Consider the following 144,179-nt stretch of genomic DNA (forward strand, 5'->3'; position numbering starts at 1 on the left):
CTTTACTAAGTCCCTATAAATACCTCATTCCTCAGCTTTCCCTTTTAAGCTCTGGGTTAGCCTATTGTTTTCTCTTACAGTTATTCACTGCTTCAGGCAGCCAGAACTGCCTCTGATTTTTTTCCCTCCTAATCAATGTCCCTGTGAAAAAGGCTTTTCACATTTGGCAAACTCGGATCAGGCAAAACAAAGATAGCCTTGCAAGTGAGGTCTTCCAGGGAACCACCAGACAACTCAACTAATGACAATTCGCTGGGAATAAGAATTTGAAAGAGCTCTAACCCCCCATTCACCCCTCCAGTGGCATCTACACTGTTGCTTCTCCCTGGACTGTGGACTGTTGTTTTTAAGAATACAACAGAGCTGGAGAGGGGAAGGAGGGAGTGAAAATAGGGCAAATTAAAATGCCACAAAGCTTACCGTTCTGAGATTCAGCTATTTCTCAAGTAAATAGTCTTGGATTGCTGCAAGCCTTTGGGTAATTTCGAGATCTAAAAAAAGTTGACTCTGACAATTTTGCCAGTTTTCTCCTTGCTTTTGTGACGGGAAGAATTTTCAGAGGTCCTTACTCCACCATTTTTGCTGGCTTTAAGTAATTAACATCCTTTTATTTTTCTTAACAAAATGAACCTGGTTAAAACAATAAAGCTACCACCATCGACATTTCTAAGCATTCACATGGTTCAAGCTCGACTGTTCTATAAACAGCAGTAGCTATAGGAACAACCAAACTGGATACAGTATGAGTTTTAGAAAATGTCCGCACTCCAAATGAATGTTGCCATCATTTCTCAGTAAGCAGACTCAGAGTTTTAGAAAATCCTTTCAGTATACAAAAAAAGGAGGGAGGGAGGGAGGGAGAGAGAGAGAGGGAGGGGTGAATGAATCTTGGATCATTATAGTCCCTAAATTGCTATAAGACACAAAACTTGATATTTGTTGCCACAGGTAGCAAGGATAACCTGCACTCCACTATAAAGTGAGTGGATAAATAAACCTGGCCAACTTTGCAAGCCTCTTAATTACACAAAGAAATGATCTCCAAATGCTCCACCTTTTGCCCAGCCACTGCTGGTGTAAATGCACATTGTTTATAATGGGTACAGAGAGGATACTTGGATTGTCTTTGTAAAATTTCAAACAAGTTAAAAGTATTACATATCCTTGTCCCAATGAGAATGCCGAGTATCAGGTTAGCACATTTCGTTTTAAGCGATGATTGTAAAGGGTGAAATAGAAAGATGCTGCATTATAGTTACTGTCGTTTAAATGACAGGCAGCAGCCACTTAAGGCCTGACTCACATTTGCGACCGTTCACGCCACATTTTTCACCTGCCAACTTACAGGCACGTAGAGGTTCCGCTAAAACTTCGATTATTCCAAAGGATGAAAGAAGTGTGATATTTTGATGTAGATCTTCAGTACCTATTATACTATGAGCCTTTGAAGGCTGAACAGGCCGAGTCATGAAAGGGACAAGAGGAAGTGAGAACAGTGGAAATGCAGCTGGAACATACGGAACGTTCTGCCTTCCCCGTTCTACGTGGAGAGTCTGCTTTCCGGGCAGCAGGTGGTGTGACTGTGAAAAGATCACACATCTGTCAGTAACTAGGTAGGATTTTTAGCACTGTTAGAGCCTAGCATTACAGATGTAGGGCAGCGAACAAAGTTCCAGAAACCAGATTTTAGACAAGTCTGACATTTTTTTGAAAATAATTTTCCTACCAAGGAAACCTTCTTGGTTCCCTGTTAGAGAAAACACTGTATAATTAAAATATTTAAAAATATAAAAGAATCGCTTCACAGCCACCAGATGAGCATCTGGCAGCAAAGCAACACTAAAATCCGTCATTTCAAAGGAAGAGCAAATGTGTGACTCCTCCATTAAGAGCGTTTCTTCTGCCAGAGCAGAATTGCACAGACTTCCCATTTATGGCCTTTATGCAGAAGTCCGAGGCTGAATCTGGACCTACTTTTCCTGTCGCTTCTCAGCGGTATCTGGACAAAAGTGTGTTAAGTACATGAGAGATGTGGGGTCACGGAGAAGATAACCTAATACACCAGCTACTTAAATAAATGTGAACAAGCTGTACCCAGAATCGCCCTGCTAAAAACTGGTAGCAGAAGTAGCTGAAGGCTGTTTTCCACATGTCACACAAATATTTTAGTCACTATAAATTTAATCACAAGCCCAACTAACAAGAAACACCAGAGGTCAGATTTTGTTGTGTTTTCCTCCCTCTTCCTCCTTAGTCAGAAAATGTTTAGATCCAGAAAGAGAAGGATCAGATCTTTGAAAGCCTCAAGTATTCCTCAAAGTCTTCTCACATAAAAAAAATCTTACTGGGAAATCACACATTTCCAAAATTATTTGTCTGTAAGTGGTCTTTCAAAATAAGAGTGTACTTTATTTACAGTCTACGTTTTTATTTTTAAAATCCCTCACAAGTCTTAATATGTTTGCAAAGCTTATGAACTACGTTGCAACTTTACTGAGGGTATGTGCTAGGGCCCTTCGGAACCTCCACAGGGGTCCAACTTCTCTGCCAACTCAGGAACACCCCCACCCCCCTACTATTCAGTACTATCGGGGCCGTGGGGTTTGCTGAAATTTGTTATAAACACGGACAATAACCTCTGGGGAAAGAAAGAGGGAATGAAAAGTATCATCGGGTTATATGTGTTCAAAAGTTCACTTGACAATTTTATCAAGGTATAGTTCTTCAGGGAACTGAAACTAGCTTTCAATTGGAGTTGGGGAGGCACATCAAACTCAACAGTTTGTGTATGAGACACCTGTGTAAAAAGAAAAACACACGAGACAAAGGGTCCTTAATTTGGGGAGGGTATATTCCAACGCGGGGGAAGGGGGGAGGCATTTCAGGTCTGAAGCTCAATCAGGACACTTCCAAGAGTTCTGCGGTCCCCCTCGTTGGACAGGACAGGATGTAAGGGCCGGTTTGGCCTGGCTGGACTCTCCAGTCCCTCTGCTGCACAAACAGTGTGTGACATGCAGGCAACTGCCGTGCCGAGCTGGCAACACTCCTGAGGCTCTTGAGTGTTTATCAACTCAGTAGGTCAAAAGTCTGCAGACACTGGGTGGAGCAGCAGTAAGCCACAAAACTAACGGTTGTCCTCCTGGAAGGGGAAAAAAGGAGAGAAGGACACTGTGAGTTCAAGATTAAAGTCTCAGGATTCTTTCCATTACAGAGAGTCTTTTTCTTTGTTAAAATAAAGGATTAGGTACGGTCAACACAGCACATAGCAGAAATGTAAATTTCCTTTTAAAATGGAGCCCTGGAATCAGGTAAGGAATGTGTGTGCTCATGTTATTAGCACTTTTCAGATGACATAATATCCCTCAGTTAACAGCAAAAGAAAAACAAGCTTTCTTCATGTTACAATCAGTAGTCTGCTTACGAGAACCAACAGTGCAATGATGATAGAATTTCAAATGCATTATAAAAATCATGTAACAGAAAACCTCACCAATGTAGCTAGAACACACATACACATACACACACACACACCAGAGAGCTTAAAAAACACAATTTAAGGAATCTATCCTACAAATGTAGTCACAGAGATTGGTTCCAGAAGTGATCTCAGAATCTGAATAATAGAGTTTGAGGGTTCCCCTCCCAGCAAAGGCTTTACAAAAGGGGAATTTATAGCACTAAACACATATACTAGAAAAAAATGCTCCAAAATCAATAAACTAAGTTTTCACCAGGAAGTTGGAGAATAAAGAGCAATTTAAGTCCAAAGCAAGTAAAAATCATAGAGCATGTTCTCTGTCCACTATGGAGTCAAACTACAGATCAATAACAGAAAGACCACAGGGAAAGCTCCAAACCTGAAAATTAAACAACACTCTTGGACCTTTTCTAACCCATCGGTCAAATGACTGCTTTCCCATGGGTTAAAGAGGCAGTCTCAAAGGATAAAACCTTACATGAACTGAATGGAAATGAAACTTACAACAAATCAAAAAATTCTGATATCAAGGGAACTATTCCAGGTCTATAAGACTGGTTGAACATTTGAAAACCAATGTCATCCACAATATCAAGAGGCTAACGAAGAAAAATGCATATGGTATTGATGGACTTAGGAAAAGCATTTGACAAAAGACAATATCTATTCATGTGGAAAACTCTCAGCAAACTAGGACTAGAAGGGATCCTTTTCAATTTAATAAACAGAATCTACAAAAAGAACTTGCTAACATATTTTATAGTGATGTTTACTTTCACCCCTTTGTTAACATGGGACTGGAGGTTCTAACCACTGTAATAAAGCAAGAAAAAGAAATAAAAGCCATACAGATTAAAAAGGAAGAAATAAAACTATTTCTACTTTCAGATGGCATGACATGACTGTCTACACAGAAAATGCCATCTACAAAAACACTCCTAGCCTCTTAAGAAGATTCAGCAAGGTTTCAAGCACATAAGATCAAAATTTTAAAATCAACCATATTTCCATGCATGTGGAAGTTGAAATGAAAAACTATAAGATAATATATAATCACACAAAGAAAGTGAAATACTTGGGTATCAACTTAACATGTAAGGACCTGTATGCTAAAAATGACTAAATGCTGATGAAAGAAAGAAAAGAATACCTAAATAAACAGAGACATACTATGTTCATGCACTGGAAGACTCAACATGAGTATGTTAATTCCTTCCAAAATGACCTATAGATTGAACGCAGTTGTTACCAAAATCCAGCACAAGAGTTTTTGGAGAAAAAGATAAGCTTATTATAAAAATTATATGGAAGAGCAGAGGCCCTAGAATAGTTAAAACAATCCTGAAAGAGAAGAATGAAGTGGAGGTATCACTTTACCTGATACATAACTACAGTAATCAAGACAGTTTGGTATCGACTGAGAGACAGACACAGATCAGTGGAATGGAAGAGAGAACACCGGAGAACATCTTCAGGACGTTGGGGTAGGTAAAGATTTCTTAGGACACAAAAAGCACTACCTATAAAATTAAAATGGATAAATCTGACTTGATCAAAATGAAAACCTTCTGCTTTGCAAATTACACTCATAAGGAAAAGGCAAGCATCACTTTTGAGATTTTAACCTAGATTTTCTTAATTTATATAAATTTTAAGTTATTAGATACTTTGTATTACTTTAATTTTAAAAAAAATATTTTCACTGGTTAGAACTCGAGTTCAGATAATTTGCTATACCAGAATGTATGTATTTGTATAAATCACAATTGAAAGAAAACTCTGACACAAAATGATCTTAAATGACAAGTGCATTTTTGAGGATCAGCTAACTAATCTTAACCCTGCTTTTTAAAAAGATAATTATGTGAAGCAAAATCATTCCTAGAAGTGATACATTTCATACCACAGTCATAGAATTTTTAAAAAGGTCTAAGCAATAGAATCCAAATCTATAGACATGTGGGATTTTTACTCACTGAAGCATAATGCCCTTTGGATTGTCATTAACTCCTTATGATGCATGATCAAGGGGGTAGGGTGGGTAACCTGGAAGAGTGATATTTGTGCTACAAAGAAATCCCAAGTCTGTGAACTATTTACTTTTGGGAGACTCATATAATAACACATTGTACCTGCATTAATGATCTAAGTTGTCACAAGGATATCACCAAGTCTACTGCCTTCAGAATGGATTTGTGTTGGGTAGGTTCTTTAAAATGCCAGAACTGTGGCACTAGAGATGTGATAGTTTTAGGGGAGATACTTTTTTAAAAAAAATATATCTTTATTGATTTCAGAGAGAGGAAAGGAGAGGGAGAGAGAGAGATAGAAACATCAATGATGAGAGAGTCATTGATCGAGCCCGCAGCCTGGGCCTGTGCCCTGACCGGGAATCGAACCCTGATCGCCTGGATCCTAGGTCGATGCTCAACCGCTGAGCCACGCCCGGCCGGGCAGGGGGACATACTTTGAGCTAAGCAATCAACTGTACAGTTATGAAAGAGATGCTGATAAATTCTACAAAAAACATCAGACATGACATTTGTTGCTTTAGAATCTGAGCATATTTATAGGCAAGGCTGAAGAAAGAGCATTTCAGCTTACTTTTTAAACACAGAAATACCACTATTCTAAAAAAATAAATCATAATCTTGTTGGCGCATATTGGAGCCCACAAAAATCATAAGAAATGTGGTATTTTTATTGCAAATGTGTTTCCTTATTAGAAACAAAAAGCATATCCTTGACTCATACAGGAGTTCAAGCCAAAAGAATATTAATATTTATTAGACAGAGTTGATCAGAGAAAACCACAAGCCTGTGTACATATTAACTATGGGAGAATCATCTAATAACATATTGTATCTGCTTGCTATATTTATGTTAACTCTCTCTCATGGGAAGATTCCGTGTGCAGAACCACAGCCTTAAATATTGCTTACTGGCTTCTCTACTTGATCGGTCCATGCCCTAGAAATTTAGGAGTGAGATATGTTATGAGAAAAGAAGTTTCAGATGGTTTGGTCATAGTTTAAATCCCCAGTACCTAGTACAGAGTTTGGCACATAGCAGATGGTCAATACATAATTGTTGAGTGATACAATGAAGAAACAGTTAAGAACAATTTATATAAGTCTCTTGAAAAATATTTTAAAATATTTAAAAACATTAAAAAAATGTTATAAAGCTATACTAAACAAAACAGCATGGGACTGGCATAAAGACAGATATATAGCCCAATGGAACAAAACAGCCTAAAAATAACACCCCCTCACGCACACACAGTCAACTGATCTTTCACAAGGAAACCAAGAATACAAAATGGAAAAAGGACAGTCTCTTCAACAAATGGTGCAGGGAAAACTGTGTATCCACATGCAAAAAATGAAACAGGACCCTTATCCTACACAAAAAATCAACTCAAAAGGGATAACAGACTTAAGCGTAAGACCTGAAACTATAAAACTAGAAGAAAACAGGGGAAAATCTTCTTGACGTTGGTCATGGCAATGATCTATGCATAGGACACCAAAAGCACAAGCAACAAAAGCATAAATAGTGAGAGCACATCAAACTAAAACGCTTCTGAACAGCAAAAGGAAAAGGCGACTTATAGAATGGAAGAAAATGTCTGTCCCGCTGTTATATACTGGAAGTGGAAAACTTGTCCAGTTTTACAGGTTCACAGCTAGAAAGGAGTTCTGCCCATAAAGAATCATACCCAAGTTTTACAAATACCTGATGTAGATACCTAAGATGAGATTTTGAATTTAAGAGTTGATGCTAGAATGGGTTAGGATTTGGGGGGGCGTTGGAAAGGGGTGAATTTATTTTGCATGCAAGAAGGACATGAATTTTTGGAAGCCTCCCAAATTCATAAGCTGGAGTCCTAACCCCCAGTACCTCAGAAAGTGACTGCTATGGACTGAACTGTGACACCCCCCCCCCCCCCCATTTCATATGTTTAAGCTCTAAACTCCAATGTGATCGTATTTGGAGATGAGATGAGGGCTTTGGGACATAGATTTCCATGAGACCAGGAGAATGGGGCCCTCATGATGGGATTAGTGCCCTCATAAGAAGAGAAACCAGAGAGCTTGTGCAAGCTCTGTTCACACTCTTTCTGCCATGTAAGGAAGCAAGAAAGTCTTCAAATCAGGAAGAGAGCCCTCACCATAACCTAACCATGTGCAGCCCAAATTTGCACTTCCAGCCTTCAGAACTATGAGAAAACCAATTTCTGTTGTTTAAGTCACCCAATCCATAGGATGTTATGGTGCCTGAGCAGAGTGATACATTGACCTTTTTGGAAACAAGATCATTGTGGGTATATAAGTTAGGATGAGATCATTGGAGTGGGCTCTAATGCTGTATCACTGGTGTCCCTATAAAAAGGGGAAATTCTAACACAGAGACAGACATATATAGAGGGAAGGTGATGTGAAGAGAGGAAGAGGGCCAACTACAAGACAAGAAAGAGGCCTGGAACAGATCCTTCCCTCACAGCCTCAGAAGGAACCAATCCTGCCAACATCTTGATTTCTAACTTCTAGCCTTCAGAGCTGTGAGACAATAGATTTCTTTTGTTTAAGTCACCCAGTTTTGTGGTATTTTGTTGAAGTATCTCTAGCAAACTAATACAATACCCCTGAAAAACCTTCAGTAACCTAATTTCAGATTGGGAAATACAGAACTTCTGAGAATCATACATGCATGGAAAAAGCCAAGATACATGTTGTTATAGTGATAAATAATCCTCTAAGTTGGTGCTCTTCATTTTAATAAATGAACAATAGTCCTTGTAAGGATCAAAAGTTATCAATATGCCAATCATTCTTCTCTGCTATAGATATTTGAAGGTTTGGGTATTTATTATTTATGTAAAATTATAGTAACTTCTTTTTATTTCACTCTGTATTAAATTTAGATTGGAACTAACGCTTATATGGGACTTGGTATTTTAGAAGAATATCAAATGTGTTCTTTTACAATAATGCCAAATGTTCATATTAATTTAACATTGGCTGAAACAATATATTATTTTATGACAAGCAATGCAAACTTAACTAAATATATTAGAAAACATAAAAAATAAGATTACCAAGACCTTTTAGAGTTTACGATATTAAAAATACTGATTTTACTTTCAGCAATAAGGTACTGAGATTCTAGTACTCTATCTAGTTTTCAATTACCAAAAAAGTACTTTAAAGACTATGGTAGAAACTGAAGTCAATGCTTTTAATACAATCTCCATAGCAACATGGGAAGGAGCAAAGTCTGGTGGACCAAATGAAAGCCACAAACTCTCAATTTGAGACCCTAGCATTAACTCACCACAGAGAGCCATGTTTATATCTTGGCATATTATCTCTGCTATAAACACAGGCACTTCTGGCTTTGCTCAACAAAAGGGCATGGGCTAAGTCCTATGTATTTGATACATGCATTTTATTAAACTAATATTATTATATTTATGTTCTGAATCAATATAAGATTATTCGCACTGAGTTTCTGAATACATAAAAGTAACTGGAATATGCAAATACTAAACAAGTTTCCCAAATTTCATATTAAAGTTAACACAGAAATGACTTCATTTGAAGGACCTACTTTACTTTCACAAATTAATTATCATGATAAAAAGGAAGTTTATCTTTTTAAAAGGGTATTTAAAATTTTATTAGCTACTAACAGTGCATCCTGACCATACTGAACTGTTTTCATTTTCTTAATTTGGGTAAGAAAATATCTTCTATAGGAAATTGTGAAATAACAATGCATTAGGGTTTTACTATAGTTTAATGAATTAGTTGATTTTCCTACTATGATATCTTACTAATATAAAGATACTATTACTAATATCAATATTTGCTAATATACACAAAATTTTTTTTTAAAGTCTCAGACTAGATTTGAGTAGTGAGCACACAATGCAATATACAATAGTATATGATAGAATCGTACACTTGAAATTCACATAATCTTATTAACTAATGGCACCCCAATAAATTTAATTAAAAAATTCTGAGTTACAAAAATAGATAATAGTTAACATTTACTTAGTATTTATTACATATCAGGCACCATCCTGGGCTCTTTACATGAATCATCTCACTTAATCCTCACAATGACCTTATTAAATAGATATTATTATGTTCATTTTCTGATGCAAAGGTGAAGCTCAGAGAAGCTAAGTAATTTGCCCAAAGTCTCCCAGTGGAGGGGTCATTATCAGGGCCTGTGCACTTGACCGGTAGGTGCTGCTGCTCCTTGTAGAAGTGCCTATTTCATTTTTAAATTTTATTCATGTTGTACGTAATATACTCAGACCCTGACTCAGTTCTTCTAACTGTAATTGAAATGGAATTCCACTATATTTGGCAATCTGATCATCTAGGATTAGAAGGAGCGAATTAGAAAGGTTTGGAGGAGGGCTTCTGTCTGTAGGCACAGTAACCCAGGAACCCTTAAAACAACAGATGTTGAAACAGGAACTGAAAGGACAGCAAAATAGGATTATTCAGGGTAAGAAAAAGATAAATGTAGTTTTGGGTGGGAGTGGGTAGAGAGATGGAAAAGGTAACTGTCATTGTTGAACACCTATTATGTGCCAGGAGTTTGTCTTCCTCATCTGCTAAGCCTCCTGACGGCCCTGCCTAGCAGGCTGTTCTGACCCCATTTTGAGGCTCAGAGGGGTTCAGCACCTGCCCACGTTCGCTCTCATTCTAGAAAAATGGTTAAAAGGAAACACCTCTTGGCACTGAATAGAGGTAACAAGTTATCTGGAAAATGTACTAACCCAAAATACCACACTTGAGGGATAAGTAAGATATTATAGTACTCTTTTTTTTAACTTTGAAAAATGCAAACTTAGAAAACCTTAAATTTAGAAAAATCTATATGCTGTGGTTGTGCTAATAGGGGATTTTTCATTTGCTGCCCTATTTTTAATTGTCTGGTGCATTTTTTTTTAACTACCAGTATGGGGTTTTTTATTTAGTGAACATTTTTAGCAAATTCAAGGCATTGTGCCAAGAATCAGAGTGGCAAGAGAATGCCATTTGGAAGGGTTAGCAATTCAAAATGCCCACACACACACAGGTCAGCCACACACTTTCAGTTAGCATGCCCATTGAACAGAAGGGCTGGGCCAGTCCCATTCTATAATAAATATTTTTTTCTTACATTCCTTATTGCCTGAGGACTGTTGTGAACAGGGGAAGGGCAGAAAAACACTCCTGCAAAAAATGAGCTACTCTAAATAATACATGCAATAAAACTGCTCTGTATACGAGCAAAAAAGTAATAAGGGGGAGACCAGTTTTCTTACGATGCTGAAAATGTGCACGTCTCCTTGTGTTGTATCTCAGGAAGCCCTCTGTGCCTCGATATAGCTGCTGACTGCACAATACTTTCATGCATGTCGCTCACCCCTCCCTGAACGCCCACCCCTCGCCCAGGTATAAGCCCTGGTGCCAACTCAGGTATTATTACCCCTGGTGCAGCCCCGCCATCGGCGTCTCCCTCAAGGGAAAGAGCTTGGGGTAGACAATCGTAAACATGGGCTCACTACACCGGTGACAGTGCCCCAAGGGGCAGTGCAGCAGCTCCAGGAGACTTCTGGGTAACGAGATGGGTGACAGAAAGTTCAAATCTGGAACACAAGGGAAAATCATGCATGAGTAAAAAAATCAGATTTTTAAAAAAATTATTATTTTTAAATTTTTGTTCAAAATATCACAGATGTCCCTTTTTCTCCCCAATGACCCATTATAGTACTATGCTTTTAAAAATATTTCTCTTTGTTACCAAGTCAGTTCGGTTAGTTAAAAGTACTGTATGTTGAAAATTCTTTTATCTGCGAGGCACGGAATAAAAATGTAACATTATTTAAAAATGAAAGATGTTTTTACATTCTTGATACCGAGAGAAACCCTAAATCTACTCTTTTAAGAGCAACCAGAAGCTGTCTTAAGGTAGAGGCAAGGAAAGGACAAGACCAAATATTCTTTGACAAAAAGGATCAAAAAGGCCTGATTTTACCAGAGAAGCTGTATAAGCTTCTACAAGAGACAGAGAATTAAAGGGACTGGACTAAAGGTTAAAATGAACTTTCATTAAGTTCTTCCGAAACCTGCTGGGCACTGAGAACCAATCAAGCTAAATCATATTTACGGAAAAGAATGAAAGAAGGAAAACAAGAAAATTAAGACGAAAACTAATGAAGCCAAGCTCTTCCTTCCCTCCTTCCCACGAGCTGCCATTAATCAAACAGGGCGCTCCCCGCTCCGCTCAGCCAGAGCTGCACAAAAGAAACAGAAACGTGTGAAGCCAAACACCGCAGGGCCCGCAAGCTGGAGCCCAGACGCACCTGGGTGGCTACCGATTTCAGGTGACACCCAGTGCAGGCGGAAAGGGCCGTAAGGAGACGGACCCTCAACGTCCTCGCCTCATCTTGGAAGGGAAATACAAATGACCTTGTCATCTTTCCCATACCTGTCCAGGCTTATCAATAACTATTTAGAAAAATGAAATTTACTCCTAGGTGAATAATTACAATTTTTGTTTAGTTTTAAAAAAACAGCTTGATTTCGTACTAGCTATTCCTGGAAGATGAATGTTAGGTGTTTTTTTTTTAATGGACTTTCTGTTTTAAAGCAAGTAAAACATTTAGCAGTTTTAAAAATACTTGAGTCCTGGCCAGTGTGGCTCAGTTGGCTGGAGCATCAGCCCACAAACCAGATGGGTCACGGGTTCGATTCCTGGTCAGGGCACATACCCCGGTTACGGGTTCAATCCCATACAGAAGGTGACTGATCGATGGTCTCTCTCTCATATCTCTCTCTGTCTCTCTTCCTTCCTCACTCTCTAAAATAAAAAAATAGTAATAAAAATACTTGAAATGTATTTTTCTTGTCTTTTTCTTTAAAAAAAAAATTACTGATTGATTGATTTTAGAAAGAGAGGGAAGTAGGGAGAGCAAGAGACATGGATTTGCTGCTCCCCTCATTTATGCGTCATTAGTTGCTTCTTGTATGTGCCCTGACCGGGGATCAAACTCACAACCTTGGGGTATCAGGGCGACGCTCTATCCACCTGAGCTACCCAGCCAGGGCTAATACTGCCTTTCTTAAAGCATCTCAGATATCCACTCCACACCTATGACACCTACGCACTGCCAAGTCCTTTCCAAACCAAGAGCTGGCATGCTGTGGTAATCCTGCAGCAACACTGAAGGCAGTTTCCTGGTATTTCTGCCCCCTTATATATATATTTCTCAGATATGAGGAGGTTGTAAGGCAAAAATGTGCCCTTCTGGGAGAGGTACCCAACTGTGCCTTAAGGATAAGATCTTTGAGAATTTTTCCTACTGAAGAAAGTGCCCCTGCCAGGCTTCTTCATCCACCTAATATACATCCCCAAACATCGGTTTCCTTTATGAAAAGCACAGGGTTTAGTTTAACTTTTAACCTCTGTCCTTTGTGACTGAAGACCGTGTTTGAATGAATGCTCCTCTGTCTACCGGGAGTGCTGAGGGGATCAGTGTTGATAAAATAGTAAAGCTTTTTTTGTTATTAAAAAAAGGACCATTGCACAACAATGTGAATGTACTTAATGTCACTGAGCTGAACACTTAAAAATGGATGCAATGGTCAATTTTATGTTGTGCATATTTTACCACAATAAAATAAAAAAAAAAACACACCACCAAAACAGGCCACATGAAACGCAGTTCCTGCGTTCACTAAGAGCAGAACAAAAAGAGTCGCGTGTACCTTTCAGAAAACTGTGGCAGGCGTGGTGCAGCCTCCGCATGGCCAGCTCCTGCAGAGGCAGGATGTGGTCCTTCTCCGTCCCTATGGCCTTCACCTCGGCGGGGAGGAAGACGGTCAGTTGCCCTGATGAAAAGGAAAGCAGCTTCACCTCGGAAACTTGGATGGGAGCACCGCAGCTGCAGAAAGACACGCATTCACAGTCGGATTAGCGGAAAGGAAAAGACTACGTGTGCCAATAAAAATGTGTTAATCAAAATATACGTTTAAAATGTTAAGACGCTGCTGAATTGCTAGGATTCTTTTCAAAGTGAACAGATGCTCTCCCAGGTTCCTTAATAAAACCTGGCACTGCAATCTAAATTCAACAGTTGAAACTGAACGAAATCATTGCTGAGGTCCAGTTACTTCCAGTAAGAACAAACTTATTTTTTTTAATCCTCACCAAGGCTATTTTTTCCTTTGCTTTTCAGAGAGAGTGGAAGGGAGAGAGAGAGGGAGAGAAACACTGATGTGAGAGAGACACATTGATTGGCTGCCTCCTGCATGCGCTCTGGCCTGGCTGGGGATCGAGCCTGCAACCGAGGTACGTGCCCTTGGCCAGAATCGAACCCGGGACCCTTTAGTCCGCAGGCCGACACTCTAACCAACGAGCCAAACCGGCCAGGGCTCAGGACAAACTTTGAAGGAACTTTCCTTCACAGGATCGACACAATTTGTTTTGTGAGTTCTATTTACCCTCATTTTATGACTCTCTTCGTGTTCATGTTTATTGAAATTTTCAAAATTAAAAGGAAAAAGAATACTTTGTTAAGTTGGTTAAATAGAATTTTTTTGGTGTGGAAAAATACCCTACAAAGCAAAGAGGTTTTTTAAATGGTAGAAGATAACTTTATTGGATCCTTTCATAAGCTTGTGGTGAAAATATTCTTGGCCAAGCCCACTGACTGGCCTCGCCACACCCTCGTCCCTGCAGCTGCCACAGGGCTAGCAGAGCTCAGGAGTCTGACCTCAGCCCCGTCCTGTCTGAGACACGGGGTCACCTGGAAGTCTTCACAAGTTTCTCCTCTAATGACAAACTGGTGCCAACAAACCTTGGCTCTCCAGACATAACGTGGGATGATCTCTCCAACCTCAGCGAGAAGCAGGCAGCAAAGGAGAGGGGCACGGGGCTGAGAAGAAGCCCTTGGCTCGTTTGTTCGTTACCAAGTTCCTTCTTTCGCTCCTTCCTTCCACTAGAAAATGTTTCCAGAGTACCTTGTCTACACCAGTGACTCAAGATACTTAAATTAAAAACAAAACAAAACACACACACACACAACAAAAGACCCCCTTTCCTTGGAAAATGTAATAATTACAATATAATTGTTCTAATGTTGGGTCAGAGAAGATGGAGTGACTGATCCTGTCCAGGGAATTAAGGAAGATTTAAAGATTTTACAGAGGAGATAATATCTGATCTAGAGCCCATCTGATTTCAATCATTAGACTTTTCTCCACTCAGCTCAAGAGAAAGAAGCTCAGGACCCCTCTAACAGGCAAAACTCGTATCCCAAAGGGAACGGCCACTCTAAATTCTCACATTATAGTTTAGTTCTGCCTTTTTCAACAGCATGAAGTCTTCTTTGTCTGGGTCCTTTCTGCCAACGTTCTATTTCTGGGACTCAGCCATGTGGCTGTATGGACCCTGCTTTACTCATTTTCATTGCTATGAAGCACTTGATAACCATTTGGCCTGTTTTCCAGTGTGGGGCTATTATGAACATTTTTGTGTACATTATTTGATACATATGAGCATAAAATTCCATTAGCTACATACACAGGATCAGAATTGGGCTTATTATAGTGGGTTGAGACAGACGATAAAGAGATGCACGTATAAAAAGAGTGACAGGGCAGTGAGGTCTGTATGCTACTTCAGATATAGTCAAAGGAAGTTCTTCTGAGGAGGTGACATCTGAGCAGGGACCTGATGAAGAGAAGAGGTAACTGAGAGAACAGAAACTAAGTCACAGGCTGGTAGGTGCCTTACACTGAAAATAAGGAACTCAGAGCTCAGGTGTCATCACTGGTTTGTCTCACAATGCATGCTTGTACAACTTTAGTTTTTAAATTCTTCATAAAGGAATGTCTCCTGTGAGTTCAATAAAATTCACTGCAGGACAGATTTTTAAAAAAGCAAAGCAACTAGAATAGTCAAACAGTTTTCAAAAAAAATTGGAGGACTAATACCACCTCATTTTAAGACGTACTGTAAAACCATGGTAATCAGCACAATGTGGTACTGGTGTCAGAACTGACAAAAAGATCAATGGAGCAGATACGGTATCCAGAAACAGACCCACATACATATGTACAACTAATTTTCAACAAAAGTACAAAGGCAATAGAGTGGAGAAAAGATAGTATTTTTAACCAAGGGTGTCAGAACAACTGTATATCCACATGCAAAAAAAAAAGGATCTTCAACTATACCTTATACCATATACAAAAATTAACTGAAAATAAATCACAGGCCTAAATGTAAACCTAAACCCTTAAAAATCCTAGAAGACAACAGATGAGTATTTCTGGGGGTTATAGAGCTATTACCCTTATGAACCATTTGTGACGATGATGAAATGAATCTAAATTTTACTTTATAATTATTGCTTCTTTCCTAATATGGAGAAAATGAAGATGAGAGGATCATATCCAAAATCCTATTATACCATGTGGCCACCAAGTCCGGAAACAGGCGAAAACATAACAAGTGATTCTTTTGATGATGTACTACAATGCGTGGTGTGATGCTTAGATTTTCATATAAACTTGGCAAGGCCACGGTACTCTGATATTTGGTCAAACACCAGTCTAGATGTTGCTGTGAAGGTATTTCTTGAAATGAGATTAACACTTAAATCAGGAGACTTTAAGCCTCATCCAATCAGTTGAAGGCCTTAGAGAAAAAGACTGAGGTCCCTCGAGGAAGAGGGAAATCTGTCTCCAGAGTGTCTTCAGACTCGAGCTGCCACATCGGTTCTTCCCTGGGTCTCCGCCTGCCTATAGCTTTCAGACTTACCAGCCCTCACAATCACATAAGCCAATTCCTTAAAATAAATCAATCTCCCTCTCCCTCTCCCTCTCCCTCTCCCTCTCCATCCCCTCCCCTCATTCTATCGGTTCTGTTGTTATGGAGAACACATGGTAAAATATTATTTGTTTCCAAACTTTATAGCCACACTGTAGTATGAGAACCCTGAGCACAACCATAAAACAATGAAAATGTAGGGTGTGAAAGGCAAGGAAATCATTCGTGAATATTTCATACTGTAGTTACCTTAACAGCTGCTGCTTAACCCAACCGTGGGTGAACTCTACATGGATGCTGCCTGAAGAATTTAACAATACAGAGTAACAAATCAAGGTCTGGAAAACTGAAAACCAGATTTTCCTAATGCTTCCCTGGTCTCCAATAATTAAAAAGACAGGGGTCTGACTGAAACGACGAAAACGGCTCACGTTAACAAGTAAGTGGATTCTCATTTTGTATAAGGTCTAATTTCCCTTTGACAATTCTCTTAGCAGAAGTTCCTACTCTTTGCCACTGGATATAAAGAGCTAATTAAATCCATTTTAGGATCCATCTATTAAATGCCTTCTCTGTCTAATAGGAGAGAAGAGAGCAGCTATACAGAATATGGGCTGCAAGGGAGGGACTCGCAGGACCTAGGGGCCTTTCTGCTGCCATGGCTTTCACATCGGCTTTATCTCAGATCCCTGGTCTACTCCTTCCCTTCCCTGGCCCAAAGCAGCCCCCCCCTCTGACTCGGAATGGGGAAATCCCTTTGCATATACGCAACAGATAAAACAGATAAAAGAAGGGGGCCCTTAATTCTGTTGTCAAGGCTTCAGTAGTCATCACCTATTAGAAGTCTAAATATGTTTTGCCATAAAACATTGTTTAAGTGGTTGTGAAATGGGTTCTATGATTTAAAAAAAAATGTTTTTATTGATTTTTAGAGAGAAAGGAAGGGAGAGGGAAAGAGAGATAGAAACACTGATGTGAGAGAAACCACTGATTGGCTGCCTCCTGCACACCCCTGACTGGGGATCGAGCCTGCAACCCAGGCATGTGCCCTGACCTGGAATTCAACTGGTGACCTCCTGGTTTATGGGTTGAGGCTCAACCACTGAGCCGCACCAACTGGGCTTGTTATATGATCTTTTAATGAGCAACTGTGGAATAGAAGCACCAGAATGGCATCTATGAGAAATGCATATTGAGTTAAACCAACAGACTAAAAAATGTCTTTGGATCCCAGTTCATTTGTAAGTGGGGTTGCCTACCCTCCAAAACTACCAATATTAGAAACTGATTGTTTGGTACCCTCCTTCTAATAATTATTTTATTTTATCACTACTATCAAAGGAAGATGCTAATAATGATGATGATAAACTGTAGACTACTAGCTAAAAATGTACATATTTTGCTCCACTGTTTATTTTCTCAAAGATTTGGAGCTCTCAGAAAATTCCACTTTCTCTGCTACCAGATACCAAGTCAAGGATTAAAAAGTATCTCTCTGGCCCTGGCCGGTTTGGCTCAGTGATTAGAGCGTTGGCCCGAGGACAAAAGGGTCCCGGGTTCAATTCTGGCCAAGGGCACGTACCTCAGTTGCAGGCTCGATCCCCGGCCCTGGTGGGGGCGTGTGCGGGAGGCCACCAATCGATGTGTCTCTCTCACATCAGTGTTTCTCTCTCCCTCTCTCTCTGCTCCCCCTTCCACTCTCTCTGAAAAGCAATGGAAAAAAAATGTCCTCGGGTAAGGATTAAAAAAAAATCTGTCTCTCTGCTCAGAACAAACAGAACTTTCTGGCAGTCAGCAACATCCCCATCTAAACACCGAAGCAGGAGAACCTTTGTCTTAATCATGGTAGAGACTAGATACGTTGCAGGAGTCTCTGAAGACTGTTTGGTGCAGGAAAATGGCCTTATCCTCGGGGCTGCCTTGCACCACTCCATGTATCTTGGTGATTGAGGGCATTTTACTCACCCCCTGGAAGAATTAGGCCATATTGCAGATCCTTGAGGATCTCATTAGGATTAATGACCATGGAGTATCACAGCTGTCACATCAGCTGTAGAAAAACCCACCACACATTCTATTATCTCGGATTCTCAGAAGGTTCTGGAATATAACACTGGGCTGGTATTTCATCAGCCTATGCAGGCACTGAACTCATCTAGGGTTCATCTAAGATACAACTGTGTGACTTTTCCTAAGGGAAGGCCACTACTCCTAGGATGGCCCTCTCTGGAGCAGTCGCTGCGCAGTGCCCATCCCCTGGAGCCACGCCAGCAGGGTAGAGGCTGTTCTCCGTGTACAAGCTTTTCGCCATCCCTGGTCTGGCCAGAACTACATATACTATGAGCCCAGTTACGCAGGGTGCTGGGATTACAAAAAGAGATTCTAACACGCTAAGTAGCCTCAAAGGTGTTCCAAGTATCCTTTGGCTGTTTGAGGGAGGGAAGTGAGGCCAGTCCAAAGCAGGGTCTGGAAGCTGAGTTGTCCTATATTAACCCCAAACCACTCTGGGAAGCACTTGAAGGTGGCTCTGTCCCGCTGCTGTGGGAGGAGCTGAAGCTGTCTTTTTAAAAGCCCGACTGGGAAGGAAAGATTATCGCTGCTCTGAAAATAAGTGCCGATCATTTCCCATTAAATGAAACATCTGCTCTGGTTGCTAGAATGATTTGTACTGAGGGGCTATTTCAAATGCTGAGTTCTAAATATTTCCAAGTGGTAAAGTTCTGGATATGAGGGTGTTACTGTAGTAAAATTGTCACTGCAGCGGAGCGCAGAGAAAGAGCAGCTTTTAAATTAATGCTGACACTGCCCATTTCTGTGCCTGATACTGCATTTATAATGATATGCAGAGATTCATTCTTTTCTTTCGACTGGAAAATAATAAACAATGTACTGACTGAACTCCCAGCTTACTAGCTGAACTTGAATTAAACACTCTAAATTGCTTGCCCAATATTCTTAGCTTCTAAAGGTATGTGGTTTAGCATATTAAGGCCAGAGACAAAACTGAACAGGAATATCAAAATAGTTCACCTCTTCCACAGTTTGATCAAGACCAAATAATGAAATGGAAACAAAGGTAGCAAAAGAGCTGAGCTATAGGATAAAATATGAAATCCGCCTTACCCACTGCACCCGATGACCTTATTGTACAGGTAGGATGGCAGGCCTTTCAGATGAATGTTGTTATCCACGTACACGTATTGTAGTTCTCGAGATCGACCTAAATCTGGATCAGAAAGAAAAGTACTGTAATTCCTATAACTAAGCACCAATATAAAAATTGCAGGTTTAACTCTCTGAAATTATGTCAGCTGGAAATTTAGATTCTGCATCAGAAAACATGACTGTAGAAAAATTACTTAACCCACCTGGACCGTGATTTCTTAAACTGTAAAATGAAATACCTGGAAATAGAATATCAATTTCCTTCCCACATAAGAATTCTATTGCTTTTAACAACACTTCTTTAAAATTGAGTTTTAGAGAGAGAGGGAGAGGGATAGAGATCGAAACATCGATGAGAGACAAACATCATTGATCCGCTGCCTCCTGCACATTCCCTACTGGGCATGTGCCTTGATGGGGAATCGAACCGTGAGCTCTGTTCCTAGGTCAAAGCTCAACCACTAAGCCACACCAGCTGGGCTAAACACTTTTAATTTAAGAATGAAGTTTGTTATAGGTCATCTCGTTAGTTTCACTTTTTTCCATAGAAAAAATGTTAGACAAATGAAGTCAGCAGGTCAGCCTAAACAAGCCAAGCTCTGCCCCTAAAATCAAGATCACTGGGTCTCACCTCCCCCAGGCAGAAAGATGGGAGGAGGGGTAAGGAAGGGCTAGAGACCAGGCACTGCCTGGGCTGGGGTCTCAGGGAGCCAGGCAGATGTGGGAGTAGATAACTGCCCATGGCTGCAGGGGGGAGAAAGAAACAAAGGGAACCCCAAATTCCAGTCCTCTGGTGAGGTGTGAAGGGTAGGAGGACAAGACTTGCAGGCCAGTGAGTGGGGACTGGAATGGGTATGTACCAGGAAGGGGAAAGGTGAGAAAGAGGATCCGGAAAGTAGGGTCTGCAGCAGAAGCCAGGAAGAAATAGAATCCAGATATTTTCCAGAAGTAGCTGGGCAATGGGAGAGCAAAGCCTGGAGGAGGATTCGATGAGAAAACAAGACGTAAAGTATTGAAAGTCACCTCTGGCCAACATCTGCAGCAGAGACACTCCAAGGGTCAAGATCATCCCTTCCTGTCTACTGCATGCCCGAGAACGTTTACTAGGCTTTCCTTCCCACTCTAGGCATTCACTGGGCAGGGCTCTTTGTCTTCACTGTCCCAGAACAGGGTCCTCAGCAGCCTTGCTAATCCTCTGCTCCCTGAAGAGAGACTATCATCTGTGAAAATTTTCCTAGAGCTCTGCTTGTGAAAATAGGAAACAGGCAATGGGCTGAAGGAGATCCATTCCCCCTGGTCCTTTGGTTTAGAGAAGACAAAGCCCCAGACAGCTCAATTAGGAGCCTGAAGTGTATTTATATTTCAAAAGAAAAACCATTTCCCCATTACGGACCTTTTAGGCACTATGACAGACCTTGAGGATATAGATATGAATACAATTTAAAACCTATGAAGACAGACATGAAAGTGATAACTGTAATACAATCTGACCATTGCTATTAAGAGGCTTTATAAAATCTTACAGGTTCACAGATGGATCTGGACAATTTGTTACAGAAAGTGGGAAGGGGGTTAATATGTGATTGAGGGTAAGAAGGGTTCTTCATGGGAGAGGGTAGAGAGGGTTAACATCACACCTCCTTTCCACGTTAATCTTGTCACAATAATCCTGCCCAGACTAGCCGGGCATGGCTCAGCGGTTGAGCGTCGACCTAGGATCCAGGAGATCAGGGTTAGATTCCTGGTCAGGGCACATGCATGGGTTGTGGGCTGCAGCTGATCAATGACACTCTCATCATTGATGTTTCTATCTCTCTCTCTCCCTCTCCTTTCCTCTCTCTGAAATCAATAAAAATATATTAATAATAATAATAATAATAATAATCCTGCCCAGAACAAGCCCTGGAACAAGTTAAAAAGAGAAACCAAAACTGGGAGCTCTGGGGGCAGGCAGTGAAAGGGGAAGTGGCTACTCATAGAGAGAAAGAATTACTGGGCTACTGGCTAGAGGTGCTCTTTCCAGTGTGTGGTTTTTCAATATCTAAAAAACAGAACAGGCAGACATGGTATGTGATTTCAGGAAGTCAGTCACAAAGGGCACTGTGGCTTCCTCTTTGCTCTCTCCCTGGGACCACTCATTCAGGAGGAAGACAATTTCCTTGTCATGAGTGCAGCTTTCTGGAGAGGAAATGAGGTCTCCAGCCAACACCACGTGGGTGAGCCATCCTGAATGGCAGATCCTCCAAGCTGCTTGGCCAAGCTCCCAGGTCAAGCCTTCAGATGACTAGAGCCCCAAGACTACGTAAATATCTCATTCCTGCTCCAAATCTTGCCCATTGATTTTAGCACCCATCAACGGATCTTGTTTGCAAAAATTATTTTAGGGTATTTCTCTAATGGTAATTCCCCCTGCTCTAGCCTGAAATCAACTACTTCTCCAAGGAGCCTTAATTCCTCACAGTGGGGTATGGTGTTTAGAAACCAAGCTCTGAGTGCTATTTGTGCTCATTACTACAGGGGTGCCACTGCTTCTAGGATATTTTAGAGGATGGATTTACAAAACATTATGTATGTATACTATCCCATGTATTCACGTACATGTATGTTGGAGGTGTACCTTCAGCATAGATTCCTAGAAGTGGACTTGCTGGGTGAAAAGGTACGTACATGTGTAGATTCTTTGGTATTTCTCTCCAGATTCTGGGGTATATCAATTTGTATTCCTTCCAGCAATCTAAGAAAGCACTGGCTCTCCCATAGTCTCACTAACTTTTAAAATACATTGTCCTATTTAAAAATGTTTGTTTTTCTGCTAGGTGAGAAATGATATCTCAGCATTGTTTTGATCTGCATTTCTCTAATTATGAGTATGAACATTTTTAAATGTCTAAGGGCCATTTTTAGCTCTTCCTGTGAATTGTCTGTTCATATCTTATGCCTATTCTTTCACTTATTAGTCACCTGAGCACAGCCTTTGTTTGCACGTATGTTAAATAGCATAATAGTACCTAGTCCCTCAGCCTCACCAGGTTATGATAACTGAATGTGAAAGTAAGCTGCAAAATTTAAATCATTATACAATATGTTTTTAAGCATAAGAATATATAATTACCAAAATAATGTATACTGCTACACTAGTAAGCATATATAAATATGTTTACTGGTATAAAAGGCTATTTTTTCCCATAGATGAAAAAATATAGCTGGAAATACCAGAATCCACTTGCATTGGAAAAGGCCTCAGAATTACACTAAGAATCCCCATTCTGGATTTCTTCACTATTTCTCTGATGTAAACCCAAATTCTTTCACCACAAATAGAAATCTTCAGACTTTAAAGGCGTATGGAAAACTGGAATAATTAAACACAACAAAAAACACACTACACTGATAAAACACAAATAAGCACTCAGCTCGGATTTGCCTTTTAGAGCAGCCAGGGGGCTCAAGGAAAGAGTCTTCCCTTGAGTTTAGGAAGCGGTAAGGAGTGTAGGATACTCATTAATGGAACACAGCCTTGGAGTCAGATGACTGGGATTTGAATTCTCATTGTTTTATTTACAAAATGTGTGTCCTCAGTTTCCCCATCTGTATAACAGGGGAAGTAACGCTGTCTCTTACATTTAGTGGGAGTTACTAACAAAGTTTATAAATTATCAAGCAGAATTCTTGGCACACAGCCATCTCCAATATATGGCAGTTATTAGTATCCTCATTATTATTAATAAGTGACATATTTGGGAGTGTGCCCTCCAGTAGAAGGTCAATTAAGGGAGAATTCCCTTTGGCATGCAGCAAAAGGTACTGATGCTCTTCTGTACTTGTGCTTCACGAAAGGAGTTGGAGGCAACAGCCTCTAGAGACTGTGATTCATCCACTTGAGCCAAGGACACAAAATGGGACACGACAGAGGGAGCACATCTCTCCTCTAATATACACGAAAGAGCTTGTGCAAATTAAATGAGGCTACATGCAAGGACCATAACACAGAGTTAAATAAAAGCTGACACTTGCTACTTCTTACAGTTAGACTTCCCTATCCTAGCTTTATAGGAAAAAATGAAGAGTCGATAATTTAAATATGAGTTGGTTTAGATCTTATCTTGGGTTTTCAATATTCCAGAGACTTCTTTTTGCATCTCTGTGTCTGGGGAATGCCTGTTTTATATAGTATGCCCACGATGGAATGAACTATTTTCTATTGGGGCTGAAAGAAAACGTCAGTCGGCTGTGCTCAAATCTATGGCCCATCAGCCAGTATACCACATGGACGTGAGTATACAGATGCTTAAACTTCCCAAGTTATAGAGTCGCATATAGAGTAAGAAAAAGCAGTATTAAGGTGACACAATGTAGTGGGCTTTGGAGTCAGAGCTGAGTCTGAATCCTGGCTTTCCACTTGCTAACTGCTTCACGATGCTGGGGGAAATTCAATGCTCCACGCCTGTTACCTCCACTGTGACATGGAGATAATAAAACCCATGTCGCAGGCTTGTTATGAAGATTTAACAATGTACATAATGCCAGCTTGATCCTTTGCCTACTCATTGGTGCTCAATACATCTTAGTTTTTACCTCTCTCTTCTGAATATAAAGAGAAAATCACAAAAGAGCACAGAATTATAAAGAGAACCAGGCAACTCTTGCTTTAGCTGACGCAGCACAGCCTGCTGGCGAGGCTGAGACACCTAACACCCAGCAAGGTCACAGGCTGTACAGGCAATGCGGTGACAACCTCATGAGAGCGTGCTCTCGGCCAGAAAACTGTCCTCTGGCAAAACCTCAAGCACAACGGAATGGCCTTTTTAATCACATTGAGGCTGAAATATAAGTATTTTTTGCATGGAAAAGCTTTGAGTTATTTCTTCTATTCTTGAAACAGGAAATCTTCACACAATAATTAACTTTGGAAGATGCCATTGATCTACCAGCTAATGAGCTCGTTTGCTTGCTTCTTACTTAAGACTTTCCAAGTTACACAGTTAATTTTAATGTACCGATATCTTGCAATAAACTAGATCATGCAATAGTACTTTTCCAAGTTCCTGTGCAAAAATGCTCAGTATGTGAACTTTATGAAGCCAGGAAGTGAACATCTGCATAGATGCTAAAGCCACAAAGAACTTTTTCATGTGGCTTTTTAAAGTGCTGTACTGTGTCTGAAATGTTTTCCCTTTTTCCTTCCAGACTCTCAGATCAAAGTATTGTTACTTACAAATTAGCAAAAGCGAGCAGTCTTGCACAAACTCCAATTCTTTTTTATTCAACTTCAAGGCTCTGGCATATGCGGTCCACATGGCTGGGGATGGAACAAAAAGGTCCTGTGTGCCTGGGCTCTTGCTTTTTAACTACACTGTAAAAGCGAGCCCGGAATGACAGCCTGGGCCAGGACCGAGCAGGATCTGTTTACCGCAACCTGACCAGGGTGAACCTCACTTCTTTTATCAAAAGATGAATGATGGATTCTCTTCAAAAAAATGATGGGGCAAGAGAAACCACAACACCAAAGCAATAGACCAAAATAGGTTGTTTAGAGTGCTCTATCAATATTATACCAATTATCATAGTTTGATAAGTCAGATCTTTTATTAGTCATAATTACATTTTTAATTCCTATATAATGTATCTTCATAAAGAATTTAGAGTAATTTACAGTGTATTCAAAAAATGCTTTAAGCTAATTTAAATTACCTACATGATGCCTTTTATAAAGAGAACTTTTCAACCACGTTTTCAGAATAAGGATTTTTTAAGTGCAGCTTCTTCAAATATATACTCCACTAAATCTTCTACATAATCATAATCTTTCCGATCTATTCCACTTTTACAAAATAATATTTCACAGTGAACTATAATTTAATCAGATGCTTCAACAACTGTTAAAATAAATGGATTTTGTCCGGCCAGGCGTGGCTCAGCGGTTGAGCGTCAACCTGGGATCCAGGCGATCCGGGTTCGATTCCCGGTCAGGGCGCATGCCCGGGTTGCGGTCTAGGCAGCCCCATCAATGACTCTCTCATCATTGATGTTTCTCTCTCTCTCTCCCCCCCCCTTTCCTCTCTCTGAAATCAATAAAGATATATTTAAAAAGAAAAAAAAAAAAGGATTTCAATGAATTTGAATGACTGGCATGTCCCTTTGCTGTTGGTGTAAGTATGCAGTTGTCAGCATCTCTAAATCAGATCCTGTTCCACAGTCCAGGTAATAAACGCTTACAAGCAAAGGGCTAGACACTTGCTAGGTGCTTGAGCTATAAAAGTGAAGACACACACAGTTCCAACCCTTTCTTACAGTCCAGGGAAACAATCAAAATAGTTCATATTGATTGAGCGCTTATGTAGTATTTATGAGTGATACAAGTGTTTTAAATGGATCTTATTTCATTCTCACAAGAGTGCTAGGAAGTGGGTATTACTATTACCCTGTTACGGAGCCTTATACAAATGAAAAAGCCTTTTTAAGCCCAAGCTCACACGGCTACTCAATGGCAGAGCTGGAGTTGGAATGCAGGGCTGCTACTTCACTCAGATGTAAGACAACCTCCCTCAACAGACCACTTCCATTGAAGCAGGGCATTCCCACCTACCTAGGAAATGACACTACTGAGTGGGCTGTGTGGGTGCTGTGGGTGCCCAGAGGGCTGGAACTGGGCCCAAGCATCCAGGTGTGACATCAGGAGGCATTGCCAAAGAGACGAGTGATGAATAAAACATCACTCAGCTTCCTTTAAAAGCCCAGATCACTGTGAGATAGTCCTGTCTTATAGATTCAGGGTAGTAATTTCAATAAGTGCCAATAATTCCTTCGGAGGAGGCCAGAGAAGGAGACTTCATGCTGCCTAGCACAGACTCGGGAATTACAAGAGCATCTCTCCCTGCACCACGGCAGCCAGCGTGGACAGCAAAGTGGCTTCACTCTGCATCTTGAGCTTGTTGCTCAGCTGGACTTGGACCTGTTTCCCACCCCTCAACCGCCCCCCAAAATCTGAAGAACTTCACTGAAAACTATAGAAGCTCCGGATTCTTGCTTTAAAGTCAACTGACAATGTCTTCCAGACTTTACTATTTAAAAAACTCTTAAGTTCCAGAACCAAATCAACAAAAACTGTCCTGGCAAAGATTCTGCTCATGGCGGTAGCCCTCATACTCTTTATTTTGCTAAGTGTCACATCTGTACCTGTTAAAGAATGACACTTCCCTCTTCCCCTTTTCAATTGATATTTGAGAAAACAGGGTTAGCTTTTTCTTACTAATCGCTCCCTACACCCAAATCCTACTCCAAAACTTAAGAGAAAAACATACATTTGTCCATTTAAGGCTCAGCTACTCTTGGTGGACTTTCCTCGTGAAACATTAGCTTAGCCAATACAACATAGTAATCTATTGTGAAAGTCAATATTATTATTTAATATTAAATAATCCTATTAACTCCCTAAGGAAACCTTAAGGCAAAGACCTGATGTGATGAAAGAAAAATGAAGCAGAAGTTACCATCAAGATGTGGAGAGGGTCAGATGAGCAAGCAGCACCAGGGTGAGGAAAAGAATTTTTGCTACAAATACTTGCAACAAGAGCTCAAGAGGGAACATCGAACGTCCATTTTCTTAAAGAAATAATCATTCCAGAGTTATCACCTTACTCCTGAAACAAAGTCTGTCTGGACTGAAATGAATAGAATAATTGCTATTTTCCCCCTTGCTTTTAGTAGTTTTTGAACCTTGTGTTCAAGCCCTTCTTTTCACTTTCATCCTTATGCCTTTGATTAGGGCCTGCCTGACAATCCCTGCAGAACACGAGACAGAGCACAACTTGAGTGGCCTCTTTGGGTCTCTCCTTGGAAAAATCCTTTTCTTTGCATTTTCTTACACTTTCAGAAGCCCAGAGGTAAGTCACAACTCTGAGAGCTATTTAGTGTAAAGAGCCATATTGAACCAACAACAAATACATTGCAGGGCTCTATTAAACCTCACAGCACTAGGCTCAAGTGGTTCATTTCCCCCTTCTCAGTGAAAGTCAGAACAGTGGATAAAGCCTGTTTGTGGATTAATCTGTCACTCAGCTGTCATGGGATAGTTATAATAGGGGCATCCTTTGTTCTTAGAGATGCATCTTTTCATCTTAAAAAGATGAAAAGAGTGTTAATGATCTAGATGGTATTACAAGTGACTTAAGTCACCCTTACATATAGCTCCTATCATGGCTTTCTGAAGAGGCCACAGTCTGATATTCCTTTAAGAAGGCCCATAAAACACTGCTTTTTCTCCTAAGTCAAACTTCTTGGCAAGAAATGGGATTCAGTATGTAGCCCCCAAAATAAAATTCCTACTTCCAGTCACTGGCAGAGATATTACAACGCCCATTTCATAAGCCTTCAAGTTGCTCTATTATGCTCGTGGAATCGTGGTTAAACATGGGGACCTTCCATTTGAAGACCTGAGTTGTGTGTTTACACATGGTATCGCCAACTACTGTAAAGAGCAGCCCTACTGGCTAAGTTTCCAAGAATACGCCAGTTCTCTGAGGAAAGGCAGTGAATGAATTTGTAAAGAAATGGATGAGACCACGAGAGAACTGCCACATGAGGCTGCCCAGAGAAGGCTCCAAGAGATGAGAGACAGGATAATCTGTGACGATGAGGAAATTGAAGTTGATGGAAATACTAAGTCTTCTCAGTCTTTTGTTTTTGTTTTTGTTTTTTAACACCATGAAGGTGGACTGGGAAAGGGAATTCAATTCTGTCTTCGGCAAGAGGATAATTAAGTCCACAGCTGTCCTTCTATGAAGCTGGTGCCCTTGAGCCCTTTCCTGGACCTCCTTGACGAACCCAAGCTGGCCAACGCTAAGGACTGTCCGGACAGAGCCAAATGAAGCACGCACTGTGACATGGGGAAACCAGGCTAGGACCTGGGTCTGAGGATTTGGAACCTGGTGCTTGTTCCTATATAATTGTTCTCTAACATTTATTTTTTTAAAGCCTTTTATGTATGATATTTCTCTCGCTTGAAAAGACGCTCTGATTTCTTTGAAATGTAGCTTCCTTCTGAAATGGTTTATTTTATTTTGTTAATTTCATGAGTATAGAATTTAATTATATTTATAGAAAAGTAATCTTAAATTAGATAATTATTTGTTATTACTCAAATTCATTTTCATGTCTCCAAGATAGACATATATATATGTAAAATATATATAATACATATGTGTACATATACACATATTTCAATTCCCTTCTCAGAGTAAATCACCTCATATCTCAGATTTTTATCCCTAATCAAATTTTTAGCACAGCTTTCTTCTCTAAATTGTAAAATTCAAAATTGAGATAAGCTTTGTTTCCTGGGTAGGATGCCTTCTTCATTGCAAAGGTAGGTTTAGAGAGGCAGCCCCTCAACATAACAGAATGAAGAAACAGTTCCTAGTCAAGGGACCGAGGGCTTTCCATCTTAGTCTCCAGCCTCTCTGCTTTCTCATATACACACGCTCACTTACCAAGTGGCAAAAATGCAAGACGGTTTCCAGCCATGGAGAGCTCGTTGAGGCTGGGCAGCTGGCAGAGGTGGCGCGGCACACACCACAGCCGGTTTCGGTCCACGGTGAGGTACTGCAGAGAAAGGCACAGGTGAAGCCTCTCGGGTAAAGTTAGCAAACGATTGGTAGAAATGTCTAGTGTCTGCAGCTCCTTCAAATCGCCAACCTCTACAACCAAAACCAAAATGAAGATAAATCGCATCCTGATGAAATTAATTGAGTCGATTAAATAAAATGAATCAATACTTTAACAGTTCAACCAAATGCAACCAGTAGCTGCAGCTATTTCCATAGATGCGAATGCTGAGGCACGGGCTTTGGGCCTAGCATGCAAATAATCCAACCGGGTAGGTGTCTTTAAATAAGCCAGAATTTTTTTAATGGAGAAAGTGCTGGCATAGGAAGAAGGAGAGACACAGTGGGGGGACAGGAGCCAGAAGCCTGTCACTATGGCTTCTGCTCCTTGATGAATCAAAAGTTACTGGGGCGAGAAAAGACGAGTCACGTCAAGGTATCTGGTTTCTGCTCCTTTTGTGACTTTTACTGATCAAAGTAGATAGTAGGAGACTTAAAAACATAAATTATAGTATTCCAGTAGGAACTAAACAGAAACTTCCTGGACTAAGGTGTTTTTGGAAATTTTTACCACGGTAAAGATTACAACGATAAAATGAAATTACTGGTAAGCAACATTTTTAGATATTGTCCAGCCATGTGACTTCCTTTTATAAGCCCACTCAAAGTGTACATATCCTGTGACGATTGCCTTAATTCCACCCAAATGAAATCCTTCTGTTTAATATTCCCTCATTGTCGATGCCCACATTTGTAATCTGTCCTGTGGTGAGTACAATTATGTCCTTGTCAGTGACTAAACCACAAGTGAGTTCTTTACGAGGCACTCTGTGCTTCTCAGGGAGAATCCCCGTGGAGCACCTCTGAACAGAGGACCCTCTCCAGGGCAGGGGCATGTACTCTGTCCCAGGACAGCACAATCCACTCGAGTCCCCACAGGAAGCTCTGTGAGGACAAGTCTAGCTCTTCTGCACCGTGGAACGTCCAAGGTGAAGACCGCTGTGATGCCCTCTCCCCACCTTCTCCAGCCCTGTCCCTGTCCCATGAGCTCTTCCTCCCAGGTTTAGGGCTTCCCATGCTCCCGCCACTAGACTGTACCCCACCCCCGGGGTGCATAATCCAGTTTGTTCAAGGCTCAGATTAACATTAGGAATGTCTTCTCTACTGGACAGAAAATCTACTGCCCTCTTGATGCACAATGACACAGATTATTTTTTCTTACTGCTACAGACCAGGGGTTGCAAACGACAGCTCACAGGCAAAGTCTGGCCCATGGCCCCCTTCTGCACTGCTCGAAAGCTATGACTGGTTTTTACATTTTCAAGGATGGTTAAAAAAACAAACCAAAAAAACCCAGAAAAAAAACATGTGACAGAGACCCTATGTGGCCTGCAAAGCCTAAAAATGTTTACTATCTCACTATTTACAGAAAAAATTTGCCAGTTTTTGTTAAAGATGTACTGTAAACAGGAGCATTTTTAATAACTGTTTTAAAATAAAATTAATACAAGTACAAAATACATGAACTTCTAATTATGTTAAAATAAAAAAGTAACACAAAACTTTTCAAAAATAAAATTCTTCATAAAAGTTAAAAATAAAATGTATATGAAAGCAAAGTTTTAAAAATTCCATATATTGATTATCTAGACATTAGAAATAAGAATAATTATTCCTGGTATAAATTCATATCATTTAATCGGTTTCTTAGCTATTTTTATTTCTAATAATGTGTTACTGCATTTTTCTAAAGTCTTTTTTCAATATGGTATTATGTTTCTTTTTAATAAAATTGTCTATAATTAATTTTATCCTTAATAAGTTTATATTACTGACACCTTCAAAAATATTCATTGATATGTCATCTTGAAATTAATGAAGTATTACTGATAGAGCTACAATGAATTCTTTTTGGAATATTAGTCGAATCCTACTCTTTTTGGCGGTCTCCCTGTCACCACACTGTTCCCCAAGGAGTAAACATCAGTCTGTAGACTTTCTTTCCTCAGAGAGCCTAGAATAACCCTAACTTCACAGTTGTTCGCACTGTTTCCTTTTATGCTAAATCTACAATACCTTAAAACTTTTCAGCTACTTATAGAGTATCCTGAAAATTTCATTGCTGCCACACAGTAATTACTTACACAAAGCATAAAAATAACATTAGAGTGCAATTTCGAAAGGGAAAGCAGTAAGTTCCCTCTAAATCATCGTTCGCGGCCTATGTGCACTGACCTAATCTAAAATTTAAATGGAATGGGAAGGAAGCCACCCACTCCATGCCAAGCCAGTGACCGCAGAGTCAATAACAAGGCTTGGTATTTTTCAAGCACTGGCTTTTTCCGGTACCACTAAAAACAGCTCTAATTTGAGCTCCAAAGCAAACCAGGTTAGGGAGAGCATCCAGAGAAATAATGGACAATATTTCAGGGCCAAGTTCCATCCTACGTAACAGGAAGTGCCCTGTTCCCTTCCCCTGGATTGGGCGGTGGAAGGCACATGCTCTGGTCCATAGAAATAGGTTCAAGCCATCATCCTATCATTCATCGGCTGTGCAACTTTGGGTTATTTACTCAAATATTTACATCATTCGTTTGATGTTTAAAAAATCATCTATAAACAAATGATAGAATAAGATGTACCTAAAGTGATTAAATGAAATATCCCATGTAAGTCAATAATACATGGCAGAAAACTATTTCTTTTTAATTTTCAGCTCATTATGCTATATAATATTGTAAATATAAATTCTAAATATAAATATCTTTTGAATTGATGCAGTTTCATTACAGAAACAATTATGAACACAGTATGTGCATGTTTGTTATACAACATAGAGAAAGGGGCTCTTAGAAAGATGCCTTTCAGAAAATGGGCAGGACTGCCTTCCTTGGTCAAATAAAAAAATTAAAACCAATCAGAAGGAGCCTGCTATATATTCATAATTTGGAATATGTGGCAGGTTATGTTTAATAACAAATAATCACAATGGGAATAAAATTAACAAATATTGGAAAGCTCAATGAAAAAAAATATCTATTAACTATGCACTTGTCTAATATGAGCAATACCAAATGAGCAATTAAGACGTCCTCTTAATTTTAAAAGGCAATTAAATATTATTTGGAAGCTTTAAAATAAAATTCTCTAAAACATCTAACATCTAAGAAACACAACAGGCACTGACATGACTTAAATATTTATGCCTGGGTGTCAAGCTTGGCAATTAATTCCCAATAGAAATTTAAAAATGTTAAAGGCATGCTTCAAAACAGAAAATCATATTGTTTTGACATTTTACCTGGTGCTCTGTGTATGATTAAATTATGCACAAAGTTTCTTTCAGTGTTGCTCAAAATAAGCTATTTACCAGGTGTTTATTGGTTATCTACGTTGACCTGACACTTAAGGTGCCTAGCAAAATGTCACTGAGGAAATGGTATAAGATAAGAAAAAAGTATTCTGAGTGCCAACTATAATATAACTGCTAGACAGAAATGGTCCATAGCTCTTCTTTAGATACATTCTGCCTTTGAAATTCAAAAGCATTTGTTTTAAAACTTAGCATCTTTATTACTGCTTTGTGTCAATACATAGACTACTATTTAGAAAAATCCTTTACTGTCCTCATTCTGCAAGATTCATAGAGATCACATACGCAGGTTTTCATTTGATGCTATTTTTTAGTGATTGTCTATTTCCCAGATTTCTTCTAGGTGGGCTTTTTCCCTCTTTACTGAGGTAACACAATAGTTTTTCACCTGAATGAAATCACCAGGCGTCCATTGTTGGCATAAAACTGCCTCAAGGAATATCACAGATTTGTAGTGCAGAATAAAAATTTATTTTTTATTTTACTCCTTTGCAAAGGAAAACGACAAGCAATCCATATGTCACTACCTGAATAAAGTATCATTATGATGATTGCTTTCATCTCACTTTCTAAGCTCAAATTAATACAGGGAGAAATTTTAAAGAGAATTTTTTTAGTGTATGTACATTTCAAATTGATCCTTTCTAGTTTATTTATCTGAAATCCCCATAAGAAAAGTAACTACCTCTAAAAATAGAAAGTAGTGGGAAAAAAGGGTGATTCTGCTGATAGGACACTTAGAAACTACTGAAAATATCATGTTCAACACAGGAACCATAGTTTTGAAAAAGTTCCCCATGAATTAAAAGAATTCCACATTAAATTCAAACTATACTCTGATTTCTAAACATTTGCCCTCTATAAGAAACTCACATATAACAACCACTAGCAACATGAGAAGTTTTACCTTAGAGAAGTCTGAATTTGTACATATTGGTTGCCAATCTTAAGACAAAAGCAACAAGTCTCTAGATTTAATACCTGCTGTTGATTAGAGTTATGAGGAAACCATCAGCAGAATGGAAACAAAACGAACTCAGTAGTGATTAATATCAAGGATAGAAATGAAATGGAAGCTCAGAAAGATGTTACCTTTTCATTTTTAAACTTCCCTATACTGTTTAAATATTTATGTCCATGCTCATCTATTACTTTTGAATTAATACAAAATTAAATTAATCACATGCTAACATGGTACTTCATCACACACTTTGGGGTTCCTTAGAATAAGAGATGCAACAATTCTGAAATTTGGATTTCAGATTAACATTTGGATTTCCTAATGACGTTTCAGTACACTGAAACGCAACGCAACAGAAAACAAACATTTAATGCACATGTACAAACAAATTTATACTGTTGAGGGTCTTATAAGTTCTGTCATTATAAAATGAAAACAAAATCAAAGTTTATAAAGTTTCTGTTAAATATAAGTATTAGACAATTTTATGGTACTTCTAAAGAGAACACAGAAAAGTGTATTTCTGTGTATTTTCAGGTTTCTATTTAGTCGCCAACCTTGGAAGAAGGAGAACTGTCTTATCACGAGCAGGTCACTACACACCGGAGTTCAGACCCTCGCGCTGCGCTCCTAAGCCCCTGCTCGGGCGCTGTATTAACAAAGCTGCCAACGCGCCCGTAACAGGAGGCAACAGGACGCCCGACGGAGCAGGGTGAAAACCGCAAGCCCACAAAGGACACCGAACAGTTCGACGTGAACAGGTGACTTGTGCCCTGTCAGTTGTACTCCTTTCAGAAGTGAGTGAGTTTTACATAAAGTTTCCAACGAAAGTAACCCTGTACAAATTCATTTTATGTTCTACTCATCTTATTACTGGAACTGGCGGTAGAGTATAAAAATAAATTAGGTCAAAACAACACCCAAAAAGGCAACTTAAAAAAGGCGTATTTAATTTTTACATTAATTTTATCAAAAATGAACGTTTGCAATAACAGTTGTGACAGAGCTTAAGGGGCACCACTCACCTAGGGCAGGGTGTACTCTCCATGATCATAGCTGGTGCTTAACAAAGTTAGTCACAGAATTTCAGCCGACTTCAAACCTTTACACACGGCGCCTCTCGTTACCCATACATACAGCAGCATTAGTCAATTTTTACAAAACTATGTAATAGTTGGAAAAATATTAAAAGAAAAAATATGACTGGGTCAAAGCACATGGATATATAACTACATGGGAATCTATAATTATCTCAAAATCAAAAGTTTAATACACAAGCAAACATGGACTGCCAAATGGCACTGCTGGCACGGGGTCCTGGAACCGCGTTTCCTACCATAACAATTTTAGGGAAGCAGTGACTTTCCACTGGAAGTTCATTCTAAGCCTATGATTAGTATGGAAGTTAGTCAAGTCAGTGATTCAAAACACAAAGACACTATTTGCATCATAGGTACAATTAATACAGGATGAGCAGCACCTAAAATAATAAAATGAACTCACCTTTCTGTTGCCTAGATATTATCTGTTGATCTGCTCTTGCCCTTAATAATTCAATTATGTTTCATATTTTAAATAGTTAACACCGAAATTATACTGCACTCTTCTAGGAATTACTACATGAATTTCATGCTTACTTGTTTGAATGCACCTTATGATAAAATCTGACTTTTTCATCCTCTGAAGAGTTGAAAATCTACAAAAAACAGTTTGTAGCTTTTATTATTTTACTCCTTTGGAGTAAAGGGAATAAAAATGGATGTTATGCCGTGCTCTAAGGAAATAAAATCCAAGATCTTAGGTTCTATATACGTGTATCTTACTGCTTTCTGAGATTTATGTTTGTCTTGATTATAGTTTTAGACATAAATCTGAAAGAACAGAGGAAATCTATTGTCCTGAATGAGCCGCAGTTCAGGAAAATGCGAAGGATACCAAAAAGGTATCTCAGATGGTGCTTGAGGCAAAAGAATTCGCTAACAAATGACAAAAGGCTCCACCTTCTTGACTGTCAAGCATCCTAGAGAGGAAGTTGAAGCCCAGGTTAGGTAAAGGGGCTTAAGAAGACTTTGACGCTCTTTAAAGCAGTTTATATACCCACAGAAAGAGCATCTCAAGATACTGAAAAAACACTGAAAAGCATATTTTCAGTGTTTTTGTCAATAACTACGGACACAGGACCTTGTCCAATAGCTTTAGAATTGAAGTGCCAGAGAACCAAAGATGGGAAGACATTGGCATAAAATTCATAATAAATATAGTCATTCTGAAGTTCCATGAGCCCCTTTCAACTTTTTAAATAGCTAAACAAGTGGCCTAAGAATATTTAAAAAGAGTGGGGATCCGAGATGGTGTGAAAAGCTCGGTGAAGTCTCTCCATCAAAAATAAGCATAACACTGGACAAAACTGTAAAAAGTCAACTATTTCAGGGCTCTGGAAATCAACCAAAGGCAGACAAATTCGTAAGTGTCTATTCCTGGAAAACCTGTTAAAGGTTCACTCAAGAATAGTGGGAGTCTGCAGCCTTTTCTTGCTTGGGGCGGCTATGAAAACCAGCAGGCCGGCAGTCAGAGAGGACATCCTTGATTTGGGAATAGGAAAAAAATCTCACAGCTTTTTTAGCTAAAAGTGGCAAACTGTGTAGAAAATAATGAGGAAAGCATGAAACATCTGCTTTGCTGGCCTGGGATTGCAGACCCAGTTGGAATGAGTGGTTGAACAGCCATCAATTTAATTGGGAGATTTTGGAAATGAGAGAGCAGATGAAGTGCTAGGTACGCTCTCCACAAATCCTTAGACAACCAAGGAACTGTGTGTACGTGCAGGGAAGACCCAAGAGTCCGCACAAAGTAAAAGGCAGAGCAGATGTGATGACTGACTCCCTCTGAATGCACTCTACCATCCAAACACATTTCAATTAGTGTAAGGCAGAGGCCTTATGGGCTTGAAGCATTTGAGCAAACCTCTTTCCAAATCAATGGCTACCCCTAAGCTATACAGATACAGTGGCCACTCCTAGGGAACCAGGTTAAAAAATATAAGTAAGACTAAACTCTGAGCAGAGCCATCAGAGGCTATACACCACAGAGGGGAAGGAGTCTGCAATTTAAACCGCAGAAAGGAACAAAAATTAAATAAATAGAACAACTCTCAGAAAAATAAATCCAAATCCAAAGTTGCCCCAATATATTAACTAAATTTTCCAGTTTTCTACGACAACAAAAATACAAGACGTGCAAAGAAACAGCAAAGTGTGACCCATAACTGGGTCGGGGGTGGGGGGCAGTCGACAGAAACTAACTCTGAATGGGTCCAGATGCTGAACTTGGCAAAGACTTCAAAGCAGCTGTTATAAATGTGTTTAAAGAAGCTTTGTCAAAAACTAAAGAAAAAAGTGATGACAATGACTCAATCAATAGAGAATCCAAATAGAAAAATACGAGCCATAAAAAGAGCGAAGGAACCATTATAAAGTTGAAAATATAATAATTGAAGTAAAATATTCACTAGATGGTCTCAGGATCAGATTTGAGATGGCAGAGGAAAGAATCAGTAAACTCCAAGACATGTCAATAGAAATTGCTAAATTTGGAACGTAGGGAAAAAATCAATAAGAAATGATCAGCATCTCAGAGGCCTGTGGGATACCATCATATCAATAACAGGAGTTCCAGAAGGAGAAGAAAGAGGGAAAATGGTGGGAAAAAATATGTTAAAAGACAATGGCTGAAAATGTTCTGCATTTGATGAAAAGCATTTATCTACAGATCCAAGTAGTTCACTGAATTCCAAGTAGGAAAAACACAAAGAAATCCACACCTAGATACGTCACAGACAAATCGCTGAAAGATAAATAAAAACAGAAAATCTTGAAAGCCACAGGAAAGAAATAACTCATATGCAGAGGAGCACAACACAACCAAAAGCTGACTTCTTATCAGAAATAATAGAGGTCTAAAATGACATATTTAAAATGCTGAAAGAGAAAACTGCTAATCAAAATTATATATCCAGTAAAACTATCCTTCAAAAGTAAAGTCAAAATAAAGACATTCCCAGATGAATAAGAAATGAGAAAATCCACTGTTAGCAGACCTGTCCTGTAAGAAATATGAAAGGAAGTCTGCAGGGGCGAACAGAAAACGATACCAAGTGGCAACTCACATTGACAGAAAGGAAACGCATTCTTTTACATTTATCAAGACTAGTTTAAATACTTAACAAATGTAGTGACAATAATAATAATCTCTTGATTATCTGGAGAAGGAGATGAATTTACCACTTTAAAAAGTAACTATTAAGATATTATTTAAAAATTATCATTATTACCAGCAAATTTACTAAGTCAGCAAAAAGATCTGCAGGCTAGATCTTCCCAAATGTTTTGCATTGCACAGAAATGCAACGGATGCCACTCTGAGTCTCTGACGACAGAGACCTCCCCTCTGCCCATCTCTTTGTCAGCCAAGACCTTGTTAGGACAGTGCCCTCTCTCTCAGGAAAGCAAAGGAACGGCCAAGAGCAGAGGAACTATGAGTCAGTCTCCACGGGGTGCGGATTTTAAGAACACTGGAACATCCTGGGAGGCAGAAGAGTAAGATAAGGAAGGGAGGAAAGAGGGAGGAAGCCTGATGCTGGGACTGGACATCTGCCCTATTTACAGAAGTTGAGGAACAGGTCATTTTAAAAATTGACTATTTTTAAGGATTAGTTAACCTGACCACTTTTGGTCAAGAAATTTATGACGTTCAGTATTCTTTCTGACTAATGCTTCTGGATGGCACTTATACAACAAGACATCTTAATCCTAACGTTGATATAATTTGTCTTAAGTTTATGTTAAATCCATTTTCTTGCATACTGCGACTAATACTGCTTTGGTCTAATTCAGAGATTCCACGGAGCATCCTCCCCCCAACCCTTACCAACATTACCCCAAGTAGTGGAGTCAACTGTTCAAAGACGATTGGGGTGGACCTCATCTGACAGTGACAGGCAGAGTCTAGAAGAAATATATCAAGGTTTGAAGCAGAAAAGAGGGGGCGGCCTCAAGGCTCTTCTCCAAATTCAGAGGCAATGGACCTTAAGACCAAGGATATGCCAGGCAAGAAGCAGTGACACGAAGGAAAAGTGTCAGCAGACAGGAAAGTAGCTGGTGCTCAAACATTCAAAGAGGCAACCAGTGCAAAGCCACCCTGGGTACAGTGAGGCTGCAGAACGGCGACGATCCCCACAGTGCGGGAGACACAACAGCAACCGCGGCCGCGCAGCCGTGCAGGTGCGGGTGCAGGGCAGCCTCGTAAAACCAGCCTTTTTTTTTTTTAACTTATCTCTGTCAGAGCCTTCTTTCATTTCCTCACATAGAAGGACATTACATTTGTACATTGTCGACTCTTTTATATTATGCTATTCTGAATGGAATTACAAATGCATAAAATAACTGAATAGAGTTTAACTAATTTTGATGCAATTATTCCCTCCCTAAAAGAAAAAGTACTTTTTAAAGGTTTACATAAAGACAAAATTAAAAATATAAAAATGAAGGGTGATTTTGGAAAGGGAAACAATACATCATTTAGTGTGAATGTGTGTTTCAACAAAAGTGACTTTTATTTAGGTGGCAGTGGGTTAGCTGAGTGCCTTTAAATAGTTAGGGATTTGCAAAGTGCAAAGCTCATGTAACGCAATCTGTGTTTCCCGCAAATCCCCGTTGGTCCATTTACTTAAGAAACCCGTGCTTCCTGGCTGGCTGCCAGCATACCAAACCTGCCCAGTGGTGCATAGTTGTATTTCTGTTACTAAATTAGGAAACCAAAGCAGGCAACGTCAGAGCCAACAGCAAAGAGAAAAGGTTCAGCATCATTAGTCTGCATGTCTTCCCAAAAGCAAGATCATTATAAGATGTTTAATTTTTAATTAGAAATACCAAAGTAATTTAGCCTAATAAGCAGCAATACTAAGAGATAATTGAAAGAAAACAAAAGGAGAAATACAAACATTTAACAAAAGTGGCCTTCTAAATAGCCTTAATCATGATGTTGAAAATAAATTAACTACCACCACTCAAGGCTTAATGTCTCAATGACGGATACTAAATACTGCCGTCTTTTGAAGCAGTGAGGAAGGAATGGGCAGTTATCCATCATGATTTTTACTAAGATTTACTAACATACTTTATATAGGGCACTGTTTAGAGAAACTAGGTAGACCTTTCCAAGAGACTTGAATGGAGAAACACAAAAAGGATTTCAAGAGAACAAAGTCACTGTGTTGATGCTCAAAGTCATTTTAAGATGACATAAACCTATAGGAGGAAAAATATTAATTTTCCACTTTCCAAATTTTACTTGCTCCTAATGAGCATGTCAAAGAGGTTTAAAAAGACAGTAGTGTTCATTAACATTCCTGAAGTATTTTTATTTTTATTTATTTATTTTTTTCATATATTTTTTTATTGATTTCACAGAGAGGAAAGGAGAGGGAGAGAGCGAGAAATATCAATGATGAGAGAGTCATTGATTGGCTGCAGCCCGCAACCCGGGCCTGTGCCCTGACCGGGAATCGAACCCTGATCGCCTGGATCCTAGGTCGACGCTCAACCGCTGAGCCATGCCCGGCCGGGTGACATTCCTGAAGTATTTTAAACATATCCCAATTCTTTATCAAAAGCCAAAGCCTGCATCTTAAAGTTATCGGGAGAATTTTAGTGCTAGCAATGCTGGCATGCTATTTTTCTTACAAACATTTTGTTAAATATTGCAAATTTCAAAGTAGTATTTATTTTACTTTAGTTCTGTGACAATTAAAAAATTAAATGAATATTTGCCACAAAAAATTTGTCTTTTTATATGATGAAATGTGTTTAAATGCCAAAATTTGTAAATTATAGAAAATTAAATAAAGTTGGAGTGTTATAACAGGCCCTGAAAGGCTTATGAAACATGACTAAAAAAAAAAAAGTTAACAATACTTCCCAACCTTCAGCAATACAGAAATTCATTCATATTTATAAAAAAGCCAGAGAGAGAAGAACCCTTCTAGTAACCATCCTAATTGTTTGGTATCCTTTCACCTAATCACTTTATCTACATATTTACATGATCTCTATGGGACATGGAAATGCACTCAGGTGGTCTGGGGTGAGTCCAAACCCAGAGTGTTCATTTCTTCTTGCTCGACTCCCACCACCAAGATCTGGCCATCAGTGCATAGCAGAGGCAGACACACAGGGAGCAGGACAGACAGTTTCCCTCGGTCTCAAATCTGTCTGGCCGCCAACTGTCCTTCCTCCAGGAGTACGACACAGACCCTTGGTCATCTGGTCCCTGGTCTGACCCTTCACTGTCCCTCTATTATTCATAAGAGGCACAGTGTTGTGGGGGGCACAACAAAATTAGAGAAGCCAGCTCAAAGTCCTAAGTTACATAAATAAAGGCAAGAAATAGATGGAGTGATCAGAAATTATACTGGGTAGTAAAATGGTCCCCACAGATCACTTTGACACAAGGTCCTACATTTCATCTTTACCTTCTTATTGCTACTATATATACATAAATATATATATACACGGATGGAACGCCGGAAAGGAGGAAAAATAAACTTCCTTTGGTTGGGAAAAAAAAAAAATCAATGAAATTATATTTTTTTCAAAAGAAATTTGAAAAAGAACAAAGTTGGAGGGATTACACAGCCTCACTTCAAAACTTGCTATAAAGCTACAGTAATGAAGCCAATGTGGTATTGCCATAGGACAGACGTAAAGACTAATGGGAACAGAACAGTAGAAATAGACCCATATGTTTATGGTCAGTCAACTGATTTTCAACAAAGAAAGAAAAGTCTTTCAACAGACTGTGCTGGAAAAACTGAATATCCCACATCTAAAAATATCCGAACCCTTTCCTCACATCACACATAAAAATTACCTTGAAATGGATCATAGACATAAATGTAATAGATAATTTTATATAAAAAAAATAAGAAAAATTTTGTGACCCTAGGTTTGGCGAACAGTTCTTAAATAGGACGATAACAGCATAATCCACAAAATAAAAAACTGATAAATTGGGCTTCATTAAAATTTGAAACTTTGCTCTTCAAATGATAGATATTTAAGTTTCCCACACTTAGAATTCCATGGAGCTTTAAGAACTATAAACGTTCAATAAAACAAAAGTCTGTAAATTTAATGTCACTTGGTCCCTAGGTCTCCATTTCCTTTCCAATGTGGTAGCTAAATGTTAACGTGATGGGTCCTGATATTCCTCCCACCACTAAAATCCAACATCCTTACATTTCTGCTGACTCCAACAGGTTTGACTTTATGACGGGCACAGAATGGCAGCCTTGGAAACCTGCTTTCTGCTGCTAAAAGGCATGGCATAGCAGGATATGATTTACATATTATGTTTATTACATAGATGTTAATTTTGTAAAAGGAAGAGTAGAAAGTATTAAACAAAGAACTGTGGTGTCAATTATGCATGGGGGTGAAGGAGAGTTTGGTAACAACCCATATCAAACTAAACTTTGTTTAATTACTTCTATTACATCAACCCTTGGCAAATCATAAAGCTTTTCATTCACTAAAAGAATCATTAACTTTGAAATTACTTGCAGAATAAACAATCTGATTTAAATTAAAACCTTTAACAGATTAAAACATAACTTACAGATGAAGTAAGCAACAAGCATGTTCCAATGACATATAAAAAATAAATGTTTTACATCTTGAAGACACTACTTTTTAACAAATACTTATTTCAGCACATACCCTACATCCTGCCAGTTAATTTTTCTTTACAGTTATATAGTTTGACATGAAACTATAATTTTCTAATCATGTCACAAAACGTCTAAAATACTGCAAGTTGATTTAGATCCAAAAACAACAATTAAATCTATGAATTGTCAATAATAGGTTGTGTCTTAAAAACAAACAAAAAAACATGTTTTATAAGCTCTCAAGAAAATTCACTTCAAAAGATTAAGAACACTTATACTGATCGTGTGTTTTTTTTGGTAACACTCCTAATTCCTGGTATTCATAATAAACAAATGGTTATAACCCAGTACAAGCTTTATGACGACAACCACAACACTTTTGCCAAATGATTTAAATGAAGGATTTGAACTGGGCAAGTTGTTTATCAAATCTGTAATTCAGAAAGAGAATCCTGGATAATATGAGGTGGATACATTCCAGAGACAATAGAAAAGACCCAAATCCAAATCCTTGGCTCCTGAACTTACAGTTCAGTCCCTCCCATCACACATGACTTAAAACCTCTTCAACCAGCCTCAGTGCTCTCTTTATGGTTCCCCCACAGCACCACACTTGGAATAGAGCATGGTGTAGAAATTAATTGCATACAGAAAGGAGGAGAAACAGCACTGCATGTGCGGAGAACTTGGAAAGACACCCCTTCAGATGTCCAATTGGGTCTCTGCTGTGATGTCAGCTGCTTCTAGATCTTCACACAGAGGAGTGGTCCATGCCTTAGGCACTAGTACGCTTGATGGGAAAGACACTCCAAGTCTCAGGAACCAACCCCTTTCCTTCATTTTTAAAAAAGCATCATCACAATGAACTTTTGTTTTTCGGACATTTGGCAAGTTTTCCCTCACACCTTTTCTAAAGAGAAGTATTTTCTGTTTTTATCTGACACTGACTGAGAAGGATGCATGGTCCAGGAAACAAAACTTTTTTCCTTTAGAAAAATTTTAATGGCCATTTTTACTCTAAGATTTTTGAACAATTTTCAAAGCTGGGAAAAGTTTAAAAATATAATTTGAAACTTGTAGCTCCATCTGTAACCAGATTTTATAATTTGTAATAGCATCAATAGTAAAAGCTTTTTTTTCTGAGAAATCTGTGTTTTATCTAACCTGGTATATACCAAGGTAACTTTATATAAAAATATGAATCACAAAATCTATGTTACTATAAAGTTACTAATATATATTTAACTACAGTATAAAGTTACTTTACTAATAAAGTGCTATATACTACAAGATGCTAATAAAGTAACTTTAGGTCTATAAGAGACATTGAAAGAACAAGTTCTAAATATGAGTTAAGGACTCTTGTAGACAATTTATTCACTTATTCAGTGGTCATGTAGCAAGCTGAGGGTAGGCAGGTTGTTAGATTTTTATCCCTCTGTCCATCAGTTGTCAGACCAGGTATAGTAATCACTGAGCACTGCAGCAAGATGACTAACCACTAACACCCTCAATGCTTCTTTCTCTGCCCTCTCTGTCAAGTTTCTTCTGTGGAAGTTCACAGTTCAAAATATTAGACAATAAAATATTGTCAAAGCTCTTCTGAAGTCTGGGCCTAGATTCTGTCTACCTTCGTCATCCCCACATGGCATGATGCTTTGAACCAACAAATAATTTTTGTTATGTAGATGAAACAGTGAGTGACCCGGTCATGTAGATAACCCCACAAAATACAGTCTATTTCTATATATTGCTGCCCACACACATATAGGCACCAGAGGGGTGACACCAGAGGGGTGCTCTGTTACCGATGAATTATTTAGATTCATTTTTAGAGAAAAGGGCTAGCTAGCTATTTTATCAGCACTGATGTGGAATCAGCAGAAAGCTAAGTCTCCATAAGAGGGTCAATTATCCCCAACTACTATGGTATCTGCCCAGGAGGGTAATGTGGGGTGAATAGCCTTGATAATTTGAGGGGTAGGAGGTACCATAAGAAAGACCCTTTGTGTTTTGAGGATTCAGAGAGAGAGCTGCTCTGGCCCCCCTCTGAGTTGATCACTGAGAGGCAGGTACAATGGAAGACCTAATGAGCCCAGGGCTGACATTATCCTGGGGCCACCCAGCGTTCCTAGAAACTGCAACCCAGGGACTGCAAAGGGGAGCGCCTAGCTCATAGCTACAGGAGTGGGGTCAGCGCCTCAGAAGAATCATTGCAGCCTGCGATATTAACTGTCAGGCTATGGCAGTGAGGTCTCAGCACACGGGGCAGTAAGCAATGGGGAAGCCCTAGAGTGAGCAGGCTCTGCTTCCTTCTATGGCCTCTGTAGGAAGGCGGCTGATCTCCTCCTCCCTACCTGAACCTTAGACCAATGAGACAGAGATTTCTGAACAAGTTAGGTGGCAACAGGACAGATCAAAGAAGAGATCCTAAATTTCATTTTAATAAAGCAATAGAAACTCAACTGGGAGGAAAAATAAATTTTAACAAAAAAAACCCAACAAAACAAAAACTTAACCATACTTGAAGTCTGAGTTTTAGGAACAATTCCAGCTAGTTATATGTAGGACATTTTTCTGTGTTTTGCAAGCTTTTATCCATTGAAGTACAAGGTAGGCTGCTTTCAGGTTTTTAATTTGGGCTAAAAACTCTTCCTTTTTTGGTATGCAAAACAACTTTTCAAGGATAAAAGCATTTCAGAAAAACAGGCTGATTTATATGCCAGATGTAAGCAACATCTTTTCTGACTCCTGGTTACATTTTGTTTGTTACTGAAACCTTCTCTCATGAGAGTTCACAGTTTATAGTAAATCACAAAAGCATCAGGCTTCTCTTGACTATCAAAGGTTAGCTGGTTTTTCTGACTCCTCTAATATCTATGGTCCCTTGTGGCTTTGACCAAGGGTGAATTACAAAATGTTTGGCAAGTAGCTCCGCACTGATGGAAATCTTTCCTCAATAACCCTTTATTTATAAGCGCACAATATTTCTCTTCTTAATAGATAACACAATTTTACTCAAGTCAGAATAAGCCTTTGGAAGGAAATGAGTTTAAATTTGTTCCGTAACAAATAATGTTACAGTTTTGGTTCTGGAAGTAGGAGAAGGCAATATATAAATGTTTAAGTGGTATATAACTTACGTATATAAAATAATGCAAGTAAGCAATCAGATGAGAAATCAAAGAACATACATAGGACTTCCAGTTCCACATGTGACAGGGTCAGTGACACCACAAGTGCCTCCTACCAAAATAAAACAATAAAACTACTCAAAAATATATGAGGCAACTGTTTGCAAGCAACGGACAGGAAATTCAGGACCTTGATCCTTGAAATAAGGGAAACACAAGAGGTGAGCCCATGTTGGATGTGGCTTTCTGCCAAGGGGCACAAGAGTGGAACCCAAGCAGAGCTCAGCAGTCTGAGAGAGAGGCTGGAGATGGGATCTGGGCGGCTGAAGCAGCTGGAAAATGCAGGACAGGGTACCAAGAAGGAAGGAGCTGTGAGAGGGTGAAGAGGGGCTTAATAAGCAGCATATTGGAGAGCACAAAAGAAATTCATGGAGTAGAAGGGAGATCAACAGATGTCATCCAACCTTTAGATTAGGAGAAGAAAAAAAAGAAAAAGAACAAAGCCTCAGTGACCTGTGAAACAACATCAAATGACCTAATGTGTGTAACTGGAGTTCCTAAAAGAGAAAATGGAACATAAAAATATTTAAAGAAGGAATGACAGAAAACTTCCCAATTTGGAAATAGGAAAAAAAAACCAAAAACCCCAAGTAGGATAAATATTTTTAAAATCCTACACTGTGGCAAATCACAAACAAACTGATAACACCAAAGATAAAGAGAAAAATTTTAATGTAGCCACTGAAAAAGACATTAAATACAAAAACTCTAAATCGATTCCAAAAGTGACAGCAATATATACATACAACAAGCATCAAAATGCGTACAATTAAGAGCGTTCACGAAACCCCTGCAATCCAATCTTAGATCCTAATTTTAAAACTCTCCATCCACTAGATATTTCAAATGTTCCAAACTTTTCAAATGTGCTCTAAAGTTTTTCAAATTTTAAATACTGATTATGATCTTACATTCAAAGGGTCTTCAACCACAACAAATACACATAGTAAAATGTTAAGTTCTTCGGGGAAATATAATACATAAGAAGTCTACTCGTACTAGCATGGACCAGGTAGAAAGGTGATCGATCACATAGTAACTGGTGTCTATCGTCATCAAATGGAAACAACGTGGCATCCCTCACATTTCTTTTTCTTTTTTTACTGTAATTAAAATACATTTCCATAGTATGTGCCCAAACATGATCAAACATTTGCGGAGGTTTACCTAGCCCCTCACCCATTCAAATTTGATTCACTTTACATAAAGAGATATGTAAAGTGAATCAAATAGCAGGACCTAGTCCACTGCTATTCATGATGGCCCAGAAGGAAAAGAAATCTATACATGGCTCAATCGAAACTTTCTATTCAAAATACACTGCTATTACTCCATAGAGTTTTACTCAAAATAAGCAAAGACACACAGACTACAGAAATAAGCTAAGGAAATAAGATCAGGGATGAAGGCCTCAATTCTATTAAGCAACAGGGGAGACATAAATAAAAAATGACATGCAAGTAGCAGGAAACCTGTGGCCTTCACTGGTGACGCGGAAGCAGTCAATGCTATCAGTCGCACATCCTTAGCCTCTGAGAGTATATAATGGAAGGAAACGGCCACATTCTACCACAAAGTGTCTTACGTTACAGGAAAAGAGAATAGAATACAAAGGACAATGGCTTAGCCGAATTATATTCTCACGTGTTATTAAACATACACAAAGAGGGCTTACAAATACATCTTGCTGCCACAGTATATCTTCATAAGTTCCAGATATGAAAACATGAACATTTAAAGTATTATTTTAATAATACATTTCCTAGGTGATCCCCAAAAGAGAATCTAATTTCCTGAGTATCTGAATATATAAGCTTGACAAAGCTAGAATGATGAAACCCCACTGAGCCTAATTACACACAGTAAGAGTCTGCAGGAAAGGCCACATTCCTACACCGTATTGAAAATTCTTACATTAAGTATAGTTGGAAAAAGAAAGACATTATATGAGGTTAAAAATTTATTTTTTTAAACAGAGTGACCGCTATTATCAGTACCATTTTTGTAAACAATATCAAACCTGTATGTGAGGGCCAGCACATGAAGTCTAAAAATTAATCAGTTATTATGTATTCATCGAGAAATTTCTGTTCTTGAAAAACTTTGGAGAAAGTTTCTTAAATCATAAAGAAATATTATAGATTTTTTTTCATTCATGGATTTAACATGAGGATTTTTTCCCCATTGATTTTTTTTAGAGAGAGTAGAAGGGAGGGGGGAGAGCGAGAGAGAGAAACATGGGTGTGAGACACATCAATTGGTTGCCTCCCACACGTGCCCTGACCGAGGCAGGGGATCGAGCCCGAAACATGAATACTTTTTAATATTCTCATGAGACCATAAAGTTCCATGACAGGTAGTAATCTGTAATTGTGGTTGAGTCATACATTTCACTTAGATATACTAAGTCTGGCTGGTGTTCCTGAGTTATTAAATAGAAATAATCACAGCCAATGTGATCTCTGTATTTTTTCTCCACTCATTCTTGAATGCAGAATAATTTTCATGGAACGCCTGAAAGTTTTAAAAAAATCTTTAAATCATATTATACCTTTTTTAAAATATGGGAAATGACATATGACGGTAGAATTTGCAAATATGTGGATTCACAAAGGAGGGCCTCAGGATGTCCCTCATGAGACAGCCAAGGGATTAGTGCAGCATTTCGAGACTGTCTATACATATATCACGATCCCACAGAACGTCCACTAGGCAACACTGACAATCCTACGACCAAATTTAAATTGTGCTACTAAAGTCTAATACGGTTTCTTATTAAATTAAAATTAATGCACGTCCATTATCTCACTAAAGAATGAGAGAAAACATTGTATGTATCTGCCTTTTCAATACTAAACTGACTGCATCATGCGAAGTTCATCTAAATTCTCTGATGTGAAATTCAGAACTGAACTACCGAACTGAAGTAGCTTTTTGTACAGTTATTTCACCAGAGCAGTGGTCTGAAGACCAACGTTCAATTGTGGTAACTGTAGCTCAAAAACATAAATGCCACCTTCTTATGTTTGCATCAGAGAAAAGACTTGTCACATTTCCCCCACATTTCTTAGTTTCACAGTCAAACAAATGGAAAATCAAATACTTATAAATATATCCAAAGCCCACTGCCTAGACACACGGTGAGAAATGTGAATAAAAACAGATTTGTAAGAGACAAGATACTGTGTGCTACAGACTATGATTACCTGGAGGTAGGAATTGCAGTCGGTTATTAGCTAATCGAAGATGACGTAAAGCTCTCAGGCGACCAATTTCTGGGCAAACAATTTCTAAGGCATTGTCACTAAGATCCAAACACTGGAGTTTTACAAGGGACCCAATGGCTTCAAAGAGAAAAGAAGGGTAAAGGCAAAATCAATTTGACCCGAGTATTATGCCATACCTTTAATGCAAGTACTCCAAGTTAAAATATTTTAATACTTAATACCACCATTTCAGTTGCTCATAAAATAATAAAAACATACATAAAACTAAATTTCTTGGAAGTGGTAAGACTTCTACCTCTATATAAAACATAAAAACTTAAAAAAGAGCACAAGTAAAAAATTTTAAAACAATGTAAAATATTGCTTGAATAAATAAGTAATTCATGAAACAACAGATAAGGTTGTTTTAAATGTAACCAAAATTCTTAACTGTATTTATTGAACTCAGAACTTATCCTTTTATTATTTACCCAATAACAATATATCTAATAACTTATCTAATCTTTAAAACCATTTTGGACTTTTTATTTAATCATAATTCTTTTTTTAAAATATATTTTTATTGATTTCAGAGAGAAAGGGAGACGGAGAGAGAGAGAAACATCAATGATGAGAGTCACTGGTCAGCTGCCTCCTGCACGCCCCCTGCTGGGGATTGAGGAGCCTGCAACCCAGGCACGTGCTCTGACTGGGAATCGAACTTTGATCTACTGGTTCAAAGGTCGACACTCAACCACTGAGCCATGCCAGCCAGGCTAATCATAATTCTTAACTGAATTTACTAATGGGGGGGGCGGATCTTTGAAACAAATAAATTAAAGATACTTTATAATTAAAATTCACTAATACATCAACCAAAATAAGTTTAAGGAGACTATCTGTTCTACTATTATAAAGGAAAGCTTAAACTATAGTGTCTCCTAACTAAAAATTGGACCTGCACCTACTTACCTTCGGGAACCACAACTATGTTATTTGAATGAAGGTACCTGAGGAAAAGACAAAAAAAAAAAAAAAAAAAGCTGTTATCATTCAGGTCTTCTGCTAAAGAATAGGTTTGTAAAATGCTCACTTAGAAATTTATCAAATATAAAGGGACCAAACTTTCTTTCACACCCTACCCTGAGAACATAACAGAAAATATATGGTCATCACATAACTAGTAATACTTTAAAAATAATACTTATGCTGGAATTGCAAATATTAAAACTATTTATTGATTTAGTTGCTATTTTAAAATAAAAGATACACAATAGAAAAACTATGAGGTATTTTTTCAACCTCAAAAATTATTAGTTTCTCTACTTCATTTTAAATTCTTCAGGTTTTCAGAGATACAGTTATTGTGTAAAGAAAAATCAGCACTTACTGTGTACAGGAAAATGCAACTTTTAGTTTCTAAAGGAAAATTTCACAAAATAATCAAACCAGAGCTATTTCCAGCCAACAAGCATGCTTACTGAGAACCAAGAATTCGGGAGAGATTAAATACTCATCATTTACTGTATCTGTAGAAATACTCAACTGTCAAGGTACAGAATTTATTTCTCAGCAAAAGGAATTTCATAAACAAGAATAAAATTCTCTTAAAAAAAAAAAAGTTCACCAGGGCTGACAAGTCCAGGCCAAAACACTTCTCCTTCTCCCACTGAGGTGTCTTCAGCACCCTCTGGTGGAAGTTTTATGTAATCAGAAGCAGCCAAGGATTCAGAGCAAAACAATAATGACCACTAGAGAAAACGCAGTAATAATTTTTAAAATAAATTTGTATCATTGATTTTGAGAGAAGAAAACTAGATTTTAATAAACTTTACTTCCAAATATTTTATTTTATTTATTATACCCCATAAATCAATCTTCATAAACTCTTTTAAAATTGAATTTTGAAGTAGTCTTCTACATCTTTAAGTTTAATATCAAATGTTAAAATGTCAATGAAACAGAATAAGAAAGAACGTTAATAAATTTAAGAAGATTATTCTGTGCTGGATTAAATCAATTTTCAAGTACATATTTACCTGCTGGGTTTAACACAATTTAAACAATTACACCATTCCATGATATATTTTATTCCTTGTCCTGAGTACGTAAAATAATTTCACATGTTAAAAATCATTATTCTTTAAACATTAATTTTAGGGAGAAAAATCTAACTTATCAGGTGACTCTAACAATTCTTTGTGCCAAAACACTAAATGTTCTTTAAAAAGAGACAACAGGCCCAAAATGGAGTCACTTACACTAAGACCACATGAGCAAACCCAAACTGAGACTCAAAACCTAACCTAAGTGCAGTTCCAGCTTCTCCCAGGAATATAATCTTAACCAGTCAGTCTGGAATTTCCTGGTCAGAACTAGTGAGGTAATCTGTCTGCTAGCCCCCTGCTGTCCACCAGAGGAAGGTGACCTTGCCTGAAACAATAGTTCTCTGCTAAATAACTTCTTTGGCCCATCCTCTTTCTGCCTTTAAAAGCCTTTCCTTTTCTACAGCTCTTCTTCTGTCTGCGAGACGGGATGCTGCCTGCTGCATGAATTTTTAAAAAAATCCAATTTGACCTTTAAATTTACTCAGTTGAACTTTGTTTTTTAACGATATAAATAGTGCACATGTGTACACACACACACGTGCATTTGTTACACAAAAGTCAGAGTGCCTAGACACCAAAATAAAAGAGAAAACTGATTTTCAAAATGCCACAAAATATGTGCTTCAGTTCCAGTTCTACCTATGATGATGAACCTTAAAATGTCCAAATCAAAATATGACCTAAGCACTCACTGTTACGATTGAAATAAAAAAGTATATTTCGGCATATTAAATGTGTCTACATTATATTGAAGATGTAGTATACAGAAGTACAGAATGTTCCCAATCCTGCCTACATATCAGAATCACAAGTGGTTTCAAAATATTGGTGCACACCACCACCCTGTACCAAATGAAACACCATCTCAGCTCCCTGGGTTACTGTGATGTGCAACTGATTAAGAACCATCGCTGTTAGAGTGGGTCGGAGAGCAGGCTCTCCAGCCAGACTGCCTGCACCTTTACCGCCATGTGACCAAAAGAAAATTACTTAACTTCTCACTTTCTTACTCTATAGAAGCAGATGGTAATAGCACCAATTATAACACAGGGATGTTGTAAGAATGAAATGAATCAAAACATGCGAAGCTCTCAGAACAGAGTTCAATGAATGCTGTTGTTATCGTTACGATTATTATTGTTATCATGAGTCGTTTGTAATCATAAGCTTAGCAATTTAAGTCATCTCTCTTAAATTTTTAAAGCCCAAAGTAGTTGAAATATCGGTGTTTCAATGTAACTAGTGTTCAACATGTTCTTCTACTTGTACAGTCTGGGACTCTCATTCATTGCTGGTGGGGATGCAAGATAGTTCAGCCACTTTGGAAAATGGCTTGGCAGGGTGTTTGTTTGTTTTTTAAATAAAAATTAAATATAGACATTACTTAATAGTAATATGCTAATGTAAGTTTGTTTTGACAAATGTACCATGAAATTAGAAGATGTTAACAATGGGAGGAACTGGTTGAGAGGTATACTTGAACTCTCTATCTTTACAACTTTTTTTGTAAATATAAAACTGTTCCAAAATAAAATGGTTAAATTTTTCTTAAAAGTTGAAGGAGCATGACTTTCACTTCCAGCCAGGATGGAATAATAGGGACCCAACTGCTACAAGCAACATGAAAACAGAATAAAATATATAAAATGATTATTTTCAAATATTGACAACGGGCAACCAGGACTATGTTCCCTGAAAGGAAGGAAACCAGTGAGGTGAGCCACACAATTTCCCTAGTTTTCTCCCTGGAGGCAAACTGTGGGCTGTTGGAACAGAAATGGGATCCAAAACATAGTATGGAAGTCTTAATGAATTATGGAGACACATATCAGAGTTCAGGGAAACTGAGGCAGCTAGAAGTTGTGGGGGAGAGTTCCAGAGAGAGGGCACTACCAAAAAACAAAACCTCCAAAAATTTAAATAAGGGATTATTTGATCTTAGTTGAATTCAAAATGCACTTTAGCGAAAACACAGCTGAAAAGCCATCAGGTAAATGATCCACAGAGCACACACACGGCTGGAAGGCATTCAAGTTCTGAGCAGCAAGTGCACAGTCTTTGATGATCAGTTGGGGTACCCCAAAGAGATCCTAGAAAGCCTATGTCCTTAGTAATAGGGCTAAACTATCCCTAGAACAGAGGTTACTCTAGACTTGTCCAAACAAAGTATAAAGTCAAGCCATAAAAGGATGACGCTAAACAGCAAATAACCACACGCTAGAACAAAGTACAACAAAAAGGGGGACAACAAAGTCTAGACACTCAATACCGTAAAATTTATAAGGTCTGGCATCCAAACAAAAAAGTGTTAGACATGCCAGGAATCAGGAAAATGTGATCAATAATCAGGATAAAAACAAGTCAACACAAACAGACCCTGGATGACAAATGATGGAATTAGCAAGCGAGAATATTAGAACAGCTGTAATAACTATATTCAGGTATTTAAAGAAAAAATATTGTAACAGAAATGACAAAGTATAAAGAAGAACCAAACAGCACTTCTACAGATCAAAAGTACAACCAATGTGGGACTAACAGCAGATTAGACACTGAAAAAGAAAATATTGCTGACCCTGAAGACAGGGAAAGGCAATTTGTCCAAACTAAAGGCACAGAGATACTTAAAGTTGATACACTAAAAACAAAGTAGCAAACTTTATTTAGCATCATGAAGGTAATCATCAAAAGAACTAAAACAAATGAAGCTTGGAGGATGCAGGCAAGAAGGCTTTTATGCTACATTTTAAATCTTTTATAGTGTTTGACTGTTTATATCAAGTATCACATGGAGTAGTAGTAATAATAATAAATGTTTCCAATTACATGGACTCTCCAGAATGATCCTGTGACCAAGACGCTGCACAAAGAAAAATTGTACATTTCATGATCTTCACTACCTTGAATTATATTTCCTTTTATTTCAAGTAACTTAAAATTATTTTCATTTATTTATTTTTTTTTTAAATTAAATAAATACACTCACAGTTCCACCAGGTTTGGAAGCTTCTGAGCAAGGTTTTCTGGCTGAAAATTAAAAAACTCAGAATTAAATTTTATTTTTGAAAAATGTATAAACATCTCTAAATAGCTTAAGCACAAACCATTATATTTTTGAGGGCTGTAAAATTTGAGAAAATAATAAATCAGCAGGTCTGGATTTATGCTTATATAGATCATACAATTTAAGTTTATGAATCTGAACAATTCAGATCAGTGTCCTGAAAAAACCAGGAAACTTGTATTCTATGGTTATGGAAGAAATAAAAATGTTCTTAACAGACATAGCCAGAAGAAATATGGCCACGTGACTGACACCAGAGGCAGAGACTGGAGTGAAAGCCGCAAAGCCAAGGCACAACACTGGCCAGCCCCAGCAGCTAGGAGAAAGGACAGGTTCTCTGTCAGCCCTGAGAAGGAGCTAGCCTCTGCCCACACCCTGAAGTGGAATTCTGGCCTCTAAAACTGTAAGAATACATTTCTGTTGTTTTCAGCCACCCAGCCTGTGCAATTTGTTATAGCAGCCCTAGGAAACTAATACTACCCCCCAAAACACACCCAAACTGTGCTCTTCAGGAGAAAATAAGGAAATCCCAGGGGCCAGAAACCAAGACCTCCCTAAGCTCAGAATAAACAGAGTAAGCTGGAGCTCTGGTGGTCCAAGGGAGTGTCACATGGAGCCACAGGTCCTAAGTTTAGAGTAGGAGTGTGGTATGGCAGGGACAGGAAAGAGCCCATTGGGAGGAGAGGAAGGGTGCTGGGCCCAGGTCCCACACACAGAGTCAGAACCCTGGAAAGACTAACCCTTCCATGAAAAGAATCCCAGATAAATTCCACCAGAGACTGAAGCAGGCCTCTCTCTACTGAAGCCACAGAGAGCAAGGAAAAGGCTCCTGTAAATAACTGAAGCCAGCCTACTGGCATACAAACAAGGTATCCTAGAAAAACTAGAGAACTGGGGTGGGGAAGACTTAATAATAGCTGTTCTTCTAAAAGGAAAGACATGTCCAGAAAATAAACAATGTTAGACTAATCTAGTTCCATCTGCTACAATATCAACATCCATATGGAGCTAACACACAGGACCGGTGGTCACCCTCTCTTTCCAGATGCCTACCTGGCTCCTTCACATAGCATTCTAATTTTTCTATGACAAACTAGTCACGTTTTTGAGGTTTTGTTTTCTTATGGGGTTTTTTTTGGGGGGGGGGGAGTGAGGGGGTGAGGATCATAAAGCTGCACACAGTTAAGTAGTGAATAAAGTTTCTTCTGCCAACAGTGCATCACTGTTTTTTCATTAACAAGTAAGTACACTGGGTTTTTATTTTTAAATAAGCATAATGACCTTGGAAAACTTCAATTTATTAGAATACTGGGATTTGATTAAAAACCCACATATTAGTATCTGCCCCCAAAAGACTGGTAAATAAGCAGCCTGTTGCCCAGGCTGTGGCTGACACCTACTGGTATTCTATAATATCATTCTCTGCTTTCTAATGGCACATTTTAGTGATGTAGCTAAGCAATAAGGGAAAAGTTGTATGTTTTAATTTTTACATTTCCATATAGTTTATGTGAAGTCAGACTTGATAACTATAATTTAACATCAAACCAACAAGGGGTGGTTTCAATTCCCAATCAGAGCACAAACCCAGTTTGCAAGTTAGATTCCCAGTTGGGGTGGGTGCAGGAGGCAACCAATTTTAAATTTTAGTTATCCTTTGAGTTACTAAACTCTAATGCTGTATTACGGATGCCACATAAACTAGTTTATGTTGATCCACAGGATTATACTCTATTAAGTTTTAAATGTTTTTAAATTTAAAAGTCCTGATAGATAAAAGCAATACTCTTAAAGCACCTCTTAAAGCTGTTATTACTATAATTTTCTTCTCTTTTTTCACAATTTTAACACAAAAATTTTAATAATCTGTACACAAACTCCTTGAGTATAAATATTTCCTTCCAAACTACTTGAAAATTGTTTTCTAAGTTAAGCCAAAATTATCTTCATTGAATCACACATTATCACTAATTAAACAATTTCTGTATAAATACTGTAAAGGCAGACTTCAGCAAGCATAGTTAGTATAAAATTTACCTCAATTTTAGAATCAATGATGCTTCGCTATATACTTTTTATTATTATTTTACTTTTCCCATTACTATTTATACCTTCTGTGCCCTCTTCCACCTCCCCCCTCCCTCCCACCCCTGCAATCACCACACTGTAGTCTATCTCCATGAGTTCTCTTTTTCTCTTTTTGCTCCACTCCTCCACCCTCCAATCTCCTTCCCCCTCCACCAGAGGTGCCTGCCTGCTCTCTGCCTATGGGTCTGTCCCTATTTTGCTTGGCAGTTCAGTTTGTTCATTAAATTCCACATAAGAGTGAAGTCATATGATACTTGTCTTTCTCTGACTGGCTTATTTCACTTAGCATAATGTTCTCAAGGTCCATCCATGCTGTCGCAAAGAGTAAAATTTTCTTCCTTTTTATGGCAGAGTAACATTCCATTGTCTAAATGCACCATAGCTTTTTTATCCACTTATCTACTGATGGGCACTTGGGCTGCTTCCAAATCTTGGCTATTGTAAATAACACTATAATGAACATAGGGGTGCAGATATCCTTTCGAATTAGTGTTTTGGGTTTCTTTGGATAAATTACCAGAAGTGGAATTGCTAGGTCAAAGGCAGTTCCATTTTTAGTTTTTTTATGGAGGTAACTCCATACTGCTTTCCACAGTGACTGCCACATACTTTTAAGAGACACTTTTAAGTCTCTTAAATGGAAATGTTTTGAAATTGCATATCTTGGAACAAATACTTCAAATCCATTGAAGGCTTGCTCAGTGATGTGCTATGGTAGGCACTGTGCACCACCTATTTTGTCTTCTTCTGGGCACCTGGTAGAACTGCACTTCTCTCTTCAAGCTGGGAGCACAGCTAAGTGACTTGGTTTGGTTAGTGAAATTACACTAGAGGCCTTCAGGAGCTTAAATACAAAAGGTGCAAAGTGACTTCCAGATGGTGGAAACTTGGTTAACCTTCCACTTGGAGACTCTGGTTCTTGGTGCCCTTGTATGAGGACACCAAGAACCAGAGTCCCCAAGTAATATGAGAGAGTCATGTAGTGTGAGGAAGAAATAACTATGCTGTAATACAAGGACTCAGCACTAGCAAAACTAGCTCCACCCTGACCTCTAACACCACTTTTCAAAGTCATGAATTAAATGCATTCTAGTTCTTATAGCATGAAGGTAGACCTCTACCTCACACCATATACAAAAATTAACTAAAATTGGATCAACAACTTAAAAATATAACAGTTAAAACCATAAAACTCATAGAAGAAAACACAGGAGTTAACTCATGAATGTTGATTTCTTGTCCATTAATATTTATAAATAAAATTGGCAACTGGTGACAGCACCATCAGTATTTGGGTAGGTCACTCTTTCACGTCCCCAGGAGAAGCAGCTGGCAGATCTATTCACTGATTTTGCTTCCAGGTTGAGATTTTTTACCCCTGCAAGTCTCTTGTGGCCTTTTCTTTTATAATAAAGGACCTGAGGCCCAAAGAGGTCAAGCACATAGAACCTGGGTCTGTTACCTGCTCATACTAAATTTTGCTGCCAAAAAATTTGAGGACTGCCGCCCTCAAATGCTTCCCTCCCTTGATGAGCCACCAGGTTAGGAGGAAGACCTGGTGATTGCTGCTTCCAGCCTATATTCCTTCTCCAGCTCTTACGATGACTCCAGCTATGGTGGAGAGATTGGGGGAAACTGGGGTAGGCTCCACCTCAGCTTCTTCCATCCTGCACGCTCATATCCTGTCATGCATGACCTGAAACTTCTCCATGATGAATTCTCTCTTGAAAATCACATAATACCATCCCCCAGATGCTTAGTCAAGCATGCCCAGTGCAATTCTTCAGTATCAATGGGCCCTTTGGCCCCTCTCTGTTCCCCGTGCTCATTTACTCCTCCTCTCTTGCTTTGCCTCCAAACTAGCTCTGATTCCATGTCATCATTTTAATCACTCCTGCCAAAATCCTAAATCTAAATATATATTATCAAAGTCTGAAAACTGAAAAATCTAATTTAAAAAATCTAACTATGCACTCAAAATAACATGTATACCAATATGCTAACCACTATCAATAAAAGGTATATCCATTTACTTCTAGAAACAGCAAAGACAAGCAAATTTTTATAACGCTCTCTACTCCTTGTAGGTATTTTATATAGATTGATAAAACTTTCCCAGGAAAACACTCCATATATATGAATCCAATAAGATACACTTGCAGATATTTAGGAAAGTCCAACATAGAGAAGGGAATGAAAAATGGGTCAATTCACAAAGGAAAAAAGATATCATACATTATCTAAAATTAATAAGAACCAGAATTCAGGTAAAAGATTCAAATGAGGTTAAGTGATAACCAGAAATGGCCACACAGAGCAAACCCATTTTAAACAGAGACCAAATTTCTTAATAAAGCATGGGAATAAAAAGTTTGATTGGAATATTCTCTTGAAAAAAATTGCAGATAGTTTTTAAAAGTCTCATATGCCATAAAATTTAGGTTATAATGACAACTATGTGCTTATTCTTAGAACATAAAGAGAGCGAATCAAATGTTTTTGTGGAGAAACTTTTGCCAACAAATTGGATGACAGCCCATTTCAAAACAGTTGATTTTCACGGTGTGATCATATAAAAGGTTCTTTGTTTTTTCAAAACACTCAAAGGCTACATCAAGCTTCCCAAAAACCTATCTTAGTATTTTAATCTTCAAATCATTCTTTTTTAAAAGTCATTCTTGTTGGTCTTTCTCTTCTCTGCTTTTTAATTTTAAGGTCCATTTGGTGTTGTAACATCCAAAAATCATCTAGGAAGCTTCACACACAAAAAGAAGGCCCAGGCCCGGACAGATGCACAGGTTAAGTGGACAGGGGCTTTTGAATGGGGACAGTTTTATAAGCAGTACTTCTGTGAATATTTTTGCTTTCCTACACAGCTCCTCCTATAACCACATAACTGCAGGGACTTGAATAATAAGTTCTCAGCTAATGAGAACCTTCTGTACGTCTATTTACAGTACCGTTTATGTAGTAAGAGATGATATGCATCTTAGTTGGAAAATCTTAAGATACAACTTGGTCAGGACCACATTATAAATGGTTTTTTAAAAAATGAAATAGGATACCATACCAATGTTGTAAGGGAGTTCCTTTTCATATAAAGTCTCTCCAAGTACTGTAGTCCTTCACCCTTCAGTAACTCCAATGGGAAATGGTGCAGATTCCGATAATTTAAGAACAAATTCTTGTGCTTTTCCAGCCTTGCCACAGAGATCGTCTTGCAAAGTTCAGATGCCATGACTGGACAGATCCCATCAGGCACAGTGCAGCGCTACATCTTGTCAAAATTGGTTCATTTCTAAAAAGAAAAAAGAAAACTGAACAATTATAAGACTGCTTACAAGCATTGCCAAATAAGCCAGTTAGCCAATAGAGCTATTTGCAGACACTGAAAAGAGAGTAATACATTTAATCCCCATGCTCTTCTTTCATAACAACTAATTTTGTCATACGTATTTAGGAAGAGAGTAAATGAATAACTATTTAATAAAAACACACGCACTGTTTCGGCAATATTTACTACTTGGTAGAAATAGTCCTAACTGAAAAATGGTCTTGAAATTGGGATCATGGCATCCCTAAGAGAAAAGAGGCCAGTTTCATAACAGGCAACCCAAGAAAGCACTTAAAAGTCAGGTAGAGCAAATTCTCATTTTGTATCTCGCTTAAGGTGTTTCAAAACCATTTAAACATGTATATAAAACATATCTAGGTCATTTACAGCTTCATTTTCTTTACTTGTTACTATCTTCGTGTGGTCCTATATACTAATTTCTTCTTTAATCTCTTTCTTGTTTTCTTTCTTTCTTCTTCTCTTTGCAGATTATCAGAAGCTGCCAAGGAATAGGTCTGGGAAACAGTTTTACTTTATTATTTCCTTTTTATTTATTTATTTATTTATTTTTTATATATCTTTATTGATTTCAGAGAGAGGAAAGGAGAGGGAGAGAGAGAGAGAGAAACATCAATCATGAGAGAGTCACTGATCAAGCCCGCAACCCGGGCATGTGCCCTGACCGGGAATCGAACCCCGATCGCCTGGATCCTAGGTCGATGCTCAACCGCTGAGCCACACTCGGCAGGGCTATTTTATTATTTCACTGAAAGAAGAAATACTGAGCCCGACCGGTGTGGCTCAGCGGTTGAGCGGTGACCTAGGATCCAGGAGGTCGCGGTTTGATTTCCAGCTCTGGGCACATCCCGGGTGGCGGGCTCCTGACCCCCAGCAGGGGGCGCGCGGGAGGCAGCCCATCCATGACTCTCACCATTGATGTTTCTCTCTCTCCCCCCCTCTCCCTTCCTCTCTCTGAAATCAATAAAGACATATTTAAAATAAAAAAATAAAATAAAATAAAAGCAAATGGCAGACTCAATATTAAGCCTACACGACTGCGCCTGCCCACGAGTTTTCTGACTGGTAAACAAACACCAACGCACGTTCTTCTCCTTCTTCTTTTTTTTAAGAAACAAAAGCTTCCATCTTAAGAATGTTTCACACTTTTCGGGCAGGGAAGGAAGGGGTCCCTCGGGCTGCCGTCGGGGCTCCATCCCGAACGCCCGCCATGCGAGGTCTGAACGCGGCTCTCCGGGAGCACTCGTGGGAGGTTATTGCCCCAGAAGCCCCGACAGACAGAAGGTCCTCGGCGACACGCACGCGTCCCGCGCGACTCAACCCCACTCGGAGGTCGTTACAGGGCGGCGGCGGCGAGTCCGGCGACAGGGACTTCACAGACCCGGCGCCCCGACCCTCAGGCGGGAGGAGGGCCCGGCAGCTCTGGGGACCCGAGGCCCGGCCGGGCCCGCTCGCGCCGCGCGGCCCGCTCACCGCCACCCCCGCCGCCGGGACGCTTTCGCCGCATCCAGCCTGGGAGGCGGCGGCCGGGACAGGGGACCGCGCCACCTCAGCCGCCGGAGACTCGCGACAGCCACACTCACCTCAGCGCCCGCGGAGCGAGCGCTCCGGGCGCAGGCTGCGCTGCACCGCAACCGTGGGACGCCGGGCGGGGCGGGGCGCCGGGCGGGGGGCGGGGCGGGGCGGGGCGAAGCGGGGAGGGGGCGGAACCTTCTCCACCTTGAGCGGGGAAAGCGGGAACAACGGAGGAAGACGGAACCTCGCGATAATTCCATCCTGTTCTCGCTGTTTCACGATAGGTCGGACAAGAAGCCCGTTTTCCAAGCGATGTGGCCATTGGTCGAGAGCACCGCTTCCTACAGACTGGCCCCGCCCACTTCCGAGCGTCGCTTCCGGCTCCGGCGCGGGGGGGACTTGCTGTCAGGAAGGAGGGGCTTTTTGCTTTCGCGGTTGGACGGTGTCGTGTCGCCGGCTCCGACCTCAGGGACGGCCCGTAACCGCTCGGTGCTCTGGTCCGTTCATTCTTTCGGGCGTCCGTGCTCTCGTTGAGTGCAAAGCGGGAGAGATGACACCAGTAATCCCCGAGCGCTTGTTGTGTTCCAGGCAGCGTTCTAAGCGCTGGGCATAGATTCCCTCTTTTAACCCTCACAGCAATCCCGCGACACAGGTACTATTATTATACTCATTTCGCGGATGAAAAACTGAGGCCGGGCGGGTTTACGTCACGCGGCCAAGGTTACTTAGCCAGTAGCGAGCCTGGGCACGGGGTTTCGGGGCCCCCCTGGACCCGCTGATAGGTTCGTTCCGAAAGGTGAGGCGGTAACCGGGTCCCTGCTCTGGAAACACCTCTCGTTAGGAAATGTCGCTGAAAAGGACGGTGACGACTGAGTTGAATATTGAGGGAATTCCTAGCATGACTGGGAAGGCCGTGAATAAATATTCCTTCAAGACGAAAATTTCTATATCAGGGATTACTGACATCGAAGAGAGCTTTATGCTGGTTAAAACAAAACAAAACAACTACACACACACAAAACCTAAGCATTGTTAGGGAACATTTTTTTTTAAAACAAAATAATTTTTTTAATACTTTGTTAACATGGCAAGTTTCCTTTTGAAACGAGGTTTTGTTTTTTTGTGTTTTTTTTTTTTTTTTAAACTCTCATGAAACTGCTGTTATTTATTGCTCTTTGTAAAGCTAAACCTGTCTAGTGTCGATGTTTACATCCCTCCTTACCCAGGTGGGGGATACTCTAAACTAGGGAGTGGACAATCTTTGAGAAACTTTCACAGCCTCCTGCGGCGATACCACTTTAAGAAAATTCCAAGGAAAAGACAACCCCCTGTTAAAATTCCCACCCCTGGCTCCCAAGGATTGGGTCACAAACTTGGACAAAATACTCTCCCCCTATGCCTATTGGTGCACCCTCTATCATTCATTCCTCTGCCCCGGAGTTTTGTGAGGTTCCCCGTTGCTTTACCGGAAAAGGCTTCTCTGCTTTAGTCTGAAACGACCTTACTTTAGACTTTTTGATGGTTATTCATCTGCACAAAGAATCGCCAGGCTGTTAGGACCGGGAGCCAGTCTGGCAAATCAGGCTGTGTACGTCATTGGAAAAAGAAACGGAGAGCCTCTCAAGCATACAGGGTTATTGGACAAAGGATTTCACCACCCGGAGACGTGAGAGTTGAAACTTTTCCGATTTTTTTTGCTAGTCTTGAAAAAGTAAGTGTGGAGGGAAAACCAGAGAAAACACAGGCACAGTCTCAGAGTGGCAGAAAGAAGGGTTTTCAGAGGGTGTTTTTCTCTTTAGGGTGGGGTTGGAAAAACATTATTCCCAGATTAGCAGTGGTAAAGCGAACAGGTAATGTTAATTATAAATTATTTTACACTCTTTTTTTTAAAAAAAATATATCTTTATTGATTTCAGAGAAAGGAAAGGAGAGGGAGAGAGAGAGATAGCAGCATCAATGATGAGAGAGTCATTGATAGAGCCCGCAACCCGGGCATGTGCCCTGCCCGGGAATCAAACCCCGATCGCCTGGATCCCAGGTCGACGCTGGACCGCTGAGCCACGCCCGGCCAGGCAATTGTTTTGCACTTTTAAGAAGCTGTAGTTTGTTGTTGCTTTCATATGGATGTAGAGGGACACTTAGTAATGTTATCGTAATTAACAAGTGAAAAGGTTATTTTCGTTGGTATATTATCATACCTAGCATAATAAGCTAATTATGTTCAGGGCTAATTACTCTGCATTACAGAGACAAAACCTTTTTGAGTACTTCTCCCTCCACATCATGAATTTTGAGTTTTTAGTTAGTATTCTCTCCCCATACTTGAGGGGATCCCTCTGCTAATCTCTGGACTCCTCTCTGTGCAGCTGCATCTGCACCAATAGTCTGTCCTGTGGACTCGAGCCACCTTGGTTTCCCCAAACCCTCAGCTCTCTTTTCCCAACTCAGATAGTCTACAGGGTAACTCCTGGGTCCCCTGAAATTGCATGTCCTGGAAACTTTCTCAAAGCAATAAGCTGAGGCAATCAAGGGGCTCACATTGCTTCTCTTTTTCATCTGTCGGGCCTGATGTCCTGTCTCTTGAAAACCATTTTTTTTTTTGTTTTTGTCTGTGGGTTGTTTGTTTTTTCTTTATTTTGTTGGTTGGTTGGTTATTTCAGGCAAGAGGATAAATCTGGTCCCTAGATTGGACATGGAAGTTTAAGAAGTCATTTTATCCCCTCTTCAAGGTCAATTGGGGTTGAGCTGATCTCAGTTCTGAAAGTTGTTTGGGATCAGCTAATTTCTAGCGTATATTATACATATATATATTATATATAACATATACTTATTACATATACATACATATGCATACACATGCACACACACACACACACACACACATATATATATATAGATGAACAAAGACTGTTTGGTTTGCTATACCTAGTTTGGCTCAGTGGTTACAGCACAGGCCTGTGGACTGAAGGGTCCTGGGTTCAATTCTAGCCAAGGGCACATACCTCGGTTGCAGGCCCAATCCCAGGTCCTGGGGGTCAGAGCGCATGCCGGAGACAACCAATTGATGTGTCTCTCTCATATCAATGTTTCCCTCTCTCTCTCTCTCTCTCTCTCCCTCCCCCTCTCCCTTCCGCTCTCTTTGAAGCAATGGAAAAATATCCTCAGGTGAGGATTGAAAAAAAAAAAGAATGTTTGGTTTAAACTGAATAGCTACCAGGATTTTTTGTGAATAGAGTGCTACTATTTTCAAAGAAGTCACAGGTATATTGTTGAAATTTTCCTAGAGTCTGGCCTCAATTTCTAGGAAAAAATGCATATTTCTAAAAATAAACATGGAAGTTATCATTTAACACCTTTATTTTCTTATTTAAAAACCAGAGAATAATGTATATAAAAATATGCAAGAATCACAGGAAACCCACATACCCAACCACTTAGATGAAATTGTTGCTGCCGTCAGTTTAACGCCTAGAAAGATCGGAAACCAGCTGCCTCAGACAGTCCTCTTCCAGCCTCCTCAAGAGAAACTCCATCGCTGCGAAGAGAAAGCCAAGTCCTATTCCAGGAGGCACGAAGTAAGGAGCGCCCCTTTTCTATTCCTGTGCTCTGATATTTGTTTTGTACCTACTCTATAGCTTAGGTCACATTCCCACTGTCTGGAGTTTGGTACAAGAAAATACATAACTGACATATATCATGACATTAGTTTCAAGTATATAACATTATGATTCAATATATGTATTTATTGCACAATAATCACAGTAAGTATAGCTAACTTCCATCACTACACATAGTTGTAGTATTTTTTCTTGTGATAATAACTTTTAAGAGCTACTCTCTTAACAGCTTTCAAAATATACAATACAGTATTATTAACTATAGTCACCATGTTGTACATTATATCCCTGGTCTTGTTTATTGTATGACTGGAAAATTGTACCTTATTTTTAAATGTTTTTATTGATCTTACAGAGAGGAAGGGGGAGAGAGAGAGAGAGAGAGAGAAACATCAAAGATGAGAGAGAGTCATTGATCGGCTGCTTCCTGCTCGCCCCCTACTGGGGATCCAGCCGTAACCCGAGCATATGCCCTGGAATCAAACCGTAATCTCCTGGTTCATGGGTCAATGCTCAACTACTGAACCGCACCAGCTGGGCGAAATTTGTACCTTTTGACCTCTTTCACCCATTTTGCCCACCCCCCACTTACCATAATGCCTTCAAGGTCCATCCATGTTGTTGCAAATGGCAGAATTTCCTTTTCATGGCTGAATAATATTCCATTGTGTATATACATGTGTATTTTCTTAATCTATTTATCCACGAATGAACACTTAAGTTGTTTCCGTGGGATGTGGGCAGGCTTGAGTGACACAGGGCAGGAAATAAGGTTGGTTTATGGCTAGGCACTGGGGGGCCTGGAGGGTTTTCCATGTCCAGGGAAAGAGTTTAGATTTTTCTCGTAAAGGTGTAAGAAACTATCACAGGACTATAAGCAGGAGAGTGCCATGAGTAGGTTTGAGTTTCTGGAATAATCACTCAGATGGCTGGAGAAGAGAGCAAAACTGGGGGAGGAGGGCCAGTTTAAAGGATACGTATCTGCAGTAATCCCAGCAAGGAATTTTAAGAGCCCAAACTACAGCAGAGACCACAGAGATGCTGATATTTTTCGACAGGAATTTGAAAATGCAAATCAGTGGGACCTGGTGACTGAGGGGACGTAGGGGATAGAGAGGTGAGAGCGAACCTGAAGAGCATGTATAATCTCTGATTCAGATCTCAGCTGGCTTGGTGACTGGAGGTGCCCTTTGTCTTTGTAATCAATACCGAGGAAGAGCAAGATTATGGAGAGAGGGCATGAATCCGATTGTGAATGTATCTTATTTATTATGTAGCAGATATTTATTTAGTACCTACTATGTGCCAGGCCCTGTGCTAGGCAGACCTAGGTTGGCAGCCTTTCTCAGCCAGAGTTCTGCTAGACAATTAAGCCCTACTGCCCTAAGCCTCTCTTTGTCTGTTTTGCTTCCTCATGCATCCCAAGTGCTTAGAACCAAATCTAGCACATAGTAGGCACTCAATAAAAAAAAAGTCCAAAGTTATTTTGTCCTTTGTGGCTCTATGTTTTCAGTTGTCTAAATGCTAATTTTGCTTTCCCTTCCTCACAGTATAAGCAGGCGGTCCAGGAGCTCGTGCGCTGTGTAGCATTGACAAGGATTTGCTACGGCAACTGCCATTGGAAACTAGCAGAGGCCTATGTTAATCTGGCTCAAGGCTACCTCCAGCTGAAAGGTGAGCTCAGCTCCGACAATGTAGGCTCAGTCAGTTGGATTCTGTTCTTTCCCTAAATTTGGGCTCACACTTAACTGCAAGGGTTCGGTTATCATGATCAGTCTTCTCTCTACGCAGAGATTCCAGCGCATTAGCCTATATTACCTCATTGGAACTGTGTGTGTAAATATCATCGTATTTGTATTATGTTAAAATAACTCTCCAACGTATGATTACAGAGGGGAAGCAGAAGATTCCGAATTTAGTGTTTCATTAAAATTGCTGCGACAAAGCCAGGAGTAAAATTCCTGAATATCTTATTTCCTGCCCAGGATGCTATATTGTATTCAGTTTGCGTGGTTTTAAAAATAATTATTTAGAACCTATTTAATGTCTGATATTGGTGAGGTTTCAAAGCTGTTCAGTTCCTGCTTGTTCTGTTTTATTTCTAAAAAGACCATTTGGGGGGGAATTATCTTATTTTGAATACTAAGGTGTGGAAATTTCATCCTCAGTACTAGGTCTAGAATACTTTGGTTGCTACCATCATGACAATATTTCCTGCTGCCCCGATATCTCTCCACTTGACAGTAGGTGAAGGAGACCTCATTAGGTTTCCTGTCCGCTGAGATGATAGAGAAACCGAGACTTCTTTTTCTTTGTCCACAGGACTGTCACTCCAGGCCAAACAACATGCCGAAAAAGCCAAAGAAATCCTCACCAACTGCATTGTGCCTCCCTATGACGACAACACAGATGTTTTCAGGTGTTCGGTTGAGCTATTTCATACCCTGGGGAGAGCCTTAGTCTCCCTTCACAAGTATCCTTTTGCCTTTACTTACAAATAGAAACACTGCGCATGTTCCTTGTATTAAATTCTCAAAGCCGACAGATGACTTGGGAAGGGGGCTGGGGAGCATGAGAGCCAAGGATGCCCAGGAACTAGGGTCCCGGAATCCAGAGCCCAGGGTCAGGTTTCCTGAACGCACCTCAGATTTAAGGAAGCTGCAGAGAACTTGACAAAAGCAAGGAGGCTTTTGGAGGAGCTGCTGCAGTGTGGAAGGATTGTAAAGGAAGAGTGGATAGAAATCCAAGCGCAGATCACACTGTCCTTCGCACAGTAAGTTTCCAGTTCAGGACTTTTTGTATACCCGAGGGCTGAAGGTTCTTTGCCAGAAGGCTCTGTCTCTGGGCAGGAGGCTTCTGCATGCTGTTGGGTCCATGGTTTTTACAGTCATGACAATATTTTGTGCATCCCTGTTACACCTCCACATGTCACTTGGCAGTAAGTTCGTGGTATAAATCTCGCTCTGTGTCTCCCCTTTTCCCCACTCGGCATTGTTTTTCATCGTTGCCTGTACAATTGTTCATTGCCTCTGGCTGCTGCTCAGTGCTCCATAGAATGCATTTACCAAGTGTGCTTAGCCATCCTAACAAGACACTTGTGCCCAGCTCCCTGCTCCCACCATGCACTGCCATGAACATACTTGACCAGCTCCACGCTTACAGCTAAGATAGACTTTTTCTGAGGTCTGTACCCCAGGGGTAGGATTGTGTGGTCATAGGATACAATTGTACTTCAAGTTTACCGCACACTGGCCAATGCTACTCCCCCATCCCAGCACAGGTGGGTTCTTGTTTTCTCATGTCCCCAACAATATTTGGCATTGTCTGTCCTTTAACCTTTGCCAACATGATGCATATAATGTGCTACCTAATTATTTTTACATTTCTCTTATCAGCTACTTTGAGTACCTCTTCAGACACTTCTTAGCCATTTGGGATTCCCTTTCTCTGAATAGCCTGCTAGTATTTCTCATTTTTCTTGTGGGGCTTCCTGTATTTTTCTTGTTGATAATCAGGATTTTATTATATATTATAAATTAGTGCTATTGCAACTCTTCTGCCCATTTATTAATTTTTGTCTATGGTGTTCTTCATGGCAGAGAAATTCTGAATTTTCCTAGAGTCAAAACCATTACTTTTGAACCTAATGGTTTATGCTTTAGGAGTTTGTTTAGGAAATCTTTCCCACCCAAATGCCAAAGATATTCTCAAAATTGTCCCTAGAAGTCCTGCTTTAACTCTGTCCCACATGTTTATTATTATTATTATTATTTTGGATTTCAGAGTATTCAAGTTGACCTTCATGTCATTGTGCTCAGGAAACCACATGTTTAAAACACAACATTATTGCAGACATTAAATTTTTAGTGTACACAACTTAGTGTATAAATTACCCTACGATTATTCACATGATAGGTATTTTAGTTTGAAAATACATGAGATTTTTCAGGGTGTGTGTTCAGTGCTATTGATGTCTAATTTTATTGTATTATAGGCAGAAACACATTTGTATGGTATGGACTCTGAAATTTATGAAGTTTCCTTTGGGATCTAGCCCATGGTCAAGTTTTGTGAAGGTTCCACGTGAGCTAGAAAGGGAATTGTATTCGTTACTTGTTATGTGTAAGGTTGTAATAAGTCTGCCTTAGGGTGACCTTATTAATTCTATTATTCAGATGTATATTTTTGTTTATCTTTAGCAAATTTGATATATTAATTTTGAAGGTAAGTGTGCTTAAATTTTGATGTACAATTATTGGACTATCTAGCGCTGTCCATGGTTAAGCCAGTCATTGTTTTATATAGTCTGATATACTCTGTTGGGTAGGAGGTTAAAACAGCAAGGTTTTTTTTGTTTTTTTATTGTCACCTGATGTTATTTTTTTCCATTGCTTTTCAGAGACAATGGAAGGGAAAGAGGGAGAGAGAAACATGAATGTGAGAGAGACACATCAATTGGTTGCCTCCCATATGTGCCCTGACTGGGGCTGAGTCTGCAACAGAGATACATGCCCTGGGCCAGAATCGAACCCACAACCCTTCAGTCTACTGTCTGATGCTCTAACCACTGAGAAAACTGGCTAAGGCAAAACAGCAGTTTTCATTTATTGACTTGAGAAAGAGAGAGAAAGAGAGAGAAACATCAGTTTGTTGTTCCATTTATTTATGCATTCATTGGTTGATTCTTGTATGTGCCCTGAGGGTAAAACCCACAACCTTGGCTTACTGGGACACGCTTTAACCAACTGAGCTACCCAGCCAGGGCTGTTAATCTATTTTATTGGTCATTTGTATATTGTCCTCTCTGCCCTGTATCTATATCAATTTACCTGACCTTAAAATTGATACTGTAGCTCTCTTTTAGTAAAATTTTCCTAAAATATTTTTTTATCCCTTAATTTTTAATCTTTTTTTTTGTTTAAATTACTAATATATTTGAGCTTAAATTTCCCTTTTTCTTACCAGTTTTATGTTCCTTTCTTCCCTTTCTTTAGTATGTTCAAATATTTTTATTATTCCATTTTTCTACCTATTATCTGGTAAGTTACACATTATTTTATTTTTCTTCTAATGATTACCATAGGATTTGTCAGTTATATCCCTGACTTATTAGACTCCCATGTAAATTAGTCAATTAAGCACTTCCTAGACAATGCAGGGACCTTTGAGTATGTTCATTCTCTTTAATCCCCTTCTTCCTGGTACATGTTTTTCTGTATTTAAATCACCATATATTTCCTACCACAGAGAGGAGGAAGATATTTGTGATGCACGTAACTGACAAAGGACTTATCTCTAGAATCTGTAAAGAACTCCTGTATGTCAATAAAACAAAAACAAACAATGGAATAGGAATTTGGGCAAGAGACTTTTCACAGAAAAAGTTTACCCACTTAGCTACTAAACATTAAATGGTGCTCCATCTCATTTCTCATCAGATAACTGAGATTTAAAATCATAAGATACTACATTTCCACTAGAATGGGTGATTTTTTTAAAAAAAAGACTGATACTGTCAAGTGTTGGCAAGGATGTCATGCTCTCCTGTTTTTTCTGATGTTGTTGTTTAGGATATATTATATTTTGTATAACTATTTTAGAAAACTGGTCCTATCTGTTCTGTTTGAGAGTTTGCATACTCTATGACCCAGCAGTGTCACTCCTAAATACACACCCAACAGAAATGCATACACGTTCACCAAGAAACATGGCGGAGAGTTTCCAAAGGTACATTACTGGTAATACCCAAAGACTGGAAACAGCCCAAATGTTCATCAGAAGCAGACTAGAGCCTGGCCTGCGTGGCTCAGTGGTTGAGCATCCACCTAGGATCCAGGAGATGATTGCCTGTCAGGGCACATGCCCGGGTTGCAGGCTCCTCGATCCCCAGCAGGGGGCGTGCAGGAGGCAGCCGATCAATGACTCTCATCATTGATGTTGCCTTCAATCTCTCTCTCTCTCTCTCTCCCCCTCTCCCTGCCTTGCTCTCTCTGAAATCAAAAAAGACATTAAAAAAAAAAAAAGTAGACTAGAGAAAACTGTGATATATTCATTCAAAGGAAATGATCAGCGTACTTCTATACTTAACATCATGGATGACTCTCACATGCATAATGTTTGTGAAAGAGGCCAGACCCCAAAGAATTCGTCATACTATATACAATTTCATTTATTTACCGGGAGGAAGAAGAGAGAAATGTTTGTGAAAGGCTACCGGTCCGGAATTTCTCCCTGCCCAGGAGTAGGTATTCTATCTTGCATTGTAGGATAGGAAATAGGCAAATCTGAGGTCCAAGATCTGATATTTGTTGCCATGTGTTGAGATCTGACTAATGTTATTTGTGCTTCATGTTGAACAATGTTGCTACAAAATAGAGTAAATTGTCTTCCTCTGGAACTCGCCCTGGCCAGTTTGGCTCAGTGGTTAGAGGGTCGGCACATGGACGGAAGGGTCCCAGGTTCGATCCCAGAAGGGCCCAGAGCTGCGGGCCCTCCTGAGTGCTTTCCAGATTAGCAGCGCCAAACCTTGCCAGCAGGTGGCGCGCCTCGTATGCATCTGTCCCGGATACGTGACAAAGTGAGTTCCAGTTCTGAGCTGTCCTACAAAAGTTACTTTGTATTTAGCAGAGTTGTTTTAAACTTTGCTACTTTTTTCCCCATTGTGAGTCTTCACCGTTACCCAGACCCCGTGCATGTTTAAATTGATGGTTTTCATGGAGTCTCTTGGCTTTGTTTCCTCGCTGAAGTGTGAGTGTTTTGCCCAAACTGAGCTTCCTCATAGAAAGTAATGAGACTTCGGTTTTGTGCATTGCTGCAGTTACAGTCACAACCACAAGGGCCTGCTTTTTCGCCAGGTCTCAGAGGTGGATGGCCGGGATAATTCCTCAGGCAGCTCTCACGGGGTCTGTGTTTCTCTTAAAAGGGTATCTTTTAGGTACATCCACTTCCTCTGTCTGTGGCACCTTTTATGGTGCCCATCAGGCCAGGCCGGCTCTTTTCTCCTCGGGCTGACAGATGAGTGCTGCAGAGTGACTCATGCTCCAGGCCTTCCATCCCTAACTGTGGCCTAGAGCTTTGTCCCTTCTACCTGTTCACCTCTGTTCCAGCATCACTTCATCCAGTAATTATTTATTAACATTGGAGAGTGGATCTAATCATGTGTTCCTATTCCTGCAACTGTTTTAAATATGATCAAGAAAGTCAAGAGCAAAAATGAGCAAAGTTCCCTAGTGCTAAGAATTATTTTCTATCCTGGTTACTGATAGCTAGATCCCCAAGACAGGTAGCTGTCTCTATATGTACACACACACAGACAGACACACAGAGTTATTAGAATGATCTTTCTGTGTGGCATGACTGTGTTGACCCATTGAGATGGCTGCTCCAAAAAACGCGACCTGGCCAGGCGTGCTCTTTAACCGGTAGTGTCATCTTCAGAGTCTCCCCAGCTTGTTCAGCAGGCACCTGGCCTGGCCTTGCTGAGCGAGCTCTCAAGTGTGCCCATACACCATCTACGGGACAATTCCCAGGTATCTTTAAGGGATGTGATGTGATGTAGCTGACAGTGTGGGCTTTAGAGTCAGGGAGCCCCAGGTCAATTCAACATCCATTCAATGTCCCGGTTAAATGTGGTGACAGTAGTCCCTCACAGGGTTGCTTTGATGATGACATGGACCCCACATTAAAGCATCTGGATACCCTACATGGTAGGCCCTTTAAGAAAGTAGTGATATTGCCCTGGTTGGGTGGCTCATTTGGTTGGAGCATCATCTCTTACACCAAAAGGTTGAGGGTTTGGGCACATACCTGGGTTGTGGGTTCAATCCTTGGTTGGCGCGCATGTGGGAGGCAACCGATCGATGTTTCTCTCTCTCTCACTCCCGCCACCACTCTCCCTTCCTCTGTCTCTAAAATCAATAAAAACATGTTCTCAGGTAAGGATTAAAATAATAATAATAAATATTAAAAATAGTTATTATCACTGAACATTCTAGTAGAACATTTTCCTTTCTGTGACTTCATCCCAGGAATGATTCAGATTTTAAAGCACGTACTTACCTCACAGCTTAACATTCTGGCTTTTCGTATTTTTTTCCTAGACTTGAGAAGGCGGAGTGCTTTTGTCTTTGGTCATGAACCGCCTAAGCTGCAAATCAGATCGTCGTCTTTGTTTCCTTTTAAAGCTTCAGTTTGTTTCTTGGTCTTGGTTTCTCTTGATTCATTGTGGTCATCAGATTTGGAAAGTGATTCTAACACAGGAGAGGGGAGGAGAGGGGGGTGGCTTCCCCCTTAGCCAGTGCTTCCTGGAAACAGGTAGAAGATAATAGAAAATAAAACAAAGCAGTGGCTCGTGGGACTGTATACATCCACCTGCCATCACCTCATTAGGATGGAATTCTAGTTAGTTCTGGGTGCTTCCCCACAGAGCATTCCCGCTGGCTTTTATTGGGAATTTTTGATACTTTAGTAAGAGGCTGTACTTTGAGACTCCACAGTCCTCTCAGCGTCGGCCCAGCCAGTAATCTCCAGGTTGGACTTTTGCTTTCTGGACCCAGCGTTCATTTTTTTAGTTCATACCACTGCCTGAAGGTCCTCAGTGTCTAGGTCGCACCTCTCTAGACGTGTTTCTTTAATGAATCACTTTCTGTGCGGTTAGCTTTTGGGCGGAAAGGCTCTGACAAACGCTCATGTTTTCAAAGCCCCGCTTCTCCCCCTTCTCGCTCCTGGGAAACGCTCTGCTGCTTTCAGAGGAGACATCCCTCCTGTCCGCTCCTCCCGCGGGATGCGTGTGCCTGGAATGCTCGATGCCTGTTCAACCCAGGCTCCTCTCACTAGTGCGGGACGGAGGCCCGGCAATGCTGGATATCTCCTTATGCATTTGTGTGCATACAGGTTAGATATAGCATTTTCACACAGTATACAAAGTATTTTTGTAATTTGCGTTTTTGCTGAAGAATATATAGTGAATACACATCTATATTGATAATTATGGATCAATATTAGCTTTAATGGCTAAGTGGCATCCCACAGTATGGATGTACTTACTGTAACCTGCTTGGACGATCGCCTGTTGGTGTATTTTAAGTGCTTTGTACTTTCCCACTATTACAAAGAATGCTTAGGTAAACATTCTTATATGGAGATCTTCTTGTCTTGCCAGAGTATCTCTTCAAGATAAACTATGAAAGTGCAATAGCAGAAATGTGTGTGTACATATATGCATACAGTTTTGATGCAGAAAAGTTTATGCCCAAATTATATTCTCCCCAACAGTTCATGAGAGTGCCTCACACTCTCACCAATACTGGGAAATTTCTGTAATTTCTCAACAGATCAGTTATGAGAATCTCGGCATCTTTATGGTTGCTGTTGTTTTATTAAGTACTTCATATATTTTTAAATATGTTTTTGTTGATTTCAGAGAAAGGAAGGGAGAGGGAGAGAGAGGAACAAACATCAATGATGGGAGAGAGTCATTGATCGGCTGCCTCCTGCACACCCCCTGCTGGGGATTGAGCCCATAACCGAGGCATGTGCCCTGACCGGGAATCGAACTGTGACCTCCTAATTCATACATAGGTCGATGCTCAACCACTGAGCCACGCCAGCCGGGCAAGTAGTTTATAATTTTCAAACTGGCACCTACCTAGCACTTACTATGTGTCAGACACTGTTCTGGTGTTTTTATGAATATTAACTAATTTAATCTTCACAATAGCCCAGTGAAGCGAGCACTGTTATCAATCTTAGCATCAGATGAGGAAACGGTTATGCAGCTTGAAGGCTGTACATCCAGTAAGTGGTAGAGCCAGGATTTGAACCTTCCTGGTTGTTCCAGAATCTATCCTCTTGACCACTGTGCCTTTGGAGGAGACAGAAGCCACAGCTGGCTAGGAAACAAACCTGGCCAACAGGGATCCGAGAGCCAGACCCTCACTACCAGACCACGTGTATTTCCAGTGCTTTCTATTTTAATTCTAAAAATAATCACTTTGATTTTTTAGGATGTATCAAGGTCAGAAAAAATCAAAAGAAGCTCTGCCCCACTACCAAGAGGCTTTAGAATATACCCAGATCAGCAAAGGTGAAAAAAGTCTTGAATGTGTGCCCATATTGAGGGAATTGGCAGGCGCAGAACAAGCCCTGAAACTCCACGAGGAGTCCATCAACCACTTTTTACAGGTAAGCCTGCAACACGCTGGCCCCAGTGCTTTCCATAGAGACAAGTGAAGTAGCAGCTCTGAGATCGCCTGGCTTTGTTACTTGCTGAAGTCTGAAATCCGTTAGGTAGGCAGGCCAGCCAAAAACTCAAGCAAGATGTTCCACCTCCAAGAGAGAATTCCTTCTTCTCTGGGAAGCCTCGGCTCTTTGCTCTTTAGGCCTTTAGCTCAGTATTGTTGAGGGTAACCTCCTTTACTCAGAGTCTGCTGATCGTAAATGTTAATCCCGCTACAAGATACACCCACAGCAACATCTGGACTGGTATTGACCGAACAACTGGGCACAGTAGCCTAGCCAAGTTGACCCCTAAAATTAACCGTCACAGAGAGCTTGAGGTTTTTGTGTCATAGCATCTGCTGAAAGCACATTTTAAATTGTTTTCTGAGAATTTGTTCCTGTTAAAGTTGTAAAATACAGACTAATTCATGCCTATTATTTCAAGTGAGAGATATAATGACAGGGTACTGAGAGTTCTTTGTGGCTCTTTTTAAATGTATCTGACCTTTTATTCCCACCCACAGGTTATTAAAGTGTCCCATTCTATCACTTTTCTGGATTATCTCTCTCTTTTTAATATTCACCCGAGGATATTTTTTCCATTGCTTTTCAGAGAGAGTGGAAGGGAGAAAGGGAGGGGGGAGAGAGAAAGAGAGAGAAACATCAATGTGAGAGAGACACATCGATTGGTTGCCTTCTGCACGAGCCCTGACTGGGGCCAGGGATCAAGCCTGCAACCCAGGGACCCTTCAGTCTGTGGGCCGACTCTCTAACCACTGAGCCAAACTGGCCAGGGTTGCATTAGCTCTCTAAAGTATTACTAACACCCTGTGACATACTATCATTTCCAATTTATAGAGAAGGAAGGCCAAGTATTGGAAAGGTTGAGCGATACGCCCAGGAGTAACAGTTATGCCAATAAATGGCATCACTCAGATGCAAGCCCAGTATGTTTGGTTTTTTTTTAGAAAGATTATTCTGGGTGATATGTAGAGAGTGAATTGGGGAGGAGGTGCCTAGAGTGAAAGTAGAGGAACCAGTCAGGAGCCTATTGAGGTAGTGAAGGCAGAAGGTGATGGTGGCTTGAACTGGCATGAGGATGGTATGCTGGAGAGAAGTAGGTGGGTTTGACCATGATTTAGGAGGCAGAACTGGTGAGATATGGAGATTGGCCAGATGCAGGGGAAAGAGGGAAGGTGGAGAGTCAAAGGTGACTCCTGGGTGGACAGCAGGGAGCACGTGTGACTGGGTGACGGGGAGACGGCGAGCTCAGGTTGTGATGGTGCGTCTGAGCCCCCAGGGAGGCACCCAAGTGGAAATGACAACTAGACAGTCAGGCGGTGGGGACTGGAGCTCAGCAAATAGGTCAGGAGGTCATCTACTTATACCCAGTAGTTGAATAACCTGCCAAAGGGCGCAGGGACAAATTTGCAAGAAAAACATGAGAAAAAAGTAAAAATGGAAGAGACACCTTCTATGTCATTTGATTTTTTTTGCTGTTATGGAGGACATGGCATTGCTGGGGGTATAAAGGCGTTAACATATGTGACGTGCTTAGCCCAGTGCCTGATACACCATGGTACTTACGAATTTGAAAAATTTTTCCTTCCCTTTTCTTTCTTTTCTTTCACTGATGACCTTGTTGTGGGAAACACTGGGGCAATGAGAAGGACAGAAACAAGGTCGTGTAGTGAGGTGATAAATGTGGATGCCTGGTTCCAAAAGTGCTAAGAGGAGGGAGACGCAGACAGGCACGAGCAGGTGCGCAGGTCTGAAGGTCACACGGAGCTTGACCTTCAGGGGACGGCAAGGTTCTGAATCGTAGTTAGAAGGCTTTCTCTGTATCCAGGTTATAGAGGAATCCACTCACTTTTATAACACTTGTCAAGTTTGCAAAGTGACTTTTACTGGTTTATGCTTGAGGTTCATAAAGATGAGGGAGTTTCAGTGAAATTCCTGCTGATTATTATTCACGAGATCGCTTGGTGAAGCCTGAATAGCACCGGATTTGAAATGGGAAGCTCTGAGTTGGACTTCAGATTCTTCTGTTTGGTTCTACAAGTCACTTAACCTCTCAGGAAAAGACAGGAAGAAGGAAAAAGACCCGCAGGGCCTCTCAAAGGCTCAGGACTGAAAGTGCTTTGTGAGCCATTAGGCCTGTCCCCAGGACACACAACTTGTATTTATTAACCACCATCACTAAACATTTATCAAGGCTCCCCGTCTCTCTAGGGATGTTGCCGAAGATACAGAAAGGTTCCGTGTGGCTGCAGTTCATGCCTAAAAGTCATTTATTAAATACACACAAAGAGGAGGGGTTTGATTATTTCCCATCTTGTTCTCACCCAGCATTCCTTTGGAGTGACAGAAACACCCAGAGAGAAAAGACCTTTTATTTCCTGCAGAATGTAGAAAAGTTCCAAAGTATTTTAGGAATTAACCCATTAAGATGGAGAAAAATAAAGTCAGCCCCACAGAGCCACCCCTCGGGGAAGGCAGCCATCCCAGGGATGGATGGAAGCTGTCAGGCCCCATTTGTTGCTCTGCGGCAGGAAACCATTCGCACCTGAATCTCCTCCTGGCAGATGTTGGCGCTAGCACCTTATTTTCCATCCGAGAGAGAAATGACAGGGTTTCGTTGCTGTGAGCCAGTGTGTGCTTGGTGGGGGGTGTTTCCAGGGGGTATAAGTGGACACCACATTGGCTTGTGTGGCCTTTTCACAACCCTGACGCTCGAATTCATCCCTGTTCAGTTATCTGAGCAGCACAGCCACTCAGCACTTACCAGCTTCAGAGAATTTTGATTTGCAAAGTATAATGAAATAATCTAATCTGTCGGTCAGGAAATCCTGTTTCAGGCTCCTGCTTCGGGAGAGTTACTGGCCTGGGCCAGGCCTAGATGACGGCTGACAGGTGTCACACATGGGTCCTGGCAGATTCAGACTGCTCAGCACATGGCAGCTCTTCTGACGGGTTCCTGTTCATTGCTGTGTATTTGCCATAACATTGTTAGCTCTAATTTTCAAAACTTCTGAAAAATGCCAGCCTTTTTTTTTGTTAAAAATTAGAAAAGAGGCAGAACATAATTAGGATTTTATACATCATGAAAATGTTCTAAGAATGGCATAATCTGGGTTCCATACAGTTTCTTTTTAAGTAATAACTATTTTTAAAAAATATTATAATGTTCTTTATATTAAAAACATCAAGCCATTCAGAAAAATACAAAGACATGAGTTACAGGTCATTTCAGGCCTTCCCTCCCAGAAGTAGCTGATACTGTGAATGTACAGATGGGTCTAGACTGAGAGACAGAGAGAGGAGAAGAAAGACTGATGAAAGTGACGGCATAAAAATGAAAAACTGTGCGACAACGACCGCTGAAACACTACAATGCGGTGGGCTCTGGGACAGTGATGGAAGGTCTAGATGTCAGGGGTCCTGCCCGCAAGGAGCAGCCTGGTGAGTGAGAGAGACCTCAGCTGAATAATCGCGCTGATGAACCTAAAATTGCAACTGAGACGTGCGCCACAGGGAGAGATACCAGGCGCTAGAGCTCCAAATACAGGGCCTTCGGACCCGGTGGGGGGATCCCATGGGGATTGATAATGAGACTCCCAGAGGTTGAGGAGGCGAGAGAGGAGCTGTTGTGGTGAGAGCTCGGGGTGTGGGGGCGATGAAGCTGAGCTGAGACGAGGGCCAGGCTAGGTTATGACTGTGCACGCGCCTGTGTGTGTGTGAGTGTGTGTGTGTATGCTTATGTTTGTATAAAGCTTATCAGTGTTTCTGAGATGATACACAGGAAACTGTTGACAGCAGTGAGCTGTAAGGAATCAGACTGGGAATGGGGAGAAGGGAGGGTGTGGCTTATGGACAGAAGGGAGGACCATTTAAAATTATCTTTATTCTGTTCTACCACTTAGGATTTTTTAAATGATAGGCAGGTATCACCGTTCCGATCTAAAAACCTAGTTAAGTTTTAAGAAAACACATACTTGCAACCAAAAGAGAACAAAAAAAATAAGCCCCTGACACATCTGTTTTGGTGCCAACCCTTACAGAGAGAGGAGGGCCTTTTCTCTCCAGCCCTTTGGAGGAGCTAAAATTGACAACGGGAAAGCTGCCACTGAGGACTTTCTCTGACTATTAAAAGAACTGGCTCAGTGTGGATCCCTGAGAACCCAGTTTTCTGTTGCTTTGAGCACCCAGTGACTTGGCTTTCATCTGCTCCCCCAGGGATTCCCAGCTCCCTCTTTCTCTTAGCCAAGGCCTCCCAGCTGCCCCATGTCCCTGGGGGCTGTGCGGCCATGAAAGGCTTCCCTCCTGGGCAGAGGTGGGACAGGAAAGGAAGTGGCACCCTTGGGCTGCAACGTGACCCTGTCTTGCACCAAGTGTCAGCTCCAAGCTGGAGGGTAGAATGGCCAGCTTGGCAGGGCCGAGAGCGAAAGCTATGCAGCCTCACAACTGGTCAGTTATAAAAGAATCACAGCAAGCTCACACCGCACAATGACCAGCAGATTTGAGCTTCTGTGGAATGAAGACCAAATCTGAATCAAAGCAGAAACCCAGGCATTTGGTGGGAGGCACCTCAGCGTGTGCTCCATCCACTATTTACTGCCTGGCTGCCCTCTATGGCCTCCCTGTCCAGGTAGTTCTCAGAAGCTGCTTAGGTGTCCACATACTGTCAGCTCAGTCTCCCCTAACCAGCCCGTTCAATTCTGGGCCAAGTCTGCTACTCATCAACCCCGACTCTTACAGTGATTCATTCCACTGACTAGAAAAGCATCCTCTGTAACACCGACCATCTTAATCACCAGGTCTTAGTCTGGAAAAGCATGCGATTTGGAATCACAGGCCTTAGTCTGAATCCATGTCCTGCCACCATGTGACCTTCAGCCACTTGCTGAATTCCTTGAGCCTTCATTTCCCCCTCGGTAAACTGGGCTGTTAGCACTCCCACTGCTTACTTTGAGATTAAGCAGGCTGGCACGTGGAAGTCACACAGCACCATGCCTGGCAAAAGTAGGAGCCTTATCAATGCTAGTTCCCTCCCTCCCTCCCTCCCTCTGTGTCAGCGATCCCTTGGTTATCACCAAATGGGGGGGGGGAATCAACTCCCCCCTCCCACCAAGAGTTGGGGTTCCACTCAGAACCCTCCTGCTGTTTTAAGTGGAGTGTTGGTAGGATGGGCTCTGCCTGTATAAACAGAAACATCCTTTTCACCAATAATCAGGTTTTCTCTTTAAGGACTGTGGCACATTTTCCAAATGCAAGGGGACAGGCCCAGCTAGGTAGGAGTTAGACGGGAGCTCTGGCTCTGGCTGCATCAAACGACAGCTGTAAAAGCATTAGGAGTTGCTGGTTTCTCCCAGAACACTCAGTGGGACCAGGATGCAGCAGCCGCTCTGCACTTTGGCAGGCGGCAGGGTGGTTGTTCTGTGAATTAGGGTTTTCAATTAACCAACTTGCTCAGTGTGGTTTTTAAAGGTTTAAATGGCCATTCGAAGTGTTTGTGTCTGTACGTGTGTGTGTTGAACCAAATACAACACACTAGCAGCTCAAGAGACTTAGGAACATTAAACAGTCCGCCTCAGCTTGAAGATGACAGTTGATGAACGTTTAAGCATAAAATAGTGACAGCAGCAAAGGACGGGAGCAGAGATCCAAGGCCTGGGAGATTAATAAGTAATGAGGGCTGAGTGCAGTCAGGCCACAGATCCCCAGCAGGGCCCATCACTCAGGCTCCTGCATAAAGCAGAAGAAGCCAGCCCGGCTCCTGGGATTCTGTGAACTCCAACAGCCAGTCCTTAGGTGTATGCAACAGGGGGGTTTCTGTTTCTTAACAAACAGAGGGTTGTTCCAGACTCGTGAGCAGTGGTTTAGTTTGGAAAGATAGTATAATCTAATCACCACCTTTGTGAATGTCCTGGGTACTCCCTTCCTGAGGAGCCTCCTGCACAGTGTGGGGCTGCGGTTCTCAATCTCTGTCACCCCAAGCCCCCATGCTCCATGGAGGGTCTTTTGGTGGCAGCTGGGTGGGAGCAGGTAGGCGGGCTCCCAGGCCCTCTCCACCTGTTCCCATGAGAGCAGCTCCACTCTCACCTGCTTTGTCTGCTATAGAAACGTGGAAGATTCTATGTGACATAAAAGGGGTTCCATTGCTGCAAAACAGAAACTTGAAAATCAGCGGTGCCACGATGTTTGTGTCCTTTTGTAAGTTGCTCGTCCACCCAGTGGCATGTGTTTGAAATGGAACCACATTAAGATATGTAGACAGAGTTCAGTTGTTGTATAAATCAACCACAATACATTCGTTCCCCTGCTGGTGGATATTTAGGGGGTTCCCCCCTTTTCACCATCTCAAATAATGCTTCAGTGGAGTTGAGGGCATTTCTGACATTAACAGTGGTGGACGGTGCCCTGTAAGCTGACAAGACAGGAAGGCACGGCAGGAGGGCGGATGGAGAGTGAGAGTGGGGTGTGTGTGCACAGGACTGGAAGCTGAATGTGTGGGACAGAGCCAGGGCACCCACACAGTCAAAGCGGGTAGAAACAAAATACATGTGAACTCATTTTGAATTCGAGTTTTGATCTAAAATCCTGTGTGTCAAAAGTCTTTGTAACAATACGAGTTAAATCTTTTCTGGCATCACAGCGTGTTCTCTTCAGTCGTGGGTTGTGGAGATAGTGAGCCCAGGGCAGAAACACAAAATAAACATGATTCAGTTTGCATTTGCAGAGGCGCAGGCTCTCCTCGCTCCCTCCTCCCCCCGACACTGAACCCATGGTCCTTTGACTTTGTCCCTGGGGCTTCTATTTTCTTTATTTCCATGGAGTTGCTTTGCGGAGTTGCCATTATTTGAAAAGCTTTTCAAGTCCGAGCTTCAGGCCAAATCGAGGGTAATGACTAATTTGGGCGTTGCCAAAAGTCACTTCAATTTGTTTATATCCTTTAACAACAAAAGTAGTTTCAAAACTAGGGATCTTATTAGCATTTATGAATATGAACTTCTAATGGTTCTAACACAGCACTAAAACTTGTGACTAGCTACTAACTTGGTTGATTTTTAACGTATGACAGCCTGGAGTTGACCCTGATTCCTGACTCAGAAATGCATTAAACTGGTCGTCAGGGGAGCAGGTCTCCATGGCGTCCCCATCTCACTGCTCGGCCTGGACTAGAAGGGTCCAGCAGTGTGGCTTTTATCTCCTAGGCCAGCTTCCATGGGTTAGTCCTAGCTCCTGGAGGCTGAATAAATCAGGGTGCGCTATGGGGTGTGCTGGCATCTTTAGCAATGTCTGCCACCATGGGCCAGAGCGGGAGGAGCAGCAGCCTTCCTGACGAGGTAGATAAGAGACATCCTGGGCAAGTCACCCATTCAGCAACCTCAGTTTTCTCATCTATAAAATGGGGATAGTAACAGTTGCCGAGAAAGTGACAGTGGACATCGCAAAGGAAAAAGCATGAAAGTGTGCAGCTGAAATATTTCTTGTTTGCATGTTTGGCCTAGTGCTTCTCTCCTTTAAACTCATGGTATTTCAGTCTTTCTGTTATGGCAGTGAATTTCCAGCTACCTACCCTCTCCCAGCAGTGCCCTGTGTGACTTCATGTTTTCTGTCTCTTTCTTTCTGCGCTGCCTCACTTTCTGGCCCATGCCTCTCCTGTGGCAGGTGATCTGTAAGTATCTGTTTATTGGGTGAATGTAAACAAATTACTAATATGCATTTTTAAAACTCCCACTGTTGATGAGGAGTAGCTTTACCTTTTTATTTATTTGTGTACTTTGTATCTTTTTATTTGAAGTGATGTATGTTGTATTTTATTTTAAAGAATTATTATTTTATGTCCCTAGGATCATAGGGTTGTATTTTTCCTTAAAGAATTTAAAAACTGGCTTTATCTTCAAGAAACTGAGCTGTGTTCTGTGTTCGGGCGGTTCTCCCGGGCCTGTTTGCAGGGAATGCAGGCAGATGGGCTCCCTAGGGCAGGCTGGGGGAGGGACCCATGTTTCTGTGAGGGAGGCTGCAGGCACAGGGGCAGGTTCCGCTTGCTGGGCTGACCAGGGGCTAGGAGTCTGGGCTTGGCACTTCCTCTGCACAGCACTGGTCCATTTAATCTGCCTCCTTCCTCCTTGAAACCCTTCCACCTCCTCTGCTGACATCCCTCTCCTAGGAGCGTAGCCTTTTAAATGATTTACTTAGTGACGGGCCCTGGCTGCAGCAGTGAGCCATCTGGACCCCATGTCCAGTGCTTTCTCTCTCCCACCACACAATGCTTTTAAATTCCATCTCTCCCAAGAGTGGACTGTGCTTCCACATAAATCACATTGTCCAGCTTGCTAGAAAGTTCCTTGTCTTTCTGCTTAGCGCTGCAAGAACAGTCAGTTCCTGCTGCCAAGCACGGAAACAAGCATGTTTCTTCTTTCCATGGTGACAGGCGCATCTCATCGTGCTGAGCAGAGAGCCGTCTGGAGAGGAGGCAGCTGTGTCCGCGCACTGTGTCGCCTGCGCTGCCGTCGCTTCTGGGAGGCCCGAGCACCATGGTGAGAGCCAGCCTTCCGTGGGTGACGGGCACTGCCTGCTCCCCGCCTGTCCTGCAGGCATCTGGGCCTTCAGGATGGGTGAGCAGGTGGGCGGAGCTGTGACATAGGCTCTGCCGAGATCCTTCGTGGCTTTATCCAGTCATCTGTAGTGGTGACACTCCCTGTTCAGCTTTCCTCTAATCTTTTCTTTTCAAATACGGTGAATCTTCATCCAAACATAGCTATTAAGAGCCCCAGAGAACCCATGCTGGACTGACAGGGAAATCTGCTCTGCTTTCAAAGGCGATCTATTTTTAAAGATTGTTGTGGAACTACCGTGGCAACAGACCTGGCCCGTTGGAAACCTGGTCCAGACTCTCCCAGGGCTGAGCCTTCAATTAGGATGAACTTACACGGTTTTGGGATTCTGAAAGGAAGTTGCCGTTTATATGACTCATAGGGTTTTGCTTAGCTCCACGTCATAGATAGAGCAGTGAGCGGAGGGAGTTCTCTGACCCGCCGTCCCAGGACCAGAGCCTGCAATATGCCTCTATTGACGCAGAACACACATTGCAGTGACTTCCTGTTTTTTAGTCAGAATATTCAGAAACAGAGTATAGCTGGTAAAGAAGACTAGGGTGTATTCCAAGATGTCAGATAAAAATAATTATATATTATAGTAAAATAAGGTCCAGTGTGCCAGCAAGCCTAAAATTGGTAAGAGGGAGGCTTGGGGGTAGGGTTCAGGGAGCAGGAGTCGAGCTAAGGGAGGAGCTGGTGAAGGGATACCAGTGTTTATCTATCTGTCCCCTCCACTTTGTTGATCCCTCATTCTGGTCTCCTGGAGCTCTGAGTGTCTTTCAGAGCTGGAGGCGCCTGTCTAGGGATAGAGAGAAGGCGGGTGACCTTTCTGATTCTCACACCTTAGAACATTGCATACATAACAATAAATTTCAAAGCCTCCAGAGAGCCAACATTTTGACCAGCTTATTGGTGCCTAAAATTCCTTTAATAGGAGGGGGGAACCTTGCATTTCACAACTGTTATAAGATATTTAAAATGCATGTTTGATGGAAATCCCTGGAATAGCAGCAGTCACAAATCTAAGCATCTATAGGAACCAACTAAGCAGTGTGAGCTAAGCACGTAGTTATTAGAAAACAGTAGCAGCAAGAGCAAGGATACCTGTTGGCTGTACTATGAGAGAGATAATAGGGAGTGGTGAAGACTGTGGCAAACTGGAGAAGCCCATACCCTGTCAAAAGTAAGCAGCTGTTGTTCAGCTCCAGCCCATTGCTGTCATGTGGAAGGCAGCCTTACTTATGTCAGCAGATCTATCTGGATTTTTATGTGAAATCAACTCCTAGTTGATGGTGACTAACTCATATATGTTCCAGGCTCTGAGTGAGGCAAAACCAATGTGAGCGCTAGGTCCATAACTGCAGAGCATGAGTATAATGCGGGGTGGTCAGATCCAATATGTTCCACCATGTGCCGAGGAAATTCACATGCGTGGGAATCTCAGCTCTGCTCCCTTGTGCCTAAACCTGTCTGTACTGAGTACGATATATTTTTTTAGAAAGAATAATTAATGAGAAAAAAATGTCTCATTTGGGGAATCTCCATAGCCATGAAAGGCATTGCCCTCTAATAAAAGAATATCACCCAGCATGTTTCAGGCTCCTTATTCAAGCTAATTCCTTTGCTCTGAGCCTTCCCCACATTCCTTATGCAGACAAAACTGCCCTAGAAGTCACGGAGGACTGTGTTGCATAAGGACTCCCAGTTTAGGCTCCTGGAATGTCACTAACCTGAGCCAGGCCGGCTTCGCAGAGCAGCCATAGACAAACTTGGTATTAACAGCTCTCCCAACCCTGCTCAGGGTTCTCTTGGGTTTATAACTCTTCTCATCAAAGATGTTAAAATGAAATGGGTTGAAGCCAAGTACATTGCAGTGTAAACCTTTCAGAGGCACAGCCTGCTGAGCACAGGCGGCCTTGTTTGGAAGTGGCCCCATCTGCAGCCCGGGCTCCAGGGCGCCAGGAGCTCTTCAGGGTCCAGAGACATCATAACCGGGCAGGCTCTGCCTCATCAGGGCGCGGGGTACGGAGTGGGATCCCTGGCTGTGTGGCCCAGACTCTTGGGTGGGGTGCATTGTTGAGACATAACTCCCTATGCACAAATATGTTCATCCCCCCGGCCCCCACGTGCCCTAGCCTCTCCCACATTTGCACAGTAGACATGAAATTTGTAAGTGTCTGAAGGTAGGCCCTTGTATCTTGATGAAGTCTCCCTTTTTTTTTTTCCCTCCCTTTCTCACTTCTCCCTCCTGTGGCCTGCCCTCTCAGCTTGCCCAATGCTGGTCCCGGCCCCACCCCAGGCCGCTCCCTGCTCCCTGGGTTGCTGATGCTCCTTGGGTCCCAGAGAGACCGAAAGTCAGACAGCCCCTGGCACACCCATGTACTCAGCTCCAATGGGCTCCTGACAGGCGACATGGCCACCTGGGAGCAGCCACAGTCATGTCCTTCACCTTCCTTGGCTGCCCCTGCTGATAGAAATGAGTATAAGCCACTGCTGGCACACCACCCACCCCTTCCCTTCCTCCTCAGCCTTCCCACCCCCCTTGACCCACGTGAACCCCGAGAGGTCCTTCCTCAGCTCCTACTCAGGGCCCATCTCGGCCTGCCTCCGAGCTCCCCAAGCAGATGTCAGCATCCGTGCCAGCTCTGTGCTCCACGGGCCAGAGAGGGGTGGGGGTAACGCCAGGGAAGCAAAGGGAAGCCTTTTGCCTGTTTTCCACCATCGTTAATAGGACCCCCTTCTCAGAAACCTCCGGAAGGCAGCTTAGATCACATCCTGTCTAGAGGTTTGGGGTCCAAGGCCTATCCAGGGTCACTCTGCAAGTCAAAGCGAGGCCTAGACAGAGCCAGGCGCTGCCTGCTTAACCACACTCCAGAGCCAGAGAGCGAGGGCTGTGGGTGCCTCAGCAGAGGGCCAGGGAGCCAGGGAGCCCGGGAGGATGGGCAGGTGGGCTGCAGGGGCTGGCAGCTCTTGGGAACAGCAGAGCAGCGGGTGTGGCCTCTTCTTCACCCCAGGTCTCCCTTCCCAGAGGGACAACCTGGGGCAGACCGAAACCCCGTCCAGCTTTGCTCTCATCTCCGGGTCTGCGGACAAAGTGCGCGCGCTTTGAGACCACTTTTACGAGGCTCCAGTTTTTCACTCTTGTGCTGGCTCATGAATTATGTTCAGAACTCCTCAGAAAAGCCTGTTATTTGTATCCTGCCTTGGCTTCGAAGAGGATTTTTAGGGCAGCTTATGGGAGACACATATGCTTCATCAAGACAAGCAACTGGGACAACAGGCCTCAGGCTGCTGGACACCTGACCACTGCCTAGGTGGCCCCAAGTGCTGGTGGGGCAGGGGGTGGGGTCCTGATCAGTTTTCTGGTGGTGAGGACATTTGAGGCAGGCAGATCTTCATGTTGACTGAGGCCCTGACGGGCCTATGGGCCCTGTTGTTACAAATCTGCCCCCAGAGACAGCCATGGACTTCCTGGGACCACAGGGCTAGTGAGCAGCAGGTCTGCCACTCCTGGGAGCTGTGTCCGGGGCCTCTGAAAGTGTCCCTCCCGAAAAGGGTCCCCAGTGTGGAGCACTGAGGGCCCTGCATCTAGGAGAGAGCCTGTCTGGGCATGTCTGTCCTAGGGCCACCTCATGACCCATCCCCAGCCCAGCAGGTGCCCTCTGGGCACACTCAGCAGGATCTAAATGGGTTCAATCTGCTTGCTGGGTGCTGGTGCTCCCCTGGATTCAGGCCAAGCTGGGCTCTAGGGCTTTCCATTTTCAAATTCCCCCAGGTCCTTAATGCCTCTGCAGTTAGTACAGAGTACAAACTATTTCCCGAGAATGTCACAAAAGATCATTGTCACACTGTACACGCAGGCCTGCCTCTTCATGAAAGCTGCCCTCCCTGTTCCACCTGGTGCCTAGGACAGACGCCTTGAGCGCCGGGTTACCGGAATTTATTTTAATTAAAAGCCTCCTGACCCACAGTGTGCCAAGTTGTAACCCTGTATTCCTCTTGCTCTCTGAATGAAGTCATACAGAAGGAACAGTCTGATGGGCCCTTGAGGGGACCTTAAGCCAACCTGCCCAGGGGCCACACTTCCTCCCTGGCTCTAACTCTAACCCTCAGATAGCCTAACCATTCTATTGCAGTGAAAATGGGAACAGATTAATGGCCTTGACCTGTGGCCCAAGGGCTCAGGTTTACAAGCTAAGTCATGTTCCTCCACTTTAGAAAGTGACTCATTCTCTGCCCAGGCCACGGGCATCAGGTTGCGGAGCATTCTAGAAGAGGTGTTTGAAGGGAGGGATGGCCATGTGGAGGAGCGCGGAAACCACCAGCTCTCTGTGGACCCACAAGGCACAGGCTGGGAGGTGGCATCCCACCCGCACTGCTGAAACCTGTCCCTCTGGAAATCACTTTGCCACTTGTCCTAGATGGACCTCCTGGGGAGGCCCAGCCCCAGGAGAGCAAACTGCTGATCAGGGCCTCACTTCTTTGCTGGACCAATTTGCTCTCCCCTCAAAGATGAGGGATTCAGTTCAGAGTTCAGAAATTTAATTTGGGGGGTTGGAGGGATGAGAGAAATAAGGCAGGGCCTTGCTTTAGGGAGTTTTCCTGTATCCCAGGTGAAGATGCGGTGATTTCCAATTGATAGAGAAGGTGCCCACAGTGAGTACCCTAGACCTCCCTCTGTTCCTGAGCACCAGGTTGGTCTCATATACAAGGTTCCTGATGTGTGGCAGAATTGTACTTGATGACAGATGTCAGAGAGCCACCGCCCTCCTATCCTCGCCTCCCTCTGGCTAGAGACCTTCCAGGAACAGAAATGGGGAAAACCTGGACCTTTGGGAAAGCTAAAGACTGCACAATGGAGGAAAGGGAGCAGCAGCTCTAGGAGGCTGACCCTGGCGGGCAGATGCCCAGGCAGGGCCCATCTCTGACGTCCCACCACAATGCCTGGCTTTCTTCACTTCAGTAGTCACACTGCCTTTAGTTTAAGTAATGAATTCCTTCCTCCCTCCCCTCCCATCCCTCCTCCCTCAATTCTACTCTCCCAGAGATCCATATGTGCTAACAAGAATCCTCTTTGGAAAATATGAATAGGTCTCTCTGCGTCAGAGGTTATGAGCCATTTACACGCTAGTCTGAATTAGGCAGAACAGCTTCCTTTCTCCCAGCATCTCTGTGAGATCAGCTCCACTAAGGGAAAGGAGCATGCAGCAATCAGGTTTAGGAGACTAGCTTAAATGGGGTGCTTTTGGGGGGCAGTTGGTCAGCATGGAACCACTAGGGGAAGGAGTACCAAGAGGTGGGAGAAACTGGCAAGAAAGGGGCCGGGTCCACCTGTGTCTGAGAGACCCGGTGGCTACCCAGGAAGGGGAAGGCAATGCTCCTGGTCCCCTTGGGTCTCCACCTGTATCTGACCACAGCACCACTTCTGCCAGACCCTAGGGTCTGAAAGTCAGTCCCTGCCTGGTCAGCCCCAGCTCCTTCCTGTACCCTTTCCACCTGCTGGTATTTATAGTGAGGGCTCATCTGCGGGGGACAAGGCTGAGACTCAGAAAGATCCTCACCCTTCAAGAAGGGCTCCGTTACGTTCTTTGGTTCATTTCCAGTGAGACAGGAAACAGAAATCTCCAGAGTACTCCACTCCTGAATGTTCCCGTTCATTTTTAGACATGGAATGTTGATGTCTGTAATACTTTCAGAGTCAACAAAATAAGTGCCACATCATGCCACATTTGCTGTCACCAGCTCATCAAAGCAGCCAAAGCGAATACTGAATTTGAGCATCAAATCCATGATGTTTTCTCCCATGAGTCAGCTGCGAGTGAAAGAGATGAAATGCTTTCCAGGCAGTGTACCCTAGAAATACTCTAGGTGGTACCCTAGAAATACTCTAGGTGGTACTCTAGAAGCGTATCTGCTGGCCTGGAGTGGACAGACCCCCCGCTGAAAGAGAGGGGTCTCTTTAATCAGCTGGAAACTCACTGAAATCTTTGGCTCTGGGGGCTAGTTCACGCGACTGCATCACTGGGAGAGCCAAGATGTATGAAAACAAGGAAAGTAAATTGCGGTATCCTTCTGAGACTTGAATCTTTTCTGATGAAACAGGCAGCTTAACAGGCAAAAGACAGTTTCAGTAACTGGGTTCTTTTATCCAAATGCTTATTATTTTCAAATAGTTCACCGCTAAAAGCATATTTATTCTTTTTCCATTTCAAATCAGCAAGCAGCTTTCACAGTTGTTGTTATAATGCTTTTCTTCAGATGTGGCTGAGCAGTATTTTCAAGAGAGCCTGGCTAGCCTCAAGGATGCTGAAGGGACAGGGAAAGCCAAGTTTCTTTCGATTCAGGATGAATATTGCCATTTTCTACAAGTCACTGGACAAGAAGAGGTGAGTTTGGACCACAGTTGACTAGTTATTTACATGGACAACCCAGTTGATATCCTTCACTCTTCAAGCATCCAGTAGGCGTCTACTATGTGCAAGGCATGTGACAGGCTCCACAGGGACATGGATAAATAAGGCCATGTGGCCACTGTCAGGCAGTGAGTCACATCGTTTTCTTAAGAGACACTGATCGTCATCAGCGTTTGAACCTTTGTGACCAGACAGCTTTTTGTTCCTTTTACAGAGAGCAGCCTCGATCCTGCGAGAGTCCCTGGAGGCCAAAGTGGAGGTGTTTGGTGACCTCAGTCCCAAGGTGGCAGAGACATACCGGCTCCTGAGTGGCGCCGACCTCGCGAAGGGGAACCACAGCGGGGCCCACAAGAAACTGAACAAGGTAAACCTGGAGCCAACACTAATGCAGAGGAAAGTCCTCCCTCCCTCCCTCCCTCCCTTCCCCCTACGGTCACCTTCTCTCCCCCCCATGCTCGTTTTAAATGGACCTTCTCAGTGGCTTATTTAGGTAAGATGACTTCACTTTCCAAGTTGATCTAAACTTACACTTTTTTCAGTAAAAGATATAGCAATCCTCTTTATACATATATATATTTTAATGAATTATCAATTCTTTTTTACCATGGAAATACATTTTGAATTTTTATGAAGTATAATTTATCAATCTTTAATTTTATTGTACTGTCTCTCTATACCCAGTTTACAGAGGAATTCTTCTGTGTGTTCTTCTAGTACTTATATATTTATTTCTCTTTTATTTGAATTAATTGGGGTGACATTGGTTAATAAAATTATATAGGTCTCAGAGGTACAATTCTATAAGCATCATCTATATATTGTATTGTGCGTTCACCACCCCAAGTCAAGTCTCCTTCCATCCCCTATTTCTTCTGTAAACTGGAGTTTATTTGCGTGGATGGTGTTATCTTTTTTCTAAATGGCTACCCAGTTCTTCAGCACCTTTTTACTAAAGAGCCCAGTGATCTGAGATAGCACCTTCATCATATACTACGTTTCCACATGTACTTGAGTCTATTTCTGGGTTTCTCTTCTACTCCACTGATCACTTTGTTTATTCAAATGCCAGTTCCTTATTGTTTTAAGTTTAGAGATTTCATAAGCATGATTCAATATCTGGTAGGACTAGAAACCATTTGCGATTTTTCTCACCCTAGAATATCTGGTTTCTAGATATTCTAGAATCTTTTTTTTCCACATGAATTTTAGGGTCAACTTGTCTAACTCAATAAAAAGTTTGGTGGTATTTTTTGGAGGACTGTGTTATGTGTTAATGAACTTCAGGAGAACTGACATCTTTATCACGTTGAGTCATTTTACTCAAGAACAGGGATGCCTTTATATTTGTTGATGTCTACTTTTGTATCATTTAGGCACATTTTAAAGTGTACCTTTATAGATTTTGCACATTTCTTATTAGGTTGATTTCTAAGCATTTTATCTTCTTTAATACCGTTATATGTGGAGTTTTATCCACTGTTATTTCTTCCGACTGGTTATTTTTGTGTATGTGGAAGCTATGGGTTTCTCTTTGTTAATTTTATATTCTGCTGGCTGGCTTAATTCTTTTCTTGCCCGAGTCGATTTGAGCAGTGGTTCTCTCAGGTTTCCCAGGTTTCCTATTACACCTTCTGCAAGTGCTTTTACTTTTTGTTTTTCAATTCTTATGGCTCTACTTAATTTCTCTTGTCTAATTGCAATGGGTCATACCTCCAGTACAGTAACGAACAGTAGTCGAGATAATGGGCACCCCTGTCTTGTTCCTGATCTTAGTGGAAATGCCTCTAGTGATTCTTCACTTAGTAGTCGTTGGCTTTAGGACTAAAGTTTATATATTTTATCATGTAGAGGAAGTAGTCATCATTTTCTATTTTCGTGAGGTTTCTTTTTTTATTAGAAATAAGTGTTGAATTTTATCAAATATTTTTTAGCAAGAGTGGAAATAATCAGATGACTCTTCTTCGATCAGCTCCGATTCAAGAAACTCTCAGGACACATCACCTCTAAAACCTGCAGTGGAAGCTTGTGACATTTTTCGCCCTCAGTTGGCGTCATTACCATCAGTCCTGGAAACAATGGCTGGGTGTTTTTAATCTATCTGGCCATGTGCAGGAGTCAGAGAGAAAAGGGTGGAACTGTACCCTGTGGGTCGCTCACACTGTGGTACACGCGATCCTCATTTCCAGTCCTCTGTGTGTGCCATCTGAGGCCAGGGCTACCTGCTTCCTGCTCACCAGGGCACACAGGACTCGAAACCCACCTTTCCTTCTGCCGCTGAGCTGTACTTGCTTAAGTGCCACGTCTAGCACCGAGCTCTGTGGAGCCAGCAGCTGCTTTCGCAAGCTACTGGCCTGTTTTTTCTTTTGTTTTTATCACAACAGCTCCACCCCCCAACTTTCTCATCTCTGGAGCAGGAACCCATTGAATACAGGCCTTTCCAGAGGTTCCCTCCTGTGTAGAAAGGCCCAGGCATGGTCCCGAGGGCATGAAAATCAGGGAGGCATGAGAAACAAGTCAGACAGTGGGATTAAATAACTGAGAAGGAAGCTGGGTTATTCATCTGTCTCCCAAAGGCCTCTGCCTGCCAGGGAAACGTGGAGAACTCTGCGGGTTCCCGATGGAAATTTCCACAGCAGAGTTTCACATGCTCTTGCAGCACAGAGACCTGGCTTGATTCTAGGATGGGCATCTCTGCCAACATTTCCATCCAGGTGAAAGGCTGCAGAAAGGAATTTGTGAAGACCACTTTCTGAGTCAGTAGCCTCTCAGGACTGATCCTGGGCCCAGTTACAGTGTGAAGTCAGGGTCGGGTCCTCTTTTAATCTGGCCTCCCTACTAACTACAGTCACCATCAGGATTCGGTCCACTTCCTGGCAGCTTTACATCCAAGAACATTAAACATTTCCCTAAAAGAATAGCGTCACTTTATGTGACCTCTTCTTCCAAGAATTCTAAAGCCCCCTATAATAAATCATTTGAAGAAAGGGGGTGGAAAATGGTTTTTATTTATAGATTGCAGGTGAGAAAGCCATCCTTGGAAGCACCTTATGTGTCATGAGATAAGACAGGTCAGGTCCCATGAGAACAAGTCATCAGGTCTTGGCCAAATTTTAGCCATTCCTCCAACCCGCCAAACACAGGGAACCTCATGCAGACAGCTGTATATTTGATGTACACTTCATGTTCTGTCCTTCATTCAGTGGCCACTTTATTTCCCCTTTAGCATATGTGGTGTTTCCCTTGTTGCCCTGGACACCAGAGAATCCTGAGCCAGGTTTGGGGTCCCCACAGAGCCCCGTGTTAGCCTCATGTTTGTGAACAGTCTCATTCCTTGACCGTGATTTTTCTACTCATCTTTGTTTAACCCACATCGGGCTGCCGCAGTCCGCCTCCTCAAGTCCCTTCTGAAAGAGGAAGGCCACCACGACATTCATTTCATAAACAAAACCCAGTTCTCAGTAGAGAAATGCACTTAAAGATGCCTCAAGCCCTTGTTAGGTGAGATTTGTAAATCAGCTGCAGTGTAAGATTGGGAGGTGATGGTCAAAGGGGTCAGGTCATCATTCCTAACCTCCTGTGGGGAACATGTGGGGCCTCCCTCGCCTGCCGCAGGCTGGGTGGAAGTGAGAACCCCACGGCCCCAGGCCCCAGGCTGCCAGGAAGCATTGACCTCCTGGGTCAGTAGCCTCTCAGGACTGATCCTGGGCCCAGTTACAGACCAGGCACAGCACCCTGTGCCTTTGCTGTCCCTTTAAAACACAGGTGGGTGGTGTACACAGACTGCCCACCGACAAGGCCACATTTGCAGTGTAAGCGCCTCAGATACCAGACTCTCCTGTGGCTTGGTGAGCGCACGTCGCCCCAGAAGTTCTTATATTCCTCCATTAGCACGAAGGGCTGGAGGGTGCAGAATGTGAGTCTGGCCAGACCATCCCGGCCTCTCTGGAGGCAGAAGCGTGAGTTTATAAGTGGATGGAGGGAAACGCGAACCTCCTACACATAAATTCAGTGTGACCTTAAACAAGTGGACAGTGATGGTCAGGAGTGGCGGCTACGGACTGCACCAACTCAGGAAGGCTGAGCGAGGTGGCCGAGCTCCAGACCGTGGGGGCAGCACGCCAAAAAAGGCAGCTCGGAGGCTTAGCTCTGAGAGGGCCGCCTCTCTTCCTCTGTCTGGCTCAGAAATAGGCAGGTCGGCTTTTAGACATAAAGCTCGCCGCCCATTTTAAAAGGCAGCCGTACCCTCTACACGGGTACGCGGCCGGAGTCCCCTGCACAGCGAGTCCTGCTGATGTATCTGTTCTCTGAACATTTGTGTTGCAGTTGTCCTGGAGAAAGACGGTGGTAGCTTGCTCCATGACAGTGGCCAGGGGATGGAGCAAGGTCGTGGGGGAGTCAAGGGATGCCGATGAGGATAGAGAACCCACGGCTCTTGGCATCTCAGAGGTGAGGAGTGGGGAGTGGCACCAGCAGGCACTCGGAGAGCAGCTCTGAGTGGCAGCGCCTGGGCCTCCCACCCTTTCTCGCGCATTCCCCACGTCCCTCCTTGTCCCTGGGACCCTGTTCCCGCCCTACCCTCCTGTGCAGGCCTCGGAGCTCAGAATTAGTGGCCCTCCAGGTAAGGGAGCTGCAGGTGTGTGTGTCAGGGTGGTTGTGTGGTTGTGTGCACGTGTGTGAGAGAGAGATGCAGGCGTGCCCCTGCCTGGGACCCCAGCAGCACCTCCCCCAGCCCGGTGCTCCTCCCCTGGCTGACTCCCCTCCCCATCCTCGAGTTGAGTGGGTCTCAACTCGAATTTCAGCCTTCACTGACCCAAGTACCCTCTACACCAACACCCCCATTTTGTTCTTTCACGGCTCCAAGTTCTTCTTTTCTCTCCATAGCTCTTGGTAGGAGCTGTTAGGACATGTTTATTCGCATATTTCTAAGTATCTGGCCACCGGCTACATGGGAAGCCCCCTGGGAGGCAGGCCCGCACCTGTGCACTGAAGTGGGTGCGGGGTTGGAGTGTTGCAGGTGCTCAGCAGGCACCTGCTGCAGATATGAGTGGTTGTGACAGATGTGGCTCCAGCCGGGACAAGACTGGCTCCCCAGGGCTCGGGAACGTCCAGCCCATGCTTCTGTAGGAAAGTGCTGTTTGATGGGTTTTGTCATGGTTTGTCCTTTCAGTTCCTCCAAGTTTGTTACTGAAGTAATGACTCCCTAAGATTCACTTGGATACTCAGAATTTCAGAGTTTTGTCCACTTAAAGAAAAGTGAGAAATTCCCTTTGGAGGCTGGTTTCAAACAGGGGTACATGGGCTTCCTTGGAAGAATCTGGAAAGCACAGAATTCCTTTAATCTGGTGGAAGATGTTCTACTGTCGAGGTTTGGGACTTCTTTCCTTAGCGCAGAGAGATGTTTGCACTGCCTGGCTCCCAGTAGGTTCCAACTTTGTCTCCCTCAATTGTGTAGGTCTTTAAACAAAAGAATCGAAATGCTGACTTCATGCAAAATGCTTAAGCAAATTTAGCTGAGAGCAGCAGAACAATGAAAAACCCAACTTAGGTAAATATGCAGCTATGGAAAACATTTTCTAGTAAAAGTCAGTAACAGGCTATTTTGCTTTTGGAGGAAGGCATCTGGAAGACTGTTTCAGTGCATGGATGAACCGTTTTTTCCTGTCTTGGCGTCTGGTATGGCCTCCCTGGGCTCTGTCGTCATACAGGGATTACACCAGGGCTGGGAGTGTTTCTCTCTCCTAGTTGACACCCCTTAGCATCTCTCCTCACACCAGCACGACTTTTGAGCAAATCTGCTTAGTGAGGATAAGTAGCCTTTTTAAAAAAATCTATTAATTCCAGGAAAATAAAGAGTCTTGATTGGGGTGGAGGAGCTAGGAGGGAGACGGGGCTCACCTCTCTCTGGACTGACTATTGCAGGGGGTCATTTTATCCAACCGTGATCCGCTCTCCGTCCTAACGTAACGCCCCAGTGCAAGTGATCCAGATCAGATAGGGGTGGTGCGACTGTGTAATACTATCAGCTGCCTTCTCCTTCTCGGGAGCGCGTCAGTAACTCAGCGACAGGTCCCCGCTGTAGCCCTCCCCACCCCATACCACATAACTGCTCTCAACTCGATATTGTTTCCACACTTTATTTTACTATGGTTTTCTTTTACCTGTTTTTAAAGTGTCATGTAAGCCATATATAAAGTGTGCACATATTATTTATATATAATTTGCAATCATCTGCAGTTTGCTTTTTCCTATCTATAATCATGAGATTCATCTACATGGACACCCCCCCCCAAATGTGCATGGTATGCAGTCCACATGCATATGACAGTTTACTTGCCCATTAGTAAAATTACTAAATCGCTCTCCTCACTATCAGTCTATCCAAGAGTTCTCGCTCATTTATATCTTTGACAAAGCTTAGTCTTACCATGATCGCGCTACACGTTTTGCAATTCGGTAGGTGAAGGGCAACCTTCTAGAAGTTTTAGTTACTTGTGAGATTAAGCATGTTTATTAGCTCTTCTATTTTCAACATCTCTGAATACTCCTTTTATATCTTGTGATTGTTTTTCCATAGGGAGGTGTGTTAGTTTGTCTCATTACCTTACGGTAGTTCTTTATATATTCTGAATGCTAATCCTTTCTCAGCTTGGGACACTATTTTCTCCCAGTCTGCTTGGTCTTTGTATACATTGCTTAAGGTGAATTTTGGTGCACAGATGTTTTGAGTTTTAATGTAGTTAAATTTCATCAAAACTTTTGGTTTGTCCAGATATTATCCAGAAATACTTCTCCATAAAGGTCGTCTCCAATATTTTCGTCTCAGAGTTCCAAGTTTCGCATTTCATAGGTACCTCTTCAATCAGCCTGGGATTCATTTTTGTGCTTGGTATGGGGCAGGGGTCCATTTCCTTCCAGCTCCATTCATTGACCAGTTCAGCACTTCCTCGCTGACCCTTCAAGGTGACTTGTCTTCTGACATCTATCACGTGTCAGGCTCTCTGCCACGTCCCATTGGTCTGTCTATCCCTGGATGAAAACTGCACTGTCTTAATTACTATAGTTTCATAAAGGTGTTGACAGCAAAGCAATCGCCTCCACTTCGTTCTTCAAAATTATTTTGGCCACTTGGGGCACAGATTGAATCTGTATCTTTCCCTCGAGTTTGCCCTGGCCAGGTATAAGCAGGCAAATGGCTGGATAATACGCAGAAGGGAGGAACCAGGCCCCGGATGACGCAGAATCTATTTCACTCTGGAATAAATAAATTCCTACAGGGTTGCTGTAGTAATGATTACAGAAAGCCCATATGAAATAAAATTTGTTTACAAAAACAAAACTATTTAAAGAAAAAAAACTTGTCTGGGCTGTAGCAAGGGGTCATTCAAAAATAGAAACGAGACACCATCCTCTAATGAATATCAATGTTCTTGCCTTTATTTTTTAAAATGTTACTTTCAAACATATTTTTGCATACAAGTTGTCACAGAGAGTTCTATAAAATAGTGCTAAAATTGTACATTTGTTTCTGGGATCCCTCAGAGCATCCAAATGGAAGGTCAGGCTGTCCCTGGCATTCATGTTGAAGGTCAGACTGTCCCTGGCATTCATGTTGAAGGTCAGACTGTCCCTGGCATTCATGTTGAAGGTCAGACTGTCTCTAGCATTCATATTGAAGGTCAGACTGTCCCTGGCATTCATGTTGAAGGTCAGACTGTCTCTGGCATTCATGCTGAAGGGCAGACTGTCCCTAGTGTTCATGTTTAAGGTCAGACTGTCCCTAGCATTCATATTGAAGGTCAGACTGTCCCTCGCATTCATGCTGAAGGTCAGACTGTCTCTGGCATTCATGTTGGAGGTCAGACTGTCCCTAGCGTTCATGTTGAAGGTTGGACTGTCCCTGGCATTCATATTGAAGGTCTGATTGTCACAGCAGGGTCCTGTGACTGAGTACTCTTTCTCCCATTCTAGGGAGCCTTGTATGCCTGCAAAATGCTCTCAGTGACATTTTCACACACTCATGATTACTGCTTGGTGTTCTGCAGTGTCTTCAGATTCAGACCCTCCTATACGGACCACAGGACAAGAGGACACTGGCCACCCAGCAGGCCCTGGACGTCCTGTCCAAGTGAGTTGGATTCTCCTCCCACTGTTTCCCTGAACACCTCATTTCTCTGCCATTCAGAACCTGAGGAAGCCGGTTCCGTGGGTGCTGGGGAACCATCCATGGAAAGACTGACTTCCCATTACTCATACACGATGCCAGGCCAGCTCCTTAGAGAACCCAGTTGTAAAATATCTTCCTTGCCCGGATAGTGAGAAGGAATTAGCTCTTGAATAATGTCAGGGACATGAGCTGGGATGCCACCTCCTGCACACCAACCGCTGCAGGTCACCTTGTCATGCTGAGGGACGATGGCACCGATGGCACCGATGGCACCGAGCAGTGCCTCGGCCTGCTGGAACCTGCCTTGGGCTTCCCTGTCCTCTCAGGGTGCCTGTCGGGATGGGAGCCCTAGAGCCCTCTGACTTCACCCACATCTTTTTTAGTGCTGAGCAGAGGCCTCAACTCTGCTGTGGAGGTGCCCCACCTCACAGAGCCTGCGTTCCCAGAGAGCCCCGCAGGCTGACTGCCATGTCCACACTAGTGGAAGTGCCCGATTCAGACACGGCCAGCAGGGGGGTGCTTTTCTGTACTCCCACGCCCCTTAACACTAGGAAAATGAGCCACTGAGGCCTCCAGCCCAACCTTTCTGTCCTTTTTCTGCTCTCTGAGCCAGCCCAGGGTTGACTGTCTCAGCTCAGCGAGAACACTGGGCGGAGATGTGAGGGGCGCGCACTTACCACCCTCTGCTTGTTCGCAGGGCCCCTGAGATGGCCATGAAGCTGAGGCCGGCCCCAAAAGCTAGACCGGCCTTCTGCACCGGCGTGGCCCAGCACACCATGCTGGGGAGGGCCAGGCCCCACGCAGTGGACTGAGACCGTGCCGCACCCCAAAGACAGCTTTGGTTAGACCCAGGTGCTGGGTAAACGTGTCTCCAACTGGAAGGTGGAACTCATAAGTCACTGTGCAGATTGTCAAGGCTGGCTCTGTGCCACCACACACCTCCTGGGACACATGCTGACAGTGGGTGACCACCTCGCTGGGGGATCCGGTGCTTCCAGAAAGCATTTTCCTTTTTACCACCTAAGTGGTTCTTCTTGCCAACAAAAACTTTTGCCCATCTGCACTACTATGGCTGAAAAGGTTCTCTTGAAAAGTTTAAAACTTCCCGTTTAGGAAAATAGACTCAACGCCTCACTGTGCATATACGGCCCTTTGCACAGGTCTGGAGTCAGACTTGGAGCAATTCAATTCTGGAAAAAGCTCTTTCTTATAGGAAGGTAATAGAGATTGCCAATAAAATGCTAATAAAAGGAGACTTGAAGGTGCTAGGGTTGGTGTGTGTGGGCAGTGCTGTTCCTTCTCCCCTCCCCCCCACCCCTTTCCCAGACCGTCACCCAGGCTGCAGGCTGGTGCTAAGATTGCAGCAGGGTGCGGCATAGGTACTCTTCCATGCCACAGCCCGGGAGGGAACCCCAAACTACTGTGGCTCCATTTGTGCAAGAGGCCACCTCAAGAATAGATGGGGGAAACAGGAAAGGTCCATGTGGCAGGGTGGAGAGAGGCAGGGTCCCTTGTCCTCCTCAGGTGTATAACAGAGACCACACGGGCCACCCCTGCTCAGACCTGCCCCTCCCAGACGGGCCTATGGAACGAAGGCCATGTGCCAAGAAGGTGGGAGACATGGTCACAGCTCACCAAGTGCCTCATCTAGTTGAAGGCGTGGGTTCTGAAGTGCATGGTTGGGATAGGAACTCAAATACATACCACGCTGGAGTCTGCCAAGGACTGAATGTTTGTCCCTCCAAAATTCGTATGTTGAAGCCCTAATCCCCAGTGTCATGGTGTTTGGAGGTGGGTCTTTGGGAAGTAATTGGCACATGAGTTTGGAACCCCGTGAACGGGATTAGCACCCTTATAAGAAGAGACAGGAGAGAGATGGTCTCTCCCTCTGCCATGTGAGGACACAGCAAGAAGGTGGCTGTCTGCAAACCAGGAAGGGAGCCGCCTCCTCGACCAAGAGCCCAATCCATCAGCACCTTGGTCTTGGACCCCCCCCTCCAGAACTGCGAGAGGTAAATAGGTAAATGCTGTTAAGTCTCCCCATCTGTGGTGTTTCAACAGCCTGAACAGACTAAGGGTTATTGGGGGGAAAAGTCAGTTCTCATCAAGTCAGTTCTGATGTTACTTTTTCCTTTCTTTCTGTATTTCTTGGAGGATAGTATCTTGGCATCACAGAAACTAACACCCATTATGAAAAATTTAGCTGCCACGCTGGCAAAGAATGAACTTTGGGATATTCTACCAAATATCTCCCATCTATTAAATGTGTTCATTCCAACAGGAGAGGAAGACAGTTGCTACTTATGGACTTTATTTTGTGAAAGGTTACAAACAGGTAAGGGTCTCAAACTATTCCTTTGTCTCAAACTACCACAGCTTTTTCAAGCTAAGAAACAGCCAGGATTAACTAACCAGTCCAATTTGTGTGTAAGGTAACCAGCCATCTTGGTGTGCCCAGGACTGTCCTGGTTTTAGCTCTGATAGTCCCGCTTCCGAGGAGACCCCTCCATCCTGGCCAAGATGGATGGTCAGTCCGTCATCCTACTGGCACCAGCCTTCCTGGCTGTGACGGTGACATTCTTACCACAAACTGTCCAGTCGTACTTGAATACAAGCCAGTTGGTTTATAATCCGCCTGCCATGCTTTCTAGTTCGGTGCTAACAGTATCAAGTTCTGGTTTGGGCAGGGAATTAAACAACTGGAATTTTTCATACAGATTCTCCCCAGCGAGTCCATGCTGTCATGGAAAACATACATGTAAACACGTAGGTGTTTTCATTAGAGTTTAGATAGAAAACACACACACCTGCGGAGAACATTCATTCTCTTTAGGGACAATGCGAGGGGTTTTTTCCTTAGATTTTTATTTTTACACATCCTTGTGACATTTCCCTTTGCAGGGAGCAGGCGGTTAGCAAGGTTAGCCTTTTAGAGGATCCCATTCTACATATACATTGAACAAACAATATGGAAACAACAAGTGGGAAGGTAAAAAACATCTCACGGACACGGTTATGTCTGAACAACAATAAATAGGGAAAGACTGTGTCCTCACTCCATCCAACCACAGTGTTGGTTTTTATTGTCTCCAGAGTGACAGGTTTTGAAGGACACAAAACCGTGGGGTGACCTGTCACAGTGCTGAGTGACCTGGAGATCTGGCAACCATCGACAGCTCACGATTCCATATCGGTAACTACTCTTGACAGGATACTTCTCAAAGATACTCATTCCAACATGGAGACAGGAATGAAGATCTAAGAGATTTATTTTCCAAATATAAGTGAATCCCAGTATTAATAGCCTGTGCATGTTACCACCCATGTACAAAGTCATGAGCTGTGACAGTGACATCAAACGGAGCCACTCAGACTCACATAATCGACTCCCCATCATCGGTCTGTCCAGCCATCAGCACAGTAGGCTTTCCCCCTGACCAAATTCTCACCAATAAACCACTTATACAAATACCATCACCAATCACGGCTAACAGAAAACCAGCCCATCCTCGACTGTGTGAGAGAGGAGAAGTCTTCATTTGCAAAGTCCTCGCCTCCCTCCAGTTGGTGACAATCACTAGCTCGTTTGGCAGATAACAAAGGTTTAAACGTGCCATTCGAATCTACTTTCTTCCTAGTCCCGATTCATAGTGTTTTTCAACTAGATCACCCCAAAGCCTGCGCTCCATTCCTCCTCCAGTTATCCATGAAAAAAACAAACTCTCCCTAAACTTCTTGCTGGAGCCGTTTCTGGGAGCTGAGACGTGCATCTCGGGTCTGAGGACCGTAACCTACCTGAGGGGACGTGACCCCCGTCACTGTTCCTCTGTGCACTGCAGACAGGCCTATGACACTGTGTTAGAAGAAGCATAGTCTAGACAACGTGATATGAAAGAAACTAATTTGGATTAAAATACTGCTGTGCTGTCAGAGATACGAGTTTTAACGTGATGCTACACCTTTAAAGATAGAAGCTTTCAAAGCAATCCCCTTGTGCAAAATAAAATGGATCCACCAGAGCACACATTCTATGTCTTAAACTCAGTGATACAGATCCGCCGGTCCCCGTTCCGTGGATGAGCACGGGGCCTGTGCCATCCCCCATGGGTATTTCAGTGCTGGGTGATGGGAGGGGCACCCAATTCCTTCCCCAAAACATCTTATTCTAGTTAATGTATTATACGCTTTCTTGGACAAAACCCCCCAACTGCAATGACTTCTGTTGAAAGTGCAAAAACTGCCATGTCGGGTGTCATTTTCCATCTCTAACTCCCTGAGCTCAGAGCCACCTCCACCCCTTAGCGGTGGGCGGAGAAGGGCTCCTTTGGCGGGCACCGTCCGCCTGGGCTTCCAATGTAACTGCTCACAGCCCTGCGACAGTCTAACATCAACACTCTCTTTATTGTCTTCAGGGTCTGCCTCCCACTGGGGAAATGAAATGTTTAGGTGCTGAAAGCTGACGTGCAGAGACTTCCAAGCATCCCCTGGTAAGAGGTAGCAACTCCAGAACTTAGGTCAGAACAATAAAAGAATATTTAGACATAGTGCCACATAAAGAAATGGTACTGTGAGCAGTTCATAATAGTCGCTCCCCCTGCACACGGGTCTGGGGCGAAGTCCTAGGAACGTGCGCCTACAGCACCAGTGTTGATCTGAAACTCCACAACGGCCTGGAGCCTCTCCATAAATAAAATGCTCTATTTTTTAAAGTTCTGCACATAGGAAGCAATCCATTCAAGCCTTACAGTGCATTTAACTCTATAACAAGAAACTTTTTCCTAAAGATGAAATCATTCAGATTTCTTTTAAAGTAAGCGATCTGCTTATTTCCTACGATTTCTTTTTTAAAAGACTTCAGAAAGAGAAACATGTAGTGATTTTTTTTTTTCCCTTACAAGGTTAGTTTACTATTTCTGGGCACATGCAAATAAAATGTACTCTTTAATATGTAACTTTCACCTGGTTACCATGTAGGCATCTTAAGCTAAAGGTAGAGTTTCAAACAGATGCGAGGCATTTCTGTGCAAACTGGGGAAAACCGTCTCTCGGAGCGAAAACTCCACAAAAGGGAACTTTTAAGACTAAAAAGATAAATGGTATTCCTGTAAAAGTCCCAACTGGAAAGTAAAATTCCAACGCCTTTTAAGGCACAAATTAATTCGACACCTTTATAGGTTGTAAAGTAAGTTGGCGTTGCCTGGAGCGCTCTTTGGAGAAATTAAAAAGGAGAGGGAGGTTTGAGTCAAGAGTGGGCCTCCCCTCCCCTTAAAGTAAGTAAAGGCCTTTGAGTGTTGGTATTTTACGAAATCAGATACCATTTAAAACAAAATAGTTATCAAAACCAGTGTTCGTCATTGTCCTCCCCCTGGTTGTCTAGGTAGAGGACAGCCACTCTCTTCTCGTCGGATATCACTGACCTCTGGTCCACCATCCTCTGCAGCTGCACCGTCTTATCAAACGCAGCCTGCTCGGGGTCCTGGGAGCTCGCACCCGCTGCCTGGTCCTTCCCGCGGCAGGCATCCCTCCAGGTACCACTATGAGCGTCTGCTTCGGTCCCTGCGGGGAACAGGACCCTGGCCTCTTGGGTCCGGCTGAGGGTCGCCTTTATACGGCTCTCATCCATCTGAAAGGTAAACGAAGTTTCTTTGGGCCCCAGCACCCGTGTTCTGATGTCTGCTGGCTCGCCCCGCTCAGGGGGGTCCACAGAACCAGCGAGGGCCGGTGTTTCGGAAACGGGCCCACGGAAGACAGCACGTTCAGAGGTTTGGGTTTCTGCAAGACCCAGTCGAATGTGCCTGAAGGATCTGCTCGTGCCCACTGTCACTTCTGCCCCTGATGTGTCTCCCCCACTAGCATCCTGGAGAGATTCGGAAACGACCCCTCAGAAGGGGCTCTTCTCAGTCATCCGGACTCTCCTACTCGCAGTGTAGCTACCAGTGGTCTGGGTCCTGTCTGCTCAGCCCTCTCCACAGGCACTGCCTTCTGAGTCGCTAAATTCCCCAGGCCGGGGAATGATCTGCTTGGTGGTAACGAAGCCCCTGAGCACTGACTGTGACATGCCTGCTGGATGTGCCCTTCCCTGGCCACTCTCTGCTGTGCTCAGAAGCTGCTCTCACACCCAACTCCATAGTGGCTGAAAGGGGGACTGTGACAGGGACTTGCTCACTGAGCCCCTCTCTAAGGCCTAACTGAAGGTGCTTCACGGAAGTCTGGGTACCCACCAATTCTTCTGTTTGGAAATAATCACCAACCCCTCACCCTCACCCCAGAAATGGGGTCCTGAAAACTTTCCCTTTGAGCAGGAAACTGTTTGGAGCCAAACACTGTGGCTCCCTGATCTGTCGGGATCTGCGGAGAGTCCTGGGGGGCCAGACTCTTCTGCACCCCCCGCCTCCCCACAGGCAGGGACGGGCCCTTGGGAGGTTTCTTTGGACACTTGACTTTGATCAGGACCTAATGTAAAGTGCCTCACAGGCCAGCTGGGTCACCCCGAGCTGGCTGCCCGGCTCAGGCTGCCGTCCCCACTTACCTCTCCTGCAGAGGGTCCTTCGGGGGGGACCCGCTCAGTCCTCCAAATCCCAGTGGGGTCTATTTTAATGTGTCTTACAGACTGGCTGACGTCCTCTAGCACATGTGACTGGGCAAAGCCCCTCGGGCTGGTGACCTCCACGGTGGCTGACACCGGACCCCGCGTAGTGACCCTCTCTGTGCTGTGGGAGGCCCAGCCGGTGTCATCGTCCCCACTGGAGGCGCTGTACAGTTCCTGGGTGGCCCAGCGCTTGAAGCCATAGCTGGCCGCCGGGGCTCCAGTGTCCCCGTCAGGGCTCCCGGGCCTCGGGCTGTGCCGCTTGGCCAAACTATCCCGCACCACCGACTCCACGGCCTTCTCTATGTCTCCGGCTTCATCTCTGCTCAGCTCCTCCAGGTCTAACTGATCGGTATCCACGGTCCGCGAGAGGTTGACTTCGGCGACCAAGGTCATGGCGCCCCTGCCGGAGGCCTGGACCTTCTTCACGTCCACCGACAGGTGGCCCTGCGCGCCCTGGCCCTCCTCGGTGAGGGCAGACAGCTCCTCTCTCACCCGCTGCGGGAGGCTCTCCTCCAGCTGCCCGATCACCTCCGCCAGCTGGTGCCTGGGCTCCCTGAAGTCCCTGTTGATGGACGTGTGGAACTCGAGCGGTATTTTAATCTCCTTGTCAGTGACTGTGGCTTCGGTGTGCAACTCGCCACTTCTGGTTTCCTCTATCCAGTGCGGAGAACCCAAGTCCCCCTCCAGAGGAGGTTCTGGAACATCTGGTGGCTCCACGACCCTCTCCCCCGAGGCGCTGTCCCTCGCCGACCTTCTCCGAGACGCCGGCACAATTTCATCTTGCCAGGAGTACCTGATGGTGGACTCCTCCTCGATGTGGATTTGCCCATACACCGAGCCCTCCTCCCTGTCCTGCCCCGTGTCCTGCCCGATGTCGTGCTCGGGGAACTCATCGGGTGTCGACACAAAGTAACTCTGCTCGCCCTCCCAGTCACCTGCCTCCGTCACTTCCTCCACATGAGTTACGCTCTCCAGGGGCAGCTTGGCCTCCTCACGTCGGCCCAAGGAGAACGTGACCCCCGTTTCCCTGTCACCTCCCTCATCGCCAAGCCCCTTGGAGCCCGGAGACACGTCGTCCATCTCCTCCACTCGGAACGGGGTGGAAAACTCAGCCTTCCCGCCCCCCACGTAGGTCACCGGCTCCTCGACGATCTCCACGTTGACCACCTTCGCTCTCCCCTCCCTTCCCTTCAGGCCCAGGTTGATGATGTCCCCTATCATCTGCTCCGTGGATTTTCCTTTCAGCTCCACCGTGTCCTTCATGTCCCTGTTCAAAAGGTAGTCCAGGCCGGCTTTGTCTGTCACATCGATCTCCTCGGTCAGCTTCGACTCCACCACGATCTCAGTCTTTGTCCTCTTGTCCCCGGGAAGCTCCTTCCTGCCCACATAAGTGACTTTCGTGTCCGGAAAGGAACCTGCAGCCGCTTCTGAGTCGGGGGACTGCGTAAACCGCTTCAGGACACTGGACACGATGCTTTCCGCTATGGTCTCCGTCACGGGATCGCCCTTCAGAGAGCCTGCCGTGTCGCCGGTGTCCAACCTGAGTCTCGTCTCTCTAGTGTCTGCCGTGTGGCCGGTGTCCAACCTGAACCTCATTTCTCTAGTGTCTGACGTGTCACCGGTGTCCAACCTGAGTCTCGTCTCTCTAGTGTCTGCCGTGTCACCAGTGTCCAACCTGAACCTCATTTCTCTAGTGTCTGCCGTGTCACCGGTGTCCAACCTGAGTCTCGTCTCTCTAGTGTCTGCCGTGTCACCGGTGTCCACCCTGAACCTCATCTCTCTAGTGTCTGCCTTGTCCAACCTGAGCCTCGTCTCTCTCGTGTCCGCCCCTCCACCTGGCCCACCGCCCGTGTCTTTTGGGGGAGTGTGGACCCCTTTCTGGGTCCCCTCTCCTCTGCTGTCCCGGGACACTTCCAGGCTGATCGGAATCTCTCTTCCTCTCGGACTCTTCTCCTTCAGCGACTCCCTCCCCTGCGCCCTGTCCCTCCTGTGCTCGCTCGCTCTCTCCCTCGCCTCTTTATCTAACTTGGTCAGCTCTTCCCACCGCAGGTTTCTCTCCTCGGAAGCCCTCTCCTTAGAATCGAACATCTTCTCCTCTCGCTTTATTTGGACCGTTCTTGGCCTGTCTCTCTCCTGCTCCCTCGTGGCTGGCGCTTCTGTTTTCTTTCCCCAAACAACGGTCCTCTCGTTTGACCAGACGCCTTCAGAAGCACCTGCTGGCACACTGTCTCCGCGTCCTCGGTATGACTCCTGGGCAAGGGTGGCCTCTCTGGCTAAACCAGCCTTGGTTCCTTCCGTTCTTGGTTTACTGGGGAATGTCTGCACTTGAACCTCTGTCTTTCTCGAAAGCCCGTACATTGGAGAGAAAGTTCTGTAGCTGGCTTGACTGTGGGCAGCTTTTTCGTAAGAGGTCTCCCGCCGGGCGGTGGCGATGGAAGGATAGCCGGGGCCCAGGAAGCGTCTCTGCGACACGGGCTGTGCCCAGCTGCGACGGAAGCTCCCCGGAGGTGGCTTGTGCCTTGGAAACAGATTCCTTTCATTCTCCCTCTGTAACACCGACTTGGTATATTGATGGGATGTGTTTCTGAGCGCTGTAGGAATGGAACAGCTCATTAAAATGAGAGTCATCGTTACCTTTTTTCATCTTAAAAGCATCCCCGCAGGTCAATCCCATCCCAGTGTACTAAATACATACTATCACCACAGAATGGTCATTATAAATAAGGTATTTTCAATCTCCAAATTATCCCGTTACAACAGAATACAGCACTACAAATGCTTCAGCACAACACTTCAGTTACCGCCGTTAAAATACGCATCTGTCTTAACAAGTACATCAAGCGTGAGATTATAAAGCACGATGCATGTGCCACAGAGGTCGGGGGTGCTTGTTTTTTGTGGCTGAAATTTCACAAGATTATGATGATCTGGAATCATTCATTTCTACGTGGTTGAGCTCAGTCGTACGTGTCACAGCAGAGAAGAGCTTCGGGATTACAAAGCACACAATCACCACACACTAAATGGAATTACCTCCGCCACGTCATATGCGCTTGTATATCACTGAGTTTCATGTTGGCTCAACAAGGATTGAAGAATAACTTTTTTTTAAGCTTCCTGATTTCTTCTATTTTTTACAAAATTCTCATTTGAGAAAATGTCAGAGCAGGAAGCCAACCAGTCAGCAACACCACGTTGGGCAGGAAATGGCCCCAAATACTGGCTACGTGAACAAATGAGTTTATTGCTCACTTTCCCACACATTCTCATTTAAACTTGGCCCACTGAATAAAATCTATTTGGTACTTAAGAGAGGGGTGAATGTCTGTTATCTGAAAAATCACATCTAGCCCCAGCTCTTCCAGATAAACGCTTTGCTGTTTATCCTCAGACTGAACCTGTTCGGGCAGAAAGCATCTTGAATTCAAATTATTAGCTTTTCTTAGATTTACCTTGTGGCAGGTTCTCAATGCGCTTGCTGAGGATCAATATCTCTGGGTTGCTTTCTCCTTCCAATAAGGCTCTATGGAAATATTTTTTAAAACACAAAAAACTCATTAGGAAATAAAGAGAAGTGCCCCTGTAAGCCACAGTGTGGAGTCCTTGGTCGATGTCCCAGTGTCCTGTGTTTGAGGACTCGGGTCTGGAGATGCTGCACCACAGGGACGCAGACCTGGGTGGTAGAGCATCCATCCAACTGGGTGAACAAAACAAGGGTCTAGGGTTTTAGAACTACTGGAAAGCCCAGCTCTTCTAGAAAGCCCTTCCAAACCCAGGGCCAGAAGGAGGAGACAGAGAGATGTGGGCCCAGGAGGGAAGGTAAGGGGTCTGGCTTCTCGAAGAAGAGAGGAGGGGCCCGTGCGTGGCACGTCACCCTAGGCTGGAGAACCCCAAACAATTAAAATCCCCACTGAGATCTTTCTGGGTCTGGGGTCAGGGGCTGACCAGGAACAGAGCAAGGACGGACATGTGCTTGAAAACAGGCAACCACTGCATCTGTGGTTTCCATGGGGACATCCTGGAAACTTAAAAAAGGGAGGCAGGTAGGAGAGGGAAAGAAAGCATTGCGGACAAGCCCCCTCCCAGGCCCACGCTAGGGCCCTCACTGCATCCAGAGAAGCATCCTGTTTTCTCCTGCAATTAAACGTGAAAAGCACTCGTTTAGGGGGTTTGTTTGGCCATGTCGAGCTCCAAGAGTCTAAAACTGCAGCATCTTCATTAGGTTGTGTTTTGTGTCTACAAGTCAGGGCCCTGAGCAGACAGTGGACATGTCCGCTTTGGGCCGACTAAACGTGCTGGGGCCGGGTTAGCGCCGGGATATCCCTCGCTCACAGAGCCCCCAGGATGCTGGCTGCTGCGGGCACAACAGTTGCCCAGTTGCTAGAGCAACGTGTGAAGTCACTGGCTTCACTTCCAAGAAATATACTGTATATGGCAAAGGGCAGCCAGCAGCAGGGCCTGCTTGGAAATGCTGCTGTTGCCACTGAGAGCTGGGCACGGAAACAGAGGAGGGACGCCAGGGCCGGGCAGGGGCTCAGCGCTCCGGGCAACTGGCACCAAGTCCCACGCCCACTGACTCAAAGGTGGCGACTCCCACAGATGTGGGAACCCCGTGGTGGGGGAAAGCAAAGGAGAACCGCTTCTGATAAAAATAGCAAAGACGATGGTGAGATGGATTCTACTCAAGGTGTGTGCGGATGGGTTTGCCACGGACACGGTGACGGACGTGCACACGTGTGTAGACGCCAGAAGCCTGGGACCGCGCCCAGAGCCCCAGCCATGCCGCTCAGGGGGAAAGCCAGGAAACAGGACACCAGCCCATTAATCCCACACCCTCATGACCATGCATTTCAGGTTCCAGGAACACAAATAGCTCCCATTGCCGAGAAAATTCTGAGTTCTGTATAGAATCAGAGGAGTGTTCAGGGTAAAAGTGAGACTCTGAGGGTGGGCGCCCGAGGATTCCAGCCACATAGAGGTGGCACCTACAGCTGAGGGCCAGGGTGGGGCTCGGCAAGAAGACCACGTGCTAGTTCAGACCTGGCCTCGGCCTGCTCAGCAGGAAGCCTCAGGTACCACCGGGCTTGTCGCTGGAGCTGCCCAAGTCAAGACTGAAAGGGTTGGGGAGTACAGGTCAGAGGACAGATCAGTGACAGGTGTATGTGGAGAGATGTTCAGGATAAAGAAGATCTCTTGGGGGAGAAATATCTTCCCTCACCCCTAAAACGGAATCGTTTTGTTTTGTTTTGTTTCAGGGAAAATCTGAACCATCACCAAACTTCTACTGAGCTCAGAACCCTGAGCAGGGGGCTGTGGTACCCAGGAGGGAGTGCCAGTCCCCCGTGGGCTTGTGTGCTCAGATGCGGATCCAGGACCCAGGCCTGTACCAGCCTGGCTCAGACTGAGCACCAAACCCTCTGGAACCCTCCTGTCTGTCACCCATGACATCCTCCAGGGAGCCCCACGCGCATGGCCTGTGAAGAGCATCCCGGTGAAAAGACTGGGACCCAGGGACAGTGTCTTGGCCAAAGGCACATGGCTCACTGGTAGAGAGAGAGAGGTGGAGCCCAGGCAGCCTGAGTGCTCACCCCTCCTCTGCGAGGCCAGAGACGGTGTTATTTCCTACAAATGTTAGAAAGAACAAATCCTGCAGGCAGCCCCTCCAGACCATGTAAAAGAAAGCCAACTCAGCATCTTTTGGTGATTTAAATCAAAACGCCCCTACAGGGTTCTCCTACTGGGGGAGGGCTCAGTTCCACATCTGCATCCCCCAGTCGATGGCTGACACAGGCAGGTGTCACCTTCTGCACCTGAGCACCCACCAGGGCCTTTCCAGGCTCCTTAATTGGCACACAGTCCTCATGACACACACCGAGCCCTGCCCTCCTCCATCGCAGCTCACAAGACGAATGGCACAGGCATAAACAACCCACTGATAATAGGCCAGAAATACACGATTCCTCAAAACCTCTCAAAGGGCCATTTTTAAGGAAGAGACTCATACAGCTTTAAGAAGTGGGCAGAGCTTTCTCCGGTTATTTTGAGGCAGGGAAAGCAGCCTCCAGGCCCTGGGGACTGTGAGATGCCAACCCCCTGACTCACTGGCTATTCGTGAACGTTTCAGGCGGCTCCACAGGTGGGCAGCCACCTAAGCCGGAAAATGAACGAACACATGTGGGGGAAACCAAGTCTGCAGCCTCATTAAGGAGTCGTGACAAATCCATAGAGCGGAAGGAAGTGACAATGTGGCCTCTGGCCAGGCTGCAGGCCCTAACAGCCCACCCGTCGGGGATGGATTATCGTAACCGAATTGCAGGGCATGTCCGCTGTTACTCCACACTGTGGGCACAATGCTGCCCCACTGCGCACCCCCGAGTGACAAGAACAAGGGTGAGGGAAGGGGGACGGCCAGAGGATGTTTCCCGAAGTGATGCCAGTGGGGGGGGCCTGCTGTGGTCCTGGGGTCCACGGTTCACTTGGTACTTCTGGCTCACTAAAGGCAGGTGGGAGCCGAGGGAGGAAAGGAGTAGGGAGCTGGGAGAAGGGGCCTCAGACCTGCTTCCCTGGCCTCCAAGTTCCAGAGAGAGTGGGACCTCAGGCTTGGGACTGGGCAGAACTCCATTCACAGGAGGAGCATCCCCACCCCCCAGAAAGGGACTGTCCCAAAGCACCGGCGTCATGTGAAAGCTATGAGTAAGGACACGGTGCCATGCCTGTCTGGTCATTCCCTCCATGCTCAGTATGAAATCACATAGAAAGTCCACCAATTCTAGAGACTGGAAAAAAAAAAGTCAAATGATTGACAGAGACCAAGATCACCAATAAAACACGACACAGCTGTTAATGGGGAAACCACTGGAATTGGGCAGCCTGGATTTAAATGCTGGGCCTGCCATTGCCTAGTCCTGCTATCTTGGCCAAAGCCACTCAAACCCTGCATGACTCAGTTTCCCCATTTCTGAAATAGGGGGCAGACACAGGTTTGGGTATAATTAGGTAGTTGGAAAGTTCTGACAATGGCTGTCACAGAATAAGTGCTCCGTTAACATTCACTATTATCATCAACATCGCCTTCGCTGACCTCAGACAAAAGCTGGTTCCCAATTAGCTGAAGTCCTTCTAGAAGGGAAGAGATTCTGGTTAGCTGAGGGTTCATTCATTTACACAACAATGTGGGGAAGGCTCGCAGCCAAATGTTTGGGCTGATCCTACTCATTATCCAGCCTCAACACAACACTTTAACTTCAAATCTTTCACCTAATAACTGAGTTTGTCCCAGTGTTACCACTGAGCTCTCGAAAAAGCAGAATTTAATTTTTAAAAAAACGTGTTTCTCCCAAGACCTTAAGAAACCTCAAAGAAAGGTCTGTCTTTGGACACATGAAAAGGACAGGTGCCTTAAAAAAGAATGGAGCAACCAGAAATATCATTAAAATGGCGAAATTACAAATGTTAGGAGTGACCTGATTGCCTTGTTAGAAGTTTATACCTAGAGACGGTATTTTCCTCACTGCTGTCAGAAGGAGAAAGCAGGGAGCTCGAATGTCCTCCCCCTGCACAGACAAACAATGAGCTTTTTTTAAAAAAATTTAAAAATTGATTTTAGAGAGAAAGGAAGGAAGCCCAGCCGGCTGTGGCTCAGCGGTTAAGTGTCGACCTAGGATCCAGGCGATTGGGGTTTGAGTCCCGGTCAGGGCACATGCCCGGGTTGCGGGCTGCAGCCGATCAATGACTCTCTCATCATTGATGTTTCCAGCTCTCTCTCTCTCCTTTCCTCTCTCTGAAATCAATAAAGATATATTTAAAAAAAAAAAAATTAAAAAAAAAGAAAGGAAGGAAGAGAGAGACAGAGAAACATTGATGTGAGAGAGAAACGTCGATCAGTTGCCTCCCACACACGCCCCCAACTGGCGATGGAACCCGCTACCTAGATATGTGCCCTGATTGGGAATCGAACCGGCAACCTTCTGCCGTACGGGAAAACGCTCCAACCAACTGAGCCACCAGCCAGAGCACAAAGAACATTTTTTAATGCTGTTGTTTCCAACCTCACCTTTTAAAAGGACTTTCGCCTTAGGGACCCCAGGCAGTAAGTCTCTGCACTCCATTTTCTTATCTGGCCAGGCAAGAGTCCCTTCGAAAATTTTCTTTTGAAGTCATCTGGCCCTGTGTTCCAGTTTGTCAGGTGACACTGAGAACAACTGTTCTATCCTTTATCCCCCAAAATAAAAAAAACAAAGCCTCTTTTTAATGTTGACAGAGAGTTTGCAGCATCCGTGCCCCGGGTCAGATTATCACCTGAGTATCCAACAATGGCAAGGACCTCCTGGAGCCTCCCTGCACCTGCCCATAGACACATCCACCCCACTGTCACATTCCTGGCCAGGTGAGGCACCAGGGGCTTCCTGGGCCACCAACTGGCTAACTAGGTTTGCTAAAATCCTCAAGTCTTAGACTCTGAGGTTTGCTTTCTTAATTTACTTATGAACTATAAGTCTATAATCATGAATTATAAATGGTATGATTTTATTTTACGTTAACGTTTCCTCTTCGCTGTGAAGGTTACCAGGAAGGGCCAGATATCTGGGTTCGGAAGTATTCACGACACTCGAGAGCTGGCCTCAGCATAGCTGACAAATCCAGCTGGACCAGAACACGCTTTGAGCTTTAAAGGGCCACAGCCCTTACATATGACATCAACTAAGCAGTGCTGGGGGAGCGGCCACCGCAGAGGAAACTGGGACAAATCCACATGACATCAGTCTAAGAGGGAAGCAATGCCAGACACAGCAGCAGCCACCCTCTGCCTCTATGGACAGGGCTGGAGAGAAGTCACACTGCACAGGCCCCTGCACTGTGTCCCCAAGGGGCTGACTGTCCCTGCCCCCCTCAGGAAGGCAGGGTGTGCAAGGAAGGTCAACTTCCTCAAAGACGGTGGGTCAAGGTGTGCACAGATCCAATGAAGCCCAAAAGGGCACTAACACAAACATGAGTGTTCATGCCAGTCATCAGAATTTGGGGCATCAGCTCAAAATACTGGGAGTCACGTAAGAGATGACGAGGGCTTATCTACAGGACACACTCATCAGTGGCAAAAACACCAGGCTGCTGGCCTGAATGAGGAAATGGGTTATATTTAACCGCCTGTAAGTCTTATGGATCCTGAGCCCTGGGAGACGGGAAGCCTGCAGCAGTTCTCACCACTGAGGCTGGTGTCTGCAGTGGGCAGGCTCCTGGGCCAGGCTCCTTCTTTGCTCCGTGCAATCTTGGGCTTCAGAAAGACGTACTGTGCAATCAATCACTCGTTTCCCGGAAAGCACTGATGCCTCCTACATTCCTAGGAGGTGGCCCAGTCCATCCCAAATTGGGTTAGGGAAATGCCAGTACGCGCTGTCCCTGCCGACAGGACTGGTGCTCTTGGGAGAAGCTAAGCTGGTAGGGATGTGAGCACTAACCAAAAACGTAAGGCCCTGGCCTCCCAGGCAAGATGCCCACCTGTGCCCTCTGAGTTTTCACGACAGAGAACTGAGGGGCAGGACATAGCAAGGCAGGAAAGGGCTCAAAATCCCAGAGACAAAGCACAAAATCAGAGTCTCCTTATTGCCAACCCAGAAAATGATCACAGAAAGGAAACAGGCAGAGCCCACTGCCCCTGTAAGGGAAAGACTTGCCTGGCATCGGGTATTACCCGATGGGTATTCTTGGCCGGCCCAGCATCTGCTCTAGAATGGTGCCAGGTTTGGGGGACCTCCCACCCCAGCCTCAGTGTCTGTGACTCATGGGAGGCTGACCCTGTCCAAGCTCTACAGCACTTTGTCCCCTAACCAGGGACAGGCACGTGACCCGGTAGAGCCTGAGAGCTGGGCCCTGGAGTTCTGTCGGGCTGGTTGGGAAACAGCCCCTTCTCCGCCGCTAGGACAAAGCCTGGAGCTGCCTGGGGCCCATCCTTACCGATAGGTTGCCACCTCCAGGCTGAGGCTGGTCTTCACCTGCACGAGCTCCTGATAGTCCCGCAGCCGGTCGGCCATGGCCAAGGTGAGGGCTGCCTTCTCGTCTTCCAGGCAGGCAATCGCACTCTAAAAACAACAGAGGGTTTTTAGATCAGGGGGCTGGAGCTTTGCCGGGTCGAACTTGAGGTCCCAACAGTTCAGGACACAGATGGAGATGGAAACCCTCCAGGTTAGTTAAAGATGCAGCCATTGCAAGGATGAGTTTTAAAAGCCGCATGTATTCCACAGAGAAAGGTTTTTTATTATTGCATATGGAAGATTTTAATAGGATGCTGGCTTCTCTGTTTATATTACTAATAATGAATGCTTAAGAGTTTATTAAAACATCTCCAGTCTGTCAATACAGAAAACAGCTCAACTCAGGTGCTATTGAAAATAAGTCAAGACCAGAAAGTAGGGCTTTAACAATATTTACAACAGAAATCAATCCGATTTGAAAGAGAATTTCCCCCAACTCATAATTCCCCCCAAAATAAGCAGGTGAGCTGATACAGGGCTATTTGTTTCACGTAGAAAAGCTACTTTAAAATCATGTGGGGAGAAAAGCTACATCAATGAGACAGGAATATATTCTGGGTATAAATGTCAAAATTCAGACCCGGAAATAAATCTTTTTATTTATTAAAGCCCTTACTCTGGTTAATCACATCTGTCCATGTCTCTCCCTGGGCCTGTGCATCCCGTCCCGCCTCCAGAAAAATGCCCTCCACGTGCCAGTCACACAGCTCGCCACTGACCAGTATAAACTCGGCTACAAGGTGAGAGTGCGGAACAGAAATACATCACCCCCTCCTACTATAGGAAACACAACCTAAATATTCAAACCTGACACTCCACTGTAATTTGTTCTTTTCAAAGAAGTTCAAGTACTGTTACAGTGCTTAGAAAAAAATATCAGATGCACTCGATTCTCCAACCTTAAGCTTCCTAAACAGGTCAAAGTCCCTTAGCCACTCCAAAGGGGTATGTGCAAAGATGCTCTCCCGCCAGAGGGTGCAGAAGAGATCTGTACCCCCCAAAATACAAAGAAGAAAATCACACCGTGTTGGGGTTAAAGTACTGTTCCGACCACATTTCCATGGGAGTCAACTCTTCCAAAACTGTAAAAGGGAAATGAGTTGACTTTCGGAAGCAGGATCATAAGACTTATTGGCTCCCAACACTCTCCAGAGAAATTGTAACCCATCCCGCTGATGGAATAAAGCTTTAGACTCGGGCTGTACTTTGCCACAAGGTTTCAAACCCGAGGCCAGGCCCGAGGCGCGGGGGCCTGAGAGATAACCTGCTAATTCTAACCCAGGCAGAGGGAGCTTTGCCTAACGTGACCAACGCTGGGCAGAGAGTCACCTTTCTATTGCCATTTAGAGGACTTTTAGGCAGCATCACAACTGATGATGAAATGCTGGTCCTCACCGGGGTAAGCACGCTGCTGTTAGTGTCCAAAGAATTCTCTGTCCCTCAACCAAACTCGAGCAGCTCCTTGCCGAGCAAGTCACCGAGACATAATAGGAAGAGCTTTGCAAATGCCACGGTCACATCGCTGGACGCGTCAGTGTTAGAGCTCGAGGGAATTTAAATTGTCAAACAAGGGCTTGATGGTGATTCTAACTGCACTTCCCAAGTCCCCACCTCTCCTCCAGCTGGACGGATTCTTCTTTTACCTGTTTCCTAGCTGGGGTTGCATTTAAGATTTAATGAGAGGGGAAAGGGTTCTTTCTACTGCTGAAAACAAACACCGAAACCAGAACTTCAAGGTCTGAAATGAGCCACGTGAGCTGTGACAGCAGATGAATGGTGAGGATTTAGCCCACACGACACGCCTCAGAGAAGCATTTTCCAAAATCTACTTGCACAGCAGAATCGCTCTATCACAAATCTTTAACTCGAAGCTACAAGCTGTTCCCTTAAAATACTTCTGAATTTATGGGGATGTTATTTTAAGCTGTCCTCCCGAGAACTACTGATAGTATGATTTGGGAATATCTCCAATTCTGGCCTAGACTGGGCAGGACCAAGGCCAGCCCTAGGACTGGACTGGGTGTACAGACAATAAATCAGACACAGGTGTCACCCCGGTGGTGTCAGAGGCCTGAGCTTTGCCTCTCTGAAATAGCAACTGTTTATATTGCTCTGCACTTGTAATAACATCCTGCCACAGGGACCTGCGTTCCCACCACTCGTACACTACCCAGAGATCGGACTTCAGCTTGGCCTCTGGTTAAGCTCTTTTCTACACTACGGTTGCTGCCCCTCCCAGAACACACAAGGCAGTGCCACAGGGAGCCCCAGCCAGCTCCCTCCAGCTGGGAAATCATTCCCGCAAAATAAAAAAAACGCTTTTGGAAAACAAGTTTTTCCCCAGGGGAGCCCCAGAGCCAAGGGGCTGCCGTTCCAAACGGCTCCTGGTAAGGACCTGACACTGCCTAGAAACCTCCCTGCACAGGGACCTGTCGGAGAAGGAGGGGCGGCTCCTTGGGGCTTTTATGTGCACTAGGGACTGGGAAGCACAGGAAATTGAAAGACAACCTGGAGCTGACTGGGTCATTTGCCAGGAAGAGCCCAGTCATGTCAAGGCCTAAGGAAGATGCCCATTCAGGCCAGAGTGGCTCCATGGGTAGAACATCCTCTTGTGTTCAACAGAAGGGTGGCCGGTTGGATTCCGCTAAGGGCACGTACCTGGGTTTCGGGTGTAAGGAAGGCAACCAGTCGATGTTCATCTCCCTTTCCCTCTCCCTAAGCATGTCCTCGCCCAAGGATTAAAATAAATGTTGACAACCTAACAAAATGATGGGGACAGAGCTCTCCGCCAGCACCTGGCACTTGGCACTCGCCCACTGAGTCCATGGACCAAGGGACCAAGCCCCTTTTTCCTGGGCTGGAGAGATGGTGGGACTCTGCGGCCCTGAGACAGAGCAAGGGGTGCCGCGCAGTTCTGGCACCCTCGGGCCCGACCCCACCCATCGGCGACGCCGGGTGAAGGCGCTGCGGATCTGGGGAGCCCTGGCGCTCCCCTGCCCTCTGCAGGGCGCGCGCTGGGTTGGGCTGGGCTGGGGACAGTCCCTGTAAACGGACCTGCCGCTCCCTGGCCTGCAGCTCGTAGGCCTCGCGCATCCGCAGCAGCTCGTCCTCCAGCATCGCGCGCAGCTGCTCCAGCTCCAGAGCCTGGCGCTGCAGCGCGGCGGCCTCCTGCGCGCACAGCCGGCTCTCCTCCTCGGCCTGGCGCCGGCTCTCCTGGCCGCGCCTCAGCGCCGCCTCCAGCTCGCGCACCTCGTCCTCGTAGAGCTGCACGGTGTCCCGCCACGACTCGGCCACCAGCAGCGTGTAGCTGTCGCGCACCTCCTGCAGGCGCGGCGGGGGCGCGGCGGGGCTGAGGACGCGGGCGCCGTAGCTCAGGGTCAGGCCGGCGGCCCGCGCGCGCAGATCCCGCACGTCGCGCTCGTGGGCCGCCTCGAGGCCGCGGCGATCGGCCTGCAGCCGGCCCAGCAGCGCCTCGAGGGCGGCGCGCGCGCCCAGCGCCTCCTGCAGCTCCCGCCGCTGCGCCCCCAGCTCGGCGTCCAGGCGGCGGCGGGCGGCGCGCGCCTCCTCCGCCAGCAGCTGCACCTCCCGCAGCTCGCGCCGCAGCGCGTCGCGCTCGCCCTCGGCCAGCGCCGTGGCCCAGCTCAGCTCGTCCAGCTGCTGCCGCAAGACGCGCGCCTCCTCCGCCCAGCGGGCCTGGGTCTCCGCCTCCGGGCCCTCCAGCCCGCGCCCGCCGCGCAGCTCCTCCTCCAGGAGCTGGTTTTCGCGCTCCAGCTCCCGCACCCGGCGCACATAGTCGTAGAGCCGGGCGTTGAGCTCCTGCAGCTCGGCCTTCTCGGGGCCCGTGTGCAGCCTCCAGGAGAGCATGGTGCCGGGTGCGCGGGGTGCTGCCGGCCGCCTGTCCCCTCCGCCCTGGTCTTGTCCCGTCCGCCGCCGCAGCCCGGTTGATCCGCAGACTGAGGCGGGAGCCGGGGCGCAGCCGCACTTAGCGGACGCGGCGCCCGGGAGGGGGCGCGGGCCGAGGCCACCAGCCAATCAGAGCGCGGCGCGGCGACGCCACTGCGGCCGGACGGCGCCACCTGCCGGGGCGACGGCTGTCGCCGGGTCGCAGCTGCGGTGCCCGCTCGCTGGGCAGGGACGCCGGGGAAGCCTCCCTGTCGCTGCCCCGTCGCTGCCCCGTCGCGCGCACCCCGGCACCGAGCGCCCTGGCGCCCAAGGGCCGAACTGGACGCGCCAGAGGCTGCGTCTGGCCTGGAGCTGGTCCTGGAGGCCCTGGAGTTGGGAGGATTTTCTATCCTTAAAAATTGTACGTATGCACGTCTCATATGCATATATAATCTGTTGCATTATACACACACGCGCGCCAATGTGCATGAAATGTTCTGTTTTAACTTAAAACATAAATACGTACCCAGTTGCCCAAGTTTTTACGCACAGGCGAGACTTTGGATGCGGGGCTGCTGGAGTGCCACGGATTTCTTCTCCTGTAAACTACCCGCCAGGGTCGTAGCCTGCGCTTGCCAACATCAGTTTCTTTCCTGGGGACTGGGAACTTGTGACGTGCTCTGAGGGCAGAACTTTCCTGGACACCTACCATGTCCCCAAACTTCTTGACAGTCGCCGTCACCCCGACACCTAGAGTGGCGGCTGTCTTTTTCCTCCAGCAGTGTGCCCCGCTTGAATGGCCACAGACACCTCAGCTCTTTTGCCCACTTGTGTTTCATTTATTTTCATGACAGGCTGCAAGTGACATAACCAGTGCAAGGGGCTTCAAGGCGCACAGGAGCAGACCCAACTGGCCCTTGGTTGGGGTGCCCCTGGGTTAGTGGAGACAGATGCCCGGCGAGCCACAGGCAGGCAGTGGGGCTACCGTGTCTGCCTGGATTGAGAAAAAGGCTTTTGAGAGGACGAGAAATGACAAGAGCTGAGTTTCTGTTTAAAATGAGACCAGTGTCCCATGATAAATGGGAGATAGGGAGGGGATTGACAATATGAGGGACCATGCCGAGAAATCTAGGCAGACAGCCCGTAGGTGTTAAGATGATAAATAGATGACAGCCAGCACCCAGAAGCCTCCTCCCCTCCCCTCCCAGGGTCCCCCCCGACACACACACTTTAAAACCATAGACTGCGGTGGCCAGTCTAATGAACTTGGAATGACACAGTCCTCGTTTTTATGTGTCTGACTTCTTTCATTCAGCATAGCGGTGTTCTTTGTAACAGCCGAGAACTGGAGACAAACCCAGAGGCCCAGGAGCAGAAATAATGTGTAAGGAGGTTGCCATGTTGTCATACAGCCCAGCAACCCAAGGGGATGACCCGTTGCTATGGGCAACGTGGATTAATGTCACAAACATAAGATGGCATGAAAGAAACCAGACTCAAAAGACTATACCGCTCAGAACCGAACGGAACTCAGTAGTATTTTATTTTATTTATTTAAGTTTATCTTTATTGTTGAGAATATTCCAGATGTCCCCTTTTTACCTCCATTGATCCCCTTCACCCCGCATCCATCCCACCCCCAGGCCCTCCCCACACCAATGCCTGTGTCCATGAGTTATGTTTATAAACATGTAAGTTCTTTGGTTAATCTCTCCCACCCCCTCCCCCCTCCCCACCTTCCGTGCTTCTCTGTCTCTGGATCCACTTTGGTCATCAGTTTATTTTGTTTATTACATTCCACATATGAGTGAGGTCATGTGGTACTTGTCTTTCTCCGACTGGCTTATTTCACTTAGCGTAATACTTTCCAGTTCCCTCCATGCTGTCCCAAAGGATAAAATATCTTCCTTTTTCACAGCTGCATAGTATTCCATGTGTGTGAACGTCCCACAGCTTTTTCATCCACTCATCTACTGATGGGCCCTTGGGCTGTTTCCAGATCTTAGCTATTGTAAACTGTGCTGCTACGAACATAGGGGAACATAAGGTCTTTGTGATTGGTGTTTCGGGTTTCTTTGGATATATTCCTAGAAGTGGGATCACTGCGTCAAATGGCAGGTCAATTTTTAATCTTTTGGGAAACTCTATACTGCTTTCCATGGTGGCTGCAGCAGTTTGCATTCCCACCAGCAGTGTACTAGGGTCCCCTTTCTCCACACCCTCACCAGCACTTGTAGTTTGTTGACTTGTTGATGGAGCCATTCTGACAAGTGTGAGGTGATACCTCAGTGTGGTTTTAATTTGCATCTCTCTGACGATTAGCGATTTCGAACATTTTTTCCTATGTCTCTTAGCCACTTGTGTTCCCTCTTTGGAGAAGTGTCTATTCAGGTCCTTTGCCCATTTTTAAATTGGATTGTTTGTCTTCCTTTTGTTAAGTTGTATGAGTTCCTTATATATTTTGGATATTAACCCTTTATCCGATGTGTCGTTGGCCAATGTCGTTCTCCCATACAGTGGGCTCCCTTTTTGTTTTGTTGATGGTTTCGTTTGCTGTGCAGAAGCTTTTTATTCTGATGCAGTCCCATTTGTTTATTTTCTCCTTAGTTTCTCTTGCCCTAGGAAATGTATCAGCAAACATATTGCTACGAGAGATGTCTGAGATTTTGCTGCCTGTGTTTTCCTCTAGGATTTTTATGGTTTCATGTCTTGCATTTAAGTCTTTTATATCCATTTTGAATTTACTTTTGTGTATGGTATAAATTGGTGGTCTAGTTCCATTTTTTTGCATGTACCTGTCCAATTTTCCCAGCACCGTTTATTGAAAAGACTGTCTTTACTCCATTGTATGTTCTTGCCTCCTTCGTCAAATATTAATTGAGCGTAATGTTGTGGGTCAATATCTGGGTTCTCTGTTCTGTTCCACTGATCAGTATGTCTGCTCTTGTGCCAGTACCAGGCTGTTTTGATTACAGTGGCTTTGTAGTATAACTTGATATCTGGTACTGAGATCCCTCCAACTTTGTTCTTCTTTCTCAAGATTGCCGTCGCTGTTCAGGGTGTTTTTTGGTTCCATATATATTTTCGAAGTGTTTGTCCTAGATCTGTGAAATATGCTGTTGGTATTTTAATAGGGACTGCATTGAATTTATAAATTGCTTTGGGTAATATGGACATTTTAATGATGTTAATTCTTCCAATCCATGAACATGGTATATTTTAAAATTTGCTTATATCTTCCTCTATTTCTTTTTTCAGTGTCCTGTAGTTTTCTGAGTAAAGGTCTTTTACATCTTTGGTTAAGTTTATTCCTAGGTATCTTATTTTTTTTAGTTGCAATGGTACATGGGATTGTTTTTTTAGTTTCTCTTTCTGAGAGTTCGTTACTGGTGTAAGCAAATGCCATTGATTTCTGGGTGTTAATTTTGTATCCTGCTACCTTGCTGAATTCATTTATTAAATCTAGTAGTTTTTTGGTGGAGTCTTTAGGATTCTCTATGTACAATATCATGTCATTTGCAAATAATGACAGTTTTGTTTCCTCCTTTCCAATTAGGATGCCTTTTATGTTTTAAGTCCTTTGCCCATTTCTTAATTGGGCTGTTTGTCTTCCTCTTGCTGAGTACTATGAGTTCTTTGTACACTTTGGAAATTAGGCCCTTATCAGATACATCCTTAGCAAATATGTTTTCCCAGACCATGGGGTTCCTTTGAATTTTGAGGCTGTTTTCTTTTGCTGTGCAGAAGCTTTTTAGTTTGATGTAGTCCCGTATGTTTATTTTTTCTTTTGTTTCTCTTGCCCTAGGAGATGTATCAGTGAAAATTCCACTACGTGGGATGTCTGTGACTTTACTGCCTATGTTTTCTTCCAGGATTTTTATGATTTCATGACTTACATTTAAGTCTTTTACCCATTTTGAGTTTATTTTTGTGTATGGTGAAAGTTGGTGGTCGAGTTTCATTCTTTTGCATGTATCTGTCCAGTTTTCCCAGCACCACTTATTGAAGAGACTGTCCTTACTCCATTGGATACTCTTGCCTCCTTTGTCAAATATTAACTGACCATAATGGCGTGGGTCTATTTCTGGGGTCTCTGTTCTGTTCCATTGATCTATATGCCTGTTGTTATACCAATACCAGGCTGTTTTGATTACAGTGGCTTTGTAGTACAGTTTGAAGTCTGGTAAAGTGATCCCTCCCACTCTGTTCTTTTTTCTCAAGATGGCTGCAGCTATTCGGGGTCTTTTTTGGTTCCATATAAATTTTCGAAATGTTTTTCTAGGTCTGTGAAATATGCTGTTGGTAATTTAATAGAAATTGCATTAAATTTATAAATTGCTTTGGGTAGTATGGACATTTTAATGATATTAATTCTTCCAATCCATGAGCATGGTATATTCTTCCACTTGTTTAAATCTTCCTCTGTTTCTTTTTTCAGTGTCACGTAGTTTTCCGAGTATAGGTCTTTTACATTCTTGGATAAGTTTATTCCTAGATATCATATTTTTTTAGTTGCAATGGTAAATGGTATTGCTTTTTTAGTTTCTCTCTCTGAAAGTTCATTCTTGGTGTATAAGAATGCCATTGATTTCCGGATGTTGATTTTGTATCCAGCTACCTTGCCAAATTCGTTTATCAAATCTAGTAGTACTTTGATGGAGTCTTTAGGGTTTTCTATGTATAATATCATGTCATCTGCAAATAATGACAGTTTTACTTCCTCCTTTCCAATTTGGATACCTTTTATGTTTTCCTCCTGTCTGATGGCTATGGCGAGGACTTCCAGTACTATGTTGAATAGGAGTGGTGAAAGTGGACATCCCTGTCTTGTTCTGGTTTTTAATGGAAATGGTTTTAGTTTTTTCCCATTGAGTATGATGTTGGCTGTAGGTCTGTCATATATGGCCTTTATTATGTTGAGGTATGATCCCTCTATTCCCACTTTGCTGAGAGTTTTTATCAGAAATGGGTGCTGGCTTTTGTCGAATGCTTTTTCTACGTCTATTGATATGATCATATGATTTTTGTCCTTCGTTTTGTTTATGTGATGTATCACATTTATTGATTTGTGGATGTTGTACCAGCCTTGCATCCCCGGAATAAATCCCACTTGGTCATGATGTATGATCTTTTTAATGCATTGCTGGATCCGGTTTGCTAGTATTTTAGTGAGGATTTTAGTATCTATGTTCATCAGGGATATTGGCCTGTAATTTTCTTTCTTTGTAGCATCTTTACCTGGTTTTGGGATTAGGATGATGCTGGCCTCATAAAAAGAGTTTGGGAGTTTTCCCTCCTCTTGAAATTTCTGGAATAGTTTGAACAGAATAGGTGTTAATTCTTCTTTGAATGTTTGGTAAAACTCGCCTATAAATCCATCTGGTCCAGGACTTTTGTTTGCTGGGAGTTTTTTATTACTGCTTCAATTTCATTAGTTGTTATTGGCCTATTCAGGTTTTCTGCCTCTTCTTGATTCAGCTTGGGAAGGTTGTATGCTTCTAGGAATTTGTCCATTTCCTCCATGTTGTCCAATTTGTTGACATATAGTTGCTCATAATATCATAATATTTTCTTACAATCCTTTGTATTTCTGTTGGGTCAGTTGTTATATTTCCTCTTTCATTTCTGATTTTATTTATTTGGGTCCTCTCTCTTTGTTTCTTAGTGAGTCTGGCTAAAGGTGCATCAATCTTATTTACCTTTTCAAAGAACCAGCTCTTGGTTTCATTGATTTTTTTTTTATTGTTTTTTTAGTCTCTATGTCATTAATCTCTGCTCTGATTTTTATTATTTCCTTCCTTCTACTTCCTCAGGGCTTTTCTTGCTGTTCTCATACTAGTACTTTTTAGTTGTTGTGTTAGATGGTTCATTAGATCTTTTTCTTGTTTCCTGAGATAGGCCTGTAATGCTATGAATTTTCCTCTCAGGACTGCTTTCGCCATGTCCCATAGATTTGGGTTGCTGTCTGTTCATTTTTGTTACTTTCCATGAAGTGTTTGATTTCTTCCTTGATCTCATTGGTAACCCATTCATTGTTTAATAACATGCTATTTAGCCTCCATGTGTTTGAATATTTTTGAGTTTTTTTATAGTGGTTGATTTCTAGTTTCATGGCATTGTGATCCGAGAAGATGCTTGATATGATTTCAGTCTTCTTATATTTGTAGAGACTTGCCTTGTGCCCTAACACATGGTCTATTTTTGAGAATGTTCCATGTGCACTTGAGAAGAATGTGTATTCTGCTGCTTTGGGGTGAAATGTTCCGTAAATGTCAATTAAATCCATTAGGTCTAGTGATTCATTTAAGGTCTGCGTTTGCCTGTTGATTTTTTGTCTTGATGATCTGTCCAGTGCTGACAGTGGGGTGTTAAAGTCCCCCACTATGATTGTGTTGCTGTCAATCTCCCCTTTAAAGTCCCCCAAGAAATTTTTTATATATTTAGGTGCTCCTGTATTGGGTGCATAAATGTTTATAAGGGTTATTTCCTCCTTTTGGATTGATCCCTTTAGTAATATGTAGTGACCATCCTTGTTTCTTGTTATGGTCTTTATTTTGAAGTCTGTTTTATCAGAAATAAGAATTGCTACTCCAGCTTTCTTTTCCTTTCCATTTGCATGGAATATTTTACTCCATCCCTTCACTTTTAGCCTGTGTGAGTCTTTTGCTCTCAGATGGGTCTCTTGTAGACAGCATATATTTGGGTTCTGTTTTCTTATCCATTCAGCTACCCTTTGTCTTTTGATTGGACCATTTATTCCATTTACATTTAAGGTTACTATTGATATCAACTTACTTAATGCCATTTTTCCCCTTTATGCTGATGTACCTTTCTCTCACTATTCCTTCTTTTTCTTAAAGCAGTCCTTTTAGCATTTCTCGCAATGTTGGTTTAGGGGTACTGAACTCCTTTAGCCTTTTTTTTTTTTTGTCTGGGAAGCTTTTTATTTCACCTTCAAATTTAAATGATAGCCTTGCTGGATAAAGCAATCTTGGTTGCATGTTCTTGCTTTTCATTACTTGGAGAACTTCATGCTACTCCCTTCTGGCCTGAAGAGTCTCTGTTGAGAAATCAGCTGTCAGCCTTATGGGGGTTCCTTTGTAGGTCACTGCTTCTCTTTCTCTTGCAGCCCTTAATATTTTCTCTTTGTCCTTGACATTTGCCATTTTAATTATGATGTGTCTTGGAGTGGGTCTCTAGTGTCTTCTTAAGTTCTTTGGGTCCCTCTTGTTTGGAACCCTCTGTGCTTCCTGAACTTGTGTGGCTTTCTCCTTCACCAGCCTAGGGAAGTTTTCTATAATTATTTCCTCCACCAAGTTCTCTACCCCTTGCTCTCTTTCCTCCCCCTCTAGCACTCCTATAATGCGAATGTTGTTTCTCTTCATGTTGTCCCAAAGTTCCCTTAGACTGTCCTCATGCTGTTTAAGTGTTTTTTCTTTTTGCTGCTCTGACTGTGTGATTTTTTCTACCTTGTCTTCTAAGTCACTTATTCTATCCTCTGCTTCATTGAGCCTGCTTTTCATTCCTTCCAGTGCATTCTTGATATCAGATACAGCATTCTTTCTCTCTGTCTGAGTTTTATTTATGGTATGTATCTTTTTTCATGTTTTCACTAAGGTCCTCAGTCTTATCATCTATTGTCTTCTTAAGTTCCTTGAACATCTTCATCATCCATACTCTGAACTCCGTTTCTGATAACTTGCTTAACTCCATCTCATCAAAGTCTTTTTCTGGCAATGTTTCCTTTTCTTTAATTTGGGGGTTGTTTCTTTGTCTCCCCATTTTGGTAGGTCTTAGTGTTTGAATCTATATATTAGATATATTTGCTGTCCCCCAGTCTTGTGGGATGGGATTTTGTCTTGTGGGTCCAGGGGTGCCCAGAGATGTATACTTCTGTGCTTTTTGCTCTAGGTGTGTCCCTCTTGTGGGTGCTCCTTTTGTGGTTTCTTTATGTTCTCCTGTTGTGATTGGGTCTAGATTGTTGTTGATCATTCCTTGGGAGGACCCTCCTCTCAGGTTGGCTAACTGTGTCTCAGCCCCAACCAAGTCGTGTAAGCTGTTGTATGGGTGCTGGCAAGGCAGGACAATATGGAACTAAACTTCCAGGAAACAAGAGGTATCTCACAAAATATCTTGACAGTCACAATGAAAACAACCCATGTGAAAATAGAACTGGGAGAGTGAAGGGAGAACACACACACACATAAATGCTTAAAAAAAAGAGAGAGAAAGAAAGAAAAGTAATGCTTAGAGAGAGAGATGTATATTGTTGTTAATACTGGTGAAAATTTCAAAAATAATAATAAACTAAAATGTAAAAAATAGAGAAGCTACTGGGAGACAACAGGAACAGAGAAAAGATTCTGAAAGAAGTGCCAGCAAAAAGTTAAGGGAGAGAACAGGAATAGGATAATAGTTGAAAATGAGAAAACAAAAATACAATAAAGAGAATAAGAGAAACTAACAATTGTACAGGAAGACAGAAGGGAGCATAATGAAAGAATGAAAGAAAAGTAGAAAAAGAAAAAAGAAAAAGAAGAAAAAAGCTATGCCAATGGATTGAGAGGAGAGAGAGAGAGATAAAGCCCAGGCAGGGAGGGAGTCCGCTACGAGATTTGGGGAAAACTATAGAGAAAAGCAGTAAACTTGGTTATAATGATAAAGTCCCAGTCGTTCAGCAGGGATATCAAGAAAGTCTTGATAGTAGAAGCAAGGATAAAACAAAACAAAGCAAATAACCAAAACAAAACTAAGAACAAGCTAAGCAAGACAAAATCCTTTTATAAAAAGAAGAAAAAAATATTTAGTTAAAAAAAATTTAAAAATTAAAAAAATAATAATTATAAAATTTAAAAAAGAAGAAAAAACACATTTTCTCCCCTTTCTCTTCTTCCTAAGGAAAAAAGGGAAAAAATAAACAAACCCACAAACAGAAAACAAACAAAAAAAACCCCAAAACCAAACAAAACCAAGACAAAACAAAACAAAAAAACAGCAGAAAAAAAGACAATCAGGTGAGTTTTTTCTGGGCAACTTATGTTGTCTGAGGGTCACTGTTTTTTGAGATTTCAGTTCTCCTGGGAGGTACTTGCGTATCACCCCAGTGTGAGGAGCTGTCCAGGTTTGGCTCTGGTGTCCTTAGGTAGATGGTTGATCTGAGGCTCTCCATGGGCCACCTCCTCTTCTCAGCTATTTTTCAGCTTTGTAGTTGCCTGGTCTTGCTCCAGAGTCTTCTGTAGAGTCTTTAGGGTGCAGGGTGGCTAGTGTAACCCAGGGTATCACTCCCCTTAGAGGTGTCGCTGTGAGGCGCTCACTCTGCGGGAGTTAGTCTCTGCTCCACCACCAGCTCCTCGGTCCCTACCCTGTCCTCTGATTCTAGTCCCCCAGGCTCTGGCCTGCTGCAGCTTCAGATTGATTTCAGCCTGTTGCCTTTTCTGTAGGGGCTGTTTCGGCAGCCTGGGCTCAGTGGGTTCGATTAAGAACACATTCTGGTGAGCTCTGTGCCTGCCCAGCCCCCAGCAGGGGTTTCAGCATTTCCTCCAGGTCCCAAACAATAGTCCCTGAGAGTCTTATTCTTGTAAAGTTGTCCTGTGAGCTGCTCTCCTTCCCCATCAGGACTGTGCCCTGCGGGGTGTCTGGGGCCTCAGGGAGCGGGACCTGCCCCTTTCCTGTTGGGGGCGGTGCTCCCGGCTGCAGGAGAGGCCCAGACTCCGCCCCTTTCTGCTCAGCTCTGGTTGGCTGGTCGCACCCGGCCCGCCCCTCAGACAGTCTACTGTGCAGCCCCCAACCCCAGCCTCGGCTGGTCTGTCCCCCAGTGCACGCCGGGAAGGTGGGAGCCAGTTCCAGGATCAAACTCACAAACGCACAAAGCGACACAGGCAGAGAGTCCGCCCTGCAGGGTTCCAGCGGAAGGGGACCCAAAGTCAGCTCCACGCAGTCCCTGCACCGCTGGTCTCAGCAAAGCTGGGGCGGCTTCGCGTGCCACCACGGTGCCCCTCAGGGCTGGTCGCAGATCCCAGCCTCTCGGCACCGGGAGCTCAGGGCGGGAGGGCTCCTCCCCTCCCCCGCGCCCCCAGATTCAGCGCTTTCTGGGGCTCAACACACTGCCCCTCAGGGAGGCCGAGGGTCCCCGTGTGCGGGTGCTCAGCACAGTGTGGGTGCCACAGACTTTGGGACAGCCTTCCCTATGGCTGGTACCCCGAGCACCAGATGCCACTAGAGGCCTTGTTTCCCAGGAAGGCGCCGGCCGCCATTAGCGGCTCCGTTTCCCAGGAAGGCGCCGGCCGCCATTAGCGGCTCCGTTTCCCAGGAAGGCGCCGGGCCCTCCTCACGGACTCACTGCTCCCCTGGGCCCCTCTGCCCTGTGCGCGGGGCGCTCCTTCCCCTCATCGCTCCGGGTGGGCCTCCCCGCTTTTGGAGGCCGTCCGCACTCCCGAGGGGAGGGAGCTTCGCAGCCTCCAGGCCTCCGGGCTCGGAGCCCAGCACAGGCTTCAGGGGGAACCCCCCTTCCTGCGCCCCCCCCTCTTACCCGACTCCGTGATGTCTCTTCAGAGCTCCCCCCTCACACTCCGTCCACTCAGGTATGTGTCTCTGGTTTTTTCAAGCCGGTTACGTAGGATTTTAGGAGGAAATCGCGTCCGTGGCTGGAGCGGGGCCTCTGCTGCTTCTCAGAGGGCCACCATCTTCCCCTCTCCTAGAAAAGCCGGTTTCCTGTTATTTCTTTTAAATTACAAGCCTTCTTTCCAGAGTCGTCCCATCTTTAAGTAAATCGACAAGGGAAGTCCATTTTTGAAAGGTCCTCTTCTCTGGGATGTGTTATAAGGTAAATGTCTCCTAGAAAGATGCCTCTTTCTCCAGGCTTCACACACGTTGTAGCAGTTTCAGTTTTAAGCACGTTGGTGGTCTAAAAACGCTGTTTAACATACGTAGAGTGTGTCACTCTCCAGCACTGAAGACACACCTTACAGCTCCTTTAGGAAGCTTATAGCGAATTGACACACGGAGACATTTTTTTCTTAAAAGTCTTTCTTCAGGGCCCATGGAAATGTCAGGGTTTCATCGAGAACATGAAGTAATTCATGCTTTAGCTCTCTGCAACCTATAGAAATGACCTTTTGTACATGCCCGTCTGAATTTCACTGCCAAATGCCCTTCTTTTCTGCTTTCTTGCATGTTCTGAATGCATTAGGTGTAAGAGCTTGTTTGAGCAAGAGTTGTGCAGTGTGCGTTTGCCTGGATTACAAGTCATTTGGGATACAAATTCGCGAATTTCCACATTCTCTAAGGAAACAACATTGAAGGCTGCCCATCACGCTTGCAAGAGATTATATAATGCAACCCAAAACTTATTCCACCAGTGAAAATACACTTTTCTCAAAAGACTTTGCAGGAGCAGGCACCAATGTAGTCACCGAGTGTTCTTCCAGAGAGAAATACATGCATTTCATCCTTCTGGAATCAGTTTTCATCCTGGAATTCATATGCATTTTGTACTGTGTAGAATGTTCCTATCTTCTGGAGGGTTGTGTCATATAAGCACCTTTCCTCCAGGAGCTGGTTGCAACATTCATTATTTGGAGAAGTTCTCCAGTGGTGGTTTTGGAAGGTCTTTCTACTTTGGCCCAATCCCGCTTCGTACGAATTTTTTTCACAGTGCTCTTTCCAAGTGTCCACAGAGAGGTGCTGCTTGAAATCCTACACATGCACTTCTCCCATCCTGGTGGCCGAATACCACTCCATGGAATGGGTACAACAGGCTTCGTTTTTCAGTTCATTGGTTGATGGACCCTTCATGTGTTGCCATTTTTTCACTGTTATGAACAATGCTGCTGTGAACATTTGTGTACGTGTTTTCGTATGAACATACATTTTCAGTCCTCTTGGATTTAAAGCTAGAAGTGGTATTGCTGGGTTATATGGTAGCTCTGTGTTTTAACTTTTTGATAAATGGTCAAACTTCTCACAAACAGTCTCAGCATTTTCCATTCCCACTAACAAGGCACGAGGGTTCCTGTTTCTCCACATCCTTGCTTAGTGTGTGTCTGTTGGGTTATGCCATCCTAGAGCCATAAAAATTGAGCCATAATTCACAGAGGATGTGAAGCGGCATTTCATTTTGGTTTTTATTGACATTTTCCTAATGACTAAGGACACCATTACCGTAGTTTCATGTGCTTATTGGCCATTTTCACATCTTCTTTGGAGAAATGTTATTCAAATCTTTCGCCCATGGTTTAATTGCATTGGTTTTTCACCTTTGATTGAGTTGTATGATTATTTATATATTCTGGATACAAGCCCCTTATCACATACATGATTTGCAAATATTCTCTCCCATTCTGTGAGTTGTCTTTTCACTTTCCTGATAGCGGCCCTTGAAGCACAACATTTTAAAATTTTTGTTAAGTCTCATTTATTTTTTTCTTTGGTTGCTTGTGTTTTGGTGTCATAGCTAAGACACTACTACCTAATCCAAGGTCATAAAGGTTAACTATGTTTTCTTCTAAGAGTTTTAAAGTTTTAGCTTTGGTCTGTGATGCACTTTGAGTGAACTTTGGGATATGGTGTGAGGTAGGAGTCCAGTTTCATTCCTTTGCATGTATTTAGTTGTTCCCAGCACTGTTTGTTGAAAATACTATTTTTTTATTTCTCCTATCGAATTGTCCTGGCATCCTTGTCAGAATCAATTGAGCGTAATAAATGGAAGGGTTTTTCTGGATTCTCAGTTCTCTCCAATTGACCTTCATGTCAGTCCTAATGCCAGTACCACACTATCTTGATTGCTGTAGCATCGCAGTAAATTTTGAAACTAGGAAATGTGCATCTTCCAACTGTATTCTTCTTTTTCCAGGTGTTCAAGCTACTCTGGGTGCATTGCTTTTCTATATCAGTTGTAGGATCAGCTTGTCAATTTCTGCAACAATGACACCAGGATTCTGGGAGAGATTATGTTGAATCTGTTGATCAATTTGAGGAGTATTGTCACCTTAACAATATTAAGTGTCCCAATCCATGAACATGAATGTCTTTCCATTTATTTAGATCTTCTTTAATTTTTTCCAGTGGCTTTTTTTTGTAGTTTTTAGTGTACAGATCTTGCACCTCTCTTGTTAAATTAACCCTAAGTATGTTATTCCCTGTAACGCTATTGTAAATGGAATTGTTTTCACAATTTCACTGCCAGGTTAGTCGTCGCTAACATATAGAAATACAACTGATTTTTATGTATTGATCTTATATCCTGCAAATTGCTGAACCCACTTGTTATCTCTAATAGGTTTGTTTGGTATGGATGGAGTCCTGATATTGTCTATATACAAGATCATGTCATCTGCAAAAAGAGATATTTTATTTTCTCCTTTCCAATCTGATTGCCTTTTATTATACTTCTTTGCCCAGCTGCCTTGGCTGGAACCTCCAGAACAATTCTGAATAAAAATGGTCAGAATGGACAGCCTTGTCTTCATCTTGACCTTAGAATAACCTTATGTCTTTTACAGTTTCATCATTAGGTCTTTCTACATTGCATGTAAGGTTAATTGCAGGGTTTTCACAGATGCCCTGAGAAAGTGTTCTTCTGTTCTTAGTTCGTTGGCTATTTTGATCTTGAAAGGGTATTGAATTTTGTAAATTTTTTTTTTTTACATCTATTGAGATGATCATGTTATTATTTTTTATCTTATCAATATGATACATCACACTGATTCATTTTCTTATGTTGAACCAGCTAATGGTGTCCTTTGATGAATAGAAGTCCTTAATATAGGTCCATTTATCAACCTTTGACTTCAGGTATTGTGTTTTTCGTGTCCTGACAACAAATCTTTGCGTAGCACAAGAACACAAAGGTCGTCTCCTATATTATCTTTTATATGCTTTGCAGTGTTTCCTTCCACATTTACTTCCAGTCCCTCTGGAATTGATTTCTGTGTAGAGTGTTTGTAGAGATCAACATAAATTGTGTCCGTATTGACTTCCCACAGACCCAGCACTGTTTATTGAAAAGATCGGATGACATTGCTCTGATGACAAATGTCAACCGTGTCATAAACTGAGCACCTGTGTGTACTTCATAAGAGGTCTTGATACCCTGTAATGTAAGCCTCTTCTGTTCTTTGTTCTTCAAGGTTAGCTTTGCTCTTTTGGACACATTGTGTTTTGCTGTTTAAATGTTACAATCAGCCCAGCCGGGCGTGGCTCAGGGGTTGAGCATCGATCTAGGATCCAGGCTATTGGGGTTCGATTCCAGGTCAGGGCACAGGCCCAGGTTGTGGGCTCGATCCCCAGCAGGGGGCGGGCAAGAGGCAGCCGATTTATGACTCTCATCATTGATGTTTCTCTCTCTCTCCCTCTCCCTTCCTCTCTCTGAAATCAATAAAGACATATTTTTTAAGAATAAAAAATAAAAATAAATAACACATATTATCTAGTAGGGTCCGTTCTAAGCAATTCACAGATATTTACTCTGTAAACATCAGGACCAATGAGGTTGTGTCCCCATCAGTCCTGGTGTACAGGTGGGGAGCTGTGATACCAAAAGTTAGTGTGGTCGTGCTGGGCTTGGAACCCAAGCATTCTGATTAAAGTCTGTGTTTATCACATCTCTGGGATTCTGTATGTTGACCCCACTTTTAAAAAATGATCCAGCCCGGCCGGCCATGGCTCAGCGGTTGAGTGTCGACCTAGGATCCAGGCGATCGGGGTTCGATTCCCGGTCAGGGCACATGCCCGGGTTGCGGGCTCGATCAATGACTCTCTCATCATTGATGTTTCTGTCTCTCTCTCTCCCCCTCCTTTTCTCTCTCTGAAATCAATAAAGATATATTTAAAAAAAAAAAATCCAATTTTTCTCTACATAACACTCCAGGGTGCCCCCCCAAAATGTATACACACTATGTCTGTAGATTCTATTACATTTTGAAAATGAAATGTATTTTAATAAACACTGCCTTTATCATTACTCAAAGTGTGTATACATTTTTTGCCACACCCTATATTTGAATGACACGTGTGATATGAAACAACCCCTGGAGGTTTTTCTGCCTTTCAAGGCACTGTTTAGGTTGCGGAGGTCACCGGTTCTTATTGGAACCGTCTGCGGAGTTTTAAAAAAAGTGCTGATGCCTGAGCCCCACTCTGGCATCAGATTTTCACATTCTACCCTGGTGATTTTAGCCCGCAGCAAAGCCTGGGAACCACGGGCGTGGATCACTTAGGTCTGAAGCTCGGTTTTGCAGGAGTTTTTGGCGGTTGACCTGTGAGGCTATTGTTGCAATGATCCTGGTGACCACTAGATGGAGCGCTGCCCACATGCCAAAGGCTCAGCCACCAGGGTTTTGCAAAACTCTTTGCAGGCGAAATAGCAGGCGTCCAGGGAGCACCGAGAGCCTAAAGGGACAGATCAGTGACCAGATCAGTGACCAGGTATTTGTCCAGGCTTCAAGCCTCAGATTGTATTACATAGTTAGCACACACCTCGTTTTTTGAAGTTGTAGGAAGAAAGTCCCATCATCTTTTAAGCTGGACTCTCCCTCAAGTCAATGAGACGCAGCTCCGTAGATTCCTCCTCTCTCCGTGTCTTTTCTCGGGTATAAATTACAGAAATCCACCCTTTGTGGAAAGGCCACAACCTCTGTTGTTTGGCTGCAAGAGTAAAGTGGCACGAGGCTTTTTGGAAATCTCTTAATTAAAAGAACGTAATGGACTGTGTAGTGAGTAGCCAGAGGGGGCAATATTGAAACCGTATTTATAGATTGAGATTAGCAGCAGGACTAAGTAGGAGAAAACGGTTACATTTTAAAAGATTCCTGTCCCCGTGACACACAGGAGTGTGATTTTTTTCCCCCGCAGAAAACAAGTACCTCTGGGCTTAATTTCTCTCCCTTTGATCTCAAAATAAACACCCACCTCCACATTTCTCGGTCATGCACTGTTGATCCACCAAGGAGCCATATGCTGGTTTCCTGTAAGTGCTTAACTCAGGATGATTATGGGCACAGTCAAGAAACATAATTTAAGGCAAATTCTGCAATAAGACTAGCCTCAAAAACGAAGTGTAATTACTGTATCAGTGTTTACGCTATTTGGACTTTTTCCCACTGGAATTTATAAATAACATTCTCAGTGAATATACAGTTTACATGTTTCCTAGAACAAAGGGCGCCTGCTCATCGAGGAATGAGGTGCCTGTGTCCCCCAGCAGGGCCTGGAGGTTTCCGTCATAGCTAGTCACCCACAAAGCGCTCTGTGAGCCTTGAGGTGCCATGAGCATCCTACCACATGTCTGTACTAAGATCTGTGTTATCGGGGTTCTCCAGAGAAACAGAACCCCCCCCACACACACACACACAGTCATGCTCCACATAGGGACGTGTTGGTCAGTGACGGCCACCCAGACGACGGTGGTCCCGTAAGATTATAATGGAGCTAAAAACTCCTCTGGCCTAGTGACGTCCTAGCCGCAGTGATGTCACAGCACAATGCATTGCCCACCTGTTGGCAGTGATGCTGGGGAAAATGAACCTACTACGCTCCAGTCGTATAAAAGCACAGCACGTGTAATTATGTACAGTGCATCGTACAAACCAGTAAATAGTTTGTTATATACTATTAATAGTTTGTTATATAAAAAGTATATACAGTATACTTTCTATTGTTATTTTGGACTGAACTCTTTGCACTCATAAATGAGGTTTGGGGTAACAGTGGCCGTGATATGCCGTCAGCAGCCCCGTGTTCACCGCGTCCCTCAATGGCATCATTTTCTCTCGCGCTTGGTTTCATCCCGCGCGGTTTTGTCCAGGCTCATGCTGTATAGGCTTGTAGCCTGGGAGCCATAGGCTAGACCATGTGGTCTGGGTGTCTTGTGCACTGTACTATCGAGGTGTGTGTGCACGCACTCTGTGATGTTTGCACTACGGCGAAATCGCCTAAGGACACATTTCTCGGGATGTATCCCCATTATTAAGTGGTGCATGATTTATTACAAGGAATTAGCAATTTTAAAGAATCTCTAGATGTGCAGGTAGCTAGCTGGAGACCTAGGAGAGTTAATGGTGGACATTCTAGTCCCAGTCCAAGTCCAAGTCCGTAGTCAGGAGAGGACTGATGCCTCAGCTCAGACAGTCAGAGAGAGAGCACACTCTCCTTTACCTGGCCTTTTGGTCTGTTCGGGACTGTGGCGAATTAGCTGGAAATCCAATGGCTTTCTCAAAGTGTGTTCCAAAGAATTCTAGCTCCTCGGGACGTTCATATGGGCAGTTTGGTCTAAGAGGGATCCAATGGCAAATAAGTTTGGAAAATCATGGGTAAAATAAACAGATTTCTTTCTGCAGTCCTTCTCAGAGCCTTTACTATATCAATGTGCTCTGTGACTGTCCAGAAAGAGGTGATCCTTTGCAGAGCTTTCCAAATTTATTCAATATAATATCTCGCTCGGCATTTAGCACCTCTCTGAATCTTGGGATACTGCTTTGTATTAAGTGCTTCAGAGCAGAGACTGCATTTTATCTGATTTTGTACCCCAGCCTCTAGCTCAGTGCCTGCCAAGCAGAAAAGACCCAATAAATGTTCGAGGCTCTATTAAAGGAAATGATGAATGAAAGGGTAGCAGAGATATGGCCAAGCCATAAACAAAATTCTAACAAGACTAGCCTGAGACTCTGGCAAGGACTTCCTAGCCCATTCCCAGAGGGCCAGGAAATGTGAAGTAGATTTTGAGGTCCTTGGAGCAGAGCCTAAGCTCTCACCCTTGGAGAAGATGCCATGGGAAGAACAGGGAGAATTTGCTCTGCCCTAGTGCCCTGACCCCATCCCCTGTGCCTCCCTCTCTCCGCATGAGGCCTGCAGTCCCCTGGCCCCTTGGAGTTGGGCTTGGCCGTGTGACTCACGTTGGCCAATGAGATCTGGGCAGAAGTGATAAAACTCCCGTTCCAAGGGGAAGCCTGCAAGAGCTGATGCCCAAATGCTATGTTCTTTCCCCATGGCCACTGGCAATGGGTCAGCTCTATCTGTCCAGGGTGACAGCTGACCATTAATAAGCTTGTAGCATGACCAAGAACTTAACCTTTGTTGCTTTAAGCCACTGAGATGGGGGGGGTTGCTCCTATGGTGTGGTCTAGCCAATTCTGGCAAATAAGCCTGGGCAAGCTGCTCCAGGAAAGGAGCACTCAGGGCCCACAGGCAGAATGGCTGGCCCTCGAACCCTGGCCCTGCCACTTCCTTGCCGAGAGACACCGAGCAGGTTGCTCACGCTCTCTGTGCCTCTGTTCCTTCCCCTGTAGAGCAGTCGTAGTTGCTCGACTGCACTTTCTTGTGAGAACTACATAAGTTCATTCATGGAAGGAGCTTGGGAAATTGCCAGGCACAGAGTAAGTGCTCAATAAATATTAGCTTTATGATTAATATTTCTTCAAGCACAAGCAACAGTGGGATGCTGTGGGTGGCCCAGATCCGTCCTTAGGAAAATTAATATCCAAAGGAGCCCTTGCTGGCATCTGGCCATCCGGGGATGCCCACCCAATGACCCCAGTAAGTGGCATCGGTGTGTGTAGTTTTCTTTTCCTTCACACTTGTTAGAGGCTGGGCAGTAGGAAAAATGTGTCCTTTATAATAAAAATAATGATGCTCAGCTTCCGTGCTATGGGGGGAGATGGGCACTAGAGTGTGGGTGTCCCTCTAAAGGGAAAGCTGGGACCCCCCACAAATGCAGGGGTAGTGATGCCAGGGTTTTCTTTTCTTTAAAAAAAGAGAAGTAAAATAAGAATCTTATTTTAAAAGGTGAACTCATTTCTTTTTTTTTTTATTTATTGATTTTTTTTTTAGAGAGAGAGAGAGAAAAGGGGGGTGGAGCGAAACACTGATTTGTCGTTCCACACTTACTCATGCATTCACTGGTTGACTCTTGTATGTGCACTGACCAAGGGTCAAACCCGCAACCTTGGTATAAAAAAGAAAGTTGGATGCATCTGTGGTTTGCAGTCCTGTTTTCGCGACCCTGTACTCGCCTGGGGCAGCGACTGAAACATGTGCATCACTGGATGTTTGGGTGTCTGGATGGCTTTGCAAAACCTAGGACACACCTTCGCAAAGATGCACTTAGGCCTTCATCTCCCGAAAATGCAAAACTCCCAGGCTCCTGGCCGGATAGATAGGGGGCAGTGCACAGCCGGCCCCACCTCCCCATCAGCAACACACCTCTTTCAGGGGCTGCTGCGGGCAAGGTGTGCGGTTTGGAAGCAACTCTGTGGCCCTGGCAGCAGCCCTGGAGCAAGGCCACTGCCCCAGGGCACACCTGCATCCGTGGTCAGCCCACAGCAGGTATGTGCGGCCCCATGGGTGGCACCCGCACCCTCCCCTCCCCCCAGTGTGTTTAGGAGGCAATGTGGCCTCACCTTTTGCCTGTTACCCTTGGCCTGGGGTAACCGAGCTTTCACATCAGGTGGCGTGAAGCGCGGGATCCTTCAAAACCAGTGGCTTCCAAGTTGACACCAGGCAGATCACTGACATTTTTTTTTTCTTTCCATGATTCAGTCTCTTATCTGCAACGAAGGTGTAATAATAGCATCTCCAAAGAGTCATGTGTCACATGATTCATTAGCATTTCCAAATGCCTGTGATCTTCTCAGGGGGAAGATGGTGTCTCCCCTCCAGCCCCCCCACGCCCTATGATCCTGTACACAAATTTCTCCATTCCCTTGTAGCCGCTGAATGGGGGAAACGATTTGGAGAAATGTGACTTAAATACTTCACGGTGATGCATTAATACTTCACAGGACTGCCAGGGCTGCCGACTGCCATTCATCTTTCCTTGTGGCTCTCTCTACACAGAGCTGGCAGACTCTTCCCTCCTCCCCAATCCGACCCCAATTCCAACTCCGATCCTTGTCTGGTTTCTTACATGTGGTAGAAACGCAGAGCCTCACGCGAACATGGAAACAGACTGAGTTTTAATCATACGGTGGGGGTTGGGGGGCCTCCACTGGGTAATGGGATGCGGGGAGCCTCACGTTCTGGGGGCAGAGGAAACCTTTCTAGACACGTTTTTCCCAGAGTCATCCTCATCAATATTAGAAGACATTTGCTGCCACTTTAAAAGATGAAGCTTTGTAACATGTCTATAACTAGCGCAGAACAAATTAATTTATTTCAGGTGGCTTCGTGGCAGCAGCCGGGAAAGCTTGTGCTCACGTGTCGTCCCATGCAGCAGGCCCAAGGGGACCGATCCTTCCTTCCATGGGGACTTCGGACATGGTAAGTCATTAAGGAAGGTCTTGGTACCACCGAGGAGAGAGGAGCTGGCCACTCTCTGTCTCTCCCAGGTACCTTCTTGAGCAAAAGACATTGGCTTCCTGCACAGGTGAGGGTCTGGTTATTTCTATGGTCTGTGTTGCTTTCCACACATCAAACAGCTGATGATGCCAGTAATTCTTCTGTGGATTGTTCCATCATCATGGGCTCATACCAATCCATTGATAATTTGACCCCTGCCAAGGGCAACGTGCTGTGCGAGGTATTGGGGGACACGCTGACAGCAGTTCAACAGTCTGTCTCCATCCCTGAGTTAACAGTTTCACTGGTGATATGAGTATGTGCCCACATAGCTGAATATCTGTCCAGACAGACCTTCTCACTTGTAAGGAGTGTGGGGAGCTGTAACTTCCAACTTCAGGGATCAGGGAAGGCTCTGTGGAGAAGGTGGGCTTGGAGCACAGATCTGACACCCCAGGGTGACCTCAGTTAGCAGGGCCTTGGGTGCACAGCTTCGGGTCCTGTTCCGTACACTGTTGTGTAACTAGCCATTTTCACTCATCAGTATGTCATGGACATTTTCCCATGCCAATTATTACCAATCTGTATCACCATTGCAGTGGTGGAGAGTATTGCATCCTACAGACATACTCTTAAGTTAATCAAATACCCACTGATAAACATTTAGTATTGCGGTCAAGGGCACAGACTGGAACCCTGGGGTCCAAGCATAAATCCTGCCTCCGCCACTCACTGGCTGGGTAATCCTGAGTGGAAACCCAGCCCCTGAGTGCAGATTCTGCCTCTGTGAGACGGGGGTATAAATAATACCCCCTGCGTAGGGATGTTGCGAGTCGATATTTGTAACACATAACATTTCCTAGCACATAGTAAGTGCTCAACTAAGACCAACTGTTGTTGCTGCCCATAAGCAGGGCGGTGACCGTCATCTGAACACAGTGAAATAGCCAATGGTAAAGGTATTGAAAATCCTGATAAATATCATCCAGTTGCCCTCCTCTGGTGGGCAGGAGGACCTGAGGTTGGCAGAAGGCAGTGTGAGGGGACAGCCACCGCCTCCTGGCCGCGACGCAGCGCTGGAGACCCTTCCAAGTCATCTGCGAACCAGCCAGCGAGGTCTTCTGACTTGCCCAACCTTCTGGGCGGCATTGTGGACTTTAGCTGGCGGCACACGGACAGCAAGCCAGGTCGGACTCTCTCCATTTGATTTCTAGAAGGAAAGCTAGAGTCGAGGCCATACTTGAAAATATAGGTCAAATCTTGGTTTCTGTGGTTACCAGACACTGTGAACCACCAGTGACTCCCTCCCTGGGGTGGGGTGGGGGGCGATGCCAGGGTTCCGAGGCCTGGCAGCCTGACCTGGCTTGTCCTCTAGCAGCGCCCCCCTACCCTGAGGGGTCTGCGGGGAGGGGGAGCAATGCACATCCACTGCTTGAGGGGTGGGGCTCCGTGGCACTGCCCCTGCGTCTTGGGGAAGGCCTCGGCTGCAGGGAGCACCCCTCCTGGGCTGGGGCAGTGCCCTCCTGGAGGAGGGAGGCTGGTGCCTGGGAACAATGTGGCCGGCTGTTTTGCGGACTGTCAGCCTCCTCCCCCTCCTCCTTTCCACGCCCCTTGGCCTAACCGCCGCAGGCCCTGCACGCAGAGGGAAGAGCCCCCTTATTTGGTGCTGGAAAGAAGGGGGAAAGGTTATCCTCAGATGCCTGCGGCATTGGGTCATCCGCCCGCAGGGTTGGCCCGCACGCCTGCAGCGCCGCCTCCGGCCGCTAGGTGGCGGCGCCGCGCAGCGCCGGGCGGAGGGTCCGGCGCGGTCACCGCACCGCGGGTCTGGCGCCTCCGTGCGTCTCGGCGGGTCTTCCTTTGTGTGCGCGCTGGGTGCAGGGGCGCACGCAGGGAAAAGAAAATAATCATCATAAAAAAAATCCAAAGCCTTTTCAATAAGACGGGCGAGCTTTCCCCCACGGAGGGCGTGACTTTCCGTGTCGATTTCACGGGAACCCTTTGCGATTCCGAGAAGGGAGCGGGCGCCCCTTTCTCGCCCAGTTGGGGAGCCAGTTCCTCCAGGATCGTTAATAAGGTACCAGGTGAGGATAGTGCCAGCTTACGGGGGGTTCCTTCTTTTCCTTCCTCCCACCCTCGCCCTGTGCCAGCCTCTCAGGTGAGCTAGTGAGGTGGGAACAAGCCACCGGCCCCCTCGTGGCCTGAAGGGTCTGGCGCCCTGACCACACGCAGGCCACGGGGCTCGCCCTTGCTGCGGGTCCTTACGCTAGACCTTCCCCAGGGGAGATCTCTTCTCCGTTTTACACGGAGCTCCAGGAGGCTAAGGTCACAGGGACAGGGCTTGGCAAAGCTGGGATTTGAACCCAGGCCCTGCGCCTGGCAAAGCTGAGGCTTGTCTCACAGTTAGGAGACACTCCCATGCCAGGGAGTCCTGCCTATAAAACTTTAGTAATAGGTATCATTCTCCAAAGATGTGTAAAAGGGACCAAACATCAGTGCTTTTCATTTCTATAGCAGGACAAAGCGAAAGTCTCTAAGGAGCAGAGCTGAGCCAGGTGGGTGAACCTGCTCCCAGCAGGTGTGAGGTTCAGAGGTCAGGGAACACTGGGGTCTTAGCTCCGCCTAGAGTGCCTGGCCCAGCTGGGTACTTCTCCAAAGTCTCAGGGCAGCAGCATCCTGTGTGGTACTTGTGTGCAGGGCTCCAAAGGGGCCTGCCAGGCCAGAAGCTGTTGCTAACTTTTATTTTCTATTTTAGGCAGGTTGCAGGCAGCCCTTTTGTTTGGCTGAGGCTCCCACATGCCTTCTGCCCCTTCCCATTGTTAAATCTGCCTCCTTGGGATGGTGTTGGGGTGGGAGGGGTAATGATTTTCACTCAGAAGACCTGTTTCAGGTTCTTTCATCTGGAAAGAAATTAATTTTCCAAGCCACACGATTACAGGCCACTTTTAAAAGAGTTACCGGGGTGACACTTTCATGCTTCCCTTAAATGCAACAGTGCCAGTTTTTCTTCTAAAAAAAGAAAGTTTGTGTGAACAAAGTTAAGTCCAAGAAATGTGTTTTTTCTCTCTCTCTCTTTTTCCTGAAATTAAAAAAAAAAAAAAGAAAAAGAAAAAGCTGCTTCTACCAGTTTTGGGGCGGTTCCAGGTTTCCAGGAATTTACTTAGCTTGCTACATAGTATATTTCTGTGGAAAATTTACAGCAAAATTCTCTTGGAGATCATTACTTTCCACCATCCTTTCCTTGGTCTCCAGCTTCAATGAGAACCGGAACCGTCTGGTTCTGTCTTTTGTTGTTGATAGTTAATAATTGTAACACTATTGCAAAAAGATACTCCTCCCTCTAGTACCTGGTTACCCAGCAGTGAGTTCATCTAGGAGAGACAGAATCAACGCTAGAATCCTATTCTCAGAACTTTTCAAGGTAATAATCGGTCCCCGAGGGTGACCATTTCCGTTTTTTTTGCCTCAATATTATGAACACATGAATTTAAACATGATTTTAACTGTAGTTCAGTGTCCCAGCAGAACCTCTTCAGGCTGCGTCCTTCTAACATGACCCTAGGAGTCTTTTTGTTTTTTTAATTCTCACCTGAGTATATGTTATTATTATTATTATTATTATTATTATTATTATTATTATTATTATTTTAGGAGAAGAAGGGAGAGTGAGAGAAACATTGATCGACTGCCTCCCATAAGCGTCCCAACTGGAGATCAAATCCGAAACCTAGGTATGTGCCCTGACCGGGAATTGAACCCGCAACCTTTCAGTGCCCAGGAACAATGCTCCAACCAACTGAGCCACCCGGCCGGGGCAGGTTCCTTACTACCTGATAAGACAGGATGCTCCAGGCTCACCTGGTACGTTTCCTGCTCCAGACCTGGATTCAGGCACCTCAGTAAGAAGCCCTGGCTCCTCTTCGTGAGAAATCGCCCTTCAAGGCCGGATTTCAGCCCAGGAAACGATTGTCCCTTTAAGTTGCTGATTGTTTTCTTTTCAGTGGTGCTAAACACACACACACACACACACACACACACACACCCCTTAGCTTTCCTAATTGTGATGTACCGCATTCTTTCCATACCTTGTACACATATATAAAGATAAGGTATCTATGAGTCAATATTGATACTTCTGATCTGATTCAAACCACAGAGATTTTATTTAACTTCTATATTATACCTGTGGCTCCTTTCTTTTACACCACAAATCCTTGCTCTCAAAAATACCATAATTAGAATTTCCCATAATTGGTCATTTTTTTTTTAAATCCCATATGACACATACTGTAGATTTGGAATAAAAAAGCTAATAAAAAACTAAATTTCTAATGTACTACCAATATGATTAGTGAAAACATTAAGATCAATCTTTTTGCACACGCTCTCCCCATTTTCACTCAATGTTTTAATAGCTTTACTATGTGTTGTCAGAGCGTGTGGCCATCAGAGCCCATACTCCCTTCTCTAAGCCCGCACTCAGCCTCAGTTCTACGGGTTACTATAAAGTTAACCCTCGCCATCTGCCCTCACACCCACGAGGCTCATGTTGGGTGCCTGAAGCTTATTTTTAGTACATTTTTCACACAATGGGAACAGCGTGCCTTGAGATCTTGAATGTTGATGGTTGTTTTCTAGACTTGAAATTCCATTTTGCTGGATATCAAACCTGGATACATATTTTCTTAAATAGATGACTACATTTTTTTTTTCTTTCTTTCTGGCAGGAAGCCTTGCTATCAAAAAAGTCCGATGATAATCTAATACTCTTTTCTTACAAGTTCCATTCTCTCTCTTCCGATGCTCAAATTTTATTTTTTTTAAATCCTCACCTGAGGATATGTTTTTGTTGATTCTTTAGAGAGAGGAAGAGAGATAGAAACATCAATCAGTTGTATCCTTTATGCTCCCTGACCAGGGATTGATCCTGCAACCTAGGTATGTGCCCTGACTGAGAATCGAACCCAAAACCTTTCGGTGCGCAGGTCGACGCTCCAGCCAACCGAGCCACCTGGCCGGGGCCTGATGCTCAAGTAATTTTTAATCTTTCCTTAAAGTTCAGTAACTACAGTAGGATATCTCCAAGTGTTAGTATCTTGTGGTTGACATCCATAGATACATGGTGTCCTCTTTTATTTATTTTTAAATTTTTTAAAATGTGTTTCAGAGAGAGGAAGGGAGAGGGAGAGAGAGAGAGAAACGTCCATGATGAGTGAGAGTCGTGGATCTGCTGCCTCCTGCGCGCCCCCTGCTGGGGATCGAGGAGCCTGCACCCCGGGCCTGTGCCCTGACCGGGAATCAAACCGAGAGCTCCCGGATCCTAGGTTGTGATGCTCAACCACTGAGCCATGCCGGCTGGGCCATGGTGTCCTTTTTTGACGTGTAATTTCAGTCGTTCCTTCCTCCTAATTTTAGGCACATTTTCTTGGATTACATCTGTCGTTTTGCTTTGTCCCATCCATGACTTGTCCATTCATTTCTCCCATTATCTATGTGTCTGATCCTGTGTCACTTTAGCATTTGCCCCTTTCGCCCAGGTCCTTTTTGACTCTTCATGCCTTTTTAAATTAGAAAACTCTGTGTGTGTGTGTGTGTGTGTGTGTGTGTGTTCTACTTCTCTCAGGACATTATTTTTCCTGTTTATCCTATTTCATGTCCCTTCCAGTTCAGTCTTCATTTCTGAAAGGATTTTTCTTTTTGACACCTGATCCTTAATTATTTCT

General features: G+C 43.8%; 3 protein-coding genes across 12 annotated transcripts; 1 reads left to right on the plus strand and 2 right to left on the minus strand.

Annotated features, from left to right (window-relative positions):
* Positions 1–2,830: 2,830 nt before the first annotated feature.
* Positions 2,831–60,834, minus strand: LRRC28 (leucine rich repeat containing 28). 2 transcript variants are annotated; one of them, XM_081124523.1, is made up of 10 exons: positions 60,746–60,834; positions 58,881–59,108; positions 53,645–53,685; positions 49,523–49,560; positions 48,551–48,688; positions 28,978–29,184; positions 19,448–19,550; positions 13,258–13,433; positions 10,976–11,135; positions 2,831–3,139 (listed from the first exon to the last, which is right to left on the minus strand). In XM_081124523.1, exons 2-10 carry the CDS (start codon positions 59,046–59,048, stop codon positions 3,067–3,069), a joined length of 1,104 nt encoding a protein of 367 aa, XP_080980649.1. In that variant the 5' UTR covers positions 59,049–59,108; positions 60,746–60,834; the 3' UTR covers positions 2,831–3,066. The 2 variants fall into 2 exon arrangements, with proteins under 2 accessions (XP_080980649.1, XP_080980650.1); XM_081124524.1 differs by lacking the exon at positions 28,978–29,184.
* Positions 60,835–61,067: 233 nt separating this feature from the next.
* Positions 61,068–98,957, plus strand: TTC23 (tetratricopeptide repeat domain 23). Of its 9 annotated transcripts, none has more exons than XM_081124608.1 (12): positions 61,079–61,329; positions 64,056–64,252; positions 65,845–65,968; positions 66,617–66,767; positions 66,942–67,067; positions 74,299–74,476; positions 82,950–83,055; positions 89,374–89,501; positions 89,743–89,892; positions 93,852–93,974; positions 97,571–97,653; positions 98,390–98,957. In XM_081124608.1, exons 2-12 carry the CDS (start codon positions 64,076–64,078, stop codon positions 98,502–98,504), a joined length of 1,461 nt encoding a protein of 486 aa, XP_080980734.1. In that variant the 5' UTR covers positions 61,079–61,329; positions 64,056–64,075; the 3' UTR covers positions 98,505–98,957. The 9 variants fall into 9 exon arrangements, with proteins under 9 accessions (XP_080980736.1, XP_080980734.1, XP_080980739.1 ...); XM_081124607.1 differs by lacking the exon at positions 61,079–61,329 and adding an exon at positions 62,104–62,388; XM_081124615.1 differs by lacking the exon at positions 61,079–61,329 and adding an exon at positions 62,244–62,343.
* A 1,024-nt stretch (positions 98,958–99,981) lies between these two features.
* Positions 99,982–118,229, minus strand: SYNM (synemin). The gene is made up of 5 exons (XM_081124620.1): positions 117,364–118,229; positions 114,233–114,357; positions 107,734–107,804; positions 104,222–106,872; positions 99,982–103,315 (listed from the first exon to the last, which is right to left on the minus strand). Exons 1-5 carry the CDS (start codon positions 118,171–118,173, stop codon positions 103,028–103,030), a joined length of 3,945 nt encoding a protein of 1,314 aa, XP_080980746.1. The 5' UTR covers positions 118,174–118,229; the 3' UTR covers positions 99,982–103,027.
* Between the last annotated feature and the right edge of the window lie 25,950 nt (positions 118,230–144,179).

The sequence above is a fragment of the Miniopterus schreibersii genome (assembly GCF_964146895.1).
Source record: "Miniopterus schreibersii genome assembly, chromosome: 22".
In the NCBI taxonomy this organism is placed as follows: Eukaryota; Metazoa; Chordata; class Mammalia; order Chiroptera; family Miniopteridae; genus Miniopterus; species Miniopterus schreibersii.

Excerpts from the sequence above, each read along its gene's own strand:
- TTC23 (XM_081124608.1), top strand. The coding sequence starts at position 64,076 with ATGCAAGAATCACAGGAAACCCACATACCCAACCACTTAGATGAAATT. Across the intron at positions 65,969-66,616 it reads AGGCTACCTCCAGCTGAAAG|GACTGTCACTCCAGGCCAAA; the intron begins GTGAGCTCAGCT and ends CTTTGTCCACAG. Across the intron at positions 97,654-98,389 it reads GCCCTGGACGTCCTGTCCAA|GGCCCCTGAGATGGCCATGA; the intron begins GTGAGTTGGATT and ends GCTTGTTCGCAG.
- SYNM (XM_081124620.1), bottom strand. The coding sequence starts at position 118,173 with ATGCTCTCCTGGAGGCTGCACACGGGCCCCGAGAAGGCCGAGCTGCAG. Across the intron at positions 114,358-117,363 it reads TGCAGGCCAGGGAGCGGCAG|AGTGCGATTGCCTGCCTGGA; the intron begins GTCCGTTTACAG and ends TGTTGTTTTTAG. Across the intron at positions 106,873-107,733 it reads CATTGAGAACCTGCCACAAG|CGCTCAGAAACACATCCCAT; the intron begins GTAAATCTAAGA and ends CCATTCCTACAG.
- LRRC28 (XM_081124523.1), bottom strand. The coding sequence starts at position 59,048 with ATGGCATCTGAACTTTGCAAGACGATCTCTGTGGCAAGGCTGGAAAAG. Across the intron at positions 53,686-58,880 it reads GGAACTCCCTTACAACATTG|CCAGAAAACCTTGCTCAGAA; the intron begins GTATGGTATCCT and ends TTTAATTTTCAG. Across the intron at positions 3,140-10,975 it reads ATGGCGGGGCTGCACCAGGG|GAGGACAACCGTTAGTTTTG; the intron begins GTAATAATACCT and ends TTCCCCTTCCAG.